At 37.2% G+C, this 127,117-nt stretch overlaps 3 protein-coding genes and 1 long non-coding RNA gene across 12 annotated transcripts; 3 read left to right on the top strand and 1 right to left on the bottom strand.

Annotated features, from left to right (window-relative positions):
* The first annotated feature begins 5,905 nt into the window (after positions 1–5,905).
* On the top strand, positions 5,906–71,551 carry LOC145991211 (uncharacterized). 5 transcript variants are annotated; one of them, XM_083127128.1, is made up of 22 exons: positions 5,906–6,042; positions 7,979–8,048; positions 16,374–16,436; positions 18,447–18,575; positions 19,457–19,504; positions 21,111–21,146; positions 21,977–22,000; positions 22,202–22,252; positions 23,349–23,384; positions 24,597–24,629; positions 25,002–25,034; positions 41,635–41,667; positions 42,302–42,334; positions 43,177–43,218; positions 44,488–44,529; positions 46,383–46,445; positions 46,811–46,867; positions 48,172–48,201; positions 49,177–49,233; positions 49,776–49,883; positions 68,269–68,304; positions 71,242–71,551. In XM_083127128.1, exons 1-22 carry the CDS (start codon positions 6,001–6,003, stop codon positions 71,283–71,285), a joined length of 1,110 nt encoding a protein of 369 aa, XP_082983254.1. In that variant the 5' UTR covers positions 5,906–6,000; the 3' UTR covers positions 71,286–71,551. The 5 variants fall into 5 exon arrangements, with proteins under 5 accessions (XP_082983254.1, XP_082983257.1, XP_082983255.1 ...); XM_083127131.1 differs by lacking the exon at positions 19,457–19,504; XM_083127129.1 differs by lacking the exon at positions 25,002–25,034.
* Positions 71,552–71,606: 55 nt separating this feature from the next.
* LOC145991214 (uncharacterized) lies at positions 71,607–96,384 on the bottom strand. Its single transcript, XR_014442019.1, has 3 exons — positions 96,273–96,384; positions 77,633–77,808; positions 71,607–72,405 (listed from the first exon to the last, which is right to left on the bottom strand). It is a non-coding gene; the product is annotated as an uncharacterized LOC145991214 (long non-coding RNA).
* On the top strand, positions 74,072–93,536 carry LOC145991212 (uncharacterized). 5 transcript variants are annotated; one of them, XM_083127134.1, is made up of 7 exons: positions 74,072–74,180; positions 77,557–77,578; positions 83,378–83,404; positions 84,355–84,399; positions 88,490–88,507; positions 90,142–90,298; positions 93,300–93,463. In XM_083127134.1, the coding sequence occupies exons 1-7, from the start codon at positions 74,097–74,099 to the stop codon at positions 93,340–93,342; spliced, it is 396 nt and encodes a 131-aa protein (XP_082983260.1). In that variant the 5' UTR covers positions 74,072–74,096; the 3' UTR covers positions 93,343–93,463. The 5 variants fall into 5 exon arrangements, with proteins under 5 accessions (XP_082983260.1, XP_082983259.1, XP_082983262.1 ...); XM_083127133.1 differs by lacking the exon at positions 90,142–90,298 and having other exon boundaries at positions 93,300–93,536; XM_083127136.1 differs by lacking the exon at positions 88,490–88,507 and having other exon boundaries at positions 90,145–90,298.
* A 247-nt stretch (positions 96,385–96,631) lies between the features above and the next one.
* Positions 96,632–125,400, top strand: LOC145991591 (carboxypeptidase inhibitor SmCI-like). The gene is made up of 7 exons (XM_083127650.1): positions 96,632–96,718; positions 101,469–101,547; positions 104,141–104,413; positions 106,938–107,111; positions 107,857–108,033; positions 122,511–122,684; positions 125,179–125,400. The coding sequence occupies exons 1-7, from the start codon at positions 96,680–96,682 to the stop codon at positions 125,184–125,186; spliced, it is 924 nt and encodes a 307-aa protein (XP_082983776.1). The 5' UTR covers positions 96,632–96,679; the 3' UTR covers positions 125,187–125,400.
* The last annotated feature ends 1,717 nt before the right edge of the window (positions 125,401–127,117 follow it).

The raw sequence follows: 127,117 nt of genomic DNA, 5'->3' as shown, positions 1-127,117 counted from the left end.
TTTGTGGGAAAAGAAATTACATCACCAAAGGTGTTGGAAATGACCTCCACCAATTTGTTAACACAGTTGAACACGACGTTGCAAATTTGTGAATGTAGCTGTCAGAAACTCGGATGTCACTGCATGGATTTCACGGCGGATGTTTTCCCGTAGCTCATCGAGGGTGCGTGGTTTGTTCTTGAAGACCTTTCCTTTAAGGTTACCCCATAGGAATAAGTCAGGTGGGGTCAAATCCGGTGATCTTGTGGGCCACAATCCTTTGGAAATGACTCTGTTAGGGAAAAACAAAACGATTCCCCCTCAGCCATGCTCACTACAGAGGTGTGTGACGTTGCACCGTCTTGTTGGTACCATCCGAGTGTCAGTTCCTGATGGTCTAAATGGTTCACAAACTCTCGGAAAAGGTCAATGTAAACTTCACTTGTCACAGTAGATTAAAAAAAAATAGACCCAATTATGACAAAGTCACATCAAGCCACTTCCTCCGCTTACGCTTCACTGAAACACGGCGACTCGCTGAACCTGCCTATTGACCCACTTCTTCAGTCTTTACGACGTACGGTGTTGCTACGTCAACTTTCTCATGTACTGAACTGCAATCTGTCCAAATTTGATATCATTCGGTGAAATACTTACCCAATGACGTGACAATTTATGGGACCCCTTTCGAGTGGAACACCCTACTTCAACGCAATAGCACTGAGAGAATTAGTTATTTATTCTCTTTGGGAATGCTCGGACACCGATTACGTATCCCTAAATTCCCTAAATTATGTACTGCTACTTGAGAACATCAATGTAAATATTATTATGCTTGCATTTATATTTACAACCTTTATATACTGGATAAAATTCTCCTTTATTGTTAGATTATAATTGTTTAGTTTCGCTTTTATTTACTTATCGTTGCCTTTACGTCTCAACCGATTAATCGTGATGATGAAGATGAAAGAAAAGTTGAAATTGATACATACACGAATGAACACTTACGTTCTGTCTAGGGCCCAAACACGAAACCTTCGTCGGCGACTTGAGACGTATCAGTGAGGCGATTCCTAGTTATTACTACTGCTGTAAGAATACAAGTAGTTTCAATATTTTGCATGTTTTATCAAAGCAATAATTGTCTGAAAGACTTTTCGCGTTGAAAAATAGAAGAGTGAAATTTAAATCGAAGTGACACGAAACAAAAATGAAGTAGGAATATATAAGTGATGTTTTGTGAAACATCTGCAAAACGTGATTTTCAACTTTCTAAATTCTAATCCCTTTTATCTGCAATACTACCGACCGTCCATTGCTTCAATCTTAGAGAACTGAAAAGCCATGATTTACCTTCTGTTTTATAAGCAAGTGTTATTATTAAAACATTTTTAAAAACGCAACTGTTGTCATGTTCAATGATAATGAATTAACTCGGAGTCTTCTATTTTTAATTCAATAAAAAGCCTATATTGAATGAGCATGCTTGGGATTCAAGTGTCATGTTTAAGTAGCAAACTCTTAGTATTACAAATTGCAAAGAGGAAGAAGGAGATTTGTTTTGAGATAAGATAAGAAAGACAGAATGGAAGAACCATGGAATGAGAGTTAGGAATAGAGAAAAAGAAATAAAGATAAACAAAGGAAGACCAAAAAGAGATAGGGAAAAGAGTTAAAGGAAGATCGAGAATGGAAGGAAAAGAGAAGGGGAGAGAAGAAAATAAAAATTTAAATGGTGAAAAGAAGGAGTGAGAGACAGATAAGAAAGAAAGGCATGGACACAGAAGAAAAAAAGATGAACAGATAAATATAGAGAAAGAAGGAAGCAACAGAGACAGAATAATAGGGAAAGAAAGAAAAAGGGAGGAAGTAATGGAGTGAAGAAGAGCAGATAGAGAATGACAGAAGGAAGATAGAGAGAAGAAGAGGGAAAAAGAAAGAAAAGTACGGATTACAGCGCCTTGAATAACGTAGTGTGGAAAACGACCCAAAAAACTAGTTCCCCAGACGGATGACAACATAGATGGCAGTACGATCAGTACGAGTGCTAATTTTCGTATGAAAGTAATGCGGCTTAGTTAGTTTTTGGAATATATTGTGTAGATTTGTTTGTCTTGAAATGCGGTACGTGAATTAATGGAAACAGTTATATTTGTGGAGTGATTTGCAGTCACGAAACGGCATTAATTTGGAAAGAAAAGTAAAATAAAATTAATAAATAAATAGAATGCGTAACACAAGAAGAAACATCGCAAAGTGATTCCGGACGTCAGGTGTTGGATTGTGTACTAGAGTTTTATTTTTCTATGTTATTAGAATATAAATAGTATCCTGAGAGATATTTCATACCGAGGCGACAAACCACAAGTGTCGCTTGGAAGCGAGCAGTCTGTAATCAATGTAGCCTTTCGAAGGGACACAAACTCTGACTGCACCGTTTCCTCAAGGAGATTTTACACCAAAGTGACAGGCGACAAACGATACGAGGATTTCACACCAAAGCGAAACGGGTCTTTCGGTCCAAGGCAACTTCCATACCGAAGCGACACATGTTGCTTGAAAACGAGCCAATCAAGAGCAACATTTGACATCGTAGCGGCATGACGGGAAGCACAGGCCAGCGTTCGGTTGGTGAAATTCTCAAGCGACAAGGGCCGCGTGCCGCTTGTCGCTTTGGTGCATAATCTCCCTAAAGCAAGACACTCATAGCATCGCACATGTGCGAACAACAAACCACGGCAACATGTTGCAAGCTATTGAGGAAATGACCCAGTTTGAGCGACGCAGAGCGACAAAGCGACACGTGTGGCTTATCGTGTCACCTAGATCTGTTGTTGTAATGTGCGGTTTATCGTGTCGCCTATCTGTTGTTCGCACAATTAGCAGCGAACGCTTCCTAATAGACTGAAGGCACATATCGCTTGTCACTTAGTTGGAAACTCCCCCTGTAGAGCGTCGCCTCGGTCTGAGCACCCTTCCTTTAAGGAGATTTCCGACCGAAGTAACGAAGTAGCACGCGAATACGCCATAGGAACGTGTCGTTTGCTGTTTGGACCCTCATGTGCAATGAATGCTATTTTACAGTCTGGAAGTGTGTGTCACTAGTGTGACAGTGTGAACATCCCGTGTCGCTTGTCCCATTGGTTTGTAAGTTTCCTTACACTCATGTCGATGGCACTAAGAAAGTTTTGTGGGGTTCCCCTTGTCGTTTCATGGAATCACCATTATCATCATCGCCGCGATTAATTTAAAGCGGAAGAAAAGAGACAGTAAATATCAAAAATACAAATGATTCAGTGTGTATATCTTTTAAATAAATGATGATGATGATAATAATAATGAACCTAATTCATACACAAAAATTTAGTTGCCATGAGCATTCCACGCGTATTTTTTCTCCCGTATTATTAACGAAAGTATGACGATAACAGGACGTGGTCGACTGTCTAGAATGTTCGTTAATATCTTCGCGACCACTGTGCCAAATATCATAGCAATTACCACATTCATAGAAATTATTCATGTAAAAGAATCAGACGTTACAGCGAAAACTCCATTTACTTCCATTATAAGCAGACGAATGCCATACACGTGTACCTACACCAGCGCCTCTAGCGGTATCATATTCGAGTGGAACCAGCCAGAGATGCCAGAACTGTGCCGTTTCCACACTACATTATTCAAGGCGCTGATGTACGGATAAAAAAAAGAAGAAAAGGGGGAAATAGATGCAGGAAGAAATAGAACAAACACAGAATAAGAGATAGAGAGAGAAACGGATGTAGGAAGAGAAAGTTATATGGGGAGAGAGAGATAGAGAGAGAGAGAGAGAGAGAGAGAGAATGAGAGAAAGAGAGATGGCGAATATTTAAAGCAAGAACGCCGAAGGAAAGCAAGAACAACCGAACCACATTTTTTCGTCAAAATTCTGACTAGGCGCCAATAATTGTAAAATATATTATGTATTATATTTTCTGACAAATACTGTTACAAGAGAAACAGTAAAATACATATGCTTAAAAATACGGAAATACAGTACTATTATAAAGGGCGTATTTATGTGGGGGTTGAACTGGTCCAAATCTCCTCCCCCCTGCCCCTTTGGTTCAGTGAAATTACCAAATTACCTGTTCTATCAGCTATATGCGGAGGCTTGTTCGTAAAAATTTCTTCGGACTTATTTTATCCTCCTAAATTAGAGGCGTATATGACGGCATACCGGATGGGAATGAAATTAATTCCAGATACCTTAGATGGGAAATGTCTGCCATTTCCTGATAATTTCGGAATTTCTTTGGAAAATACTCAGAAAATTCCTGAGATTTCACAAATTCTAGAATCTTACATATATTTTTTGCCCGAAGTAGTTTGTTTGTGAACTTGGAGCATATTACCATTTCATTCTAAGCTCTGGGTGTGTTGTGCTACCATTCAAGAATTAATCATTCCTTAAGTTCTAATTCTTTGACAATTTGAGATTTCCCAAATGTTCAATAATCCCTAGTTCCCCAGTCTAGATCAGTAAACTCTCTTTCCGGTTTATCTTTATTAGAGATGTAACTGCATCTGGGCGAAGTGAACTTCTGTTTGTTATTAAGAAGTGTAAAGAATATACAATTTTCTTGTGTGTATTGTGAAGATTGACGCTGGATTAAATATTTACTATTCAATATGCAATTGTAGTTCAAAATTGAGAATTTTTATTGTAGAAAAGCAATTTTTTACCACCATCTAAGCAGAGCCATTATTAGGGAAATGATGGAACTACACGTGTGGAAACTAGTGGCTAGAGACAGCATTAGTAACTTGGAAATGCATGCTAACAGCACCAAACTTAACCTGCCTAACTTACCCACGTATGCATATAATAGCTAAAATAAACAAAATATAACTTGCTTAACCTATTTACATGCTTATTTATGCTATTATATGCCTACGTGGATAGGTTAGGCAGACCAGGTTTGGTGCTGTTAGCATGTATTTCCTAATGTACTAATGCTGTCTCTAGCAGCTCGTGTTGTGAAATAACTATTACTATAACTGTCAATACCTTGTATCTCTTCATCGTCCGGTCGTTACTACAAAGACAAACAAATGCACTTTTGTAGATTAGGCACACACAGGAGATGTACTACGTGGACATTTTCAGCGAAAAATGCAGGCTCGACCAGGACTCGAACCCGGATCTCTGGCATATCGTGCCATTGCTATAACCACTGAGCTACCGAGCCGGCCTGGCCTTGCCTGATTATTCCCTATCGCTGTATTACCTGCGTGGAATCGTCTCTGCCAGTGCTACCGCAACGGGATCCGTTGCCTTTGAAACACAGTCGACTTCGATGTTGCCTGTTTCCTCCCAACTACACACTACGCAGGTAAAACAACTAAAGCGAAAAATCAGGCGTGGTCAGTCGGCTCGGTAGCTCAGTGGTTATAGCAATGGCAAGGTATGCCAGAGACCCGGGTTGGAGTCCTGGTCGAGCCTGCATTTTTCGCTGAAAATGTCTACGTAAAGGCACTTTTGTGGGAACAATAAGTGCTTTTTTCTGGATTAATTTGTGAGTTGTAGAATGGATGTCCCTTGATGCCAATGGGGGGGGGGGGGGAAGTATGTTCCAATGTTTTGTCGTAATGGATATGAACTTTAAATCCTGAACTTCGTATTGCTTAAACAAACTGGAGACGGACAACTGACTTGGTATTATTTATGCATTCCACTGTACAATTATCAGATTGACCGCAAAATAGTGCTGATGATCACAGAAACAGCTAGCAAATCGCATGTAACCTATTTCACCACCTGCATTGTCTTTAATAGGGAATATTATGAATCTTTTAACAACATGTATTGTACTGAAACATAAACATTAAACAAACCTACAATGCAACAGAAAAGAGAAAAATGATAACATTAGCTGGAAAAGTTACGTGTGCTTCTTGCAACAGCAATGTTCCTGAAAGACAGAAAATTGTGTGTAAATTTTTTTAGTATTGTACCGAAAAATCCATCTTTTTAAAATGAACGTCTTTCTCGCACTGTACACGTTTCTATGTTTTCAGGTAAGAGAAGGAACACAGAGAAAAGTAAGGACATTATTTATAGCACACGTGTGATTTCACGGCACGGTGCTGCATGCACAGACAACTTTACCTTTGCCTTACCAAAGGTGCATTAGATATGTAGTCTCAGGCTAGCGTCTAAAACCATTGGGTATCCACTAAAACGCACATGTTTTTATAAATATTATTGATAAGGCTAGGATTTTTATGGCCTAAAAATCACCAAAATATGCAAAATAAAATATGTTCTTATGACCTAAAATTTTACAAAATATGCACTATAATTTGAAAAATATGCCCTTATAACTAGACTGTTTCAAACATCAATATCTAACTTATGCTGAAATAATTTCATATACATACTATTTTTAGTTCACTTCATGGGCCCTGATAAGTTGAAATGCACAATGAATACTTTCTGTAAATTTTCAATTAAAAATGAAAGAGATTTTTTTGCGGTCCAAAAAAAAAAAAACATCCTCGAGTGAACATGGGGGTAAGAACGAATCCACTTGGAAAATGACTGTATATTTCTTGAAAAAGCGAAAATATGCTGAATATGACCGAAAATCCATGAAAATATGCTTTATCACGTAGAAATGGCCAAATATGCCAAAATATGCCCTTAAAAAGCACCTTAATTCAATTAGTTTCTTCACAATATGAATTTCTATATATTTAGGGAACTCATCACACTTACCAAAAAAATATGCTAAGTCATGAAAATCCTAGTCCTAATTATTAATATCATATTACCCGACTTTAAAAAAGGTTTAAATTATTTTATAAACTTTATTCCAAACAAAACTAAATTATTTTTATTTTCGAGTAATCCTTCCTTGATTGCAATACAAAAGATATTGTTATATATTGCACAGCGCTCTAAATATTAGCGACTTTCAACTTTCTTTGTTTGGCTAATGGATTACGTTTGTTTCTTAAGTCCACTTTATGCGCACAGAAAGGTTCATGGGAACTGGACCTACAGTTAAAATTGAATACAACCACTACGTACCTTCAGCGGGTATTGAACCGTGACCCCTTGATTACAAGGCGACGGTAGTAACGTCATCTCGGAAACTTTTTCATAATATAACCAATTAAGATAATTTTGATAATGTCTATGTTAATAGAAATTGAGTGTGTTATACAGGGTGTGCAAAAATTATTGGTCGATTTGGTAAGGCCATATTTTCACCAATTAGAAACAGAAGTACATTATATTACCACCATTTGAAAGATAAATATTTGCAGTTTCACACATACCTTAAAAGCATTCCATGTGTGCCACGACAGATATCTAGGCGATACTTTTATTCTTAGCAAACTTTCTCAAGCATGTCTTGTGTGACGTTTCCGATGGGTCTCAGCGTACAATTTCTGCCTGTAGGGTTTCATTATAGACAATATTTGTGTTCCTCCACTTCCACGGACACTGCCAGAATTGCGAATTTGAACCGCCATCGGAAACGTCACAGAAGTCATGCGTGAGAAGGTTTGGTGCGAATGGAAGTATCGCCTGGACATATGTCGTGTCACACATGGGACGCACATCAAATGCATTTAAGATCTGTGTAAAATGGCAAATAGTACTGTTTCAAATGATGGTAATATAATATATTTATGTTCAGTACTGGCCTTAAAAAATCAACCAATAATTTTTGAACAACCTGTTTAACTGGCTATACTACGACACTAATTATTTATGTGAACTTGAAGACTATACTACTATACTATAATACAGATTTATTTGTGTGAACTTGAAGACTGTTAACATATCCTTCATACAATTAGCATAGCTAAGGACTAATATTAATGAGAAGAGTAAATAGTCAGAAATTGAAGATAAATTACGTCGTAATAAGCAGTTTGTATCTTAAATGTGATGTCCGAACTGCGCTAACTTTCATCTCTTTTGATTGATCCCCCTCTGTAGGCACTTTCTGGAGATGGTAAGAAAAACTTTCCTTTCGGTCTTCCCAAACACAGGCATTCCAGAGGATTAGGTGAGTATCTACTTACTTATTCTTTAAGAAATAACGGACATTGATGCAAACTAGAAACCACAGCGATATCTCTACAATATACTAATCTATCATATTCTTCTTTGTAGCTAATCAGTGGTGATTCATTCATTCTTGGTTTTGGACTTTTAACCACTGTTATTTTCAAAAAAAAATATCAACGTTTCAGAGTCTGTTAAATCATATGGTGTCTATAAATGGTTGCCTTGGAGGATTATTCTTGGTGGCCTAGGCTCCACCTCGTCTGTCGGTCACAAGGACCTCTATATACATGAAGTTGCCAGGGAGGATTATCAGTAGCCCAGGCTCCACTTCGTCAGGTGGCCACGTCAAGGCCTATTTTTGTATGTACAGGGTGGCGCACGAAATGTCATACCATTCAATCACCTCATAATTTTTTTAATATCATATATTGAATGTTCAAAACACGTATGCGGGTGAGTTGGTTCATGGAAAATCAGGTAGATGTCAGGAGAAGTCAGTATCGGACTCTATTTTGTTGCGAAACAGCAGTTTGCAAGATGGCGGATAACGACCGGTTGAGTGTCGAACAGAAGGTGAAAGTTGTAATGTTTTTTGCAGAAACAAAGAGTTGGATAGCACAAAGGCATTTTCGTGCACACTTTGGTACAAGATGGGCTCCCTGTAAACAGACCATTCGCAGATTGTGCCAACAATTAGAAACCACTGGCTGTGTGTTGGAGAATAATCGACGGCGCCCGTCAAGTGTCCGAACACCTGTGAACATTCAAATTCAAATTCAAATTCTTTATTTACGTGGGCGAGGTTCAGCCTGAGGCTGTTCTGCCACCTAACCCGTGTCATCGATTACATACAGTGTGCAATAAACTGTATGATTTAGTTACAAAATCTATTGATAAAGTAATTGTAATAAATGTATGAATAAAATGATACAAAAATTGTGAAAAGACAACTACATAAAAATAAAATAAATTGAATGAAAAATAAGTAAAAATAATAACATGTAGACAAAATACATAACATAAACATACAAGTTACATCATAGTATTTGAACACAATCTCTGCTCTGCCAAAAGAAAATTCTTTACTTCATTTCGGAAAGATTCTATTTTAGATATGCTCGATATGCTCTTAGGTAGGACACTCCATATTTTTGCAGCAAAATATGAAAACGACGACAGATATGCCTGTGTGTTGCAGAGTGGAAGGTTAAATTTGAAATTATTTCTTGTATGGTGGCTGTGAATACTGGTGCGAGGGATCAACATGTCTGCCAGATACGACGGCTTGCCAGATGTAATAATTTTATGTATAAGGCAATATGTATGCAGTAGCCGCCTACGGTACATATTGAGGAAATTCTTATTATTTATGGAAGGTAAAATATGTTCACGTCTCGGGATGCAAAATATGAACCGCATGCACGCATTTTGGCATTCTTGAATCTTTGCTTGTAAAGTTTTATTTATTCTACCAGAGTACACTACGTCACAATAGTCGAGAAATGGATATATAAGTGTTTCAACTAATCGCTGCTTGATTTCTGAAGATAATAGCTTGTTAAATTTAAGCAAGAATCTAAGTGTTCCAAATGATTTATTGATTTGGCGGCTAATATGCTCATTCCATGATAGACGAGTGTCAAATATCAGTCCAAGACTTTTAACTACTTGAGCTCTAGGTATGACATCATCATTTATTGTAATTGTTGTATTAGTGTACTCGACCGAACCAATAGCATTTCGAGTTCCAATAAATATATAACATGACTTATTAGCATTAATTTTAAGGCCATTTGCATCACACCATGTGTTTATCGCACCCAAATCATTATTTATGTATTCAATACTTATGGCAATTTCTGTTGGATTGAATGATTTGGTTAGTTGAGTGTCATCAGCATATGAATGTACGTTACAGTATTTGACAACTGAGGGTAGGTCTGCAATATAAATCGTAAACAATAAGGGACCTAGTATAGATCCTTGTGGAACACCAGATGAAATATATAAATTATTAGATAATAAAGTAGGCGACAGTTTTACACGTTGATTTCGGTTACTTAGATATGAAAAATACCAGTTAAGGGTAGATTGTGAAAAACTGTAATATTTCAGTTTACTGAGCAGTAATTTATGTTGTACCGTATCAAATGCTTTGGACAGGTCCAATAATATTAATGCAGTGAGGCCTGGAGGATGTCATTTGTGACTTTCAGCAAAGCCGTAGCAGTGCTGTGTGCCGGCTGAAATCCTGACTGTGAGGGTGGAAGAATATTGTTTTGGGCAATGAAGCTAAATGTCTGTTTATAGATTATTTTTTCTAGTAGTTTTGAACACACGGGCAGAACACTAATAGGTCGAAGGTCGTTTACATTAGTTGGTCGGGTCGTCTTAGGGAGTGGTGTTATCAAAGCTTCTTTCCATTTCCTGGGAAATACGGATTTCTCGAGCGAAAAGTTAATAATATGTGTGATAATAGGCAAAATAAAAGGTAGCGATAACTTCAGCATTGTAGTTGATATTCCATCTGCACCAATAGCAGTAGACTTGATTTCGTACAAACATTTTCTTACAGTATAGCCATCCACTTTTTTAAAAGCAAATTCGGGAAGCATATTATTAAACTTTTGGTTACTAAATTTTACACATTCTTGAGATATCAGACGTTGGTCGATATTTAGACTATCAATTGAATTAATAAAGTGTTCATTTATCTCGTTCGCATTGTCAAACGTGGAGGGGAGATCATTTTTATTTGAGCCAATGCCTACAGATTTCAGCTGCTTCCATAAATGCTTTGGTTGTCTTGGTGTTTTATTGATGTTATGCTCAAAATAACACTTTTTTTCTTGCCGAATAACGGATGTCGTGAAATTTCTCAATTCTTTGTATTCTTTCCATGCAGATTCAGTTCCGATTCGCTTGAATTTACGAAACGCATTGTCCCTTAGTTTCATCAACAGCTTCACATTCGATGTAATCCACGGCATACGTTTGTTACGAACTCGTGTTTTACGAACTGGCGCGTGCTTGTCAAAGAGATAAAGTAAGTTGACATTGAAATACTCTACTTTCATATCCAAGTTATCGGTGTTATATATTTTTCCCCAGTTAATTTTTTCTGCATCCTTCACGAATTTATCATAATCAATATCACCGTATTTTCTGTGGTATATAATTCTGTTTACGCTTTCTGGTTTGGTATACGCAAGTACAACGTGGGTCATTCTATGATCGCTGTTGCTGACTGGCTCACCGACACCATGTTGGATTATATTTTGCATGTTGCTGACAAACGTCAGATCAATTAATGACTTAGTCGTGGAGGTTATTCTGGTCGGTTTATTGATTATTTGCGTTAATTGAAATTGATTAAACAAATTTTGAATGTAAACGACGTCAGCACAGTCTGGATGTAAGAAATTAATGTTGAAATCTCCAGCTATAACAAGATCATTAACTAAGGGATACATTTCGGTCAATATATCTTCTAAAATTGACAACTGTGTATATGGAATACGCTTAGGCCTGTATACGGCACAAAATACCGAGACGTTCCTTTTTTATTTCAACCGTAGCTGCAAGGTACTCAACGTCAAACTCTCCTTCGATTTCGAAAGACAGCGGATGCAGTTTTAGTCCCTCCCGTGCGTATATGCAGACACCCCCACCCATGCTGTAATGGCGATCAGAGCGTATTAAGTCATAACCTGGAATTTTCAATGCATTATCCGTTATATTGCAAGTTAACCACGTTTCTGTTATCACAAGAATGTCAATCTGTTTCTCTGTAATTTCGATGCATATTTCCTGAAGTTTGGGGAATAATGACCTGACGTTTACATTTGCTATTTTGAGACCCAGAGAGCAGCCGGTTCTTTTGTCATCGGCGAGAGGGTGACGGAGGACATGCCCTAGAGCAGTGGAGTTCATTTCAAGGGGGGTGGTAGGTTCTGTTAGAGGCATAACGGTAGAAGTAACTTCTGGAGGGTTGCAGAGCAGAGAGAGGTTGCAAACTCACTACATTTATCCGCCGATGCATAAAGTACACAAATACAAATACAAATAAAAGTTTTCTGCTTTTTACGGTACTTTTGATCATTAGAAACTTATGAATATGTTTTTTTGATTTACTAACAAATAAACTTTGCTTATGTACAAGAACGTAACTCACATTTACGAAACTAAACTGTAAAATTATGCAGTTGCGATTAAAATATTGAAAGTAGTAAACAATAATAAAAGAAGCAAAACACGTATATATCAAAGAAAAGAGGAACTCAAACATTTAGAAGCTACAACTTAAGACTAAATGTGTTCCCGATAAATAAAAATTATAAGAGTAATGTGAAATTTAAATTTTATGTTATGAAAGGTAAAAGAGATTTTAAAAAATGATAAAGTTTACAGATCACTCATATCTTCCCTGTAAGCGTTCAAAGTTCATCTAATTGCTTTCTGCAAGTGATGAAGTGCTTCACGTTTCCAATGTTTATTACGATATTCCCATCTTGGGTCCAACAGTTCTTGTAATGGTATTTGCTCGTCGCCAGTTTCAGAAGCTCGAGACGTGCGCGGCAGAGATCTTCTGTGATGGTGATATTAGAACCCTTCAGTTTCCGTTTATTTCGAAACACACTTGCTCTCGCACGGTAACTAGTAAATTTAACAAGAATGGCTCTTGGCTTACCTCCGTTCTTCTGTCCTCCTACCCTGTGGCTTCTGCAAATATCACCATGCTGGATTTTGATGCCCAGTTGCTCTTCAAACAAGGCGGTTGCTTTGTTATCGGTATTCTCGTTGGAAGTTTCGGGAATACCGAATATCCGGATGGAGTTCCTCCTCTGGTACTGCTCTAAGTCGTCCAATTTGTCCCTGAGCCCTCGGAGTTCCTCATCCTTCTTCTTCAGTTCATCCTTCATGCTGTGCATTTCTTCAACGTTAAAGTTTAGTGTTTCCTCCAGACTTTGAAGCACTGATTTTGTCACTGCCTCGACTATCGAGTCCACCATAATTTTCCTCATTTCAGGTGCCTGCACAGCAATCTTCACTTCTTCACAAACACGTTTCACAAATTCTACGTTGTTGAAGTTGGAAACACTGCTTACGCTGTTCGGTGATCCCTGGTTCTTTCCAGATTTCTTCGGTGCCATACTGAACGGTGAATTAGAAAATAGTACAATACAAGGTACAAAGTAATAAACCGAAGGCGTGTTATTTGCAAATGCACTTCTCAGATATTAATCCCACCTTACAATAATAGTTTGACTATTAGAATGTTAATTTACTGCAGTTGTTTACGTTATTTCGGGAGCACAAACGTTACGCACTAGCGACCAGCCGCCATAACTACTCATTGAAACAGTTCGCGTTGCTTTGGCACGAAGTCCAAGCAAATCAACAAGAAGGGCGGCTGCTGAGTTACGAATATCTCGTAGGTCAATCCAAAGGATTCTCCACTCTGATCTTCACTTGTTCCCTTACAAAATGACAGTTGTCCAGAAACTAACGGCAGTGGACAAGGAACGAAGGCATCAGTGGAAGAAGATCATGTTCTGCACAACACTTGGTTTACAGATGAGGCGTACTTTCATTTAAATGGTGTGGTAAATAAGCAAAATGTTCGATTCTGGGCAAGTGAACAGCCTCACAAACTGCATGAACGTGAGAATTATGGAGAAAAAGTGAGTGTGTGGGCAGCAATTTCAACTCATGGAATCATTGGACCGTTTTTCTGTGACGACACAGTAAACAAAGAACGATACAAGGAAATGTTGGAGAACTCATTTATTCCGCAGCTCTTGGCAACAGGTCCCCATTTACACACTCAGTGGTTTATGCAAGATGGAGCCCGCCCACATACTGCAAACATTGTTCTTGATTTCCTGTATGAGATGTTTAATGTGCGTGTAATGTCTAATCGGTTTCCTGAACGTCACGAAGGTGGGAGATTGTGGCCCCCGCATAGCCCGGATATTAATCTTTGTGACTTTTTTTTGTGGGGTTTCTTGAAAGATAAAGTTTTCGCAAGGAAGCCTGCAGATGTAGTGCAACTCAAGGCCTTTATTGTGCAGTTGTGCCGTGAAATTCCGGAGGACTTGTGCCGCAGGGTTGTGACAAATGTAAAGGTTCGCTTGCAAGAGGTTGTGAACCATAATGGTGGATACATTGAACACATTCTGCACTAAACAAACTTCCATACTCTGATAATTCACTATGCATTAATTTTGTAATGTTTCGATAATAAATAAATGTGTAATAAACAAAACAAATGGTAAGACATTTCGTGCGCCACCCTGTAGGTTGCCAGGGAGGATTATGTTGTGGTAGCCCAGGCTCCACCTTGTCAAAGGATTGATGTTGTAGGATATCAACCCCCCCCCCCCCCCCAAATGAAAAAAAACTCCTTCAGTGCCGCTTATGTGCTACTGTCAGACCTGAATGGTTGTAGACATATAGTTCTCCCAGTGCGTGTGCTACACTGATCACCGTTTGTATGCTGACTGGCCAAAGCAGGGTTGGAGATGTACCTGTAAAGGACGTAAAGATTCAGATGTTTATTTGACTATTTGTTTTGTGAAGTATCGCCTTTATCAGGCCTGGCTTCTATTTCTTCCTGTGTCGAGTGAAATATTGAAGTGTTGGTAGTATCTCTGTATTCTTGTACTCCTGCCACTGTCGCTTGGAGTTTTCATCTGCATTGATCAATTGTAGACGGGATCTAAAAGATAATAAACCTTTTCTCGAGCAAGGCCTCATCTCCAGGAAGCTATCAACTCGCGGCAAGCCACGGCACCTGGCGACCTGTTGAGTGAGATGAGTCAAGGCAAAATGGATAATAAACCTTTTCCTGCTTCCACAAAAATAGGCAATAATTAGGCTGGAGAGTTCAAAGAACTAACCGATCTCTAATTACGCACTGGTAATGATCAGGCTGGAAAGTTCGTACGAACTAACCGATCACTGATAGATCCTGAGATCGAGATAGTTAAGATGTCTGATAATAAACCTGGATTTTTGTAGTGTGTATTTTTGTACAAATTTGTTCACTATTTTTTAGTGTTTATATTGTTACCAGACTACACGCTACCCTGAAGACGGAGGCAGATTCAGCCTCCGAAACGTTGGACATTTTTTTGAAAATAACAGTGGTTAAAAGTCCAAAACCAAGAATGAATAATCTATCATAGTTCGAAATTAAGCAATTATGTATTGTATTAAGTAGAATTTTAAAATTTGCATCTAGAAAACTGAAAACTCTTCAGTAAATTATGATAATGATGGGTGTTATAGTAGTATAACGAAGGGTGTAGGAAGCTTAAAGTTTGCCTCCACAAGTGCAAGCTAGTTCCTCAAGGTTTGAAGGGTCAAGATGATCACAGAAAGTAACGACAGATACGCAAACAATGTGGTAAATACAATATGGATATGAATGATTGATATGTCGTTGGGTTCTCTAGCAGTAGTTTGAGCAAATCTAGTACCTAACTTCACGATATTCACTTCCTATTTTCATGTTAACTCGCACAAGGGAAGTGCACTACACTTCACAGTCGAGGAAATACATTGTAATGTCTTAGTGACTCCAATTATAATATTTATTTATGCCTGTCTATTGTAGTCTGCTAACTGCATTACAACGTGTTTTTTCACAATGTATAACTAACTAACTAACTAACTCTCTAGCCTTCTTAAACCCGAAGGTTCATGGCTGCAGCAACACAGGCCTTCCATCTTTCCCTATCTTGAGCAAGTTCTATATACTCTTTTCCATCCCTACCGATTTCCCTTAGGTCCATCTCAACGTTGTCCCTCCATCTTCGTCTTGGCCTTCCTACAGGTCTCTTACCATCAGGTTTCCCAACAAGAATCCTGTAAACTCCTCTTTCCTCTCCCATTCGTGCCACATGGCCTGCCCACCTAAGTCTTCTTGATTTAATCATTCTAACAATATCTGGACATGAATACAAATTATGTAGTTCTAAATTATGTAACCTTCTCCACTCACCTGTCTCCTCATCCCTTTTAGGTCCAAATATTTTCTTAAGGATCATTCACAATGTATATGCAATCAAAATTTGTCAAATTTTCTTATTAGCCCCACTTCATACTCAGATAGGCAAATCGGACTGGACCTACAGTTTAAACTAGGATCTGAACCACTGTGCCTCCGCCGGGAACGAACCCATTACTCCTTGATTACAAGGCGTAGTATTACCAATATGCCATCGGGGAGGCACATGTATATGTAACGACATGTGGAATAATCACTTATGGTAGAAAAAAGGTACTTATGCATCAACAAATATTGCGTTTCTTTCAGTAACTGCAGCCTTGCTTTCGGGAAATGCACTAGGCCATACTTACGGAAAACAACTTGGTTATGGTAAGTGTACATAAAAACATGAAAAATAAGAGTATTACTAGGTGGGATTAAGGCTTTAGTGGGAAGATTTAGCATTACTGCATGTAACACCATAAGGAAAGTGAAAATTCTTGCACCTTACCAGAAGTGTAGATCTTAGTTATCAGATTTTTGCAACACTGCAACAGAATTACCGGACTACCAAAGGACGTCTACTTTATGGACAAATACACTTTCTGCCCCCGGTTTTTAAAGAAATGTAATTATATATATGTATTGTGTATGTTAATCTTGTCCCCCAAATATATGTAAAGTTGGTACCATTCAACTATTTAACATTTCCATATTAATGCCATGTGTTGAAGGTCATCATAGGCTATACGACGCACGCTTTTAGAAGCGATATCGAGCGGGGCCACGCAGGGGGTGTGCGTTGCGATCAGCCAATGGCAGGAGTGCAACGTTGTACAGTTAGGTGACTGTGGCGCGGAAGTTAAAAGCTGTGTTCTGTATTTTTCTTTCGAGCAAGAAGTTTTCATAAAACTCGCCACTTTAAGGTTCATCATAAGATGGGAAAAGACATTTTGAACCTGACTGTCCAGGTCCCATGAATTTCCGTCGCATATAACCGGAGTTATCGTTCCTTGAAGAAACAAGGGAAACATCACCTTTTATTTCCTTCCGCCTGTTTTCTTTCGTTGCCACCGTGTTGACGCAGCTGAGTTGTTGTGTTTAGAGAAAACTGTGGGTGTTAAATTCGTCTCGATATAAACAATGACTCTTCATTGTTGTGGGCGTTCTCGAACATTGAAAGTCTGGATCAGTTTGAGTTCAGCGTTTTCGCAGCAAGGGCGGTGTAAAATTATTCGCTTAGCGTTCACTCGTGCGCCACAAAGAACAGTTTGTGAAAATATTAAATACAGCCTTTTCGTGCGATAGTGTGTGTTCCGTGTGTTCTTTTTATTTTAAATAATGTCACTCTCAAAACCTAGCACCAGTAGTAGAGGCACCAAGGGTGCAAAATCTAATCATTAACCTCCAGGAGAGTGACTCGGAAATGATTGAAATCAGTGACAAGGAGACCGAGGAAGACGACGAGAGCGGTGATGAATAAATTCCTTCAAGCTTCTTTTAGGTATGGATTTCTCGTATATGCTACAGTGATATGATATTATAATCCTGTGTAGAAATATTCACTATATTATTTCACTGTACTCATATATACTGTGCATGCATTATCAAAATAATGGACACATCGCGAATTTTCTGTCCTTCCCTTGCGCTATCAGTTACTTTGGCAACAGCGCAGTAGCACTGGCTGGGTATTGGTCAAACTCATGTTCCTTCTAAAAGCGTGCGCCGTATAACTTAAGTAAAGGTATTTATTGAATGGTTGTGTTAAAATTCAGGATGTATCGTTTGTACTCTGTTTTGGGAATCTTTGAAGCAAGGGGGCGAAAACCAGTCCTCCAATGAACGCCTAAGAGGGGAAGTAAGTGAGTCTCTTCTTGCGGAAGAGAAGAGGAGGAATCGAGTTGGCAAAGCAAAGCAGTGCGCGCTGCTGGAAACGGCTTTAAGCTGCACTCACTTGCCCTCTTACGAGTTCATAGGTCAAGCCCTCTCGAGTCACTTCTTGCGGAGACTTGTTTTCGTTCGCCTCCCCACGAGTTAACGGGGACAGAGTGTATACTATATGCATATGATTGAATTATATCATTTCTGGAAAACGTGTTATGGGGAGATACGTTAATGTGGAGTGGAACATTGAAATCTCTGTACATATGTACTGGCACGTTGTGTACTGTGGCCACCCATGGAGCAGAGTTGAGCTAAAGGGTTAAATGAATTGAGATGACGTCAGAGGCTCACTTGATGATCGGATGATTTGCGAGCTGCAACTCGCTCCCAAGTAGCAAATGCAGTACAGTTAAGATATGTTTTACTCTGTAATCTGTTTATTGATTATGAATTGATAACAATGTGTGTGAAGATATTGTGAATCGACAACAATACGTATACTTTTCATTATAGGAGTAAATAACTATGGTGGTTATCCTACAAAGCATGGGTATGGTGGTTTCCATGGAGGGAATGGTGCTTCAGGCTATGGTGGAGGATATGGACCAACTGGATATTATGGAAACTATCCTACTGGAGGAGGTTTGTAAGTTTATCAACTGTCACAGAAGTAATGATGATTAACAATGAATAGATGAAGGGGAACGCAACCGAAATACCGATACAAATTTCTTGTTGGTTGATTGATTGACTGATTTGGTGTTTTAAGTCCACTTTATGCACAGCAAGGCTAATCGGGACTGGACCTACAGTTTAACGTGGGATCCGAACCAATATGTGTCTCCAGCGGGTATCGAACCCGGGACCCCTTGATTACAAGACAACGACGTTACCACTGCGCCATCGGGGAGGCCCTATGTACAAATGTTTACTTAAAACCATCAAATTGTAAATAAGCTAACTTTCTATCAGTTTTGTCTAACCTCGACGATGAAGGTGAGTGATGATTAGATAAAATTAATTAAAGGGGTCAGTTGCAAATAACGCCAATTTCCAGGAGGAGTTTTAAATCTCGGAACGTCAATGGCGAGTCCGAAAAATCGACCACTTATATCCTGTCTCAGTTATCTCTGGAGCAATGTTGCACATAGCGTCACAGAAGTGGGGGAAACCGAGTGGGCAGAGCGAAGCAGTACATGCTGCTGGGAAGGCTGGTAACTGCAGTCGCTTTCCCCCTCCACGCAGTCCCGTTCCATCTCACGTGTTCATTGGTGTAGTCGTCTTGCGTCACTACTTGCGCAGACACTTATTTTCGTTCGCCTGCTCCAGAGATCGTTGGAAGAGAGTGTAATGCTTTCGACTTCCGACTTGGAATAATTCTCTTAAGTATCATATATAGGAATACACATTGTGTTTCACACATTAGATTATGAATACAATATTATTGAAAAACAAACATTAAGTTTGACAAAATTCATAACTTGCAATTAACAGAAAAATATAAATTATCATTTCAACCATAGGAATGGAATATTCGCCGACATACAGACCTGTGCCAATGGGTTATCAAGGTAAGCTATTGTTCATTATAGCTATATTTTTAAATATAGCTACTTGCTATTGGATGTGAATACCTTCAATTAGTACAAAAATATCTTAGTTGACATTGACAAGACCTTGAAGCGAGCCGTTACCTTCTGAACGAGTCTAACATTCCCCCTACTTCATGCACACAAATGCTATTCTCGTTGTTTACCCACCTTTTAAACATTCGCGCGATAGCAAGTATCCTATTCCGTAAGGAATCCGTAGCAAAAATATAATTTCTTTAAGTTAGTGCGCCTCTATTGCTAAACTCTCTTCTATTGAATCCCATCGTCGCTGCTATTTCACTTTCAACTTCAAGGCGGGAGACTGCTGCTTCCTTACCTTTTAAATGCAACAAGACAAAATGTCATACGACAGAAAAATTAAACATGTGTATATGGCCTTATTTGTCTGTTTCATTGGGTATATTATAACTGTGTACTATGTAATATACTGAAGAATTACAATTATAAGTAATACAAATAGTATCAATCCGAAAATTACTTTATAACAATTTGCTTTATTATTTTTATTAAATTTCAAATATAATGTTTTATTATCTCAAAATGCAATCATTTTGTCAAAGATGTTAAACATGTATGTCAGATTGTGATTATTTTAGTATTAACTACTCTTAGTGATTACTTTGTATATTGTATATCGCATGATCGTTAAAATTAATAAACTATATTGTTCTGTTTAAGTAAGGAGTATGATCTTTACATGGCTCTTGCATAAACTTACTTGAAGCGAGGATATAAAAAAATACTTGAGTTGGTGTTTTAAGTCCACTTTAAGCACAGTAAGGCTAATCTGGACTGGACCTACGGTTTAATGTTGGATTCGGACCACTGTGCCATGTGCCACCATCGGGTATCGAACCCGGGACCCCTTCATTACAAGGCAACGACCATAAAAAATACTGAATCTATTTTATTGAAAAGAACAACAATGTTATTTGAATAGGAAATTTCTCGGGGCGATGCATCGTATATCGTTTTAAGTTTCTTCCTTTTGTTCTATCGGGTTGAGTTCTCACCCCCCCCCCCCCCATCTCCTGGTTCTGTTAAAATTACAATAGCTTGACATTTACTAAGTATAAAGTCAAAACGTTACGAGTAATATGTTAATGTACAAACAAACCAGTTCAGGAATTATAATATTCATTTGAGAAACTGTTTTCAGTTTATTTACAGTCTAATCCTGAAAACTTATAACTGGCATTTTACTGCAATTTCAATAGTTTCAATTCCAGTATGCCATATATAGCTATTCAGAAACATACCTTTGATAAAAAGTTATTACGATTCTGCTAACTACTAATCTCTAGATTAAAGTTTACTTTACAACATGCAATACATAAGACACATTAATATTAAAACATATTCCCCCATCTTGTGGTTGAATATGAACTAACCTAAACATTTATTTTAACACAACAGAAGATATCATTTTCCACTCATTGTTCATATGACATTTATATCTTTATATGATCGTGTATTTTAAGTAAGAAATATTGTATCCCAAAAGAGGTAGTTATGTATTATTTAAGTCACGAAAAAAAATGTTTACTTTATATGTAATTTCTAGGACCATATGGAAGAGAAAAGTATCCTGTCGATTCTGGTTTGTATTAAACTTTTATTCTATGCCTATGTATAATTTTATGTATAATTGATTTGATTGATTGATTTGGTTTATTTTACTTAGGTTTTCTGCCACTAGTCACGCAGATGAGAATGAGTGATGGATGATATGATGAAATTGATGAAGGGAGAATTAGAAAAACACTCATGCCCATGCCGGAATTCGAACCCAGGATATGTTTACTTTCACGACGTGAATGTCAACAAATGTATGTTTCTTCTGAGAAATCATATTGGTTATTGCAATGGCAAATATGCAGAAAACTTACTCGTAGGAATGTAGTGCATGTGATGAAATTATACCACTGAATGTGTAGCTAAGTTGTGGGTATATATTCTGCTGTATATCTACGACCAATATATTCACAGGACGGAACTAACTCAAAGGAAGAGATCTCTTAGACGTAACGTAGTTTTGTTTACATTAACTTTGTTTTTGCAGTTGACGGAGAAAAGTGAAGCACACGAAATTCTCGGGACTACATTGTGACATTGCGATGAGATAGTGTTGGATTTTAAATTTGAGTACTTATGTGAATGCTGTAAACAGTTGGCCTAAATGTAGTAATTATGAACATATATGTGATTTGGAATTATCAATGTTCATTTATGTAATGCCGTTACCCGTTAGTAAGCCACGAATTATTATTAACTTACTTGGAAGGTGCAGCTAACCGCTTTACCGCAGATAAAAATAAATCTAATACTTATAAAACATAACTGTGAAATTACTTATCCATATGTATTACATGTAATTATGAACAACCAAGCCAGTAATAAGATTTTGTTTTGATTTAACCATTTTTCCAGGACTGGGCAATATTGCAGGTGATAGTGAGTATTTTGTTATATCAATACTTTACGTAATATAATTATAACATATTAAAAAATCGAAAAAACTGTCTGTGCATGTATAAACACTATCTTATATTGCTTCACTATAAAAATAGGATGCATCAATTTTCAATATGCATAAGTTCTAAATTATGTTTTTATAATACACATGTACAAATACGTAATATGGTTTCTTTACAGGTCTTCCCATATGCAGAAGTAGGCTTCAAACGCTAGCAAAGCTGATAAAGAGTAAGATTTACAATTAAGGTGATTACTACATGTTAGATACAAAATCAAGCATCATAACATGGTTGTAGCAGGCAAATTGATAACTCCTGCTTGGTCAGGTGTTCAGCCTGAAAGTTTACCATGGATATACATTGATGATACAGGGTGACAATTAATGAACTATATGAAATAAAACCGTCATAATTTCTGAACCGTTCGCGTGATGACGTCCAAACTGCGTGGCTGGCCACAGGGCATGATGGGAATTCGTATGCGTATGCTCACGCAACGTGTTGATGTCGGCCATTTGCAAGTGAAAATGTCCTGGAGGAGTATTTTGGGGACCGCATTCTGGCTCTGGGGTACCCAGAGGCCACTGGGGGGGGGGCTATGTTAAGGACAAGGTGTACAGGAATAACCCCAAAACCATTGCCAAGCTGAAAACTGCCATTCAGGAGGTCATCGACAGCATCGACACTTCAGCGGGTCATGCAGAATTTTGCTGTTCGTCTGCCCCACATCATCGCCAGAGATGGCAGACATATCGAACATGTCATAACCTAAATGCGAATGTCTATAGTGCCGTTTACATGTGCAATACAGTTTGTGTACTACGTGGTTTGTCACTAATTTCCGTTTTATTTCATATAGTTCATTAATTGTCACCCTGTAAATATCGATTAATAAATCTAATAATGATAAAATACAATTTAGTAGACGGTATACTTTAAGGCTGAATAACCTTCATTAGCAAAAATGATTTGTACATGTTAATTAATATTTTCTTGACATATGTTTACACATATTCCTGAAGATAATGGTTTGCACCCAAAAACAAATGTATTCCAAACGCGTCTCGAATAGCCTCTATTAGTCAAAATATTCTAATCAGAGCCTTGTTCATTATTAAAACTAAGAAAAAAACACAAACGAAATCAAATAATAAAAACCATGACGTGAATAATAAATGTATAATGATAGTAGAAACAATAGCGTTGTATACTAAAAGTTGAGGAAAAGAAAGAAAGAAAATTCATTTCATTCAATTTATACATTAGCAATTTCATATAACTGTCAATAAATATTTTAAATTAAATTAATGTTCTTCCATTTTCAGATTGGTCCGAAGATACAATTTTTGCACCATCAATTAGTAAGTACTAAATATAGATTGGTATAATAATGCATACATTGCCATCATTTATACCTCCAGCCTCTCTTTGACAATTACATTATTTTTATGTAGTTTAGTTGCTTTAAAAGGACACCAATGTTTCATGAAACCTGGCACTGAAAATTGGAATCATAATCTCGTCCTTCTGTATTTATATATGTTTATGTTTCTTTGTCTATTACATGTAGTGTTGAGATATCCTCAGGTAATAAACAACGTTAATTGAAATAGTCAAGAAATAAATATCAAAGAAAAACTTTCACGTTTCAAGATTTCTTTTGGTAATTGTGAACATTTTTTTAATATCTAAGAAACTAAAAGTTAAAATATACAAAACAGTAATTTTGCCTGTAGTATTATATGGGTGTGAAACTTGGTCCCTTACATTGAAAGAGGAACATAAATTGAGAGTATTTGAAAATAAGATCCTTAGGAAAATATTTGGACCTAAAAGGGATAAGGAGACAGTTACATAATTTAGAAGTACATAATTTGTATTCATGTACAGATATTATTAGAATAATTAAATCAAGAAGACTTAGGTGGGCAGGCCATGTGGCACGAATGGGAGAAGAAAGAGGAGTACGCAGGATTCTTGTTGGGAAACCTGATGGTAAGAGACCTGTAGGAAGGTCAAAACGAAGATGAAGGGACAACATTGAGATAGACCTAAAGGAAATCGGTAGGGATGGAAAAGAGTATATAGATCTTGCTCAAGATAGGGACAGATGGAAGGCCTGTGTTGCTGCAGCTATGAACCTTCGGCTTTAAGAAGGCTACAGAGTTAGTTAGTTAATTGTGAACATTTTTCTCGCAAACAAACAAATTGTATGGCCATTGGGAACTTCAAACTAAAATTATATACTTGAATGATTCCTAATTATTTAACCAAAATCAAGTGAATTCGATGGACAAAGATAACCAGTGTAAATGTAAAGTGTACGCGTAAGTGTTAGATTTTATACTGATGAATGAATATATCACTAAAAATCCTGGTACATAAATATTCACAAAAATAATGATTAATTACATTTTTCACTTTAAAAATATAGTAAAATTAATTGGATACTAGCATTCTTCCGTTGTATTGGGCTTTCAATATAATTATTATAAATATCAATACTATACAAGAATTACAACGGTAATAGCTATTGGAAATATAATAATTTTGATGTTAATATTTTATTCTAGCTGCACAAGAAGTTAGTTCTCAAGAAGCAAGGCGTAAGTGAAATTTCACCAAATTTATATTATTTACATTCTTGTGAAGGAATATAGCGTGGATATAAAAATCATATTTTTAATTATTGTTTTCAGCATAATCATTGAAATTAATAATACACGTGCGTTTAAAATGTTATAATAATATTTTATATTTATCAATTTTGATTCTAATCTTTTGTAGCGGGATAAAGAAAAGCTTCCAAGAAAAGCTAGTAATTACAATTTGACAAGAAATGTGTTCAAACTAACAGAAATAAAAATGTTTAAAATGTATGTTGATTAAATATTGTTACGGTTAGTATCAGTCACGTCAATATGGAAAAGAATGCAAATTATGACATGAAGTCTTGTTCCCACATTATTTATTTCCAGCTGGACAACAATTTAGCTCTCTTGAAGCAAGACGTAGGTGAAATATTCGCAATTTGCTATTAATTATATTTTTATCGTGAAAATATGGTGAAATTTGGACCAACAATGGTAAACAAAGCACTTGATTATTCTGAAATAAACTTTGCATTCACAATTTCTTATTCATGGGTCTGAATATACATAATTAAAATAACAGCTGTTCAACATCGAAACTGATGTGCGTATAAAAGGTGAAATATTCACAAATTTGTTATTTATTAGTAATTCAAAGCACTTTCTGTTATTCGTATGTGCATGAACTATTATTTATACTAATTTTGTTCCCCCCAAAATTTACCTGAGGCTGGTTCCACTGATTACAATGTTATTGCAATAAACCCTTTTGCAGCTGAACAAAAATTTAGTTCTGTTGAAGCAAGATCGAAGATAAATATTCTGAAATTCTCTACTAAATAGACATTTCTAATGAAGCGTGAAAGTTAAAGTAATACTAACACAATACTATAGAACGTATGTCTTTGTTGAATTTATTATTACATTCAATATTACCTAATATTTATGTTAATATATATATATATATTTATATGTATACCTATATGTTAATATTTTTTTTTTACCTGGACAACAAATTAACATTCCTCAAGATAGCATTAGCGAGATAATCAGAAATGTTGACATATTTACATATTTTTCTTGTAAGATGAACCTGAATACAAGTAGAGCAAGATGGGGCAAGACTGCGCAGTTTTTGTTACTTATGTTTTATTGAAGTTATGAATCTATAGTAACATACGGAAAAAATAACACAGAACCAGGGTTGGCATGTTTAAAACACTTTGTTTTAAACGTTTAAAACACACGGCTTTGCTTTTTACAAATGTTTTAAACGTTTAAAACCATGTGTTTTAAACATGTTTTTTTTAGAAGTGTTTAAAACACATTTTGGTACTTGATATTTTATAGTCTGTGATAATTTTTTTGTTTGACAACCTTGTCTTTTCATTGAATCTGTGTCTCACTTATCGCACAACACTTGAGCAACCTTATATTCTGAAGTCACGATAGAAAGCTTTTTAATTTTAGGTTAAATCGAAACGTCTCAGTTCTTTGTTTCGTACCGTCCTTTAAGTAAGCTGGTAACTAATATCTGAATACACAATGCGTGATTTTGATCATGACGTGATTTTTTTTTCTCTTGCGATACGATTCATTGGTTTGTATAACTGAATGAAGCGCAGACGCTTACTGTTCAGGCAGCAGGAAATATTTCACCCTGATTTTTCCAGGACGAGGATAGTAATTCTATAATATTTAGTTCCTTGAAATTTAGTAGTTGTATTGGCTATATAACCATTTCGAGAAATGATGAGCCCCTCTCAGGCAGATTTGCCTACACTTAAAACAAGCTCAACATGCCCATATGAGCTTTTTGCTCAAGTGTGGAACCCTGTCTAATCCAAGATTTTTGTAAACATGCCCTTGGGAATTTCCTGTGAAATGATGAGCCCCTCAGATTGATTTGCCCACACTTACAAAAGTTGCATCAGCCAGATTTTTGTCCATAAGCTTGTTAAAAATATGCTCTTTTTGATATTGTTTTGGATACACCTGAAATTAAGCCAAAAAACCCACACCCACCCACACATATTTACTTCCGATTTAAATTCAATTGGATACCAGGTTCAATTTGTTTATCTAATATTAAAACAATGTAATATGCAGAGACCCTCTAGAATTGCTCTGTGACTCTCTCATTTCTTACATCATAAACATATGATTTTTCCCCTATAAGAATAACACTACATATGGTGTCATCGGGGAGTGTATCGTGGAATTCACAGATAATTTTAATATTTGTCCTGTCATTAACCACAACCTGTTTTCTTTTTGAAGTGTTGATGACAAACATGGGTCTCTGTGCTTTGAATTCATCTGATGTGTAATACATGTCAGTATTGCCAGTAGTGACCCTTTTGTATGATGTAAATGCTTCATATAATTTAAGGAAATCATCCTTGGACATGTCTAAATTATAATTTTCTCTAGGAAATACCTCATTTCTGCCATTTTTAAGATATATGTTCTTGATGTTGCAGTTATCAAATTTACTTGCATTTTTTTCTTGATTATTGTGTCTTCCAGTCTGAAACAGTACCACCACAAAATCCGGCATGTCATATTGTATACTGGAGAATGAATTTGTAGCATGAAACTCATAATAGGTACCAGTTGCGGGCTTCTGTACACATTGATATGTATAAAATTGTAGAGGAATCTGTGGATTTTTTATTATATCAGCTTTGTATTTAAGAGCATAACTGGCTTCATATTCAACAACAGGGATTCTTAGCTCCATAGTCTGAATAATGCATTTGCCTTCATCAGGTAGGGTATTAGGCAGAGCTTCCCCTGTAGAGTTTAATGCACTGTACCTCATCAAAGCATTATTATCATTGGCAGCTCTTCTAAATGTGATTCTTAAACCACCCTTCCACATAATATCTTTGTAATCTGAGAAGGATCCTGGCAACAGGCGCATGGGGAACAGCACTGTGTGGCTTTTAGATATAATTTTATCACCAGCCTCAAATCCACCTATTTTGTAGTAAGAAGCCTCGGTTTTGGATAATTTTAGTGTGGCCAAAGCTGTGGAGGTAATACCGGGATAATCTACTCTGTTTATAACAACACCATGCTTTCTGATCTCAATTTCAGAGAATAGATGTGGCACAAAATTATCTACCAATCTTATATTTGAATTTGCCGGATAATCGGTACCATCGAGTTTTACAACATCAAATTTGATATATAGATCTGCTCTGTGGGGGTGTATAAAGCCATCCCCTACATCAAGATCAACCTCAATCTCTGTGTTGGGTTGATTTAAATTTGCAAATGTCCTCCTGTTTGGGGGGAATGATTGTAGCTCATAACTCTCAATATTTTCCATTTTCTTCTTGTATGTATTTTTATTTAAATATTAATCTCTATGATTGCAGTTGTTGTGGCTCCAGCAAAATCAACTAATTCTTCTTTTTCATTAGTGACCATCAATTCAATATAATCTATTCTATTATGGCACACAGGAAAATATAATGTTGGGGATGGATTGTAGATGATGGGCTCCATGAATTCATAATTAGGTTTGAATGTTGCAATGATGCCAGTTTGTTTGTGAGTGCCTATGCCATTTGATTTGGTGATCATACCCTCGGCCACATTACAGTGAATATTCAGATTCTCTATGGCTAAGAATTTAGGTATATTAATAGCAGTGTGTTTGATGCCTGGTTCAAGTTTTGTGTTGTTCTCAAATCCTAACAGCTCTCCTATAGTACCCAGATTCACTGTTTATGTGGCAGATACAATTTCTACTCTGTGAGTGACAGAATTTTGAGTTAAAACTATACCTCTGGGTAATTGAGCATTTAGAGTGGACAGATTATACTGCCCTGGAGTGATGACAATTTTTTGATCACCAACTGCAATTGTGTTGTTGTGGTGTGTAATATTAGGGATCAAGTACATGCCGTAAATGCTCTGAGAGCTATTGTTTTGGGAAACACTATGTCATCATGTAATTTGAGTTTCAATATTGAATTTTGGCTGGTGAGATGGAATACCCCCATGATGTTTTAAATACCACAAGGCTTTTTGAAAATTTTCAATTGATGGTTTATTTATTTGAGACATATATCTAAGAACAGATAAACACAAATGTCCGCAATTAACATCTTTGAAGTTTTGAACACGGGCATTATTGTAATAAAGATTAGCTGAATTTAGATATTTTATTAAATTTTTAGGTGGAGCACCTCCAAATGAATCAAACACAAATGCCTCATTTTTTAAATATTTAAGATAACAGATCCAGTGAGTGCCCTGATTTTTGTACTTATCCAAATTAACAATGCCACACTCTTTGTTGAGTGGTTGTTCTGGTAAAGAATCAGACATGTACACACCTCTAAAATGTTTGATGCCCAGTGGCTTGATTAAAGCTTCAATATCTTGGTTTGTAAGCGGCTCTTGTTTTTTTTAAACTTATTCATGGCTCTCTTAACACCTTTGCCTTGTTTCTCTATGGCCAGGTTATGGCGCCTCTGCTCATCTAATTCTGCCCTATTCTTGTTGGCATCTATTACTGTTTTTGCTATGGCAGCTGATCCCCCAGCCAAGCTCCCCACAGCCCCGAGAGCAGCTAAGATGGCAGGGATAGTAAATATAAATCCCCCCACATGTGATTTTTTTCTTGATTGCTGTAATTTTTTTTAATTGGGGGGTGCTAAGCAACAATTTCATACCATGACCCTTGGCAATACAAGAATTTTTTTCTTGCGCTGCTTTTTGGTTAAAAGGCTATCAATAGTTTTAAGAGATTTAAGACCTGCATAAGGTACTTGATACATAACACCCTTGGCCTTCATTGTAGGTTTATTATATACATATTCACAACCCCCACCCCAGTTTTTGTTTGGTGTTCATAGCTATGGTGGTCCCCAATGCTGCTATTTTTTCACTTAAAGAAGCATCTTTGCTTACAAATCTACCAAATGCAGCCTCTTCTAATTTCTTGTCTGCAACATGTCTCTTGTCAAGATCAGAATGTGTGTTGTATGCTATGTCATGGTCTCTACAAGCATCATCTAGGGGATTAACACCAGGATTACCTCTGTTTAATCTATGGTCCAATTTTGTGCCTGGACCACAATACTGATAGCCTGGAATGTGTAGTTCAAATGGCAGCTTGTTTATAATGTCATTAACAAGCCCCCGACCCTCAGAAATATTCCAAAATTTAGGTGGTAGAGTATTAATAATTTTTATAAGATATCCAATCCCCTTAGTGTCATTTACTATAAAATTAGACAATTTTGTGCTTATCATGTCCATAATTCCTACCTTTTCATTGTAAAAATTGTGGTTGCCAGCATTTTCCTCCCCAGCTATCACCAATAACCTATCTACAAGTTTCCTGACATCATCAACCCACACAAATTCTTTAGGCAGGGTGTTGTATTGTTTGATTCCACTGCCAGTCTTGATCTGTGACCATATGGGCTTGATTAAATTATTGTATTTTGCTCCACTGCTAGACTTGACTCTTTTTTGTGTGGGATCATTGTTCTGGTATAGAGCATCTGAGTTTATTAATATTTCTTTGTAATATTCATAATCTTGATCTGTATAGCTGCCAGGCCTCTTCCTAGTCATCAGTTCCCACAACCCAGGTGTGCCGGGGTACTTAACAAAAGCACCTTTTTCTCCAAGACGAGATTCTGAATATACAATCAGGTCATCCCCCATAAATGTTACTCTGAAATTGCCAATTCTATGTATGATGCTACCATCACGCTCTGTGTCAGCATATAAGCCAAAGACCTCATCTTTATTGTCTTTAGGTGTGGTTAAATATTTTTGAGCAAGAAGACCCAATTCAATAGGATCCTGAGTAGCTTCAATTCTTCGAGGAGCAATAGGACTAGGTGTATGAATACTGGAAAGTGGGGTGAATGGATAATCTAATATGTTCCTAGCAGCTACAGGTACAAGCTCTGTGATCAAATTTTGATTTTGCTCTGTAACAGTTTTGATATTTTTACCTAATTCACCAATAGCATCAATTATAGGCTGTTCTGTTTGTTTGTGTTTTTCATAGATTCCCCGGTTCTCTGATTTCCATCCCTTAAATCTTTTTACAAGATAATCTCTTAACTTAAGATCATCAATGATTGGCCTTTTCATGTTTATTTATATATGTTTCAATGTCTAGAAAATTGTTGATTTTATTTCTGTATTTGCCACTATTGGGTGTTCTTGTCATATCAATTGTGACAAACCCATAACTGTCCTGGTTCCAGCACCTACTGCAAAACTTGGAAAAATTATTGTAGCTCAAGTCCCCACCTACATATTCATCATGTATGTGTTTGAGGTTGGTATGATCTTGATGAAACACACATATAAAATTGCTGTTGTCTCGGATCAGCTGCTTGGGTATTTTTGAAAAAGTCTGTGCCAGGTAGAAGCAATCAATGTTTTTGTGTCGGCCCTGTGTAAATAAATTTCTAACCTTGTTTTGATTATCCAATATAATGTCATCAAACACAACAACAGAATTATCGAGACAGTCATGAAGTGGCTTAACATCTGGTTCAAAAGTGGCAATATCCAATCCATCATATAGCTTCATCAGCTGTTGATATTTTAATTGTTCCAAGCTCTTAGAGAAGACATACAAGTGCCTGTTTTTCCAGTCTAACCAGTTGGGTGCCAATAAAAAATTATCAACCATTAGTGTAGTTTTACCACAAGCAGATGGCCCAACAATAAGACACCTAATATTATCAGGCAGCAATTTTCCATTTCTCTTATTCTGCTGTTCAGGTTCTGGCAGCCATTTTATAACATCCCAGGTGTTCATATTATTATTTTGTTTGCATCGATCCAGCTGTGTTCTGGGAGTCCTAGCCATTTGACAAGTAACTTGTTGCCTTTTCTGCGGATGATTTTTTCTATGAGATATGTGTCAGGCTGTTTAGTTTTGCTGAGCTCTTCTTCATAGAACCTGCCTTTGAGAATTTCTCCTTGGTGGTCTTTTATTATATATGTGTTAAGGGTCCCAGGTTTAACTTGAACCACTGTAAATAATTCAGTGCTCCAGTTTCTTGTAAAGCCTCTTTTGAATAAGTGCTTATATTTGCTGATTCTTACTTGATCACCCACCCTGTATTTGGCTTTTTTTGCTGTTGGCTGATATCTAGGATAATAAACAGTGCTGATCAATTTTTGCTCATCAGATGAAGTTACTTCAGAGGGTTTCATGTTGATTGTGGAATGGACCGAGTTGTTATATTTTTGTAGAAGTTCTGGAAGAATATTAATCCATTTATAATTACCTTGGAGGGTAAATTGTTTATACATAAGATTTTTTAAGGTTCTGTTGAATCTCTCTACAATTGAGGCCTTGAGATCACTGTAACTCGAATAATGTTGTATTGACTGGCTTTTAATAAATTGTTGAAACACTGAATTATAAAATTCTTTGCCATTATCTGTTTGCAAATAGAGCGGTGATCTTCCACTCTGATTGATGATTGTTCTGATGGCTTCTGTAACACATTTTCCAGTCTTGGATTTGAGTGGCACAGCCCAGGCAAATTTTGAAAATGTGTCTATTACAGTAAGTAGATACTTGTAGCCCTTGTTGATTTTGTCTAAGTTTTTCAGCTGTCCACTTGCTATTTCAATCAAGTCGCTCTGCCATAAATCATCTATGCCCTTTGTGACTACTGGCAGTCTCTTAAAATTATGTCTGGCTTGTCTGTGTAATTCATCAACAATAATTTGTCTAGACATATGTAAACAAGAATATTGCAACTATGGGGTGTTCAGCAGCTGATACTACAGGATTTTCTAAATATAATTTGTCCCCTTTTTGTATTTTAAATTGCATAGAGCCATCATCTTCAACATAGGCTGTTTCTAATGTATTGGGATCTGTAAAATCCTCTAATTCTACACTGGTGATTTTCACTTTGTTATCAGCATTTGTTATTGATAAGGTGGGGTAGTGGTGTGCCTGTGGTTGTAGCCAATATTTGATTTTGATTGGTCTCAATGTGCCCCAACAAAAAACTGGTAATAAAATTGTGCAGGGGACAGCATATATATTTTGCCACCTGGTGTAAATGGTGAATCATATTCTTTGTTGGGGATGCTGTACAATTCAAGAATTACTGTATGTTTAGGATTTTCGATTATGCCTGTTATTTCTTTTTCTGCTGTGAGCAATCTACTTGTTACAGATTCAAGGTGCTCATTGATAGTCCTAACAATCTCATCGTGCCCCGGCTTGATTCTTATGTCCACAGCAAGTTTCTTGTATTGTTGCACAATTTCTTGTAGCTGGGTGGCAAAAACAGACAGAGCATTTGCTTGATTGGATTCCATGGTCCCTAGCTGTTGCTTGATATTAGCTACAATTTGCTGTAAATTTTCAACAACTGCCAATTTTGAATTTTGAGCAGTAAGATCATGGACCTGTCTTCTGATATCCTCAAACAGGGCATGCAGTTCATTAATATGTTGATTGGTTGGTAGAGTGGCCACTGTCTGAGTGAGTTGTTTGATCTCTGTCTGGATATTCTTGATATCTTCTGATTTCAATATGCGATTCACTGCCCTCTTTATATTTTTAAGTTCCTGTGATGTAGGCAGATTTGACACAGTATTTTGCAAAAATTCAAGTGCCAATTTTACATTGTTTAATTCAGAAGCATCAGCCACATTTTGCATAGCATCTTGGAGCAGGGCTATATCTGCCTGAGTGGGTGTTGATTGTTGTAAAATTTCAAGTTTTGTTTGGATATCATCAATCAAGTGATGAAAATGAGATAGCTCAGATTCAGTGTTGAGGTTTTCAAGTTTTGTGATCTGTTGCTGGACACTAACAAGGGTATCTACAATACCGGGCAGGCGGGATTCTAGAGATTCTTGTACATTTGCCAAATCACTTTGCACTGCTGCTATTGTACCTTCAAGATGGGTTATGGTACTTTGAACTTTTCCAAAATCTTCATATGTTTCAAGTTGCAGCTTAATATTGGCAACACTCCGAGTTATTGCACTCAAAGCATCAGAAGATGGCAAGTTGTTCATAAAATTTTCAAGTGTCTCAATTTTTTCTTTAACCTCGGCTATGGCATTATTCAAGGGGTCCAGATTAGGTATCTGTAATGACTGAATCTGTTCTTTTAGAGTGGAAATCACTAGATCAAAATCTTCTTGTGATTTTATGCTTTTGACAATTGTTTGGAGCTGTGCCTGGACATTATTTATTTGCTCTTCCAATTGTTGTTTCAATTGCTCAGAGTTGGTGGCCTGGGTCTTAAATTTGGCTTGAAGAGCTGCTACAGCTTCTTCTAAACTTTGAAAATTATCCAATGTGGCCAAATCAGTATATTTCTGAAGCAATAATTTGAGTTCAGAATCAATTTTAAGAAGAGGGTCCATGCATTGTGATTGTAAATTTGTAATTTCTAATTGAAGACTGGCATTGAGTGTGGTTTGTAAAGCTTGTAAATCACTTCTTAATTTCTTGACTCTGACATCAAGCATCAGAATCTCATCACTGTGATCTTCATGCCTTGTATGGCCAAATATATCATTAGGCATTTTTGTTTTAGTGGTTATTTATTATTAAATATCTAATTCTTAATTCTATAAAAAAGGGCATAAGCTTGTCATATGATCCCGGGACCTCAATATATAAGCAGTCACCAGCAGAAACAGTATAAACAGTGCCGGAAATCATGTTTGAGTGCTTAATTCTGTAAATATTTTTCCCTATTGAAATCTTGACATTGCCCTCAGGGGTTGTAATAAATTGTAATTGCCCACCTACAGGTAATTGGTAATAATTCAAATTATTGTTAAATATGTACAATGTTTTAACTGTTTTATCATCAATATCTGTAAGTATGCTGTTCAGGTGAATAATTAACAAAGCACTGAGTTTAGATATTATATCAGAAGAGGGTTGTGGTGTTGGCAGCTCCATAATAGCCTGTTTTTTGAACCCAAATAAGTTCATAGGCATATTTATTTATTTCAAATCATGCTCTGGAATTGGGCATTGATTCCCATTTTTCAAATCACAATGACCCCATGGTAGAGTATGTATGCCACATGATAAAATGCATCTCTTATCATCATGTGGGTCCAGAGCCACTTTTCTTACAACATTGCTAGTCAATAAGTGATCCACACTCTGAATTCTGGATTCTGATGTTTTGATTGTGCTACATGATTTGAGGCAATTTTTATAATCTTCAAATTCAAGCTCTTTGTCTACAGTTACTCTGCCAATGCCCTTGGCTTTTTTGGCAACAGCACCACTACATGTTTCAAAACTGTACATCTTGGCCCTTAACCCAGCAAATGCCACAATAACATCACCAAGTGTCTCATCTTTTAACTTGCCAGGCACCTTTTTGTTGTGGGGTTGAATCCTTGTATGTTCACTGCTATCAAAATATTCAAGCAATTCAGGCTGTGCTATATCTTGATAAACATCTTCTGTTTGAATATCAAGAACAAAACTATCTGTGTCCATGTACATCAATTTTACACAATTACCATAAAAAGGTTTCAGCACATTATAATACAATTTTAACATGTGTAATTTGGCCAATTCCAATATTACAGCCCCTACATAAATAGGTTTATCAAACTTAATCTTTGTTTTTTTCATGTTGAAAAGTGCCATATTTTCATCATAAATTCTTCTATAATTGAAATTAGGCTTTGCAACCAATTTTTTGCTCAGGCTGGGGTCAGTAATTATTTTAACATCGGTATGTTTTCTGACATTTTCAATAGTTTTGCCATACACAGAATTGACCATCAATTTAAACAAAGATTTATCAAATTGGCTCATTGCAGATGTTCGAAGCTCTGTGTTTGTATCAATATATTTCTTCAACCATCTTGAGTGCCTGAACCTCAAAACTTTGCCAATTTTGGTCACTTGAACACCATGATTCATCAGGAACTGGAGGTTTTTGTAATATATGACATAGCCCTGTTTTGGCTCCAGTGTCATCATCAATTTCTTCTGTTTAGAGCCAGGTGAGCACTTAACCTCAGGAATTGGGGGCAGATCAGAAAATTTGTTGTGTAAATTATCTGGAATTGTCAGATCAACCTCTAAGAAGAGGCCATAGTCACTGTCATCAAAATCCTTAAGATTCTCAATATTAAAATCTTCGACCCACTCAAGCCCTGCATATGGCAGTTTATCCATCATAGCATAACCATACAGGCTGTTTGCATCCACATGCAGTATATAATTTGATGGCAGTGCTGGATCATAATCAGGAATATATTTATTATTTGCTCTGGCATATCTCTGAGAACATTGCACCATCCCTCCTCTTATACATTGCTCCATAAACAGATACATATCTTGATCTTGGATCAGATCCAATTGCATTTCAGTGTTTAAAAACATTGCAGCCCATGCTAGACCTGGGGCACTGTAAAAATAAATTGGATCTAGTTTATAATTTTGCATGGAAGATTTTCTGAATGCCTGCAATATATCAGCTAAGAGGGTCACATCAAGTTTTAAATATGCCATGTGATAATCACCAAATGTCTGGCATTTTAAATTGTTCCACATCAATTGGGCATGATGGTAATCATCATCAGTAATTCCAGATCCTCTGATTTTGCTGTAAAACTCTTGTTGTGGTGGCAGAGCACACTCATCAAATTTAGAAAAATCTGTAACCTAATCATATGGATATACACCCTTCCGCCTAATTAATTTCAGGTCCTGATTTGGAAACAAAGCACATGTGATTTTGAATTGATCATCAGATAATTGAGTGGCCAGTGTAGCCAGGCTAGCCGATAAAATTCTGTATGAATCAAGAAATCTTAAGTGAATAGGAACACCATTAACTTTAATTATTTTGCTAATAGCAATATATTTCTCATCATTTTCAGCTAAAATATTTAAATTCTGCTTCTCAAACCCCTCGTACCTGATCAAATGATGAAAATCATAATTGGATGCTCCATGGCAAAATATAGGGACAAATTTTGGTCTCTGGATCTTAATATTACAGCTATTACACAGGGCCATTTTGAATTTACCATCTGTATGGGAATGGTGTTTCACCTTGATTTTTGTATCTGAAAATTCAGAATCACATACCGGGCATTTTTCTGCATTGTTGAAATCTTCAATCTGTTTCTCTGTTAAAGGCAACATAGGTTTTGATTTTAATAAGATATTAGATGCTATGTCATAGCACTCATTTTCTATTCTATGTGCAAATTTTTTGATGGCATCTGGTCCCATGTATGAATCTTTTTTACTAACAACACCATCCTGTACAATCACATAATAAAAGCTGGAAGGTTCATGTAATTGATATGCTGTAATTGAAGATTCCTCAGGGTCTGGGCTACAGAATGCAAGAGGTTTGAGATTTGATTCAAAATCACAGACTATATATGCTGGGTGTTCCATCAAGGCTTCAAACTTTTTGAATTTTGCATTTTCTCTTGGATTGGGCATCACCATATGAACAGGTTTATGATTTTTACAGTATTTTAAATGTTCAATTAACTTGTTTTTAGCAATTTCTGCATTCACTTCCCGAACCCCATTCACCATTTTTCTACCATCAAATACAGATAAACATCTTCTGCACAACTTGAATATTGTATTGGATTTGTCTAGTTGTGTTCTCACTAAAGCTTCAAGATTATGTATCAGAGTGTAATGATATGTGCCATCCCCTTCAATTAAGAGCAGATCAATCGGAACAGCAGAATCATCATCAAATGTACTGATTCTGAGAGGTGCTATCAAGCAATTGCCACGGCCAGTAGAACAAGTAAATACATTAATAGATAATTGTTTATCATTGATATTCCTGGCCTTTTTTTCAAATTTATCAATATTCTGAACAGACATTGGATATTCTAAACCCTCCATTGCCTCATCAAAATCGTGCTCATGTTGTTTGTAATAAGTTATTCTCTCTGGATTTCTTGAAACTGGATACAAAGCAGCTAAAATACACCACAAAAAGCATTTCTCATCATTATTTTTTATATTAACCACGGCTGTTTTGTTTTTAATATTGGCAGGTAATGGCAAATATGTAGATCCTTGTAATGGGCTGAATTCAGAAATATTAACATATAACTTGTGTGGAGAACCGCATAGGCTCCATCCAGACTCTTTTGCCGCAAATTCAGAGTGTTTAATATTTAATTGATCTATCAAACTGCTTATTATTTTGTCTGAATTTGCATTTGAATATACCGGTACAGTTTCTGTTATGTGGGGCTGTGTAAATTTTGTGCCATTTGGTTTCTTATATTGTGTAAATAATTTGAGGGACAGCTTATAAGAGCCATTTTGTGCATTTAGAATTGCCTGCACATCAGGATTTACACTGTTCAAAAAATTCTTAATGCCACAATTTGGCTCTGATACAAACCGATAATCTCTTAATTGGCCATTAAAACTGCTATGGATAGGTGGTTCATAGCGTGGCTGTTTTGCCGGTCCAGCATTAACAGGTGCTTCATGCTTTCTTTTCAGACCAGATGTAGATGGTTGTGGGGGCAATGTTGATGACTGTGCAGAGCAAGTACTTTTATGTTTATATGTGAAATATTCCATGCTATATTTTCTATGGCATTTAGGGCATATTTTAGTGGGAGTTCTGCATTTGTCTAGAAGACAATTTCTTTGGTGCCTGGCCCAATTGGGGCTGGATATATTTTTATTGCATTGATTGCAATATTTTTAATTTGGCATTTTTGTTGTTGGTTTATTATATAAAATTTCCTGGGGTTCAATTCAAAATTTTGTACTTAATATATATATATATTTTGTTCAGCTGTGTGCTTTGTATATTTCTTGTGTATATTTAATATGTTAATATTATTAATTTTTATCCTCGGTTTATTATATAATTTTTTTTGGGTTTTAAATCAAAACTCTATGCTTATCTTATGACAGGTTGTAAAGCTAATAGCCTACAAGTGGAAAAAGAGAATAAATATTGATCTACACAGACCTAGCACAAATACCTGCACAGATATGCATGTCTAGAATGGCAATAACCTTGTTATGTATTGATTTTTTGTATAACAGGCTGGGACAGATATAAGCCTGACTCTAAATATAAGTGGATTACAACAAACAAGCTGGATGTAACAAATATCAGATTTTTTTATACAAAATATAAGCCCTTTTTGTTCAATATATCTGAAATATATTTAATATGAATAATTATATATTAAACCAAACAGGCCTGTAGTATGAAAAGCACTGTAACAACACATCTGTACTCCTCAGCTATTCTCACAATACTGGCTGATATGTGATGCAAAATCTCTTTATATACCCTAAGCCAGTCCGAGAAGAAAAAAAACAGGAATTTCCCGTGAATTTTGTTTTTACGGGAAATTCCCGAGGTGTCATATTTTTCACGGGAATTTCCTGAGAGCTTTTATTAAAATTATCTGGCTGATGCAATTTTGTTTGCATGCAAAGCTTCAATACTCGGAAATTGTACATATTAATCACTTTGATCTAAACACTGACGCAGAGGAGAATCACTTGAAACATGCAAAGCAAAAGTTCAATGCTACCGTGTCGGGAATTATGCACATTAATCACTTTGATCTCAATACCATAAATACTGAGAATCACTTGAAACATGCAAAGCAAAAGTTCAATGCTACCGTGTCGGGAATTATGCACATTAATCACTTTGATCTCAATACCATAAATACTGAGAATCACTTGAAACATGCAAAGCAAAAGTTCAATGCTACCGTGTCGGGAATTGTGCACATTAATCACTTTGATCTCAATACTGAAATACTGAGAATCAATCAATATGAAACATGCAAACATATGATGTAAGAAATGAGAGGGTCACAGAGCAATTCTAGAGGGTCTCTGCATATTACATTGTTTTAATATTAGATAAACAAATTGAACCTGGTATCCAATTGAATTTAAATCGGAAGTAAATATGTATGGGTGGGTGTGGGTTTTTTGGCTTAATTTCAGGTGTATCCAAAACAATATCAAAAAGAGCATATTTTTAACAAGCTTATGGACAAAAATCTGGCTGATGCAACTTTTGTAAGTGTGGGCAAATCAATCTGAGGGGGCTCATCATTTCACAGGAAATTCCCAAGGGCATTTTTACAAAAATCTTGGATTAGACAGGGTTCCACACTTGAGCAAAAAGCTCATATGGGCATGTTGAGCTTGTTTTAAGTGTAGGCAAATCTGCCTGAGAGGGGCTCATCATTTCTCGAAATGGTTATATAGCCAATACAACTACTAAATTTAGATGAATATGAATCCTAACCTACTTCAGCAGTGGCGGAAAAAGTGGGGATATTACCCCCAACTTTTGTCCCTGCAGTAGAGGTGTGCGGGATCTCGAAAAGTCGGGATCGGAACAAAATCCCGTCCGGATCCCGACTTCGGGATATAACTGCCTGACTTTTCGGGATCCCAAGCAGTAGGGAAATACCGAATGGTCATTTTAAAAGGTTGTCAATTCTCGACATTTTCTTCATTGTAAATGTATGTCTGGAACGTATAGGAAATTGTTAGTTTTTGTACCAGAAGTGAAAAAACAAGCACTTAAGATGAAAATTACGTGTAGAATTCGATATTTCAAGAGCTTCGTGAAATTCCGAACATATCCCGTCCCGACCCAAAAAATTCTGTCCCGCACACCCTTTCCCTACAGTATGGTAAACCTTATCTCCAAAGGGAAATAGTCTAAACTGTCCTTGCCGCCACTGTACTTCAGTAATATAGTTTCATAAAAATGAGTATTTTTACCTTAACGACTTTAACTATAATTTACTGGGAAAAGGTTGACTTCCTTTTGTTTAATACATGTTTAAAACATGTTTTTTTAACTCATGTTTTAAACTATGTTTAAAAGAAAGAAACATGTTTTAAACAAAAAAAACAGTTTGTTTTATTCTTATTTTTTTAAAAAAAAAACAAATTTTGCCAACCCTGCACAGAATGCACTATCCTTTGCCAACACACAGTGAATTTCCGAAAGCTCAGTAAACAATATTTCAGCAGAAAACAAACGAATAGCATGACCATGCAAACGCGCAGTCTTACACGCAGCTTGCTACGTCTTCTTCAGCAAGTATGTTTCGTGTCATCATCATACGAATAGCAGCTGGCCGTACCCCAAGTAGTTCTGCTTTCATTCTCTTCCGTGGAAAGATGAATGCAAAAGAATTGAAACTTCCTGACGCGCTCATACGACATAGAGTAGTGATGGTTTGTGCACGTACTCCCACTAACAACTTTCTTAACCGATCCTTTCCCCTTCACACTTATCACCTTCGGAGGTTTCGAAGGAACTGTGCTAACATCAGATTCATCAACATTAAATACACGGCATGGCTGAAAGTTATATCTATCCAATAATTACTTGATTTGTAAAATATCCGTTCACCTGATATGTATTGCACAGTCTTTCTCCGCTCTGCAATCGGGAACAAAGCACTTCATCCTGTCGAGCCATTGCACAATGCAATGAAAACGAATAAAACAGGCGGACTCGGCATTAACACAGCTGCCTCTGTGAATCAACATCGTGACATTATCTATATTTACAGTGAAGAAATTTTAGGAAAACTTAGTATTAAAATAAATAGTAAACACCTTAAAAATCTTCTCCCTTTCCTCTCTCAGCACAACGAACTACCAACATGTCTTCACTAACATCCACGGTTAGCTTCTATCTCGGACGAAGTGATGGTGGAACAGTTGTGCCAACCGTGTATGAGATTCACCTGAAAAGAACAGTTCGCAGTCTTACCCGACGCGCAGTATTACCCTTCTCTACTCTATATGCAAGAAATTTAGTCGATTATTGCTAAATAATTTTGACATTCCATTTCATTTTCTCACGACTGAACTGAATGAATTATATAACACTAGTATAAATTCATTCGTTTCAATGTTAATATTTTTCTAATACTGTAGAATTTTCTTGAAACAAATGTAATATATCAGTTTATATTTCAATATTTCTTCAAGCCGGAGGACAAATTAGCCCTCTTGATGGCATACGTAAGTGAAATATTTACATATTTCTTTTTTGGAAATGTAATTTTTGTCTCGAAATATAGTCAAAGTAATCAGAATAAAAAATACAGGAAGAATGGTTAGCAAATTTTATCATCGAATGTCAATTGAATTATTCAATTTACCTTATGAGTATCTTAAATACAATAAAAAATTAACGTTTTAAAATAATTCTGATTTAACACAAAAGACATAAAAGAAAAATCTCATGAAATAAATACATTTTTTATAGAAATAAATTATATTAATTTGTATCCATTGATACCTTAAATATCTGGTAGATAATAAAATTCAATATTAGACTGTCATGTTTGAATATAATTTCTTTTCAAAGACATGCATGCAGGTCTGGTCACCTTCAAGTAAATTTTAAATCAAGTTAAGTACGAAATATTTATTCATTATCTCAGGAAAGAAAATGGATTTTATCTAAGTAGGCTACATCCATTACTTTTGAAGCTTATCGTGTAGTAAAACACATTTCTACATCGAAACAGCGCCTAATACTATAGTACGTAATATACTTTCACTTAGTAATGTTACGATGTTAAATATAACAGATACTGCACGTACATACTAATTTTTGCATATATACTTTCATATTTCAATTATATTGCAGAACAAGAACCATATGTTGCTTATGGCGGAAGCAGTAAGTCAATCGAAATATTATATATTTTAATGTCTTCATTTTGTGTCATGAACTTAAAGGGAAAAATATTCATAGATGCTGGTTAATGAAATCTTACTTTGCTAAAGTTAAAAAAATCAGAAATACATTATCTGACGAAATGAAATGGCAGGATTTATTTTTTCATTTTAAGTTTCTGCCTGTTCAAGAAGGGTACAGACTTTAATCAATGAATCAATTGTAGTGAACGACCGTTTTTTGCAAGTTGATTTTACTTTGCAAGTACTTGAGGGAAAATAAGGAACTACCTCGCAAAACACAAATATAGCTATGTTATATCGAGAGACGTCATAATGGAAATTACTACAGACGTAATTACATTTATTGATCATTTACTATAAATAGTTAATGAACAAGATGTACAAGGTTAAGTGGTGAGATTACACACAGAATAAATAATAAATAATCAGTATACAATATATATTCCTAAAATTTACTGTGTATATAACTTAATTCTCACACTTTAATCGACTTCTCGCTTCATTATAACAAAACTTTTTTTTAAAAGTGACGGTGTTCAATTTTGACAAAAGTTTGCCATTTATTTGTGAGCAAATGGGTTAATCGGGACTGGGCTAACAGATTGAAGTGGGACTACTCTGTGTGTCCCACTGGAACGCTTTCCTTACAAGAAGGCGAAGTTATCACTACGCCATGGGAAAGATATATTTTTTTTTAAATTTTAGGTTATTTCCAATGTTATACCCAGTGGCGGCGATTAGCGGGTAGTTACATACCCCACTTTTTGTAATATATTCAAATTAACATTCATCCTCCATAAAATGTCTTTCATTTGCTTTTAGACCAACAAATTGCATATCCTAACGGCTCGCCGATGGAAACAGGTAAGTTATTAAGTAATCCTGGAAGTAATTTTAATGTAAGGCACCTAAACCCAATATGGCCTAGTACCCAATATAGCCTATTTGCTGTTTCCAAGTAGTTATATGTTTAATTCAACAGATGACGCTAGTATGTCATTTAGACTGTCCGAATGACGTGATTGAACCTGTTGGCCGTACCTATAGCTTAATCTCGTGATTGTGATCTACGTGATCAAATATTGCATATGGAAGTTATTACTTACTACATCTTCCAAGTGATAGGTGTTAATATCTCTAGTACATGTTATTGTACTTTACAACAATGTACTCAGTTTAGACTTTAATCTAAAGTACTGTTTATAACAATGGAAAAAAGAACACTATGTAAGGTGAACTCAATGTGGCCTTCATAGGAATATATCGTAAAGGACATGCGCAAATGTGGCATTTGTTACTCTTATGTTCACGTAGAGTGTGTGGATCTCACTAAGTATGATGAAGGACCTTTCATTTGCCCAGACTGTGATATGCAATCCATGGTCATCTGGTAACAAATAGTGACATGTCACTCGCTTGTTTATTAGTTTGTAAAAATGTTATTTCTTCGTGCAAATCTCATATGTCATTATGTAAATAAAATGGAGGTGTATCAATATACTTATCTACCTATAAAAACAACATTGTGGTAATTTCTTTACAATTTCCGTTGCATATTTTGATGTGAAAGAACAAAATATATGACTAGGCCATATTGGGTACACATGAACCCAATATGGCCTAAACGTAACTTTTTAATAAAATCTTCCCTGTGGCCATGTTATTATTTGGAACCGACTCCAATTTCCAGTAAACGTCCAGAAATGTTCCCTCTTTTGAATCTTGGGGTTAGTTTTACCTTTCTGACTTTGTACGCCATTAGAAACAGTCTAAAACCTTAGGTAGACCATATTGGGGTCAGGTACCTTAGATACGAATGTGAAGTGAAGTGTGCTACATAAGGAATACTCGTAGTTGCTAAATACGTGGAACACATTTCACAAACTAAGGATCATGATCTCCTCATGTGATGATAAAATACACACATGAATATCAATAAAATTTGACACCTATTGAAAGTAATCGTGCGAGAAATATTAAACTTAGAGTTATAATATGGATGTACTGGAGAATACGCGGTCAATGTTATTAGTACAAGACCAATGTGTACATTTTATTTAAATAATCATGTATGCCAGTATATTTACTCTTGGTAAGTTAATAAAGTTCACAACAACACTCTCTGTGTTGTAGGTCTAGAAACTGAACTTCCAGAAGATATGGATCCATTAGATGGTAAAGTACCTTTGCCCAAGCACTTAAATTCAAAATTGTCTTATTACACAGCTAGTACGAATAATAACTATTGCAGAAAACTTGTATTAAAACAAATATGAATGTAATTTTCCGAAAGTTACACAATGATATCAAATTAAATATGAATTTCTTATGCACTTATGTTCTCTTCTATAACGAATTTTGTTTCAATTTCATTCAAAGATCTTTTCATTATTCTCATTTTTACGCATGCTTTAATTAAGTCCATGTTGGCTCTGAGAATAGATACACAGTCCGTCCAGTAGGAAAGGTGACCGATTTTTTTGCCACGGAATCACCAGTGCCATCCATGGAAAAGTATATGTACTACGTAGCGACACATTTCGACTTTCTTCCGGCAAAGTTGCAAAGCACTAGCGTCAACGGTCGACGCATACGGATCTTGTGACTGACAGTACCTGCTGAACGTCGGTCGGAAACGGAGCAATGTGCCAACATTAAATTCTGTTTCAAATTGGGTAAAAGTGCAACAGAGACGTTTGAAATGATTCAAACTGTTTACGGTCGTGAGGCATTGAGCCGTAAGAACGTGTTTAAGTGGTATGCAAGATTTGGTGATAGTCCAGGGTCCAGACTCTCCAAAACCGAAGAAAGTGCGCATGCAGAAGAGCCGAATCAAAACCCTGCTCACGGTTTTCTTCGATTCCAAAGGCATCATCCACAAGTAATTCACTCCAGACGGTCACACTGTGAACGCTGAGTATTACGTGGGTATTTTGCATCGTCGATTGGCCAGGATTCGTAGAGTTCGGCCTGAATATCGGGAACAGGGCTCGTGGTCCCTGTTGCACGACAATGCACCTGTGGAGAAGAGCAGGTTGGTGCGCCAGTTTTTGGCCAAAAAAGGGATAATGGAGCTCAATCACCCCCCATATTCTCCAGATTTAGCTCCATGCGACTTCTGGCTATTTCCAAAACTGAAATTGGCGTTGAAAGGAAGGCGTTTCGACACCATTCCAGACATCCAAAAGGCTTCGACCGCGATTTTGGAGGCAATTCCAAAACAGGAGTACCAAGACTGCTTCACAAAGTTCTACAACCGCTTCAGTGCATGTATTGACTCACATGGTGTCTATTTTGAATAAATGTTATTGTAAACTACCAGGCCACAACGTCTTGTCTTTCATTTCTCATTAGTCACCTTTCCCACTGGACGGACTGTGTAGCAGGTGAACAACTTCGAACAACTCTTATAACACAGATTAGTACTTGTTATGCAATATAAATATAATTGTCCACATGCTAAAGGTATGTGCATAAATAAGCGAGACGTTACGGGACGAAAATGCCGGCATCTGCTCTATGTCACGCGCTATCTCGGCACAGAGTCAGAATGAACGCATTGTATATATTGTAAAATGGCGGCACTTGAACGTGTATATATAGCTCCATACTAAAATTGTACTTCCATGAATTGAATGTGGCACATTTTCAATCTTTCTCTAGAGTCATGAACTGGATAAGCGTTCTACTTTTTACACATCATGAGAAAGTCACAGCTGAAATGTGTCGAAACATTGAGCAATTTAAAACTTTAGTCCCTCAAAAGAGAAAGTTTTAGTGGTATTAATTACATTATGAAAGTGGTGTCACGGACAATCTGTAAGTATTTATGTTTCAACATATTACATTTTTTACTTAGTGTAATTTAGTAAATTCATTAATTAGATTATTTTAAACAGAACTAATGGGCATATTTAGAAAATAGTCCCTTACTATTCTATTTTGAACATTGTCCAACTTCCACTGTTTCAGTTATATTTCGGTTTCAAACCCTACATCTGTCCAATTATTGACAAATATTCTTTCAGCGGCTGCTGCAGAATACATAGCACTGGTTACCCAAAATTTTCAAGACGAAGAGGATCAAGAAGGTTGGAACATTTTAAAGCCCTTTTCATTGATATTTAATAATTTCGACTATATTGTGTTAAATTAAATCATGAATGTAGGAAATACGTATAATCAAGTTTTTCGCATGATTTAAGTTTCTGTATTGAAAATAAATGCTAATGTTTCACGAAATACGAATTACCACTTTCAGTGCATTGGTGCTAGGCTGTACAGTTAAACGCAGTAGAGTGGGGCGTCTTTATCATTAAATACTCGCTTTTCAATGGCGTTATGCGTGTTGCCTAACTCCATGGCGGAGAGAGTACTCAAACAGCAAGCCTTCATTATTAAATTCTCTCATTTGACAGTATCTTAGTACTTACACTTTTGTTTCAATTCTCTGCAGAAGCGCAGGTGGCATCAGCTAACAGAAACCAGGTTTGGAGACCAAATATTGACAACGGTGAGTATTTCTGTGCTTTCCTATATCACCCACATACACGAGGTAATGTCAAAAAGTCCTACACTGCTTCCCACTGTCAGTGTGAGAGCATTTGTACATGAACCGATATCGGACATCGATATCGTCAGCGCCAGAATTGAACAGGCGTTAATGGCACAGTACAGACGTTGCTCTGAATGGTAAAATTTCCACCGAGAGATCGCTACGCAGTTGGACAAATCTTGACAAAACGGCCGTCGGACTGGCAGTTGCTGCGCATCAAGCTGTGGACACAGATCAGTATTCCCCAATACAGTCAATGTAAACAAAAGACCACGTGACTTAGCAAAAATAGTTCCTTCAACTAACATAGTTTTATGTTAATTCTGGTGTTATTTTGCCCAAGAATATAATAGTCGTAGCTTTACAGATAATAATATATGGTTCCAAAACTTTCATACAGCAGCTATGTTGAGTGGTATGACTTTATCACACGGATTATATTCCTCCGCGCAAGATATCTGCACAGCTGCCAGTAGGAGCCGTATTGTCTGTTATGTTTATATGATGAACAATTTGTAACTCCTTACGCATATAAGGTATTTAGAGGTAATATATGTTAAGTATATGCCAATAAGCTAATGCAAGATAGAATAAATTATTAATATTGGTAATAATTAATGTTCATAATATTTAAAATATGTTCAGATCGACTGGCTGATCTGAGAGAAACGCAAGCAAAGAATAAAACGTGGAGCTTGTGTCGCTTCAGTACGAAAGGTTCCGTTCAAATCTGAAGGTTTGTTTCCAAGTTGAACGCATCGCTCCGAAAGAAGCTCTCTCAGTATTACACAGTTATCAAATATATCTGATTGAAGCAGTGTGTCTCCAATTTAAACTACAATTACGCGATTAAATGTATTTTTTATTCAACAACATTCATAGTCGGGATAATTTGAGCTTATAAAGCTTGCATTTTAATATGATTTGCTAAATATACGAATTTCTATTAACCAAATAATAATAAGTGTTTGTAATATTCCGTAGTTATAATTCAATTTGCAATACTTCTGACATATATATCAGATAATGTTATCGTATGAGACCAGAGTAAACCTAACTCCAAAAATGCTATTTTCACAATGTGTAATCGTTAGAAGTAAGGTGGAGCCATGTACCTCCAATTCACTGACTCTTTTTAAGAGTCGTGCCCTACATTATTTCCTCTCTCCTTTAAATTTTATAAATTGGAGTTAGTCCCTCTGGTTCTGACGCGACAATTCATGCCTTGAAATAAATGTAATACTAATAATTGTCCCTTCTAGGCTACTACGCTCCTGTGTTTTCTGATGCAGGTTTGTCACAATTCAACTCAATACTAGCACGCATTTTTCATTGGTTTCATTACATATGCCTATAATCTTAAAATGATACTAAAGTATTCTTATTCTTAACTTCTGAATATTTGGGCCGAACAAAATATTCCCACATATCATAAAACGTAATTTAAATTGCATTCAAATTGTGTAAATTATTACATTTTAGCAAGCCTAATTCTACTAACAATAATCTCTCTCTCATGTATTATCCTGACATCGCGAAAACAGGGTAATATACTAAAAGGCCAGTGAAGAAAGAACATTTGAGAACTAGTTTCAATTTTATAAAAGTATAAACTCTAATTTCATAGTTAAAGATAACTGATCATGAACCATTAGAAATGTTTAATTCGATAGATGGAACTGCAAGCAACGAATGAAAAATTCTTACTAATACGACTTCGAACAAATTCGTTGGAATTTCCTTTACTTATCTTTTCTGAAAGTCCGCGGATCAAGATATTCAGCGCTAGAGTACAATGAGAAAGGAATGAATATTAATAGCATACTCTCAATATTTCTTACAAGTATTATTATAGCTAATAAGAAAGATCCTCAACTTTAGGAACGAAATGTACTCTGTATATGGGTATGGGACAAAAGGCCGTAAGAAATTATTTTACAATTCTGAATCAGTAGATTATTACATACTAGCATTTGCAAATGTTGTATATTCTGAAATTTTAATCATTTCATGTTGAGACTTTTCAAGTATAAAATATGTTCTGTATAAATTACAAACTCTCAATAAAAGTGAACAGAACAGAAATGGAAAAGTGTGACAATTGGACCGTACGACTTTCTTTTGTTTTACGAAATCTGGGATAATGAGGTGTGTCTTATAACAGCAGTTAGATGAAACTAGGATATACATTGCTAGTACAATTCCCTAAATACACTCACAAATTAACCACTACATTTACAACGATTGTTATTTTAAATTCTTTGCAGCACCCCAGAAGGATTTTTTAGACCAAGATCTATATTACTCGAAAAAGTATGGAAAAGGTAAAGTGAAAACTATTTATTCCGTTGCATGTTCTTGCCACATACGAGTATATGCAACACGAGAAATCAGGTTCAATTAAAAATGAGAACAAGATACCCTCTAATTCAATATACTGTAACTTATAAAACGAGATAGAGACAAAATTGAAACATAATATAAGCTACATTGAATAGTTAAAATTTTATAAGATGAATTATATTAAATTAGATTATAATTAGAAACAATATCACGAAAATTTTCCCCGAAGGTTTAATGTTATTTCGATTCACTCACAAGCTTGAAAATTGATGTCACTGAAAATTAATAACAAAATTTACAGATTTATACTACTACACAGCGTTATTTTTGTGTTTGTTGCCCCTTCGTTGTTTCTAACCTGCAGTGGTAGGAAAGATGTATATTAATGAAAAAAATCGAAAATAAGTAGAATTTTTGTAAGCTACTGTTATTTGTTACAAAACTCTCTTAATGAAATAGATATGTGAATGATACTTAACTTCATAAATTTGGGGCGAAACTAATTCTTGTTCCGCTTTTTCAGCTACACAGTGTAATCCTGGAGACAGATGGTTAATGGAGTGTAACATATGTCGGTGTAATTATAAAGGAATGACTGTATGCACTGACAAGAAATGCTCACCTGTGAAAGGTACGTGTTCTACGCAACAATTGTCCTTCATCAAACTTATTCTTCTTGCAGAAAACGAAGCAACATCAATACCAAAGTGTCAGATAGTATAGTCCGCGCGTTAACTTCGTTAACGTGAACGTCCAAGAACTGAAGAAAGCCGCCGCCACGAACGCGGGTAAGGTTAAACAGCGGGCGAGATGTTTTCATCTAATCACACTCAACGTTCATCCAATGGGCGCAGCTGTCATTCTGCTTGTCTACTACACGTGGAGTCTCAGTCACACGACTGCGGATACGTTGTTGATGTAGCGTCAATTTGTTGTTTGCAACTTCAATGTGGAGACCTTTGTCCTTTCGCAGCTGGAGAGCAGATGTGGCAACACTGTGCGTTGAATGTGATTGTTATAGCTGGTGAGCGCGCTCCGTCGACTACAAAGCCAGCCGGTCGTTAATGAAGCTAGCACATCGACTACCGTATACATAGTACGTATTATGACATGCCACCTTGTTTCTTATGGTCCGCTTTCAAGTGGCGTGCCACATGCGACATGTCTCCTTGGTGTGATAACGTAAAACGGGATACAATTTTCCCTATTTTCTTATCATTACCTGAGAGAGCGCTCATCTCTCAAGCAAAATGACAAGTATCAACATGAAGCTGAATTGTTCATAGAATATGCTGAAACCTTTGCCAACAAATATGATTACTCCCTGGTTAAATATGTTTCTGATTGATTGATTTAGTTTATTTTACTTTGCGTTTCTACCACTTTTGGCTAATCGCGAATATGAGGATGAGGGATGATATGATGAAATTGAAGGGACATTCACAAATTACACCCATCCCCAGGCGGGGATTCGAACCCTGGACCTCAGGCGTAGTAGTGCGCTATGATAACCACTCCGCAAAGGAGGCCGGTTAAAATATGCTTCTGCATTCACCTTCCATCGTATTTTGATCACAAATATCACATGACTTAGAATATTTCCCACCATGCATTGCTACAGCCCTTGCATTCGTTATTAAGTTTTCGTTCGAGTTTTAATTTGAGAAAGAATAATTTTAAAATACCTTGTACATGCTTTATATATACTTACTCTGTTTTATAATGCCTTTAGAAATATAATATTAAATCTTGTGAATTTATTAAGAATTTATATTGTATTTTGAGGGTAGAGAGGTTAATGTGGGTGGATACACTGTTTAAAATACCGTAGGATCCGAGCCACTACTATCGGATTAGAAATTGTGAATACTCGAGTTTGGACTCCAATTAAAAATTAACCAGTAGACCTACATAAAAACGAGTTACTTCAAAATTTAGCTTATTCAATTCTGCGTTAATCTATACTAACCAATTTTCTTTTCGAGTATGCCTTCTATTTTTTATCGTCGTGAGAACAAAAAAAGTTGTTTTTTTTTTTTTTTAGTTTTGCAAACGATCGCTCTCTTTGAAATTATGTAAATCAAAAACGGGTTGTTCGATAGTTATGAAATTTTAGTAGGATGCACGCAGAAAGGTTTCAAACACAATTATTAATTTTGAGGTTTTCAAAATTTCTCAAAAAACAGTTTTAGCAATTTTGCGAAACGACACATTTTTAGTATTGGGTAGTCCTACAAATACAATATTGATCTTGTTACGACGTTCTTTGCATCTGTTTTGAAAATGCATTATCATTGTCAATTCACGTTGCGAACAGATATTATATAGATATTTATTCAACGGAGTGAATAAATAAAGCTGTTCGCGGAACATGTCTGTTGAACCGCGGAAACCGTCGACGGGCGCTGCGAGTCAATCCTTGCTGTGTAGCTTCGTTCCACGTGCAGGTTCACTCCGTTGAATAAAAATGTGTACAAAATCGGTTTCGCAATGTGAATTGACAATGATAATGCATTTTCAAAACAGATGCAAAGAGCTTCAAAACAAGACCAATAGTTATTGCATTTGTACAGTGTCTTTCACTGTGGAGTCTCCCGTGAAGCGGCGGCTAACACGCTGGGCGGTGGGAGGGCGTCTGCCGGCATTTAGACCCACAGCTTGTGATAGTGTCGCCCCCCTTCCCTCGTTTCTATCCGGCCCTCTGGATTACTTCCTACTTTCATCCCTCAATCTCTCCTTTCACCTCACCCTGGGTGCCAAGCGAGCAGATTATATTTGCGCCGGAATTACGAAAAGGGGAGGGTTCACATAACAATTTATATTTTTATGTCCCTGGTTCGTTTACACATATACAGCAAGTGAATATAAAACTGGTTAAATGGACAGTACCGTAGTTCTTGAAATTATAACATTCTCGTAGGATATATAGGTTTATTATACGTAGTTATATATATATATACATATTTTACAGAGCGTTTCCATGAGTGTCTTGCATAGACCAAAATTACCAAATCTCTAATAATATAGTTTCGCACCTATGGCATAACCATCGGCACTTCCCTTACCACCGAGTTAGCAAAACTATCTCGGTGGGCCTATCCTCAACTTAAATGATATTCCGTTACAAATGCGTTTTCTTACGCCTTCTCTCTTTCTTTTGGGCATCAATTAATCAAATCCGGAAATATCCACATAATCAAAGCTTTTTCTAAAAGGGGACTTGGGACAGCAACATGGGCTGGCATAACCAGATGCTACAGTATTTTATCCAGTCTAGCCACCAAAAGTGGACTAAACTTGAGGAGACGTTCCTCTTTCGTCGATCAATGGGGAAACACTGTTTTTTTTCCTAAAGCCCACTGGCCTTTTTATAGCCGGGGTAAACGTCCGTGGACGTGGACCCCGTAGCTTTGGAAAATTCCACTGCCAACGGTCCTTTGTAAGACAGCTAGCTCCCCCAACCGGGGAGGTAAAAACAGGGGAATCTAACATCCAGCAAACACAATCCAATAATATACACTTACATGCAATAATAACATAAAAGTACACTTATGGAAACATATTACTAAACCCTACACCTTGTAGCTGGCCAGCAATTAATTATTACAATATACCAAAACCAGTAATGGTCAATCCGACCGTTACATAGTTCCCCCCTTCAAGAGGAACAAGAAAAAACAATACACTCAAAACAAGATTAGCATATTTACAAAATCATCCAACACAATTACACAATACCCACTAAAGTATTCAACTGTTCTCAGAGTATCTGAAAAATGAAATAGTCACTAGTTCATTCACTTTATCACATTGTCCACAACGTTCGCAGATTCGCCAAGCTTCCTCTTCCTTGTGAAGTCCGCCACTGAAGTATCCTCTCTAGGATGAAGTTTTCCTGGCAGCATCTTCTTTGAAGTTGGTTTTCTCTGGTACCTGGTTCGACTCTTCACCGAGTCCCTGGTTTGACTCCCAACTGAGTCCCTGGTTTGACTCCCAACTGACTCCCTGGTTTGACTCCCAACTGAGTCCCTTGGCTTCGACTCCTGACCGAGTCCTTGGCTTCGACTCCTGACCGAGTCCTTGGCTTCGACTCCTGACCGAGTCCTTGGCTGCGACTCCTGACCGAGTCCTTGGTTCGACTCCCAACCGAGTCCTGGTTCCGACTCCCAACCGAGTCCTGGTTCCGACTCTCGAACCTAAATCCACAATGTGTCTTTCTGTTTACAACTTGGAGACACGCAAATAAATAAACAGTGTTGTGTAAATGAAGAAAATGGGGGTAAGTTATATACAAATGAAAACTAAAATAAAAAAATAACAAATAAAAGAAGATCGGCGGTCGGCTATTATGACAGCTGGGATTGCTGTCTAGGCGGCCAGACGGTAGTCTTCCTAACCCTCATTAGGAGTTGTCGCGTGGCTCCCCTTGGCTGTTTTCTGTCCCTCCACCTCGCAGCAAAAGCTGGTGGTTTATGGCTGGACAACTGGCCTGCTTCAGCTTCCACAATCGGACAATCCTTCCCATTCTTTGCCCTGAAAGTATCTTCTTTAATCCTTCCAGACATTAAACATGGACCTGAGTGTTCCGTTTCAAGTTCACCATTAACGCCACGCAATCTGCCAGATATAGTGTGCTCTTTCAGCCACACCTTGTCTCCAATGCGAAATTTACATGGCTTACGTTTGATCTCGTTCTCTTCATCCTGGAACACCTGAAGTAAGGCTGGGCTCGTTTTCTTATATTTCGGTCTCACTTCTTTCTTCATTTCGCTGGAAACAGTACAGGGAACGCAACTTCTGACGTAGCGAGCGATATCTCGTGTCATTCCAAGCCACGAATATTTCTCCTTGATTTTCGACAAAGTTTTCTGCTTCCCATTGTGTCCTGCAAATTCAGAATCGTGATGTGACGTCAATATTTGAGATTTCAAACTCAACGGGACCCATATCTTGGCTGTTCCCTTAGGATCTTGCTTGCAGTCTATCCTCCTGCACAAAACTCCCTCCTCATCCAAAAACGACTGATTGGCCATCTTAGCAACTTTCTCCTTATACTTCCTACTCCCAGAGAAATGCTTTCCCTTCAGTTGCTTCATTACATGAGATAACAAACTGTCTCTCATTTGCTCTGAAACAAGCGATGAAGTTTTTTGTAGCCTGTCAGAAACCAGTAATTCATCATTTTCATTGTCCTCTAAAGCAAAAGGCAAAAATGATAATGCATGGTTCTTCTTGTCCGTAGAAATGGAATTTTTTCGAGGAAATTTGCATTCCATTTTTATTCCCTTCCTCCGTTTTCTCTTTACCTCTTTCGAGATTTTCAGAGAGCATAATGCACCAGCGTTTGCAGTCTTCTGAACTTCGAGTCCTTGGGAATCCACTAATTGGCCCGTATCCTCATTCGTAGACTTCCCGCTATTCTCTTGTGCATGAGTGTTGCATCCATCCAGGCTCGAGGGATCTGACGAGTTATTCCTTTCCTGTACCACGTTATTTCTCTGCATAACTGTAACAGCGAATTCTCGTTTACATGCACGCTTCGAGAACGTGTAAATCACGTCGCTATCCTTGAACGACCAACCGTTCTCCTCAATGTGCAAAATTATCCCACTCTGCCTCAAAAAATCCCTTCCAACGATTATGTCACGGAAACAATTCTCAAGGATGATAAATTTATGCTTAAATTTCATGTTATTAATACAAACAGTAGCATACATCTCCCCAACTGATGTAACGCTACCCACAGCTAACGAAATGTTCCATTTTCTCGTCTTCATGAATTTATTTCCATCCCTCTCTAACAACTTGGCTGTCTCCAAACTTAGCGTAGAAGCTGAAGCTCCCGTATCTGCAAATAATACAAAGCGTTTGTTGTTAATCTTACATTGAATGAGAGGTTCGAGGTCTTGCTGAAAACAGCCTTCTCCATTCAAAAAACGGCCTTTGTTTCTGCGTTTTCTCCCGGCGGGCGACAGAAGGTTTATTTGGGGACGCTGCTGACCTCCCTTTCCAGCGGGTTGGTTCCTTTTATTGGTCTGTTGACATTCCTGAAGTTTATGGCCCTCACAACGGCAGCCCCAACAAATTAACTTTGCAGAATTTTTATTGGCCCCCGCTTGCCCAAAAGTTGCATCAAAAGAGGGTCTCTTGTGCCCTACGGTCGCGTCACCGCCAATGCCCCTTCTTGGTAAAACGGTTGTTTCACAGCCCTTGATCCTTTTTCCTAAACCTGGATTGAGAGAGCATAAGGGTAGCTGGTCACTTTCGGTTCCCACCTCGCTTGTCCTCGCAGACAAAGCCAAATGTTTTACCCCTGTTCTTCGCGAGATGTCCTCTTCAGTGTTGCAAACTTCAGAAAAAGATAATTCCGTCTCACCGGCGAGCGGTGAATAATAAAGCCTTTCTGAATACAACCTTCTCTGAACAATGGCTGCTTCAGATTCTAGTTCCTTCAAAGTATGAAATTGCATCCCATACAAATGCCTTCGGAAACTTGGGTGTGCATGAGATAGAATATGCTCTATTACTTCACATTCCTCTGTCTCTTTTTGCCTCATAGAAAACAGTTTTCTCATTCGACGAATAAACAATACAAGAGATTCTTCGCTCATTTGGAAGCGATTCAGAATCAAACGGTCAATTTCATTCTTATAGTCTACAGAATAATATTCTTCTAAGAAAGCATTTTCAAAGCTCTTGAAATCTTCAAACGGGCGTGAAAATCTAAACCAATCCCCTGCAGCCCTCCTTAGCGAGAACGGAAGAATCTTGTCAAACAATGACTTCTCCGAAATGCCCATGACATCTTTATAATTCCGCAATTCCTGCAAATAATCATGCGGCGAAATCTTGTCATCGCTCCCCGTGAAGACTGGAATCGGTAAATTTGACTTATCGAGAATTTTCTGAACTTTTTTCTCCTCTTCCTTAGCACTCTGCTGTTCAGTGCGCGATAAAGCAAGATTATTTAAGTCCCTAATAATTTCCTCCTGAGATTTATCGCTTATATCCTGATTACCCAATAGCTGTCCAAGCAAATCTCTATCAATTTGTACTGCCATTTTTTCTACTTTACTTTTTCCACTACGTAATAATATTCACTTCTGTACGATCTTCGTTGTAAAAATTAAAAAATCTATCCGTCCGTCAGTCCGTCTATATTTCAAACCTATAGACCTGACGACAATTTATACAACAAGATATATCCTGGACAATAGAGCCCCCATATGTGAAAGTCGTCGGCCTCCCTTCCCTCGTTTCTATCCGGCCCTCTGGATTACTTCCTACTTTCATCCCTCAATCTCTCCTTTCACCTCACCCTGGGTGCCAAGCGAGCAGATTATATTTGCGCCGGAATTACGAAAAGGGGAGGGTTCACATAACAATTTATATTTTTATGTCCCTGGTTCGTTTACACATATACAGCAAGTGAATATAAAACTGGTTAAATGGACAGTACCGTAGTTCTTGAAATTATAACATTCTCGTAGGATATATAGGTTTATTATACGTAGTTATATATATATATATACATATTTTACAGAGCGTTTCCATGAGTGTCTTGCATAGACCAAAATTACCAAATCTCTAATAATATAGTTTCGCACCTATGGCATAACCATCGGCACTTCCCTTACCACCGAGTTAGCAAAACTATCTCGGTGGGCCTATCCTCAACTTAAATGATATTCCGTTACAAATGCGTTTTCTTACGCCTTCTCTCTTTCTTTTGGGCATCAATTAATCAAATCCGGAAATATCCACATAATCAAAGCTTTTTCTAAAAGGGGACTTGGGACAGCAACAGGGGCTGGCATAACCAGATGCTACAGTATTTTATCCAGTCTAGCCACCAAAAGTGGACTAAACTTGAGGAGACGTTCCTCTTTCGTCGATCAATGGGGAAACACTGTTTTTTTTCCTAAAGCCCACTGGCCTTTTTATAGCCGGGGTAAACGTCCGTGGACGTGGACCCCGTAGCTTTGGAAAATTCCACTGCCAACGGTCCTTTGTAAGACAGCTAGCTCCCCCAACCGGGGAGGTAAAAACAGGGGAATCTAACATCCAGCAAACACAATCCAATAATATACACTTACATGCAATAATAACATAAAAGTACACTTATGGAAACATATTACTAAACCCTACACCTTGTAGCTGGCCAGCAATTAATTATTACAATATACCAAAACCAGTAATGGTCAATCCGACCGTTACAAGCTGTACGCTGACCTTGGCACTGGACGCGTCATTGCTTCAGTATCTAGGTAGCTGGAGTCCACTTTGCACGTGTTTGTGAAGTGTTAAGGTGTTAACAAGTGTTCTAGATTGTTTTGTTTTAGTTTACGTATTACTGGTGCTTTTCTGCGGTCTAATAATGCCACGCTACCCGTACAATTTAAAGTAACGCATTTTTATGTACGACTCTTATGTCATTACGAATTCTTGTAGGGAAGTCAGAAGGCGTTGGGCAGCAGAATTCCCAGATGTTCCTGTTCCACACAGAGACAATGTTCGAGAACTTAGGAGCAAATTTAGGGAAACAGGGTCTGTTCTTGATAAGAAGCGAAGGGGAAACTGCGTGTCCTTACTGGCGAGAAACTAGACGATGTTGGAGCACGATTGGAACGTACTCCTCAAAAGTCCTTCCGGCGCCTTGCACAAGAAACAGACATTTGCATGACGTCTGCATGGCGAGCTACCAAACTTTTAAACCTGAAGCCATACATTTAAAAGAAAATATCAGGAGAGTAATTGAAGCAATTTCGGAAGAGGAACTGATGCGTGTTAAGTGAAAATTTCCTTAAAAATGCCGTAAGTGTGTGGAAGCAAGAGGACATCATTTCCAAAACCTCTTGTAACAAGGTACGTGCTCATTTTAATTGTAACTGTCCGTGTTATTGTACGAGCTTATTTAATTAGATAGCTAGCGGCTCCATTTACGCAGATGTAGCATCCAGCTTGTCGGCAGACGCGCTCTCGCTGCCCGGTGGAATAGCCGCCGATCTGCGAAAGACTCGGCCGTGAAAGGCACTGTAGGATTATCCAATACTAAGATAACGTTGTTTCGCAAAATTGCTAAAAACTGTTTTTTTGAGAAATTTTGAAAACCTGAAAATTGATAGACTACGGCCGCCATCTTGAAAATTCGTCCCATTCATTTACATGGTAAATTGCTACTGTGATTGTGTAGCTCTGAAATGGAATTTCGACATTCTGCTTGCAGGACATTGTTCTTCGTACTCGTCCGTGTGTGTACTCGTACCTATATTATAGATTGTATAATTACATTAAGCGCAAAATAATAATAAATCGCAAAATACATATCTCACGTCTTTCCACTTAATTTTCTTATTTCACAAGAAGAATATTAAAAAACAGACTACGTAGATCACAAGAGGGAACATTTATGCTGCGATTGCTATACTTTTGTTACTGGCAAGATTGCGTATTACTTTGCAATTATATTAACATTCCAGGCTGCAACGTATTTTTATCACGGCAAATTGTGCTGCCACCTGCGACACCGCCTGGAACTTCCAGCGGGCGGAGGGATATTCGAGTTGGACAGCTTCTGCTAGCTAAAAGTTTTTCGAGCCTCGCGAGTGTTGTGTTGTCAACATAAAATAAGAAATTACGTCACCGCCAAGAAAGAAGAGAGGATCGTTTCTATTAGCAAGAAAAAAGAGGAGAGAAATTAACTTGAAAATTTGGCGAGACAACAAAAGCAGTATAACTGTCTTTTATCACTTTCCTAATGCAGATAATATGAGAAAGTATAATTGTCACGCCAACAATTCCGGCCGCAAATTCATAGGTCCGCGAAATCTGTGTTCTCCATACCCTCGAAATAGCCGGAGGGGAATGGACTGTACCGTTCCTCGACCCTCCCTCAGAGAGCTGTGTTGTCACCGCAAAATGGTCAAGGTCGAATTTCAGAATCCTTCTTTGGAATGAATGGTCGATTACCAGCGCCAGACCAGGAAGGAACTTTCCTCTGTTGGGAGCAGGGCTCTTTTTCCATTGAAAAGGAAATATTACGTGTAAATGTACTGAACCCGTGTATTTTATGTTTGTCCAAGCTTTTGTTACATATTTATGCTGGTTGATCACATGACATAATAATAATAATGATGATAATAATTGACCTCAATAGTGGAGGTATCACAGAAATTGTCGTAGGTTCGAATCCCAAGCAAATATGCATGTGTATTTGTTCCACCGCTTCATCGTTCATCATCATCTATTCGCAAATATCACAAAAGTTACAAAAAGACGTAAGCAAAATAGAAATAACAATAACGTTTCCATTATTTTATTTACATCCGGATATCTGCTTATTTTTTTCTTGTTTACTTGAATATTTGAGAAATATTCGTTAACGCATGCATTATCACTAAATTCTATGAAACTATTGGCTGCGTAAGGTCCCTCTCAAGAATAATAGCTAGTAAATTCTGTTTTACTCAATGTGGGGTTTGAGAAATGAAAAATAATGAAAATTAAAAGTAAAATATTATTTAGAAGCGGAAATGACTGAGTGGAAATAATGGAAAGTAGTTTACCTGCTGATAAAACTTTTGGGGGTCACGGACAAATCAACTGGATTTTACTGTATAAAAAAATGCTATGGTCCTAATAGGTGGAACACTGACTATCATGGTCGTATGGAATGGAGGGAGCAAGGGGTGCCACGTCCTTCGGGAAAATGAAGGTCCACCTAAAACTTATATATTTCACATATAATGTCATTTCAGTTACAGTAATTCATGTTCATTATTATAAATTAGTTGAAGAAACATAATAACTTCGGACTGAAATACTGTTTTTCGAGGGGGGCATCACTATTATGGGGAAAAAAATGTGCCTCCTTTGTTCCCACCTGGAAAGCAAATTACCTTGTTTGCCCCTCCCTGGAGAGAATCCTGGGGACCCCCATGCTGACTAGTGGTGCGATTATACCCAAATGACAGTCTGGCCTAGCTCTACTAACATGTAATGTATCATCATCTTTTATGTGAACGACAGAATTAAATTTTATATAATCTCATAATCAGTAGTGGTGACAATGAGAATGAAGATGCGAATGATTCTATTTCGATAAAAAGGGGCCAAAATGTGATTGGATTCAATGAATTAAATGTAAGAAATTGCTCCACGAAATTTGCAGAAAGGACCATTTATATTGTAAAAAATTCTAAAGGAAAGCAATTTCTTTTGCTTCAATGCTTCTTGTATTACTATATATTTAATTTACATTGTATACAGAGTCTGATACGTTGTAATACAAAGTGTTCAATTTCCTTTCTCTCTCTTTGTGATATTGCAAACTTCATATGTTGTTCCACTGTCCCCTTGTTGAAGATATATGTAAGTTTTGACGCATTTAGTTTCATTGCATTTTTTCACATTGAGCCGAATACAATTGTAATACAATTAATTATTACTTTTCTAGTTTACAGTTAACTAAACACGCACTATATTGAGTGTGATAATATATATGTTTTTCCCATTTCACATTTCATTTTAAACAAACTTAACTACCCAGAGTTACCTTGTATGTTTATTGTATATATATGTGTTGATCAGTATGCGTCCATTTGCGTAATATTATGTTTTTAGTTTCACCTCATGTCCTCACTGTACCCCTTAGGACTGTAAAAGCAAACGATTCGCCAACAACCGGAAACGATCTATGCACCTGAAAGATCATAATCAGGTGAAAATGCACAAAATCAAATGATCCCTCAAGTGCCGGATGAGGAAGTCCCTTTAGTATGTAAGAAGGGGTGCTTCGAATAGTGGATAAGAACCCGTGGAGCCGGCCCTTGTGGCGGAGTAGTTAGCACATCGCGCTACAACGCCAGGGGTCGTGGGTTCGAATCCTGGCCTGGGAATGGATATTTGTGTCTGTTCATCAATTTCATCATATTATCATCACTCATCCCCATCTTCGCAAATTAGCCAAAAGTGGCACAAAAAGCGAAGTAAAATATAGCAAATCAAACCAAACAGCCATTGCAGGGGGGGTGTTATAACCCGGCTATCATTCTCCTCATAAGGGGGTACAAATATTGGGAGGGCCAGTTGTCCCGAGGTAACAGGGCCCTCGGTTGGACTCGTAACACATGAAATATCATCTGCATAGAAGACACAACATGAGATTTGGAACATGGAAGATCGTCACTACTACTGGAAAGGATAGTGAAGTAGAAGCGATGCAAAAATATAAATTTTAGATGACTGGGATTAGAAAAAAGGAAGAAGAAGAAATTGAGTAAAGCCGTCCGCGCATTGTGCAATAATCTCTGAACAAGTCGTTGAAAATCTATCGAAAGAAAGTGACGTCAAATGAAACGTAATTTTTCTCCTACTGCTCTGTGTATGTAGCATGAATTAATGCTTCGTTTCTGTGTAACAATAGAAACTAGAAGTAACTTGTTTTTATTATACACAAGCAAATAGAACACCAGTACATTATTATTTTCTTCGGGCACTCTAGAAATCAGTATTTACAAGAGATTCTCTCCCCGCAGGAAATGAAAATTCTGGGTACACACTTTACTACAAAGAGAGATATCTGTAAATGCTAAAGTCGAAGATTTTGGGCATGAAATGAAAAATTTCGCTATCGAAGAGTTTTACCACAGAGTAGTTTTACTCATATTACTGCAGTTCAGTTACATTTTCCTTGTAGTTTAACGACCAATTCATATGCTCGATTTTTAGAATTACCGTTCTGTCTCAGTCTCCGTTCGTTCGTTCGTGTGTGTGAGGGAGACATGTGTATAAATTGATAATCGCGTTTTTATATCACGCTGATGCCACCTGATTTGCATGAAAATTTAACCGCTAATTTGGCAACGACAACTGAACCAAAGCCCACCAAAAATGTTTCAACCACCATTGAGCCCAACCAAAGAAAATTTACTGGTAACGTCACTGCTTATCTCAATGAGGGGGGGGGGGGGGGGCTGGTTAGCACATCGAGGAACCGCCCCCTGGAGATAAGCAGTGGCGTCACCAGTAATTTCTCTTGGGGTGGGTTCAAGGGTAGTTGACACTTTTTTCGGGAGGTTCTGGGCTATCATAGCTTCCTCAGCCGAAATCGAAATTTAAAAAGATGATTTCTCATTTTGTTGATTTTCTTACAAACTGTAGTTCAATAAAACGTGATAGGAGCTTGACTTGCGTAGGAACATTTTGAACAGGTGAAGAAAGCTGGGAGGGAAGTGACGAATTCTGAAGTGATCGTTGGAAGATAGACCTTGCTAGGATATTGCGTCACGCCACTGGTTGACAGAGATTTCTGACCCCGGGGAGGGGAGAATATAATTTGGTGTCTCGTGAACTTATTTCAGCATACTTTTATTTATGCCGAAATTATTTCTCATGGGAAAGAAATATTTGAATTGACTTACCTATTAAAAGGTTTCAACTCCTAGTAGAGCGATCCAGACCATTTATCTTATTATTTGCAAATAAAAAATGATATTGATTTAACATAATATACGAGTTTCTCGCAGTGCCGCCATATTTGCGAGCCGACTTGCAAACAAAAAGTAGGAAAGTAACTACGCGTTGCATAAAAGACAGAATGAGTGAAAGAGTGAAATCAGATATATTCCACTTTCAGAGGTTGTATTATTTAATATTACTAATATTATTTTACTGTTCTTGGTTCTTGAAATACTGTAATTTATAATGTTCGTAAAAATAACACTATTTACTGGTGAGATATTTTGATTTTGCCTTGACGTTGTATTTATTTGTGCCTTTAATATATTTTTATGTCTACTTTATTCAGATTGAAACATAATTTCTATTTCGATTTTTAATAGCGATATCAATGATACATTCATATGTAGTCCCAGGTAGTCAAATGTTGCTTTCGGTGTGAACTGTCTGGCCTTCTATACCCAATGGGAGTCGCAAATGTCAGTGTTGGCCAAGAATCGTGAGGATTGGAAAGGAGAAGGCTTCGCCAAGAAAGCCAAATAACAGCGACAATTAGTTTGATTTATTTATTTATTTATTTGGTTTATTTTTCATCGTTTTTCTGCCACTTTCGGCTAATGAGAATGAGTGATATGATATTATGAAATCGATAAAAGGACACTCACAAAAAACATTCATACCCAAGCCTGGATTTCGAACCCGGGAATCCTGGCGTCGTATCGCGCTGTGCTAACCATTCGACCACGAAGGTCGGCACGACACGATAAAGACAATTGGACACGTTGCGCTGAGCAGGTGTTATCCAAAGATACGCCACTCGGCAGGTATTGAACCTCAGACGATATTTTCACCAAGGAGCATATTATTCCAAAGCTGCCACCTGGATGGTGCAGAACTGACTTCTGTTCTAAAAGGCTCTAGGTTCGAATTATGGGCATGGTTTGGATATTTTAGTGCATTTGTTCTATTCCCTGCTTCATCGGCTCAACATTTAACCTCGCCGTGAAAAGCGGCGAAGGTTTTGGTTCACTAGTTGCTCAGATAGGCAAATCGGAACTGAAGTACAATGCAGTTTCCGAGCCACAGTATAATGTGTTCTCACCTGGGATCGAACCCGGTCCCCTTGATCACAAGGCGACAGCGTTTTCCACTACGCTATCGAGGAGGCCTGAAATGCAGATTTTGGAATTTATTGGTAACAACACGAAATAACCATCACCAAAACAATCGCATAGAAAATTCCAACCCAACCTGAGTCGCTGGTCAACCTAGCCTCGGGGACAGACAGACAGAAATCAAAACAAAAGCAGTCGAAGGGTGTTGGTTGAATATTCTGCGAGGAAGGAATTTACAGTCCCGGAAGGATGGGGAGGGGAGCTTGAACGAGGATCGGCGCGTTTTTCGTATTTTGTGGGTGAAAGTTTTATTTTTGCGTATACTATTTTTCGCTATTTGTAAGTAAAATACAGAGTGAATAACTTATATTTTAGGAAAGGAATCAAATGGCAACATTTTACACAGATAACACTATAACACTTACTTATAGTAGTTTGGGAACATAACATTCACCTTTCATTTTCTTTCGCTAAATTAAATTGAAACGTAAAACAACCTTTCGCATCTTGTCTAGTCTAGCGCATAACATACTGCCAAAGTACGTCTACGTTTCGTGTGCTGCACTAAGGATGGGTAAATTGTAGAGGAAGAACTGCAGCGACGGAGGAAAATGCAAATGAAACGGGGAACTATATTGCATCGCGGAATAAGCCACACTCTTGCGTTGGGCCCGCTCGCGAAACTATCGTTGGTGGCTGCTAGTAATTCGGACGTAAGGGTTACAAACTCGTCTCCTTGATACATCGCGTTAAAACATTTCTGCCTGCACCCTACTAAAATTTCATAATGATCGAACAACCCGTTTTTTATTTACAAAATTTCGAAGAGAGCCTTTTTTGTTCTAACGACGATAAAAAATACGAGTAGAAGGTATACTCGAAAAAAAATGGTTAGCATAGATTAACGCAGAATTGAAAGCCCACGAGGGTAACGCCAACGTCAAGGACTTTAATCGACGTTATCATCTGCTCTGATAACCTGAAGGTGACCCACGTCGATCAGAATATAATGTCCGGTATATCAGACCATCACCTAACATACGCCGTGTTCGGAATCAACTGCACCAAAAATTATAACAAATTGGTTCAAGTCAGAAGCTTTAAGAACTTTAACGAAAGTGAGTTTAACAAAGACGCGGGAAATATTAATTGGGACTTAATATGCAGCAAACACGACGTAAACGAATCCGTTTTTCTCTTGAACAGCAACATTATTGCGTTGGCTGACAAACATTTTCCAGTAAAAACGTTTCGAGTAACTAGACCACCCGCCCCTTGGATATCTGAAAAAGTAAAAGAATTTTGGAAAATACGCGATTACTTTCACCTGAAGTATGTTAACACCGGAGATCAAGACGCGCTTCTCTCTTATAAATATTTTAAAAATCGTGCGAAAAAAGCCGTGAGAAACGCAAAATTCCACCATTATGACCGGGTTCTCAATGAAAAAGTTAAAAACGCTAGAGCATTTTGGCAGACATTAAAACGAGAGGGAGTTGTTACTAATAAGTTTACCCAAAAATTACCCTCAAGTGTACTCAATGCGGATGCAATAAATGACTTTTTTGTAAATTCTGTCAGCTAACAAACACGACCGAGGTTGAGACATTAATAGAGTCATATAAAACACGGCAGACAACCGGAATCTTCAAACTGAAGAAGGTTAATGAGGCTACCGTGTTGAAAGAGGTCAAAAACCTACACTCCAATGCCAAGGATCATGATGGCATCAGTCTAAAAATGCTGAGATTCTGCATCCCGCATTGCCTAAAGAGCCTAACTCATATCATAAACTGCTCTCTTTCTCAAGGGGTATTTCCCGAAGATTGGAAAAAGGCCGTAGTGACGCCCGTACCGAAAACCACTGTTTCCCTTGATGTTAAAGATCTAAGACCAATAAGCGTACTGCCAATTATGTCTAAAGTTATAGAACGCATAGTAAAAGATCAATTAGTAGACCATCTGATGTTGCATGACCACTATTCTCCACGTCAATCAGGCTTCAGGAAACAGCACAGCACGGTAACTACTTTAGTTAGCGTTGTTGATGACATAGCCAAGGGGATGGATAATGGTAAAATTTCGTTTCTGGTACTCCTTGATTACACCAAGGCATTTGACTCCATAAACCACAACCTTTTGGCAGAGAAATTGAAATCTATCGGCATAAGAAATAAGGAATTGTTATGGTTTCGGTCTTATCTAACGAACAGGCAACAGTGTGTAAAATTAGTACACGAGAATAAATCGTGCATGTCTAAATGGCTTGATATCAAACAAGGAGTACCACAAGGAAGTATTCTAGGACCTATCCTATTTTCGCTATACATCAAAGATTTTAATGATTCACTAAAACACTGCAAATACCACCAGTATGCGGATGACACACAAATATAAATACAAACACCATTAAGAAACAGTGCAATGGCCCTAGAAGCATTGCGACAGGACCTAAATTCAATATCTAAATGGTCGGAATGTAATGCACTCAAATTGAATTCATCCAAGTCTTACATTTTAACTTTAGGCACAACGAGTAACCTCAAAAAGTTAGAACAATTACAACTCCCCCTCCCTACACTGAATAATTCCAAAATACAGAAAGTAGAAACAGCACGCAACCTTGGCATAATATTGGACGAGAATCTACAATGGGGTTCTCATGTCACACATATAATTAAAAACTCGATAGCCAAACTGAAATCACTTTTTCCATTAAAACATATGCTAAGCAAAGAAACTAAAACTCACCTAGTCAACACACTTGTAATGCCAAAAATTGATTATGCTTCCCCCGTATTTATAAACATCCACAGTGCTCTAAATTACAAGATACAAAAATTTCAAAACAGTTGCATAAGATTTATACTGAATGTCAAAAGAAGAGAACACATATCCCCGTACTTACAGGAACTTAATTGGTTAAACGTTAAGAATAGGAGAACATTTTTGGCATTGTCTTTATTGTACAGGATCCTGAACAATAAGGAACCAAGATATTTATATGATCAAATTGCTCCGTACAGGAAGAAAGGAAAACAAATTAACCTTCGTCAAAAAACACACTTCACGATTCCTGTACACAGAACAACATTCTATGGGAATTCTTTCATAGTCACCGCAATAAAAGAATGGAATGACCTCCCCCCACCACTGACCTCAGGGGAGCTCCACCCTGCAACATACAAAATAAATCTAAAGAAGCATCTGCTGTCCAAACAATAGTGTCTGGCTTTGTCTTTTCTGTAATGAATGGGAATGAGGTATTGGTTGTAGTTTTAGCTGTAATAATTGTATTCTAATTGTGGTATTTAACTCTGTACCTTCAGTACATTAATTGTTTACATTATAAGTAGGAATGTTTTTTTTAATTTTTTTTTTATTTTTTTTTTGTATTTTTATTCTTTTTATTCTTTCTACTGCAACAAAGATTTTCAAGAAGTGGAAAGTGTCAATTGTAATATGTTTTTTTAAAGGGTTTGTTGTAAGAACGGCCCGCGAGGCCGAAACACGCCCTCTCAATAAAGACGATATTATTATTATTATTATTATTATTAATAAGCTAAATTTTGATGAAACTCGTTTTTAAGCAAGTCTACTGCTTAATTTTTTATTGGAGTCTAAACTCGAGTATCTATAATTTCTAATCCGATAGTAGGTGATTACCGCGTATCGTACTTGTGACCCCTTGATTGCAAGATGAAATATATACATTTAAGGTCATAATCGAAAATATAGGTACCGGTAATCCTAAAAGGTAATTGAATAGGTAGTGTATGGTGTGTCTGTGTATTTTTGAAGGACAAACTATGGCAGGATAGACAACTTTCCACCTTCAATGTGTGAAAAACAAGAAGCCTCAATATTAATTCACTTCACTTCAATTAATGGGGGTGTAAGGGGTACCTTCCACGTAGGCGCCCAAAAGTCAACCTCACTTCCCCGTAGTACACCCTGGAATGAAGACTAACGGGGCTCTGGCGACTGGCACTATGGCCAGTATAATTTTTTGTGTTGTCCTGTTTTTTGTCCTTGTGTGTGCTGAGTGCCCGTTTACAGCCTCAGCTTTTAACAGAAGTCAAAAATTTTTAAGATTTTTAGTTATGCAACGTTAGAGTTGTTATTTGTAATGATAAGGGGCTGGCCCCCGTATAATGTGAAGGATGCAAAATAGCCTAAGTGCTGACGCACCCACAATTTTAAATTCAAATTCAAATTCAAACTTCAATTAATGAATTACAATAATATTGCAGTAGCACTGTCGATTACTTCGAATACACTTTATGCCCGCTCTGTATTTACAAAGGAAAGTTGCTAAAGTACGTGTAACTATTTGGTTATTATTTTGTTCAAATACAGGTTTCATGTACTAATGTTTTTTGAAAACTTACTGCATTATCTTTATATTGTATATTAATAATATAAATGTATCTAAACTTCTAGTTCCAGCACTACCTCCAATAAGCGCAAGATTCTCAGGTAATACTGTATATTCTCTACATATTTGAACCTAGTTTTATTTCCGTAAGGAACAAAAATAACTTCTGTGTGTCTGTATGTTTGTGTGTATTAATATGTATAAAATTAAGATGTTCTTTATATTTATCAACAAAAGGCGTCCATTTTCTTGCGAGGCCGAGAGATCGAAAGAAGTGTGGCGGGCGGCGCTAGCGGAGATGCCGACATTATTGACCAGTAACGTCCCGCTTATTTTTATGGACATACCTTTAGCATGCAGATATTTATATTAATATTGCAAAACGAGCACTACCCTGTGTTATAGGAGTTGTTCAAAGTGATGTCCACCTACATTCACACATTCCTGGCATCGTTAGATGAAATTTTGATTCACACGCAAAAGTCCGTCGTTTTTGCTAAGAGGTTCTAAAATTTAACGATCCAGTTTATCGTAATGTAAGGACAAGATGCCTAACCGTCACTCTATCTGGAGGTGAAACGCTAGGGAATATCTGTGGAAATTGCCTACACATGTCTCGACACGAGTCTGTTTTCACGTAAGTGTCATACATAAAAAATCTTTGTTCTAACGTGAACTTTGCGGCTGGCATTTCAATCGCCTCACTTACACACAACACACACACACTGCAATTACACAAAGAAGAAGCACGGAAGTAACCAAAAACCACACTCTTTCACACAGTACGAAATTAACAAGCTCTTGGTTCAAGGTCTGTTCCTCACTCCATTCGCAACACTGTCCAGGGCACCTGAAGTCGCGAAGGAAAGAACAACTCAAGCTCGGAGCTTTCAGATTGCAAACAATGCTCACGAAAACCATTAATTTTTAACGGTTTAGTCTGCAACGTAATCTTTATACAGTGTTTCACATTGGAAACCTCCAAACGATTCCGAGCGAAGCAAAACGCTTTCGAGGGTAAACTAAGCGGGACGTTATTGGTCGAAAATGTCGGCATCTCCGCTAGCGCCGCCCGCCACACTTCTCTCGATCTCTCGGCCTCGGAAGGAAATGGACGCACGGTATATATGCACAGAGTAATTAATTAAAACTTTTCTAGAGATTTGCTGGAAAAACGAATTTAGTGTTGTGATAAGGTTGGAGTTTTGTGTGTGTATGATGCGAGTTATGAACTCGCCTTTCTCTGCTCAAGTACAGTGCGTTTGTTTTGGCACTGGGCCGAGATAGCGCGACATGGCGTAGATGCCGGCATTTTCGTCCCGTAACGTCTCACTTATTTACGCACATATCTTTAGAATGTAGACAATAATATTTATATTGCATAACAAGCACTACCCTGTTACAAAAGAGTTCTTCAAAATTGTTAACGCGCTATCTCGGCCCATAGCCAAAACGAACGCACTGTACTTAATAAATAAATAAATGTTTTACAATTGGGTTGTGTACACTCTCTCTTACGAAATTCATGGGCAAGTAGGGGAGACCGGGGTGAGTTGACAAAGTGTTTTTTACTCCTACTAGTCGAGAGTTGGCAACATTGCAGGTTACTGTGAATATGCGTCATTTCTAGTGCATGACAAATAACATCAATTCTTACTTGCGAAGTATATTTTCTCAACTCTATATTCTTTCTTATACGTTTTCAAAGTAAGTTAGCACATAGTTTATGCCAAGGCTTTCCAGAAGACTATGGTAAATTGTACCGATAGTACATTCGGATGTTTTGTTAAACTGCAATGTTTAGCAGCGGGATGACCAGAAAGTCCAATATGGCGATCGGGGTGAGTTGACAATAGAAAGGAAGGGGCTAGTTGGCAATATTGTAGACCTATTGAGAAAATTGTTCTTCAATTAATTGTTTCATCAAAAAGCATCTTAGCATATAGATACATTGTTTGTAATAATATAAATTAATTAGGATTATAGGATAGTATATTGCATTTGTATTTGTGATATAACAACAAAAATAAACACTGGGTAAAAAATTCGGTAAACACTTTTCTAAACTACTTTTTTTTTAAAGTTTGGAACATTTATGTTTCATGTTATACTGTTCATTTGAAAACATTTTTGTAATCCGTAATTTTTAAGGCAGTATATTGTTTGAAATAAAATATTCCAAACCATATATGGGGTAGAATTACACATATTGTAAACTGACCCCGCACATATAGTCAACTCACCCCATATACGGTGTGAATTGACAGTACTGACACGCTTCGAAAAAACAAACAATAACTTTACAAGTTTTAGCATCATGGTGTAATAAAAATTCACAGTGGCCAAGGAAACTACAGGTATTGCTTGTAGCATTTCATCAATAGTAGATAGTAATTTTTAAGAGTTGCAGAAATTTAAACATACAAACATGCTCAACTCTCTCCGGTCTCCCCTACTGATCGATAGAGAAAAAACGGCGATTGTAAATTAAATAAAACCTGTGGTAAATGTGGAACATCAGAAAAAAAGGAAGAAATTTGATAAAAGTATATGAACGTTTATAAAGTGAGAGTAACAATATATATATATATATATATATATATATATATATATATTAAATTAGGCTAATCATTCATGTTACTACATTTCAACTTTCTAGTACTAGTGGCTTCTGACATAAGAAATATCTACTTGCTACGATTCTATCATGTCTATTAACAATCATAGTCACAACGATGTTGAAATAGAAACACTGTTAGATGGTCTACGGAAATAGACAAGCAGAAATAAATATACTGAAATTACATAAACGCTTACTGAAATTACATAAACGCTTACATTATGCATTATCGAAGATTGTCGCACTTTCGACATATTATAGCTATTCTATATTGAGAAATGAAATAACTACTCATAATTTGAAAAAAATATGTAATGAAAAACCTTAAGTGTAAATGTTAGTACATGTGAGATTTTTGATATAAGTAAAGAATCAGTTCACTAGATTTTTGTATACTTAAGAATGTTTTGTATTTCAGGTGGTTCACAATCTGGCAAACTGTTCATGAAGGATGCAATGTGAGGTTAAATAAAAATAACAAAATAATTTTCTTATAATAAACACGATGTATAATGCCCCAGAAAATATTAATATCAAATTGTCTCGTTTTTAATGAGAGTTTTTACCGGCGTCTATTGGTTGAATTCTGGATTTGGATAAAACACTGATAGAAGGAATTGTTAAAGATAGAGCTGTTTGTCGACTGTGTCATAATATGTGAATGAAATTTAATGTTCAATATAGTGTTATTGTAAATTATCAAAATACAAATTTCGTTTTATACTTTCTTACTTAGTTTGTTTTCTTAATGCCTATTCGAATTTCGATTTTATAAACTATTACAGTAAAATCTCGTTAATCCGGACCCCGATGAGCAGGACTTCGCTTAATCTGGACAGGCAAAAGGCCCAAAGAAAAAAGCAGAATGCAAGGTTTTAAATGTGGCTAGAAGTCAATTAGAAAACTTCCCAAAGAAAAGGCAGTCAACCACTGATGAAATTCTGTGTCTTTATACTGTATAGTGTATTTAGGTCTATGCTCTTTAAGTACACAATAATAAACGTGTTTTGTTGCTATAAACGGAGTTTTAATGCACTTTTTACTGTTCGTTTAGGTTATTTCAGTTACCCGGACGTTCGTTAAACCGGTCAACTTACCCCCCTCCATTAGTCCGGATTAACGAGGTTTTACTGTATTAAGTTTGTTCTTTGTCAGCCTACAAGTACAGTGCATTCGTTATGGCACTGGGCCGAGATAGCGCGTGACATGGCGCAGATGCCGGCATTTTCGTCCCTTAATGTCTCGGTTATTTAAGCACATATCTCTAGCATAACAAGTTCTAACCTGTGTATTAAGACTTGTTCAAAGTTGTTCACGCGCTATCTCGGCCCACAGCCAAACCGAATGCACTGTATAGCCTAATTTATAAAGTAATGTATCGTCCAAGTATTACAGAAGTAAAGCAGTTGTGTACAGATAGTTCTCCTATGTTATTTTACATTGTTTTTCTAACTCATAGGTTAATCGTGACGACGAATGACGAACACATGGAATATAAATGAGTCGAGTACAAACAAGGGTTCGAACATTAACCCTCCGGCATCCTACGGCGTTTCGATGGTCACTCCGCCACTGTGGCTTCCTGTAAGGATAGTTCAAAATTATTTGTAGTAAAGAATGAATTTACATTATTGTTATATGTTGTCCTGAAAAGATTCAAGTTAAAGCTAGGGGAGTTTTTGAGCATCTAAGTATGTTAGAATATGTAAAGTACTTATATGTGAGCGTGATTCATGGTCATATCAGTAAAATAGACTGTCAACTGTATATGTAACTGTCGATTAGATTTTAATTTTGTTTTTGGCGTTACTTTTCTGCCATCTTTGGCTAATCGCGGCGATGAGGATGACTGATTTTATGATGAAATTGATGAGGGGACAATTGCAAAGAACAGCTATGCCCAGTTCGGGATTCGAACACGGGACCCCTGGCATTGTGGAGCGCTCTGATAACCATTCCGCCACGGAAGTAGGGCTTGGTTATAGTCTGTCCCGGAAATGTCTGGAGCAAACGAACTAAAACAAGTCTCTGCGCAAATAGTGTCGCGAGACGGCTCCACCAATGAATAAACGAGAGGGAACGGGATTGCGTGGGGAGAAAGCGACTGCCGTTACCAGCCTTCGCAGCAGCGTGTACTGCTTCGCTCTGCCCACTTGACCCCCCCCCCCCCCAACCTCTTCTCTGCCGATATGCGCGGTCGTGCTCCAAAGAGAGCCGGGGTAGAGTATAAATTCTTTCTGAGCCATGATGTCCGAATGTCGGTTCATCAAATTTTAGAAGACACTGTAAATTTTAATCTGCAAATAGATGAAGCCACACTCAATTTTCAGACAGTGCGCACTTCTAAATCTATGGATTAGACCTGCTTGCATTAGTGACAATATTCCAGACATTACCAGCCCACGATTACTCAGGAAACGAGCAGGAGATCACCGATTGGTGACCAAACACACTTCCTTGCTGTTAAGCTATTTCGTTCAAGTAAGATCAGTGTGTGAACGAAGCAAGCTTTCACGAGCTATTCTTGTTAAGAGAACGAAGATACATGAAGCAAACGGGCTATTTCTATTGAGTGAACGAAGATGCACGAAGCAAACGGGCTATTTCTATTAAGTGAACGAAGATACACGAAGCAAACATCGACTATTTCCGTTAAGTGAACGAAGATACACGAAGCAAACATCGACTATTTCCGATAAGTGAACGAACAGACACGAAGAAAGCAATGCTACAAGATAGATGCTGTATGATGTAAATAGGGACAAAACAGAATACCAGTACATGATACAAAGGCAAAACGGAAATGTAGTTCGTAGGACACTAACGTGAGACAATTGATAGAACTTTGAAATTTGTTTACTTTAGATGAACCAAGCATAAAGTTACTTGAACGACGAAGAAAATATAGACATGAGGATTAAACCAAGGTTTATTGCCTACAGCATCATAAGTCAGTAAAATATAGATTGTAACAAGTCATGTTGATAAATTGTTTCTCAAGACAGCCATAAATTCTGCAACAACATTTTCTCTTGGTCACATTATTTTTCTGCACACGTTGCACTTGATCGAAATAAAATCCGAAGAGTCATGAATGACTAGTACGTGATCAATTGCAAAACTCAAATTGTAATTAAAAATTCTCCTTGAATTTCTTGGTTGTACACAAAGTGTTGCTCAAGATCAATAACACATAAAATGAAATGCCCAAAGAGTTGTAGATACATAAATGTGTTAGCTGTTAGCGTTATCATAAACAATATTCTTGTTGGAATGACTAAGGAGAACGTTATAAAGATATGGAAATTACTTGACATGGGTGTGAAATTTTCCTTGTTCTTGGTAATTTTGTTGCAGGTAAAAAGAATTGTATCAAAAGCTATTTTACTCAGTTATTAAGTGTAATGGTAGTGTTAATAACCGAAGAGTTATATAAGTAGATTGTGCCCGACATCTATAGAGCATATTTAAAGTGCACTATATGTTTCATGAAAGTAATAAAGTGTAAAGCAAAAAGGTAATTTTTCATATAAAAATGTTCCAGTGTGTTTCTGCACTGCTAGAGATGGCGTAAAAGCGACACAGCGATATTTTGGTCAATGTTAACGTTACCTTCTGTGGTGTTAAATTGGTGTTATTTTAACACCGCCAAAGTTTTAAACATTGAACAAAATGTGGAAAATCCTGGAAGCACTGCATCGCTTTGACATAATTGCGTTTTTTTTTCAGAAGCACTAGAAGTTTGTGATTAATTCACAGATTAGAAAAATCTATGTTTACAAAAGAATGTCCAAAAACAGAAAACCAATGCATTTAAAAAAATAAGTATAATAAGTAGGATTGGTTTAGTTTTCAATCAATACTCTTGTTCAAGTAAATGTTTATCTGAAACTTTTATGCTTTCGAATCTTTCAAAAGAGATTGCAATTTAAAATGTCATCTTATATGTGGGCTGCAACAAGTACGCCCAGTGAAATTGTACCTGAAGGAAACTTTCAAGCAATCACATCCGGGTATAATCACTCGCTACACCTGCATACATTTGTTTCTTCGGGACTCATCCCGAGTCACAAGGTATGGTGTGCCACCATCAATGTAAAGGATGAAAAATAATTAAATGTGTTACGAAAATTGGTGTGGAATGTGCCTGTATTAAAACTGCCTTGATGTTTAGTACGCTGCACTTTTTGACTCTTTACACTCACGCGTCTATTTGGTTACACGGTGCAGCACCGACTCGCCTGCTTCGTTGATTTGGTGTCAAGTGGTGTATTTGGTGTCTGCAACACCTTCTGGAGCGGTAGAATTTGTGGTGTGTGGTCACGTGGTGCGTGCTAACTAATGAAATCAACTTTTAATGGAGCAGGCAGTAGAGTCTACTTGGTTGAACGTCATTTCCTTGCACCAGCCTGACACCGGGATACACTTTACCTAAACTCCGTACCAGCTAACTGTAGACCAGGCGAACGAGAACAAGTCTCTGCGCAAGTAGTGACGCGAGACGGCTCCACCAATGAACAGTGAGAGAAACTGGATTGTGTAATGGGCGACGGGAGTTACCCGATTTCCTATGCAGCGTTGCAAACTTTTGAAGAGGATAATACCGGACGCACATGGTACTTGTCTCCAGGTCCGTACGATTGGTTTAAGAATTTCTTAGGGAAATATTAGGGGTAAAACTGCAAGTGCAAATTTTCACAAACCGTGCATGTACGGTCAGAACAGTACGGTTGGCAACGCTGCGCTTTCACCACTCGATTTCCCTCCTCTACCGATATGCACGGCCCTGCTCTACAGTTAGCTGGGACAGGGTATAGTGCCAAAAAGTGCAACGACGGGGCTAACATCGTTTCTCACAACACACAAAATCACGAATAGCAACACTTTTAGGCCACGCCTCCGTTTTACATTCGATCTTCTTTGATGTATTCGAACAAACATTCATTGGATTTATCATTATAACACACGACACCGCAGAATTAGTAACACGAAAATGAAGCAAAATATGCCATTTATTATAAACAAGCATTACCAAAGCATCATAGTAAATTACTTTATTGCGTATTCTGTAACTTCTACAGAGCAATCCCTGACATTCGCTACGAGACTCGGCGGCAAGCGGCCCGGCATCAGCGCTTGTCTTTCCCGGTGAACGGGTCAGCGACAGTCGATAGAGTCGGCTATTAAAATTACTGTTTTCATATTGTGTACTAACCTTGACTACAGAAGGTGGCATCTCCGAAGGAAATAGGCATTTACACGTGCAAGTTCGTCTACTGTAATTCTCCCGATTTCTCGTACAATACTCTCTTTTAACTCGCGGATGGTGTGCGGATTGTCTTTGCATACTTTATTTTTAAGATTTCCCCATTTTTCTTTCCGCTTTTATTCAGAACTGACCCTGTTACTCTAAACTTTTTACGAGGTTTAATATAGTGGTCATATGTGGAACGGGAACACCAGGAAATTTCGTTGCAAAACGTCGTCGCACTTCTCCACAATTCCTCTTCCCGAAGTAACACTCGACAAGATAAAGCCTTTGTTGTAATGTAAACTTTTGTGGTGCCATATTAAGCCACAATCTTCAACACAAGGACACGACACAACACAACTTCCGAGGGAGGATTATACTGGCGTCAGTCTGCAACGTCAACAGAAAGGGAAAGAGAGCGAAGGCAGGGAGAGCGAAAAGAACAGACTGTAGCGTGCGGACCTGTTCACCGGGAAAGACAAAGCGCTGATGCCGGACCGCTTGCCGCCGAGTCTCATAGCGAATGTGAGGGAATGCTCTGGAACGAACACGCCTACCTTCGATACGGAGTGGTTTTCGACGCCAGGGATCCAGGGTGCGAATCCCGGATTGGGCATGAATCCTTTATCAATTTCATATCGCCACTAACTCTCATCGTCGTGATTAGGCAGGAGTGGCAGAAAAGCGACGCTAAATATATATAAAAAATAAAAATATGTAATCCATTATCCATGCTCTGTACACACTGTGAAACTTTGTGCTGATTTATGGCGACAACCTGCATGGACGCGCATGTGTGTTTGCATCACCTGTGTGCTGCGAATCGGAAAACATCTGCAGAGAAGTAAGAAAACTCAAGTCTGCCAAAGCTATTACGTCATAATTCAGGTATCCACAGACGTTAAAAGAACGTCGCAACCTGGTACTGTAATTAAGACGAATGACGCATACATATTTGAGTATACTATTTTCATTTCACCAAGGCAAAAAAACTCGAACACACAGAATTAGCAACACGAACACAAGAAAAACGCGTAGTATAATAAAATATAAGGTTCCCCGTGCATATAGCACCGTGACTAGAAGGCACATTTAGAGGATTTGGGGGTAGGGCCCCACACATTCTCGATCTCTGCCATTTTGGAGGTGATGTGATCAGAACCACGCTCCGGCCGCCTTTAAAACAGCAGGGTTGCCCCCAGGTCCCCATCGATTTGAGGCTGGATTCCGACCTTTGATCACTCACCCCGGAAATCGAACCCGGGTCTCCCGCGTGGCAGTCAGACACCCTACTGACTAGACGACCGCGGCTCCGTGTCATATAATATACAGAGGTATTTCGAAAATCTTAGTCAATTTTGTCATTACTTGTCTTGTAACTTTTTAAAATAAACAGGTCAATATTAACGTCTTAAGGTAAAAATTAAATATGGTGTTAAATCTGGGTAATATTCTTGGTAAAATCAACTTATTCTATTGCAGATAACAATTCAAGAAATAAGAAGTAAGTACGATTTATGAATTTGCTTTTAAAAACTTTAATTTAGTTGAAGCTCACCTTGTTTTCCATATTCGTCGTCTTGGAGTAATCTTCCTATAGGAGCATGTAGTTCCCTAGTCACGAGGAGGAACAGCACTGTCTTGGGGAATGTGCACTGCTGGCATCCACATGGTGAGGTCAGAAAGGGTTGTGCCACGGATCTATTATCGATTGAGAATTTCCCAAACCAGGAACTATGGAAATTCCAATGAATACAGTGCATTTCAGAAACTCGTCCATGCAAGTTGGATATTTCAGTGAAATGTCTTCCCAACTAAGAACGTTCTATTAATTGCCTCGGGAAGTTTGAAATAGTTGACTTTAGGCACACCTGTGCAACTTCTAACATAACCTAACCTAAAAGCAAAAGATGTGCAATAAACTCAAAATATATTAGAGCCTGAACTTCATTTTGCAGACTAACGAGGCTCTGGTGTCTCTATCTTCTTGTTGTTTGTGCTCGGTGTCCCTTTTTACAGCCTCAGCTTTGAACTGAAGTCACAATATTTTAATCTTCGATATTACAGTTGTGTTGTATTAGTTATATTTTGGTTATGGTAAGGGGCTAGACCCCGTATCATGTGACGGGTGCAAAATAGCCTAAGTGTTGACGTACCCAAAGTTTTAAATATCATTGAATTCATTCATTCAATTATTTAAAATATATTAGGGGAAAGAAGAAACTTCCTGTAAAGCACATAACTTCTTCTGCAAATGGTTGATTGATTGATTTGCTTTTTTTACTTCGCCTTTTGTGCCACTTTTGGCTAATTTGCGAAGATGGGGATGAGTGATGACATGTTGAAATTGATGAATGGACACTCGCAAACATCCACGCCCAGGCCTGGATTCGATCCCGGGACCCCTGGCGCCGTAGCGCAATGTGCTAACCACTCCACCAATGGGGCCGGCCTTCTTCAAATGGATATGTGTATGACGTTTTTAGCGTAGTGTAGAGTAACGATAAGAATCTCTCCAAAACCTGTCCTTACCTCCCCTCCTTCCCTCCTGAGGCAGTTGTTCCCGAGTTGGGAACATTCCACGTGGAAATAACAGTTCCTGAATTGGCACATTACCAGACCGAGGACACTACACGTCCAGCCACTGGAGAGAACCACTCATTCAGTCACCTTGCTACAGGAAATATACTCCAATGTCTCCAAACATCATGTATGTAAATGTCATTGCCACAGGCAACCTATCGCATGTTTCAACAACATATCATGGGAGAGTGGATTGCCCACGTTGTAGTGGAATTCATTAAATTTCTCTCTTAAAACCACGATAACTATTATTTACTTACATTATGTCTCACGGCATAAGCACCACTAAACACTAAATATAACTCCAAACATGTGTTCTCGCCTTATCCATCACGTAAAAGTCACGTTACACATCAATTGTAACATGATGGTTGCGTACGAAAAACAGGGGCAGTGAAGCCTTGTAGGAAGCGTGTAAAAAGGTCCGGGATCAATTAAGGTACGTACTTCAAATCAAGCAACAACCAATCAGTTACCAAGTCACAATTTGTTGAGGTTAATGGCCATTGTTTATAACCGCCACCTCAGTCTCAAGAGAGAAACAATCAAAAAGAAAAGGAGGACAAAAGGAGGGGGATACAATCCGCTGTGCGTACTCCACCTAAATGCAGTCAATAGTACAAACAAAAAAAAATATGTTCACAAAAATATCGTGGAAAATTCACCCTGTTTTGGCAGTACACCCAAAGTATCTTCAGATGTGAACGAGCATACAAATCATTCGTAAAATATGTAACCAATACTACTCGATTAATTCACCACTTCTTTTCATGCTAATAGTAATATCTTTGCTTCGTTTCTCGTGGAAGATTTCTGAACAAAAAAAGGAGCATAGAGTAAAGTTCGCACAAGACTTGAGTCAAAAAAATTATTAGATTTAACTTCAAACAAGACCGATTAATGTCTCAATTAACAACCAACATGAGAAACAATTATATCATGTACATTCCCACTTTAACGTCCATAAAATTATTCCAATTATAAGTTCAACAAATCTTTCTTTTGGTCAACAATCTGGCATTTGACATATCAGAAATATATTACAAATCTAAACACTAACAAGAACGTGAATGCAATTTCAATTAAATCTTTCCGATTGTACACATCATAAATCTTTTAGTATACGAGGTCAAATCCAAACAGTTGGTGAACGACAATCCTACTTTTTTCTCTTTTTATGTTACAATAAGTTATACAACCTTTCTTTCTTTACTTTGATGCTCCTATTACTTTATTTTCATTTGTGCCACCCTCGCATTAACTACATTAGTATTTAAACATTCGCGAGAAAGCTCATAATTTAGCCTCGTGTACGCCTTGCTTAATTTAACGTTACGTAAACCTCGTGACTTTCTATTTTCCTTCTTTTTTTTTTTTGTTGCAACAAAATAGAAATGACAACTCGTTGCTCGTTAATTAGTTAATCTGTTAATTTGCAATTTCAAATAGGTTATACTTTTTTGTCGCCCTTTTTCCTTTTCCACTTATTCAAACTTTTTTGGCTCGAACATAAAAATGTACACGGTTCTCTCACACTTCGCGATTCACACTTCGCAGAATAAAAGGGGAGTTGACACTGTACATACCTCCGTAATCCGCTCCAAAAATGTTCCACGGAGCAATCCAATTCTGCTACAGGGGATACGTCAAATGGAACTCTGGCTTCCTTCTCGCTCTGTCATCATTGCGCTAGGGTAATGTCTGGAAACGTCCATCAGGTTATCCCTTGGTCACAATCCTGTATACTGGTCCGTGCTGTTTGTGACTGGGCTTATCAGACGGAACTCGGGTAATGTTGTGCAACTCGAGTCAAATGTGACTCCATTCGAGCGTGTGAAGTACGTCCAGAAAAATGCAGTTCTGCCACAAGTTAATTTGTAAACGACGAAATTTGGGAGAAGAAGCCACTTATAGTACTTGGCGTTGAATTCCGAGAGCACATTGTAATGACCCCGAGTTTGCCATTACTTCGTGGTTTTATATTATTATATTTTATATTATTATTATTATTAGTATTATACAGTTAATAATTCATATATATATTCATAAATATGGCCGCCTTTATAATCAAAATTATACACATCTACAAGTATGAATAGCGGCAAATTTAAGCAATTTACATAGTTTCAACATTAATCGTTTCATTTGCTTTTAAATGTTCTAAGGAGTGTTATAAGTTTCATTTTGATCAGTGAATTGAAGCCGAAGTTAATAATTTCTGAGTTAAATTCCTTATATATTTGTTGTTTCATGTTTCTGGCAAACGCCGTTCGTTTCTCTTATATTTTGAAAGCCATTGTTGATGTATTAAACTCTTGTGGGGTGAGAAGATCACGTGCTTTTCATTGCATTGTTGCCACCACATACCTAAATTCACTGTGCCAGATTACTGTACTTTTCTAATATATTACTGTTGGCTTTTATAGAACTTCCTAGTATTAAAAGGTTATTGTGTCTGGTAACACTGTGTAACTGAGGAGGTGTTTTCGCCTTCCAGGAAAACGGTTAGTAGTCGCGCGGAGAGATTTGAAGTAGCCAGAGGTGCTTCGCGTTACGGAAAAGATAGGCTTACGCATCTCGTGCTGTACCGTTCAAAAGTATTTGAATTGTAATTTTTAGTCTGACATGATATACGTGCGTGTCTAAAATAAACGTAAAGTTGAACATATTGCGGTTTTTCTTTATTTCGAAAGTGTATTTCGTACTTGTGGATACCTGCATCAGGAGGACAACCTCGTGGGTTGTCATTGGACTTCACCTGTGGATCCAAGGGGAAGGAACGCAGTAATTCAGCCCGATCCCTGGGATTATCCAGCATGCTCTGCTGAGCTTATAAGGTAAGTGTACTGGTGAAGTGCACCGCTACGCGGGACGTAGCAACATCCAGTAATGTTGCGTACAAACGAAATCAAAAATGGCAAGTCTCGACCCGCGAGACAACTTGCACACTTAAACACGCCTCATGCTCTCTCTATCTCCCTCTCGTGACGCGAGGCACACTCGCTGTTTCGCGAAGCTCTTCGAAGTCGGAACCGTTCTCTAGCTTACCTGCTCGTAAAGCAAGCACCGAGCAAAGGTCAGTAGAGACCTCTAGCGGCGACTAGTATAACCAGCAAAAGACAAAAGTGACGCAAGGCGTACGAAGAATGAGGAAGTGTGAGGCTTTTCCACGCGAAATTATTACGTAATACTTTTTATTACGAATCGCGTGGGAAAAACGTCACACAATATATATCTTCTTCTTGCTATATTCTCTTTTCCGTTTTCTTCGGCATTGATGAGCTATGTTATAATAACAAAATACACTAGACTCTCGGTAATCCGGCCCTCAATAGTCCGCCCTCTCAGTGGTCCGGCCCACATCCGGCCTGTAGTCACTCAAGCAGAAATGACGCGCACAACAATGAATTATCGTGTTCAACAATGTTGTTAGTTAAAAATGTTAAACAATGCTATACATACGTACAGTATTTGAAATTGTGACTTTCTTACAGTAAAGTTCAGTACATACTATGGCTTCTAAAAGGAAACACGTAAAGTGCAGCCTGTATAGTCCCTATGTGTTTAAACTACATAGTAGAACGTAATTTCCGACCCTCTCAATAATCCGGCACTTCCGCGAATCCGGCACCCATATGTGCAAGGAATGGCCGAATTAGCGAGAGTTTAGTGTATCACAGTAACTATTTTACCAAAAAAAAAAGCCTTAAACGAAAGTCATGCCTAAATGAATAATTATTATTGACTGAAAGGGCAACAAGAAATAAGAAATGTACATGTTATTGTCGTAAAATCCACATTAATATAACAGAAAATGCTTTTATTCTGCTAGGATCACTAAAATATATTTTCAATAACTTCTCCTTATCCAAGAATCATATTCGTTGTTGATTATTTCAGTTTTCTGTTATCACTGAAACTTTAATTTAGCTACAATTTACATAAAATTAAGACTGCCATCTGCTGGTCATTTATCCAAGTTGTAACACACATTTTGGTAAAAGCCGGAGCCTGTGGCCGAGTGGTTGTAGACCTCCGTGGCGGAGTGGTTAGCACAGCGCGCTACAACACCAGGGCTTCCGGGTTCGAGTCCCGGGTAAGACATGGGTATTTGTGTTTATCCAGATGATAAAAAACTGAGAAACTGTAACAATTGAAAAGTGTAAAAGTGAGAAAACGTGTGAATATTTGGGGATGCCTCCGTGTAGGGGGTTTTCCTTAAAAAAAAAAAAAAAAAAAGTGGTTATCACATCGCGTTGCGACGCCAAGGGTCCGTGTACGAATCCCGCTCGGGTTTGGTTGTTTGTGAATGTCCATTCATCATTTCATCACTCATCCCCATCTTCGCAAATTAGCCAAGAGGCACAAAACGCGAAGTAAAATAAACTAAATCAATCAATCAAACATTTTGGTAAATAATAAATCATAAAAATTTTAATAGAATGCGTACGTATAATTATTACAATCAAAGGACCTATCGTCTTTAGGTGTATAAACACTTTAATAGTATTTTTATCTATTATATTCGAAGAGTTTGGATCCAAATTATTTATTAGCATGAGTCTTACAACACTAATTTCTGTCAAATATACGTTGACTCATCGGGATAATTGAACAGATTCCATATTTATTTGATTATACACTAAAGTGCACTGATAATGCCTCTGTTATGTTTACAGTAAAACATTCATGTATTCCTTTTTTATACCACTTACAACAGGTGGCCGTCGGGGAAATCTTATAATCAGTAAGTACAAATTATAAACACTAACTTAGTATTTCAAATTTCTTGTGCCTTTGAAAGTATATGTTTTATGCACTCTCACTGGGTTAAGATGTTTAAATCATGTTTTGAAATTTGTAGACAGTTGTCAAAAATTAAAATGTTTCAGTGATATTCTCAAGATGTTGAAATATTTGAAGAAAAATGATTGTTCGAAATTTACAACCCGAATGTTTACCTATTTGGTACAATAAAACTACTAACTAACTCTCTAGCCTTTTTAAACTCGAACGTTTATGGCTGCAGCAACACAGGCCTTCCATCTGTCCCTATCCTGAGCCAGATATATCAAATCTTTTCCATCCTTACCGATTTCCTTTAGGTCCATCTCAACGTTATCTCTCCATCTTCGTCTTGGCCTTCCTACTGGTCTCTTACCATCAGGCTTACCAAACAAGAATCCTGTAAACTCTTCTTTCCTTTCCCATTCGTGCCACATGGTCTGCCCACCTAAATCTTGATGTTATCATTTACTCATTTCATTTCATAATTACCCGATAGAGGCCACAACTTATTATATATGAGAAAATTTAAAAATAGAACAACGTCACTGCTTACAATGAGAAAAATTGTGGTAGAGTGAATTGAATAGTAATATGGTGTATAGACAAAACTTTGAACTAAGAAAAGCAGCTGTAGTTTCTATAAATTGTGGCTTGTTAAAAAATAAAGAGCACGGAAGAAAATATTCAAAATGTCAGTATGAGTTGAAATGCAGAGATTGTGAGCTTGTAAGGCGTGGCTCAAGGTACCAAGATAATGAAGATAGGTTTTAAGGAACAGAACGATATAGTCAAATTTACAAATACTTATTCAGGTTTTAATCCTGTGTTATTGCATTCATAATTGCAATATGTTTCACTTTTAGTCTCTTTTAAATGTTGGTAAAAAATTATATTATATTCCACTTTCAGCAACAGATGACGAACTCAAGAATAATCTACGACATAATCCCAATGGTGAGCGAGTTATGTTATGTTAAAGTTGATTTATATTGTTATTGAGTTTCTGCTTTAAGTCCACTTTATGCACAGTAAGGCGACGCTACCACTGCGCCATCGGGGAGGCCAAAAGTGGATTTATAGACAATTCAATTATCTTTTCTTACATACAAGAAACAGATTGCTGAATTATCATTACACAATCTAACAAACGATAAAAAAATCTTTGCCGACATCAGTAGTTACTGAACTCTGTAATCCAAGCTAGCTTCAATTCGATTCTAATGTTCACGAGCTGTACCTTTGCGGGTGAATCCTGACAAAGCAGGCTGGGCAGTAGCAAGGCGAGGAGCTACAGGCGGCTTAAGAAACTGCGCATCACTCTCCCTTTTACAGTGTAGGAGCTGTCAACCATCCAAAGGGCGAGTAGTTGGTAACTGCGGAAATTTTATGACCGATGTACCAATTACCATTACCATCGGTCTTTCTCCGCATTTCCCCAAGATCTCATTTTGCTGCTCTCTGAGAAAAGGACACAGCCGTCTCGAAAGAACCAGCATTCTTTCCCATGAAGCCCTGCATATATATATTAGATCACCGCACATACATCGAGAGAAAGAAGCCAGTGTGTTCCCGGAATAAACTCCGACATCCATCCAGTCCACATTCAGCTAATGTCACCATCAATTCACGTTCGGCTTGATGGTTGAAATTTATAGAAGCAGGGGGCCAACGGTGAGATGCAGATAATCACGAAACGTCAAACATTTTAAAATTAAAAAAAAAAAACCAACGCGACTCTCGCCCTCGTCCCGAACAATGATCCTCTGTTCTCGAGGGAGTAAGGAGCTGCCCAGGCCCGGAATCAAAACAATAGTTCTGCACATAACAGACTCAAGCAGACAACATAACTTCTGCGAGCGCGCCAGCCAGTCTACAGTTTGAATATTTCCTTGTCAATGTGACGGATATGAAAATTTGAACTACAACCCTGCCCGAAAATATCTCTTCGCCTCAGTGAAGTTTAGACAGCCACAGAACGCATAACTTTAACGAATTGTCCGAAGTGAGTTAGTCACACCCGAGTTATGACTGCTAAAATTAATTAGAGCGAGATACTTTTCGCCCTCCAAATCAACCCTGAAAAACAAGGAGTTATTGTGTTTCAATGCTACGCGATTATCACTCTTCAGTGCAAACTTCAAGTCACGTGGGGGTGGAGTTATAGTAGACTGACCAATAACGAATAAGGAATTCCACCCCGGAGGTAGCGTAGCCGGAGAATCAAGGGTGAAACCAGGATACATCAACATCAGTTCGAATACATCGCTCCAACCCTCCAGTAGAGAAAAAAAACTTTGCTCGAACAGTTTTCGGTACATCGCTTGAACAGATAAGAAGTTTCAACACAAGACTCCAGAAAATACTTTCATCTTCACTTCAGTGCAAACAGTCATTATGTGTGTGCTCTCTGAGCTACAGTCAAACTTTATTGTTTATTAAGAAGTGCGTCAGTAATAGTGTTTGTTTATGTGTACGGAACGTCGCAAGCGCGGCTCGCGACCGTCTCTTGTCTTCACCCAGTGCATGATGGTCCTGTCGACTCACTGCGACAGTCAGCTGTTACGGTAACGTATGTAGTGTGATGAGACGATGTAAGTATTTGGACAGCCCGTTAAATAATTTCTTTTCATATGTCTCAGTGTCCTAATTTCTTGTAAATAACAATAACTGTGATTACTGAACTTGGCTCGTGAATAAAGACCAGCGAATAAGTACTTGAATGGCCTTCTCCGTTGGCCGAATTACTGGCCGTTAACAAAACATAAAACACACTTATTTGATATTGTACGCATGTCAGGTGTTGTATTTATTTTTCAGGTTCTACTTTTCATTACTGAACCATCCATGCCTGGTGGAAACATTGTAGATTCGAATCTAACCCATTTATTATTATATAATTTCCTTCTGTCTTTCTGCTCAGAGTGGCTAAGATGACCCACAAAGATTCAGCTCGTCAACTCTACACTCTGTCTCAGTTATCTCTGGAGCAGGCGAACGAAAACAAGTCTCTGCGCAAGTAGAGACGGCTCCACCAATGAACACGTGAGGGGGGATGTAATTGCGCTGAGGGGGAAGGGGGGCGACTGCAGTTACCAGCATTCGAGCAGCGTGTACTGCTTCACTCGGGTAACTAGATTCCCCCACCCCCTCCGCTTCTCTGACGCCATGCGCGTACTTGCTCCAGAGTTAGGTGGGACAGGGTATAAGTTGATACACATTTCAACGATCCTTCAAAGTTGCAGGCTCATTTTGATTTATCTATATGTGCAAAAAATAGATTTATATTAAATCAACTTACTGAATATTAACGTATTTTAAATCCTTAGTAGCAGAGGGTTAAGCCATTAAACAATAGGATATTGCTTTGTAATGCACTTCATTATCTTAGGTTTTGAAGAAATGTTGTTTCAAGCCCATTTCATGCACAATAATTGGGACTGGACCTACAGTTTAAAGTGGATTCCGAACCACTGTGCAACATGCCTTCATCGCGTATCGCACCCGGCATCTCTTGATTACAAGGTGAAGATATTACCACCATGTCTTCGTGGAGGGCCTTGTAGAAATCATGTTTTCATTGCTATCAACTAACGGCGAAAGAAATAGTAGGCGAATTGTCCACCACCATATTAATGCTGTCTGTATTACACAATGTGATGACAATGAATTGGAATAATGACGTCATTAAACAGAGAACAATGCCTGCTTCGAACCAAACATAGTTTCATTCATTAAATCAACACAAGATGTAGAATAAAAAAGTAATTAAAATAGCGGTGGACAATTTGCCTGCAATTATCTTTGCCGTTGACTATACTAGGCACTATAGTGACCTGAACTGTTTACAGACCGTGGTTACTATAGTGGCAGGACGCTAAAAGGGATTTAAAATTACTGTAAATTAAAACATAACATTTTAGAGTTGTCGAGCTGTATCTTTGCGGGTAAAGTGATCTCCTTGGCGAATTGGTTTAGCACGTGGCGGTACGACGCCAGCAGTCCTGGGTTCCAATCTTTTCATCAATTTCACCATATCGCTACTCATCCTCATCTTCGCGATTAGCCAAGAGAGGTAGAACAGCAAAGTAGGATAAACTAAATCAAATAAAAGTCAAATGTTTATGGGTCACTTTGTCTACTCCGCGCAGAGACAAACATTCATTTCAGTAGTTGCCAACTATCTAACTGTTTCAGTGGTCGACAGCAAGAGCAGGACGCAAGAACAATGACGCCAAGTTGCTACGGCGCCCTGTAGCTCTTGCCGTTGATACTGGGCATCCAGATTTGGCCAGGCTTCACCCTAAAAGTACAGCTTGTCAACTTCAGTCTTCACCAATGTTCATTATCATTTGAAATGACGAACTTTCCTAACATTCAAGGCTACAAGCAGGTGTTTCCTCTATTATAACCTTACGTAATATCGCCTCTGACCACACATACAAAGGCAAATATATTAACAATATAAAGGGTATGTGTGATTCCAATGAATCCAAAAATTGTAAATTCAATACAATTTAACGGTATATATATATATATATATATATTTAAAATACATCTAAAAACACAAGTCACAAATGTTACGGGATATACTTATCTACGAAAAACTGTTAATTGTAATAGAATTTCAAACTCAAATTTTAACTAATCAAGTTCAATATATGTCATCTTGTAATAATCTTCCGTCTGTCAGATAGACTGTTCTGCAAGGGACACTAACAAAGTAAACGGATTGAGAGAATTCTGTTCTATTTTCAACGCAACTTTCTTTTCCTTCCTAGATCAAAATAGATGCTAAACTGTGAAACACTTGCCTCAGGGCATTTATAAATATGTATTAATTCAATTGTATTTTGATTAATAAAAGTTACAATTTTTCACGTCTACGGAGAAAAATTCACGCATAATTCCCGGAATTCAAGGAATTCCCGGTGAGTAGCCGCCCTGTACTAACTGCAATACAACTGCATAAAAAAATGATATTAATTTTAAATCTTTTCGTATTGTAACTGTTTAAAGTTCATACTAATTTCGTCTTCCTTTTCAGTACATCCTTTACACCCAGGTAAGAATTCGCTATTATTTCTTTACTGACTGGAAAGTAATATTAATACTTACACTCTGTCCAGGTAATCTCTGGGGCAAGCGAACGAAAAAAAACTGGCGCAAGTAGTAACTCGAGAGGGCTCGACCAATGAACGCGTGAGAGGGGAACTGTGTGCATGGAGTCCACTCGCTTTCTCTTCTTCTCTGCTGTTGTTTGTCTCGGCCACGCTCCACAGATTCCCGAGACGAAGTGCAACTCTCTAGCATTTCTCAATCCGAAGGCATATTGACGTAGTTGCATGTGTTTTCAACCTGTCCCTATCCTGGGCAAGATCACTCTATTCTTGACAATCCTTACGAATTTTCTTCATGTCCAACTTAATATTGTCACTCCAATTTCGACTTGGACTTGAAGACTAAAATTGGTAAACGCTGTAAGTGCCACAATAATTCAAACACCGTTTTCCCACGTTAAACTGTGAAATGTGCCATGCTTTATAATGTGGTAAACGTGAAATGTGGCTGGTAGCCCTCTAAGTAGTTCAAAGGGCGTGTAAAGAGGTCACTAGTGTGAACGTTCTTACGGGCTGATGTGCTGAACCATGCGATTTCCCAACACTTTCGCTTTTGGCACTTACAAAGTTTACTACTTTTAGTCATCACTTCCTGCAGGTCTCTTACCATCAGGCTTTAAAACAATATTCTTGTAAATTTTTCTATAGACACTCCGAACAGAGCTACATGGCCTACCCATGAAGATTTGATTTATATGCTATAATAATATCAGAAAGCAAGTATAGATGGCGAAATTCAGCGTTATGTAACTTTTACATTTACTTGTTTCTTCTTGTGTTTCAGAACCAAATATCTGTTCGAAGATAATATTTTCAAAAACGTGTGATTTATGTTCCTCATTTAGTGTAAGGTAAATATCCATGCAAAACATCCACACATCCATGCAAAACTACATGTATATATACTGTCTTCTATAATTTGAACTTTAGATTATTTTATATTGAACGAAAGGGCAACGGTTTTCGAATGGGAGCTATCCTTGAAATCGACATCAGTAATTTCTTTTTTTTTTGTCATGAAAAGCAATGAATATCCGTGGAGATTACTAAAAAATATATGGACGGGTTAATGTTACAGTGGTGTAAGTCACTTTTTTAAAAAAAAAATACTTACATACAGAAACCAGATCTAGATAAGTCAATCTGTTAACAAAACACGTGAAGGAAGTCAGAGCTTCATTCAACTGGCAACAGATGGCAGTGGAAGTTCTAGTGATAAAGGAAACAGCTGTTGCGTTGATCAGCAAAGTGGTGTAAGTCAGACTTGCACCACTGTGTTTGTAAACGCTTCCCGAGTGCCGAATGACTCCACACTTCTGCGTGAGACTTCTACACAAAAGAATTCTGAAGAAAGTATTCAAGATCCATTAGACGATCTTGAGACCAGTGATGAATGGAAGCCTGAGTCGGAAGAGAGTTCGCCAGAAACAGAAGGTAAGTTTCATCCACACCAATGTTTGGCAGATAAACGTGTGTTATAAAAAATAGTGTTGAAAAGGTAAGTAGTTAAAAGTGTGTATACATAGTAAGTGTGGTAAGGTAGTATGTGTATAAATAACATAGTTGTTTATTGTTTCAGAAGAAGATGATAATACACCAGTCCGCAGACCCTATCCCGGCCCATTTCCTACTGCTGCCCCATCAACTGAACATCAGGAAAACCAAAGATCTAAGAGGATAAGGAAAAGACAGAAGCATGGTAGTAAAGCTGAGAAGCGAAAGAAAGCCCGAAACAGGTTTGCCATACATCTCTTCTAGAGGTAAAGAAGTGGAACGTAAGGTGTTTCAAAACTATGATTGTAAATGTAAGAAGAAGTGTGTAGATAACGTACCAGAAACAGCAACGAAGGATACTTTTAATTCATTCTGGAACATGAGTACCTTTGGTGAGCAAAATGGGTTTTTATGTGGTTTGATCACCCAAAAATAACCTAATGTAAGGCGCCCTCGTAGTTCAGCAAGAAATCCAAAACCGGTTACAAACATTTATAGATTTTAAGTTGGAGGTAACAGCGTCATAGTTTGTAAACTTTTTTCTTGAAAACCTTACAACTTTCGAATGGGCGGATGACAAGGGCAATAAAAAAAAATAAGGGATGGTCAGCAACCAGGATCTGATGGTCGAGGACGCCATGTCCCAAAACACAAGACACCGGACGTAGTAATGAAAGAGGTGCGTCACCATATTAGCTCATTTCCATGCTATCAGTCGCACTATACCAGAATTGAGAATCCCAACAGAAAATTTCTACCAGCCGAAATGGATGTACGTGCAATGTACGACTTGTATAAAGAAAAGTGCAGGGAAAAAAATATTGATTCAGTTTCTGAAGCTGTCTATCGCCGAACCATTAATAATGAGTTCAACTTGCATTTCTACAGACCACTGAAAGATACCTGTAGTAAATGTGATGCCTATGACGTAAAACTTAAAGCTTGTGAAAATAAGGAGATCATTCGACAACTTAGAAAAGCAGAAAAAGCGCAACAAGCGAGAAACGAGGATGCAGTGAAGGCGCGTGAAGATGATTCTGTCTATGCTGTGACGTTTGACCTAGAAAAAGCTCTTCCTTTCCCAATATTGACTACATCTGTTGCATACTACAAGCGGAACATATATACCTACAATTTGAAATGCCATGAACTTGGAACATTTGCTGGGTTTATGTATTGCTGGGATGAGACCATTGCTTCTCGCGGGTCACAAGAAGTTGGTTCCTGCATTATCAAACATCTTGAATCAAGAGCTTCATCACCAAAGCACATTATTATGTACAGTGATGCGTCTACAGGTCAAAATCGTAACCTGAAGTTACCATTGTACTTGATGAAGTTCAATGACAGACAGAGCAATAACAACTGTGCGAAAATCGTTGATCATAAGTTTGTGGTAAGTGGCTACTCTTACCTTCCAAACGACACAGATTTTTGATCGATTGAATTATACGCAAAGAATAGACTGATTTATACTCCTGATGACTGGTACAGTATTATTTTGAAATGCAAAAGAAAAAGTAGATACACGTTGACCAAAATGGGACGTGACGACTTCAAATCTGTTGCTAACTTGGAACACTGTATCACACGTAGAAAGCCAAACGAGAACAATTGCCCCGTTAACTGGTTGAAGATCAAATGGATTAGGATTTTGAAAGATCGCCTTACACTCTTCTGTATAAAGAAACACTGAATGCAGACATGCCATTTTCTGTATTTAATCTACGACCACCAAGGGCTGGTAGACCATCATGTCTAGCGAACCTTCATCAACATGTGCTGTATCCACGAGGAAGACCGGTTACAGAAGCGAAGAAGAAGAACATGATAGACCTTCTGGAACACATTTCACCAGTGAAATATGATTTTTTCCCTTTCCCTTCGAACGACTCTTGAATGTGAGGAGACACCACCTGACGATCTTGGTCCACTGGAAATTGTGGAAACTCTTGATCCAGAGCCAGAAGATAATTATGAATGAATATTTATTCAGTCTTTGATTTTTGTCCATTTGTAATAACAATTACTTATTTTTAATAAGAATAAATTCTTTGTTTGGGGTTCTCAAGTTCACTTTATATCCATTTTGTTGACAAATGCACTGGTGTAAGTCATACACAGTGGTGTAAGTCATTGGCTATATTCATACACAGTGGTGTAAGTTATTTTCGTCAGTAGTAACATTGTAAACATTGCACGAATTCCATTCAATTCAAGCCTCTATTTTACTCTTTCTTTACCAGGTGACACCCCTAAAATGCTAAAATTACAACATTTTTGTTCCCGAATTTATTATAGTACCTTTTGCGTTTTGTTATTTTCTGGAAAACAAAGATAATGTGACTTGCACCACTGTAACTTTAACCCGACCATATGTAATTTCAAGAATACAGATATGCAGGATGATTCAAAAGTGTCTTGACATTTTCCCTATGAAGTATTCATGTAAGTTTTTCAGGATGGGATAAGAGACACTTGTTTCCCATCATGATGATGCACCACCCCATTTCGCCAGAATCGTTCTGGACTACCTCCCTGACACCTTCTCCGGTAGGTTGATCGGCCGTGGCTCACCAGTACTTTGGATGGCTTGCTCCCACACCTGACTTCCCCCTAGACTTTTATGTCTGGGGTATCATTAAGTCTAGAGTGGACCAAGTAAAGATCATCACCAGATAGAAACTGACACAGCGAATAGATGCAACAACAGGGGAGATCACGCGAGCTATGTTTGAGCCCGTGTTCCGGTCAGTGCAAGAGAGGTGGGTGCTATTGCTATATATACAAGGCCACCACATTGAAATGTACCGAGTTTGTATTATATTCTACAGTACTTTGAGCAGTAATGTTAATTCTGTCAATAAAATGCTTTTTGATTAAACAGTCAGGATACTTTTGAATCGCCCTGTGTATATGTCACATACTTTATCAATAAAAAAGTGCACAAATCCCATTTTCTGCTTGATTACCTGCAACAATAGCAACCCCAACACCAGTTTCTGCATTAGTTCATTCTTCTATGATACTTTGGTTACTGCTGGAGTTTATTTATTAATTCGTTTTGGTGAAATAATTATATTTACTATGGTTGGTACACCCACCCTAGAATCAAAAACAAAGTAGGAACTAACAACCCTTCAAAAAAGAAATGAAACAAGAAAATATTCCTTCACAAGGAATTAATTTAATATATTTTTTACTATATTAACTGGATTTTTTTACTTTATTTTTGGTTTACAGGAGCAATCCATCATTATCCAAATCACGGCGCAGGAGACTATGAAGAATATTATTATGGTGATGAAATAATACACAATAATGAGGACACTAATATTAACCATAAGCACAACAATAAATTCTATAAAATGAAGAACGAAGATGATGATGATGATGATGATGGTGATGGTGATGGTGATGATGATTACGATTCGGACGATTCCTTTGAATATAAATAGCGTTTGTTCTGTGATTGCAAAAGTGCATAAATTTTCAATGTGTAATAAATTTTCGTTCAGTTCCATTATTTTTTTTTTTCAACATTTGTCAGAAAATATAATATTAACCTGTTATCGTAAGCTGTTGGGAAGTAAATGAGTGGCAAAAGGTGTCAGGAGGTGTAATTATTTATTTAGTGTTATATACCTAATAACAGTTTTAGTGTTCACTTTATTCCATGACCTTATTAAAAATCTTCAGTTGATAAGTTGATGGAAATATTAAAAAAAAGAAAACAATTGTATCCATACCGTTGTCACCTCGGTCAGTTAGGGCATGCTTCTTTACGCAGTGAAGGTTCCACATGTCACTTGCTGTTGTGTCACTTCGGTCTGAAAGCTTCCTTAGTATAAGAGTACTAACACAGTTAAAAGTGAGGCTTATGTGGGAGACTAAAGGAGCTATAAGACCGGGGTGGCAGGTCTCACTTGGAAACGAACCTTAAACAATAAATGCAACCTCTCCTACCCAACTGATCCAACAAGCTAGGCGTAACGCTCAGACTGTGCCGTTTTCTCAACAGACCCGTCTAGTTCGGTGTACCTTTTGACACTAGGTGTAGTACAGGAGCGCGTGAGCTACTTGACGGCCAAATAGACGTTGCTCCGCGAGCCCTGCTCACTTGATCGCTGAGCGAACTTGAACCTTGCTCGGCACAGGTTTGAGCCACAGAATATAGCGTTTTTGTGTTTCGATCTTGTGAAGCTAAAGGAAGAAGAGGAAAACTGCATGAGGATGGCGAGCCGCGAGTGGCAACTGGCCGACCAATGAGGAAATATTTATGATGAACGGCTTGCGATATAGCGTAATTAGAGAGGAAGTTCAAGTAACAGAAGGTGATGTAATATTCCAGTTTTTGTAATTGTATTAAAATGAAAATGTTGTTTATTCCATATAAGTTTTGGAAAGTTGTGCAAGGGTGTGAAAATGAAAATTTCGACAGTTTTGTTCACATCAACTATTCTATTTCCATAATTAACAGCATTTCAAACACCGAAATCTTGTCCACTCGACGCAGCCACATTGACCACAGATTATTCAAAGGCACTGGCATTTTGATCAATGAGCAAACAGCGACAAGTAAATGATCTGTCTGCTCAACGAATGAAAATCTTGCTCAGCGAGCGTCGCTCAGATACTTGTGTATCCCGGTGTCAGGCTGGTGGAAGGAAATGACGTTCAATCAAGTAGACGAATAGCGGTGTTCAAGTTCAAAAGGTTCAACAAATTCCTGTCTGCTACTTTAAACGTTCATATGATTAGTTATCACGCACCACGTTACCATACACTACAGCTTATACGGTTCCAGAACGTAGTGCAAACACCAAATACACCACTTGACATCAAATCAACGATGTAGACGAGAGTCCGTGTTTCACCGTGTAACGAACTACATCGAACTTGAGGGCAGTGTTGCCAACCATTTTTCGGCAATGTCCCTACAGACGTAGTGAAAATATCCCTACAACTGACCAAATGACAAAAACAGAAGAAAAAATTATACACATTTACTTAACAAATCTTTCTGCTCGATGCTTCCATAATTGATGAATAACTTTGAGTCGTTTACTGTTAATTATGTTGTTTGAAGTCATACATGCCGCTGCTGTGAAGAGATAGATGTTGGTTGGTGATGCTGTATTTCCTGCAGTCTTCTTCACGTGCCTTAAAGGAAGAATTTATCACTAGCAAAGAATTTAACATTTCAGGTCCCATTTTATTTCTCTTTTTTGTTTTTGTATCACTTAAGATTAATAATATTCTTTCCGTTTCCGCGTTAGCACTATTTTTGCGAGAGTGGAAATGTTTTCAAAAAAGAACTTGCCTTCGAAGTTCCTGGTAACAGATAACATGTTCCAAAATTCTGATGAAGATTTGTTAGTTAGTTCTTTTTTCTCCTCCTCGCTAAAGTATCGAGCTCATTCTAAACTGAGCGCGAAGAAAGTGCAACTGACTGGCGAGTAAGCTTTGCACAATAAAATGTTATTTTGCAAGATTGAAAAAAGTCCCTACGTTTTCTCTCATTTGGCAAAATCTGTCCCTACGTCCTTACGCGGGCGAAATATAGTGAAAAGTTCCTATGCGTAGGGACATGTCCCTACGGTTGGCATCACTGCTAGAGGGGGTTAATATCGTTCATTGTGTTGTCTCAGTCTTGTAATAGCGCATGCGCAGTTATTGATTTTCTACATGCGCCCCGCATTGATTGTCGAATGTCACTTCGGTGTGAATCCTCCGTGTAGCTTGTTGTCTGTCGCTTCAGACTGAAAGCTTCCTAAATTTTAATATTAAAACAACTAAAAACAACTTCAGTTTTGCTCAAATTGAAGAAAAAAAGTTTAACTCGTAAAAGCATAACTTTTCGCACTTACGATGAAAAAAACAGCTGCAACCAACCTAATTTAAAATCACAGCCTCCCTTATTTTGAAATATCTGTACTGGGAGGGGTGATCCATTCTCAAGACACCCAAATGTCAACCTCACTTCCACGTAGCATACCCTGGACTATATTATCGTAGAATAACGAGGCTCTTGCTTCTGTAAGCCACTATAATCCTCCGTGAGACTTATGTTGTGGAATTGTTTATTCATCTATTTCATATCGTCAGCATTCATCCTCATCTTTGCGAATAGTCAAAAGTGTCAAAAAAAAAAGTAAAATAAAGCAAACCAATCAATCAAATATCTCTGAATGTCACATCCTCATGCATACTCACCCATTTTACAACGAACATTACCTCGTTTCTAAGCAGGCTTGACTAGAAGTAAAACGTCCAATCCGTTATGAAATAGCTTAGGGTTTCCTTATTAATTTCAACGTTAACACACCATGCAATGCGACAAGTCAGACATTTTCTAACTACAATAGTTAAAAGTTTAATTGCTTGAAAATCAGGATGCATAAAATCGAATGTGCGCTGTTTAGTGCTGCTGACTCTACAAACATTTTCGCGATATGTTCGCCAAAGCAATCGACATGGAATGACTTTCTTCGATCAAGCCTTAAAAAATATCCCATAATATAGCTGGGAAAAAATATAACCAATAATAATATTTTTTTGATTTGATGCAGTTATTTTCCTGCCATATTACTTCTCGAAGGATATGTGCAATATAATCGACAATGTACTATGCTTGGATAATGTGTGTAGTTTTCTTTCAGGTGAGATACGGATATTTATAATTTCATTGTTCCTTAAAAAAGAAGACTTGTTTGTTTCTTCAGAACTTTTAATGCACTTTTTGTGATGTCATTTTCTTAAAGTTTATTGCATGATCAATTTCTACAACACATGTGAATTAACATGTTTCAGACTTGACATCTATAGAATCGTCGACAATTCTTGGTAGCTATCACCACATGGCGAAAGATAAACTTTTCTACACATGCACATCTGTGGATGAATATCAAGAAAAAGTATTTGATATTCTATCTGTAACATACCAACACGGTTACAATTTATCGTAAAATTTAAAATATTCTACCGTTAAAATTTAACAGTCTGCGTTTTAATTTAGAAACATATACGGAACCGCTTTTTATTGAATTTTCAATATTTTATCATGCGGGGAGACGTTTCCCTCGATCAACCAGTTGAATTAATATCCAGCAGAGATTGTTTAATTTATTATTTTACATAAGTGGTTTCTTGTATTTTACACCATTTCTTTTTCGATTTAATGAGTTCTTAATTCGTTATTCAGTCCGGAAAATAACTAACTGAACTTTATTTCCTTCATCAACAATGAAAGTAACAATCTTTTATATTTTCTAACTTGAAATGAACAATGCCAATTTACGTACATGGGTTCTTTTGTAAAATGAATATAAAACACTATTATACACAAGTATAAAACACTTATTATAGATGGTTGTAAATTTATCAAATAACACACGTTTTCGTTAGAATAAAGAACCATAGTTCTAATATGTTATAATATTAATGGGTAATGAACAAATTATAATGCATTTACCTTGATTTGCTTTATTTTACTTCGCTTTTTGTGCCACTCTTGGCTAATTTGCGAAGATGGGATGGGTGATGATATGATGAAATTGATGAATGCATACTCACTAACATCCATGCCCATGCCTGGACTCGAACCCGGAACCCCTGGAGTCGCAGCGCGAAGTGCTAACCACTCAGCTACGGGGCCGGCAATATAATGAATTTAAAAAAGTACTAGTTAATGAAAAAGTAAAACTTTAAATTTGCAATCAAAGCTGCTGAACTATCGATATTAAATTTCGTGAAGTGCTCTACAGAACCAAGCGTAAGCTGTCTTCCGAAAATCACGTTTCAAAGTGATTGGTAGGTCTCCCTGATGGGCGTAATGGTAACTTCGTCACCTTGTAATTAAGGGGTCCCGGATTCGGTGCCCGGTGGAGGTACACAGTGGTTCGGATCCAACTTTAAACTGTATGTCCACTCTCAATTAACCTACCTGTGCCAAAAGTGGACTTGAAACAAACTCCGACTCACTCAAAGTTATTGGTAACGGCATAAAAACGTATTTCGTACACAATCGCTTGCTAACTAAAACCCTTCCTACCCACCCCCTCTTGATAGTCTGTTGCTCATAACACAGCGAACTCTTTAAATCTGGCGCGCATACATTGAAGGGTGCCAAGGGGTCCCGGGTTCGATTCCCGGTGGAGGCACATAGTGGTTCGGATCCCACTTTAAACTGTAGGTCCAGTCCCGATTAGCCTTACTGTGCATAAAGTGGACTTAAAACACCAATTCAATCAATCAAACATTGAAGGGTGCAAAATGGCATCATGTACGGACGCACACAAAAATTTCAATTCAATCAATCAATCTTTAAATCTGGATAGGTCTATTCTATTTCGTTTTGATGAGCTATATTTGATGTTGCCCCATCAATTGAAAAAGAAAAGAAGTGATTTCACTAATGAACTGTAGTGATCAACATTTGATAATGCGATAACGAGCAACTAACTTAAATTGCTTCCTCACGGTCAGGAGACATTCATGCTTACATTTTCCACCAAAACTTCTATTCTCTTCAAGTTTCTACAATGCGAGATAATCAAAAGGTCCCGGATACGACGCGGACGCACGTAGGAGTTAGGATCCCATTTTAAACTGTAGGTCCAGCCTGGATTAGCCTTTCTGTGCATAAACTAGACTCCAAACACCAAATCAATCAATCAAAGCAGAGACCAGACCGAGACAGGCGCTTACAGCAGAGATAAACCGTGACAACCGCTTACGGAAGAGACGGGACCAAGAAAACTGCTTACGGAGGAGACCGGACCGAGACAACTGCTCACGGAAGAGACCGGAACGAAACGGCCGCTTAGGGAATAGACCGGGCCGAGACGGCCGCTTAATTAAGAGACCGGAACGAGACAACCGCTTACGAAAGAGACCGGACCGAGGCGGCCGCTTAATTAAAAGACTGGAAGGAGACAACCGCTTACGGAAGAGACTGGACCGAGACGGCCGCTTAAGTTAGAGACCTGACAGAGACGGCCGAATAATTAAGAGACCGGAACGAGACAACCGCTTACGAAAGAGATCGGAACGAGACAACCGCTTACGAAAGAGACCGGACCGAGGTGGCCGTTTAATTAAGAGACTGGAACGAGACAACCGCTTACGGAAGAGACTGGGCCAAACGACCGCTTAGGGAATAGACCGGGCTGAGACAGCCGCTTACGGAAGAGACTGGGCCGAGACGGCAGCTTAATTAAGAGACTGGAACGAGACAACCGCTTACGGAAGAGACCGGGCCAAACGGCCGCTTAGGGAATAGACCGGGCCGTCACGGCCGCTTACGGAAGAGTCTTGGCCGAGACGACCGCTTAATTAAGAGACCTGACCGAGACGGCCGCTTAATTAAGAGATCGGACCGAGACAACCGCTTACGGAAGAGACCGGACCGAGGCGGCCGCTTACGGAAGAGACCCGACCGAGACGGCCGCTTAATTAAGAGACCTGACCGAGACAACGGCTTACGGAAGAGACCAGACCAAACAGCCGGTGAGGGAATAGACCGGGCCGAGACGGCCGCTTACGGAAGAGACCGGACCGAGACGGCCGCTTAGTTAAGAGACCGGAACGAGACAACCGCTTACGGAAGAGACCAGACCGAGGCAGCCGCTTAATTAAACGACCTGACCGAGACATCCGCTTACGGAAGAGACTGGGCCAAACGGCCGCTTACGGAAGAGACTGGGCCGCAACGGCGGCTTACGGAAGAGACCTGGCCGAGGCGGCCGCTTAATTAAGAGACTGGAACGAGACAACCGCTTACGGAAGAGACCTAGACGGCCGCTTAATTAAGAGACTGGAACGAGACAACCGCTTACGTAAGAGACCGGGCCAAACGGCCGCTTAGGGAATAGACCGGGCCGTCACGGCCGCTTACGGAAGAGTCTTGGCCGAGACGGCCGCTTAATTAAGAGACCTGACCGAGACGGCCGCTTAATTAAGAGATCGGAACGAGACAACCGCTTACGGAAGAGACCGGACCGAGGCGGCCGCTTACGGAAGAGACCCGACCGAGACGGCCGCTTAATTAAGAGACCTGACCGAGACAACGGCTTACGGAAGAGACCAGGCCAAACAGCCGGTGAGGGAATAGACCGGGCCGAGACGGCCGCTTACGGAAGAGACCTGACCGAGACGGCCGCTTAGTTAAGAGACCGGAACGAGACAACCGCTTACGGAAGAGACCAGACCGAGGCAGCCGCTTAATTAAACGACCTGACCGATACATCCGCTTACGAAAGAGATTGGGCCAAACGGCCGCTTAGGGAATAGACCGGGCCGAGACGGCCGCTTACGGAAGAGACTGGATCGCCTTGTAATAAAGAGGTCTTAACCATCCAAATACCAATGTATATGGTTTATATGGAGTAATAAAAATTCTAAATTCCAAGTATTCAATACATTTTAACATATTATGGCTGACGCTACCATATCGCTGCAGATTATAAAATTCGGCTAGGAGCAGTGCGAAAATTTATAAAGATATATTTACTATTCGGATTTAACTTAGTTGTGACGTTATTTTAAGTGTTCGACACGTTTTTGTTGAATGTGCAGATTTTAACAACCTCAGTCAGAGTTTTAACATTCCAAAGGACTTGTCATCCGTGTTGGGTGACAATGTCAGTGTTTTGTCAAGTGGTTTTAGGGTTTTGAGAAGAGTAAGTCTCTTCCACTCTCTCTGAGGTAGTTTTAAGCTTACCTTACCTTTTTTTAATATGTTGTGTTTGTCCAATGCAGGTCCATTTACAACGTGCATTTTTTAACTTTTTACACCACTTTTTATTTGAGGTAAGAGTTTTAGATAAAGGGATCTTCCCAGTGTTCATTGAAGGGTGTAAAATTGCCTGATGTGCCGACGCACCCAAAACAATTTTAATTCAATCAATCATATTCTGATTTAACGATACAGAGAACACACAAACATTAATAAATACATACTATACTTCTTATTTTAGAAGAGGTAATGGAAATTTCCATACGCGAACTCGAAATATTTAAAATAAAAAAAATTCAGAACTGATAAAATTCAGTCGCCAGGTGAACATTTTCAGGCGACCTGTATTTATCTACCTCTGGCCATGTATAATGCTAAATAAATACATATTTTTTGTTGATAAAATAAACACCACATCCGCTATAGTAATCTCAACACCTCTAGATTTGGGAGAGTGGTCCCACATATTACGAAAGGCGAACTGTAACATTGAAAATTTTCAAAATTTTGGAATCAAATTATTAAGATGATCTCTCGGGTTAACGATAAAGTTCTGGAGAAAATTCAACCACGAAGTGACTTTGCAATCTCTTCCAGACCTTTCCTGGTCAATAACCGTAGAGAAAATCTTCCTATAGAAAAATAATTAAAACTTATACAAGTTTCAATTCAAGGTTCATTCTGGGATATTGGCAAAAACCTCAAAACGACAAATAGAAGACGATTCAGATGCCACACTATCAGATTATCCAGGTGAGTGTACTATTGTTATAAAAACACTGCGTAATACAGTCCGTTCAACGAAAAACCGGCTCCGAGGTACAGAGATATGAATCTGTCTGTACACTCCCTCCCTCCATCCCACCTCCCCTCTCGCCCATTCCTCGCACCCCCTCACAAGTACACGTACATACAAGACTGCCACAACAACGAAACAGACAAATGAGCCAACTATTAAACATGTACCGCGGGGCCGGTTTTTCGTTTAACGCACTGTACATGTACAAAAAGAGATTTCATTGAAGAGTGGATAGACCTTTAGTGAACACTTGTGTACAGTCACGGAGAGTTCTGGGTTGTGACGATCCCGATGAGAGTCAATGGGATTGTTACAACCTTGGAGTGTACGTGACTGTACACCTAACGTCATCGAATATTATATTCTCAGGCATCTACCATTAACATGTTAAAGTTGCGTTTAGTTTTCAAAAGTATTTTACTGCATAATAAGCCTAATTGCTTTGTGCAACTAATTAGAATATGCAAGTGTAGTTTGGCCACCTTACACGCAATATAATAGGAAAAAATATCGAAATAACAGAACAAATTTCTTCGTTGTATTGCACAAAAATACAGAGATCATTATGCCAATGTCAGATATCATACAATTACTGCTAAGTAAATTCAGGATGACACCTAATGTAAGAAGGGAAGCTCCCATCAATTATGACAAGATAGCCAGGGTAACATAAATTAACGATAGTCGTAAGAGCTTCCAGATACAGAGGCTGTTCAGCGTATATGTGACCAAATTGTACTTTCCAAATAGTTACGAAAATCCGTGACGCCAGGTGCGACAATGCTGGATGTGTCTCCCCTGGTTCCGAACAATGGCCCGGCAACGTAGTTTCCATTGCAGAAGGCTCCGTTGGAGAACTACGAGGGGGATCTTGTTCCATGCCTGTTACACAGCTTTCCAGAGTCCATTCACAGTTGTGACACGTCTTTTGCCTAAACCCTTTTTAAGCAGTCCAAATCCACAAAAGTCCATTGGACTTTCGTCTGGAGACTTCACAGGTATATCGTTGAAAGGTATGGCCTGTATTCCAGTAGCCTCCTTCATATTCTGGTAGAATGCGAGGGTGTGTGATGTCTTGCATTCCCGTCGGTGGGCATCGGTAAGGTGATGACCGCTAGCCTTGAACACCTTTACATGATTCAGTTGTTGGCGCAAGGTGTGGTTATCAGTTCCCAAAGACACATTTAGACGATTCGCCATCTGTCTTTTGGTCGGGGTATTCTCTTGCATGGCCATTCTGCGAATTTTCACCTGCATACTGGTGGTGGCTTGTGTGCACGGTCGTGTTCTCACGGCCATGGAATCCTTATACTTGCCGATCAGATTCTTGATTAAAGTCAATCTAACGTCACAACCCTTGCTCTTACACTGCTTCCTGATCATTGACACACTGAACTTTGCATCGTAAAGGGCTACAGCATAACCCTCCCAAAAGCAACTCAGTTTTGGTGGCATTTTCGGCCAAGCGAGAAAACACAAACACTTGGAAAAGTTTTACAACGTACTCCTCCCACAAGCGGCTCAGTTTGGGCGGGATATTTGGCCCAGCAAGAAAACACAACCACTCTCTAACAGCTCACACACTACACTGACAATCGTGTCCGACCAAGGTCGGGTGAGTTCATTTTGCGCATGGGGGGAAGGAATCGCGTTTGGTCAAACATACACTGAACAGCCTTCTGTATTACATGTTAATGATAAGGAGATATCCTATTGATATTTCCCTTCTTATCTTATCTTTCTCTCACATTTTTATTTCTCCTCTCCCTCCCTGTCTCAAAACTTCTTTATTTCTCTTCTCTCTCCATGTCTTTCACTTCTTTCTCTTTTCTCTCCTTGTCTCTCACTTCTTTATTTATCTTCTCTTTTCTTGTCTCTAACTTATTTCTCATCTCTTATTCTGTCTTCCAATGCTTTATCTATTCTCTTTTCTTGTCTTCCATTTATTTATTTATCCTCTTTTTCTATGTCTCTCACTCCTTTATTTTTCTCATATTTTACTCTCACTTCGTTATTTGTCTTCTGTTATTCTGTCTCTCACTTTTTCATTTTCCCTCTTTTTCTCTGTCTCGTCTTTATTTCTATTCTTTCTCTATGCCTCTAATTTCATTACTTATTTTATTTTCCTATGTCTCTCACTTCCTTATTTTTATCTTTTTTCTATGTATCTTTTTCTTTATTTTCATCTTTTTCTGTCTCTCATTTCTTTATTTACCCTCTTTTCTATGTATCTTTTTTCTTTATTTTCATCTTTTTCTATGTCTGTCATTATTTATTTACCCTCTTTTCTCTTCCTCTCCCTTCTTTATTTCTCCTAATTTTATTTGTCTCCTACTGATTTGATTTATTCTCTTTTTCTATGTATCTCACTTCTTAATTTGTCCTCTATTGCTCCGTATCTGCATAATTTAATTCTCAAGTTTGACCCTTAGAAAGTTTTCCGTTGACGCCTTTTGGTATCCTTAAACGTTACTTTCACTATGTTCTGATATTGTACTAAGTCCTAAAGTCATGAATTGACATTATTGTTTACATTTTATTGACAAGGAAATCTCATGGAAGGAAGAGGCCTGCCTGTAGGGAGAAGACCACAACCGCGCATGTACCCTTATCCACCTGCAATGTATAGGGTTCCTGCAAGAGTGCCTTATGGATATCAGAATAAACGCTACAACAGAAATATGTTTCCCAGATATTCTCTATACGGCCAACAAATGCCAATGGTTCCAATGAGGAGACCCAAAGTGTCGAGGACAGTTCTTCACATGAACGTTGTTCCACTACCATTGCAAGGGCAGGATGATCCCAGGGCGTTTAAAGGTAAAATGTATGGATATTTTTTGATCATAATGTAGAGTGCATGTGTCGTTTTGTGAAGTGTTTTGGCATCAGTGACGCAGGAACTGGAGGGTACAGGGGTACAACGAATCTTCAAATGTTGGGGAGAGTATGCAGTGCACCCTTAAATCCTTTGATCCAAATAGCTTGCCTTGTACCTTCCCTCCAGGTAATATGCAAGATGCTGGCATTCAGAAAATCCTAATCTTAGTAGTTAATCGCCAAAAGTGTATTTCCTCTACATTATATCCCTATCCAAAATATTCAAAACCACCGTGAATCTATTACGCTACATTGTGATACTAGTTTCTTCATTTGATCTGTGCTCTCAGACATTTTTAGTATAAGGAAGTAAAACTGATTAAAATTAGTGTAATAACAATGAAATGAAGCCTAGAGGTTACATAATTGTCTATGCTTTTAAAACCTGTTAAAACGATTTTGAAAATAGCGATAAAATGTGTAAAAAGACTCAAAATTATTTTGAAGATATTGCTATCTTAGTTGTCAGTACCAGGTTATGGAAATGTTAAAATTAAGAACTATACCCTGTCCCAACTAACTGTAGAGCAGGGCCGCGCATATCGGCAGAGGAGGAAGAGGAAAATCTAGTGGTGAAAGCGCAGTGTTGCCAACCGTACGGTCCAGACCTTAGTCCGTATGCTAAATGCACGGCTTGTCAAAATTTGCTCTTGTAGTTTTATCCCTAATATTTCCCTAACAAATTCTTAAACCAATCGTACGGACCTGGAGACAAGAATACGGTCCGTTTGCCACGTGCGTTCGGTATTATCCCTTTCAAAAGTTTGCAACGCTGCATAAGAAATCGGGTAACTCCCGTCGCCCATTACACAATCCCGTTCCTCTCACTGTTCATTGGTGGAGTCGTCTCGCGTCACTACTTGCGCAGAGACTTGTTCTCGTTCGCCTGGTCTACAGTTAGCTGGTACGGAGTTTATAAGGTATGTTAAAAAATGAAACGGCTCAAGCTTGTGTGTTCTTTGTGTTGTGTCTGGGTCTTGCTTAAATAAAAAATGCCTCTGCACCACTGATCGACATTACAATTTGGAATAGTTTCGTTTCTGTTGTTTCTTGAAACTAATTTACAGAGGAATATCTTTTTTTTTTAATTTGCCTCATTTGCACAGTTCGTATGTTTTATTTACGGCTCCAGTTCTTTCTTTAATCCATTCTTCAAGTAATTTTTTCCCTGTCTTCAGAACTCATCCGGTGTACTCGAGACAACTACTTCCCTTAAGTTCCTGAAGATGACAGTAACATTAGAGAGGAATATGTTTCAGAACTCATTCGAGAAGAACCTTCAACTTCAGTTGCTGAAAATGACGGTGATATTAGATCAAAACCTCTTCCAGTACATAACTGGTAGATAATGCAAAAAAAAACCTCTTCACATCAGTTTCAGAAGAGGAGAGTGCAACGTTCCCCGGTTGTACACCAGTCATCACAAAGTTAGTCCGCTACTCCTTTAGTCGGGAACATGAGAATGTGCAAATCATCAGGGCTTGCTGGGTAGAAAAGAAACACAACACTGTTTTCAAAGTTAAAACGCAGTTTTATAATCCGTATATTTCATAATCACTTACCAGTAAAACACTAGAACATTCAATACTAACGTTGGGCAATTCCCTCACATATAGCGAAAGTCAAAGAACATAATTAATTGCTTACTTTCAACTTATCGGCAAGAAGAAAACTCGGAAACCCAAAATATATACTTGAATTCCCTCCGTTTCCAAGTTCTTATTGATTCTTCACCTTCACCTGTTTTTTAATCTCAGTCTGTCGTCAGGTGAGAAACATTCAGGTTGGTTCACTTCCTCTGCTGAGATGAGAAAGTGACGTCAACACGAACAGATTTTGACGTATTTATAAACATATATAAAAGTTCCAACTACAACTGTATCAATCTAACTATAATTGTCTGTGACAACTTGCACATTATTTGAAGTAACAAACATTTTAAAAATCTTAACTTCTTACAAATATAAAACCTTAAACTCTCAGGTTCATTACAAGACTGTCGTTTGACTGGAATTTTCTCCAGGACCGGACAGTTGGATAACATGAGAAAATATCTTTACTTCAATCACTCAAGATGACACTGATGTAAAGAAGGCATCTTCTCCGGAACTCAACTGTTGGTTTACCCTACAGAAATTCATCATTATTCTTCTCAACGAAAGCTCCAGGAATTACATGTAAATATAGCAAGGAATACAATTTGAAGACAACACTAATTTAATTTATTGGCCTTTTACCCCACTGGCCCGAATCCATAGTTAACTTTAACCGACTGATATCTCAGAAGATACTTGATAGATTCAATAAAAGCGACCACTACTTATCAATCACATCCAGGAGCCATACAATCCTATTAATATCAAACATTGACATATTTAAGGTATACATAAAAAATAGCTTTAATTTTGGTCCGTAAGTAACGGTATTTCATGAAATTCTCATACATATATTTTTCATCCCAAAGAACGTAAAGTTAGAACCTGCAGCTTAACTAAAGATGTTGGAAGATGCGAAGGAAACCAAACGCGTTGGCACTTTCAAAAATCGACAAAAACATGCCACGAGTTTACATTCAGAGGCTGTGGCGGAAATGACAACAATTTCATCACCAAGACAAGATGCATACAATACTGCTCACGTAAGTAAAAGCATGCAAGTTATTTTATATGTAATTTTGAATCTAAGAATTATCCAATCTTATGTAAGGGCTTCAATTAGTGTTCGAAAATAATAATCAATGTAAAAACTGCGCTAGATCGAAAAAAAATAAGCGTAAAATATAGTACCCAGATTAGTTTCTCATATTGCACCATTTTAATCCAAAAAAATAAATGGTTTCACAGTTTAAGAATTTCGAAAATTACATTTTTATGCGAAAGATCACGAAAGTTTGGACACTTCTCCAGGACCCACCTGGTCGAGAGTCCGAGAGAAATCTATTCATTAATTAATGTAGTTCTAATAATAATAATAGCAATAATAATAATAATAATAAACCCGTGGCGCCAACAGTCCCTGAGGCTCAGGGCCTACTTACTGCGTGCCTAGTAGTAGTGCTAATACGGTACTAAATTTAAACAAATTCTTCATTTCTTACTTATCTATGCGTTCTTCCTACATCTAGTTTTGATTAACTGCACGGGTATAATCGACACTTTACTCCCAAAACTGTATAAATCTCTGAGGAAGCAGCATGCAGCATAAAGACACTTGGTCTGGGTAGATGCACAAGATTTTTTAAAAAGCTTTCCAATTTTTTTCAGGATACAGAGCTAAATTCTGTTTCGTGTGATGCTGACCTTAGAATTGTTTTAATGATCTGAACAGTTGTATTTTTGTTAAGAAGTACAATATTATTAAAATAGCTACGCTTTCTTTCTAAGCCGAATTGATGGGCATGCTATGCAGGATGCCTCCGAGTTCAAGAAACTGCACAAAAGCCGTTATCCGTTGGTTCTACAATTCCAACACGAAATCGTGCCAACACTTTACATACGGTGGATGTGGGGGAAACGAGAATAACTTCGAAACAGACTCTGAATGCCAACATATGTGCTCAGGTAAGCAAATACAAATGTTTTCCTTCTTCTTTCAGCAAGAACATAATTGTGAATGTTTGTTCTAAGTTCATTTTAAGCTAAGATACGCTAGTCGAGACTGAGCCTATAGTTTAAAGTGGGATCAGAACCGCTATGCATTCACCGGTGATAGACTTTGGACTCTCTGCTTGCAAGACAAGACCCTCGCAGTCTCTCTACACTTAGTTCCTATGGCAATGGAATTTCGTGGAAGATCAAACACACTCCCTCTCCCCTTGAGCTTTTCATACCAGAACTTTATGTTCTTGACTTCAGGTGGTGTCCTTCCGTACCTGGTCTGAACGTTCCTTTGAACATTTTTCGGTCAATGTGTCTCATAATACTACAGCACAGACGTCGCTTTTGCATGATTTAAACAAAATTTTAATTTCTTGGACACAATTCCTGTTTCACTTGCGCCACATCAATGGGACATGGAACAAGATAAACTTTGTGATTCTTTCCATATTTTGACAGAAGTTGAATTCTCTATCTTAAAATCTTCAGTAGGTACAAGCGTTTTTAATCAGGGAGGAAATTTAGGGACACCCTGTGTGGGTGTACACAGTGAACTCTTTTTAATTCGAACTCGGAGGGGACACGAAAAAGTTCGAATTATCGAAAATTTAGTTTAACAAAAACACGTAGGCTATCTTTAAAGATGATTTCAGGAGGAATAAACGTGTGTTCGAATTACCAAGCATTTCGAATTACTCAAGTTAGAATTAAAGAAAGTCTACTGTGAATATGTGTCAAGGTATCCAGTGACATGTCAAAAATCACCGTTCGATATTAATCATTTTTGTTTATTTAATCATATTATGGTTAAATGTCAAGTGTGAAGTATGGTTTATGTTATCTGAATATTTGCAATGCATTTGTGGTAAAATTGATATCGAGCAAGACATCGGGAGTTGGGAAACGGGTTTTCTGAGTGACAGAACGAACTGTCAACACGGCAAAGTACATGGCATATTTGCAACCGAAGCGGCTCGTCACGGAGAAAGGATGGACTTAGTTTCGTCAGGACCAACAGAGGATTCGCCGCGGGAGGGTAAACTACTTTTCATCGGAGCTTCACGGATGACCAGGATAGTAGTATAGAAATGAGATAACGGATGTTTGTGCCCTCGGGCGTTTAATATTCGCAATTTATTTGCACGTACTTAGAACTAATTTGCACGGGTTTTAATTAATTTGCGCGTACTTAGAATTCATTTGCATGTACTTAGAATACTTTACATTTATGTATTTGCATGTTTATAACTTTTTATGAATATATATTTATTTATTTTATGAAAAATATGTATATAGAAGGTAATTAGAGGTACTAAACGCTATGCATATGGTTTTATATTCATTACTGCAAAGTATGTAATGTATAAATCGATAATATTAATGTTTATAATATTGAAAATAAGTTTTCTATGGTTTATGAACTGCTATGAACGGTGGTAATGGGTGTAGGTACAGGTCCAATTACGATTGGGGACGCTCCCGGTACTCGAACCCGCGATATGCAACGTTATTAATTAGTATTATGCAATTATTTCATTATGTTATGAAACACGGTGGTGCAACACGCCAGACAGGAGACCGGTGAGCTCCGCTCTGAGGGTAGACGAGAAAGGAATTTGGGGAGTGTGCGTTCAAGGTCAAATGACGTCACAACGTCAGAACAAAGAAGGAATCTGATTGACCAATCAGAGAACGCGTCGGTAGATTTTCAGAACCGGTTTTTCCAAGGTCAACTAGTACGCAAGAACAGGGGAAAGCTATGCAATACTGTAGGGCAGGGGATTAATCCAGACAACAAAGGATGTCTGGAAATGCACAGCAAGGGTCAAATCTCCGAAGCTATGCGTCGCTTGTAGAACTGGTTTCCGCCGCCAATTAATATTCCGCTCAGGGTTGCCCCAAGGCACACGACGCTTTAGCGCAGTTTTTTTTATCTGTACTATGAAGAAGGGAGAGCTATCAGGGACGGGGCCTACAGTTTTCACCATTTGCTTTTATCACGGGGTAACGAACCTAGGACCCTTTGATTATTGATTTAGGTAGTAAATGTATGTTACTGTGTGCTATTTAACTTAATTTTATGTTAATTTTTTACCAAAATAACACTATTTATACTATTCAGGCAACATTTTTTTATTAAATTTTGGACTCACAAAGATATTTTTACAACTTTTTAACTTATTATTTTACAATTTTATACCTATTTTTACCAAAATAACACTATTTATACTATTCAGGAAAGAATTTTAGTTACATTTTCGACACACAAAGTGTGAGTTCTCAACTTCTATCTCTTTATTTCACAAGCTTAGGCTTATTTTTACCAAAATAACACTATTTATACTATTCAGGAAAGAATTTTAGTTACATTTTCGACACACAAAGTGTGTGTTTTTAACTTCTATCTGTTTATTTCACAAGCTTAGGCTTATTATTACCAAAATAACACAATTCAATCTGTTCAGGAAAGATTTTTAGTTACATTTTCGACACACAAAGTGTGTGTTCTCAACTTCTATCTGTTTATTTCACAAATTTATACCTATTTTTACCAAAATAACACAATTCAATCTGTTCAAGAAAGACTTGTAGTTACATTTTCGACACACAAAGTGTGTGTTCTCAACTGCTATCTGTTTATTTCACAAGTCTAGGCTTATTATTACCAAAATAATACAATTCAATCTGTTCAGGAAAGACTTTTAGTTACATTTTCGACACACAAAGTGTGTGTTCTCAACTGCTATCTGTTTATTTCACAAGTCTAGGCTTATTATTACCAAAATAACACTATTTATACTATTCAGGCAACATTTTTTCATTAATTTTGGATTCACAAAGACATTTTTTTCAACTTTTAACTTATTATTTTACAACTTTATGTTAATTTTTACCAAAATAACACTATTTATACTATTCAGGCAACATTTTTTCATTAAATTTTGAATTCACAAAGACATTTTTTTCAACTTTTAACTTATTATTTTACAATTTTATGTTAATTTGTTATCAAAATAACACTATTTATACTATTCAGGCAACATTTTTTATTAAATTTTGGACTCTCAAAGATATTTTTACAACTTTTTAATTTATTATTTTACAATTTTATACCTATTTTTACCAAAATAACACTATTTATACTATTCAGGAAAGATTTTTAGTTACATTTTCGACACACAAAGTGTGTGTTCTCAACTTCTATCTGTTTATTTCACAAGTTTAGGCTTATTTTTACCAAAATAACACAATTTCATCTGTTCAGGAAATACTTTTTATTACATTTTGGACATACACACACATACACACACACACACACACACACACACAGAAAGAGAGAGAGAGAGAGAGAGAGAAAGAGAGAGAGAGAGAGAGAGAGAGAGATAGAGATTTTCCAAGTTTACAGGATTATTCTCCACGTTTACTCAAATAACACAATTTAAATGTGTTTTGAATTAAATTTTGTACACACGAAGTGTGTGTTCTCAACTTATATTTGTTTATTTCACAAGTTTAGGCTTATTATTACTCAAATAACACAATTTAATCCAGTCAGGAAGGATTTGTTATTATATTTTGGATGCAAAAGTATGTTTTGGCAAGTTCTACCCTTTTATTTTTCAAGTTTAGGCTTATTATTACTCAAATAACAAGGAAAGTTTGTTTATTTTAGAGTTTGCTGAGTATTTTGTTACTGTTGTACTAGGTAAACGTTTTCTAAATATATCAGATAGGGCTCTGTATATTTTTGTTTTTGCTATTTTGGAGATGATGCGATCAGCACCACTCTCCATCTGCTTTTTTATCTTATGTACCCTAATATTATTATTTTGAGGCTTAGTGAATTCTAGAGCCTATTTATGCAGGAGAGAGGGCTTGAAAATTTTGATCTCAGATAACCACAACTATTTGTCAGAGTATTTTAAACGATATTTTATACTTATTATGTGCCACTAGAATATCTTGCTTAATTTTAATGCCTGTAACGCTGTTATTGTATTTCTAGCTAAGGCTTATTGGATAAAGTACACGAAATGTTTATCATTTCGACTATTTGCCAATTTTTTTAGTGTAACGAAAATTATTGTGTGTCTATAAAGACTGAAATTCCTTTACCGATGGGTCCATAACTGGACGCTTACCAACATTGTTCCTTTTTTTTAAAAAAAAAAATATATAACCATTTATCAATATATTGACAATTCACAGGACAAGACGAAGTTCACAAACGACTGACTATATGGACCATAGGTCCATTCGCTAAACTTTTTTCTATGCTAGAAGAATATATAGCCTTATAGCCTTTTTCAAGGTATTTTTGAAGTATTACTGGTTTTTGGGTGCATCAACACTTGGGTTATTTCCATTTGGTTTATTATACGAGGCTACAATCACTATTTGAACACTGAAATCCTCAGATTGAAACTTAAAGCTTAGGCTGTAACTAGGGACTTAGCATGTATATCGACAATTTATAGGACAACACGAACCTTACAAAGGATTGTAGGTGATGTAGGCCCACATGCCAGAGCTTTGTTAATCTTCAAGAAGCATTTACAGCTAATATTACGAGGATATAAGGTTGATTTTTTACTGTTTCACAAGAATGCTATTTTTTATACACCCAATATTTGCTTTTTCAAGTAACTACATGTACCAGAAGTACTTACAGGCCAACTCTAACTAGACTTCGATTTATGTAAATGTAGCAAGAACTATATTTCTGAGGAAATACGCAAAAGCAGATTACCCGATTAAAGTATCTGAAAAACAGATTTTTCTATGTAAGTATATTTTTATTGACTGGATTATTTAACAGATCAAACAGGAAGACTGCAAAATTTATTAAATGTAGTTCTATAGTATAGGTGGTTTCAGAGATATAAAAAGAACAAATATAAGATTTCGCTTTTTTTGCTTCTGAGGCTAATCGCGACGCTAAGGGTAAATGGCGAGGAAATGTAACGGAGGAGAAACAGTCCCAAAAGTTATGGGCTGTATGTAAGTTAATACCACAGAGATATTACAGTAGGTGTAGGTTCTACCACCAGAACATTTCTATTATAATAACACTGGTTATGCTGTACTGTTAGCTAAAGATGCTGATATTTGAGAAACTTAAAAGGTTATTTGCAAAATTTTAGATAAATACTAATCTGTTAGACTGTAAACATATTTTATATCCATTCTGCAAAAGACTCGATGACAAAATTTAAAAATTTTTATCGCCCAGACAGGGACTCGAACCCTGGACAGATAGGTTAAAAGCCTAACGCTATACCAACTAAGCTATCTGGTCACAAGGTATTCTTTTCTTGAAAAGTTAGTTATGTTAAGAAATATATTGAAACACTTGAGAACACTCTTGGTCTGGTTCGACAGAGAAGGAGACAACATTTCCAAATTTTTACAGACTGGGTGTATTTTTCCACTATAGAGGCCTTCACTATATGTAATTCGAAACGCTAAAGTTCAGCTAGCTTCCAAAATTGAGGTAAAGATTGTGTTTGGCGAGATTAACAAGTTACAATTATATCCAGCTAAAACTCTCAGATTTACTGTACTAGCCAAGGTTTAGTAACATTTTCTTCACTTTAGTACAAATACCAAAGAAATAGGTATATTTTATTCATAATTTGACAAAATGTACTAGTATTTAATTCACAAAGTTAGGTAAAAAGCAGTATTTTTAAAAAGTATTGTTACTGCCTTCAAACTTTGTTATTTAGCCACTAACAACTGGTTTACATTGTTTGGCATCCTTTAAATAGGAAAAGAAGGAATTATTTGTTTAGTATTTTTACTACTTTATATTTATTTAAGAAAACAATTCTACAGTTTAACTTAATTTTAACAAATTGTTACTAATTTATATATCAAAGTTATGTTATTTAGAGTGTATGAAGGCGTATAAAGTTAATATTTGTACTTATCAGTTCAACTAACAATTATATTTTACACACAAAAGATAATGTTTACAGTTAAATCACTTGAATCAGAGAATAATATTTTACAGTAATGGATTCATTCAGCACTAGTTAGCACTTTTATGCATCAGAAAGTTTTTTTTAATTTTCTATTATGCATGCTATTTTGGGCTTTTCTTAAAATGTATTTCTACACCAAACTGCCTCATAACATAAAACTGCTAAGTCCCCAAAACATATACAAATACAATCAATAAAAACTACTTGAAAAGGGAAAAACTGACTACAGTCTCACAGACTTGATGTAAAATAACAGCAAAACTTAGAAACATGCACAGTCAATAGTGCTGAATTTGCATACAGTTCACATGCAAACTCTCATGAAAAGGTTCAAAACAGTCTCCCAGCTCCGTTATCATCTATACTTGGACAACAAAATCCTGCAACAAATTCTCAGAAATCCTACCTTTCCTACCCTTGCTTAAATAGCTAAAGTGCAATCTTCATACTAAAATATTGAAAAAAGGCATATCTATTTACATAAAAGTGTGTACACATGTGTTTGTCTGCATGTACTCTTAGTTAAATTGATAAAAAAAGCAATATAGTTATAAATCAAAGACTATACCTAATAATATTAATTTCAAAATAAGCTGATAGAAAAAAATATAATAACTACAGTATAAGCTAGAAACATAAATTGAGAGTATTTGAAAATAAGATCCTTAGGAAAATATTAGGGCCTAAAACAGATGACAAAGCAGATGAGTGGAGAAGATTACATAATTTAGAAGTACATAATTTGTATTCATATCCAGATATTATTAGAATAATTAAATCAAAAAGACTTAGATGTGTAGATCATGTGGTACAAATGGGAGAGGAAAAAAAAGCATACAGGATTCTTGTTGGGAAACCTGATGGTAAAAGACCAACAGGAAGACCAAAACAAAATGGAGGGATAATGTAGAGATGGATCTAAAGGAAATTGGTAGGGATGGAAAGGAGTATATAGATCTTGCTCAGGACAGGAACAGATGAAAGGCATGTGTTGCTGCAGCCATGAACCTTCGGGTTTAAAAAGGCTAGAGAGTTAGTTAGTTATACATTAAATAAGCATAATATTTGCATTGTAAGTAGTGAATATAACAAATGTACAAAGCATTGTGCGAAAACTATGTCAACTTTCCATTATAAGCAGAAAATTAAACCAGTTTGCCCTAGAAATACATTTTAAGAAAAGCCCAAAATAGCATGCATAATAGAAAATTAAAAAAAACTTTCTGATGCATAAAAGTGCTGACTAGTGCTGAATGAATCCATTACTGTAAAATATTATTCTCTGATTCAAGTGATTTAACTGTAAACATTATCTTTTGTGTGTAAAATATAATTGTTAGTTGAACTGATAAGTACAAATATTAACTTTATACGCCTTCATACACTCTAAATAACATAACTTTGATATATAAATTAGTAACAATTTGTTAAAATTAAGTTAAACTGTAGAATTGTTTTCTTAAATAAATATAAAGTAGTAAAAATACTAAACAAATAATTCCTTCTTTTCCTATTTAAAGGATGCCAAACAATGTAAACCAGTTGTTAGTGGCTAAATAACATAAAGTTTGAAGGCAGTAACAATATTTTTTAAAAATACTGCTTTTTACCTAACTTTGTGAATTAAATACTAGTACATTTTGTCAAATTATGAATAAAATATACCTATTTCTTTGGTATTTGTACTAAAGTGAAGAAAATGTTACTAAACCTTGGCTAGTACAGTAAATCTGAGAGTTTTAGCTGGATATAATTGTAACTTGTTAATCTCGCCAAACACAATCTTTACCTCAATTTTGGAAGCTAGCTGAACTTTAGCGTTTCGAATTACATATAGTGAAGGCATCTATAGTGGAAAAATACACCCAGTCTGTAAAAATTTGGAAATGTTGTCTCCTTCTCTGTCGCACAAGACCAAGAGTGTTCTCAAGTGTTTCAATATATTTCTTAACATAACTAACTTTTCAAGAAAAAAATACCTTGTGCCCAGATAGCTTAGTTGGTATAGCGTTAGGCTTTTAACCTATCTGTCCAGGGTTCGAGTCCCTGTCTGGGCGATTACAATTTTTAAATTTTGTCATCGGATCTTTTGCAGAATAGATATAAAATATGTTTACAGTCTAACAGATGATTATTTATCTAAAATTATGCAAATAAGCTTTTAAGTTTCTCAATTATCAGCATCTTTAGCTAACAATACAGCATAACCAGTATTATTATAATAGAAATGTTCTGGTGGTAGAACCTACACCTACTGTAATATCTCTGTGGTATTAACTTACATGCAGCCCATAACTTTTGGGACTGTTTCTCCTCCGTTACATTTCCTCGCCATTTACCCTTAGCGTCGCAATTAGCCTCAGAAGCAAAAAAAAAGCGAAATCTTATATTTGTTCTTTTTATATCTCTGAAACCACCTATACTATAGAACTACATTTAATAAATTTTGCAGTCTTCCTGTTTGATCTGTTAAATAATCCAGTCAATAAAAATATACTTGCATAGAAAAATCTGTTTTTCAGATACTTTAATCGGGTAATCTGCTTTTGCGTACGTCCTCAGAAATATACACAATCATAGTTCTTTATAAATTTAGCACCTGATATAGAATAAGTCGAAGTCTAGTTAGAGTTGGCCTGTAAATGCTTCTGGTACATGTAGTCACTTGAAAAAGCAAATATTGGGTGTATAAAAAATAGCATTCTTGTGAAACAGTAAAAATCAACCTCATTTCCTCGTAGCATTAGCTGTAAATCCTTCTTGCAGGTTAACAAAGCTCTGGCGTGTGGGCCTACATCACCTACAATCCTTTGTAAAGTTCGTGTTGTCCTATACATTGTCGATATACATACTAAATCCCTAGTTACAGCCTAAGCTTTTAGTTTCAATCAGAGGATTTCAGTGTTCAAATAGTGATTGTAGCCTCGTATAATAAACCAGATGGAAATAACCCAAATGTTGATGCACCCAAAAAACCAGTAATACTTCAAAAATACTTTGAAAAAGGCTATAAGGCTAAATTATTCTTCTAGCATAGAAAAAAAGTTTAGCAAATGGACCTATGGTTCATATATGTAGTCAGTCGTCTGTGAACTTCGTCTTGTCCTGTGAATTGTCAATATATTGATAAATGGTTATATTTTTTAAAAAAGGAACAATGTTGGTAAGCGTCCAGTTATGGACCCATCGGTAAAGGGATTTCAGTCTTTATAGACACAATAATTTTCGTTACACTAAAAATTTGGCCTCGTATAAAGGCAAATAGTCGAAATGTTAAACATTTCGTGTACTTTATCCAGTAAACCTTAGCTAGAAATACAATAACAGCGTTACAGACATAAAAAATAAGCAAGCTTTGATATTCTAGTGGCACATAATAAATATAAAATATCCTTTAAAATACTCTGACAAATAGTTGTGGGTTATCTGAGATCAAAATTTTCAAGCCCTCTCTCCTGCATAAATAGGCTCTAGAATTCACTAAGCCTCAAAATAATATTGGGTACATAAAATAAAAAGCAGATGGAGAGTGATGCTGATCGCATCATCTCCAAACAGCAAAAACAAAAATATATGGATGGAGCTCTACCTGATATATTTAGAAAACTTAGTATAAAAGTAACAAAATACTCAGCAAACTCTAAAATAAACAAACTTTCCTACGTAGCAGGCGTAACCTGACCTAAATAAATACATATAGAAATACAGAACCAAAAATAGCATAGTAAAAATCAGTAAACCCTAATAATAATAATAATAATAATAATAATAATATATTCTGTGGCTTACATTTTAGCTAAAAGTACTTTTTCTTTAGTGTTTTCGAAAAAATTTAAATAAATACTAAACTCTAAGTTAAAAATTTGTAAATGTATATATAATACAAAACAAAATAAATAAAAATTAATACATACCCTGCAAAAAATCAGTAAAAAAAGTTGAAAACATCTCTTTGTGCATCCAAAATATAATAACAAATCCTTCCTGACTGGATTAAATTGAGTTATTTGAGTAATATTAAGCCTAAACTTGTCAAATAAAAGGGTAAAACTTGACAAAACACACTTCATGTGTACAAAATTTAATTCAAAACACATCTAAATTGTGTTATTTGAGTAAACGTGGAGAATAATCCTGTAAACTTGGAAAAAAATCTCTCTCTCTCTCTCTCTCTCTCTCTCTCTCTGTGTGTGTGTGTGTGTGTGTGTGTGTGTGTGTGTATGTGTGTGTGTGTGTGTGTATGTGTGTGGGTGTGTGTGGATGTGTGTGTAAGTGTGTGTGTGTGTGTCCAAAATGTAATAAAAAACACGTTCAAATCGTGTTATTTTGGTAATAATAAGCCTAGACTTGTGAAATAAACAGATAGAAGTTGAAAAAACACACTTTGTGTGTCGAAAATATAACTAAAAGTATAAATATAAGAATAGTATAAATAGTGTTATTTTGGTAAAAATAAGCCTAAACTTGTGAAATAAACAAATAGAAGTTGAAAAAACACACTTTGTGTGTCGAAAATATAACTAAAAGTCTTTCCTGAATAGTATAAATAGTGTTATTTTGGTAAAAATAAGCCTAAACTTGTGAAATAAACAGATAGAAGTTGAAACAAATGTCTTTGTGAATCCAAAATTTAATGAAAAAATGTTGCCTGAATAGTATAAATAGTGTTATTTTGGTAAAAATTAACATAAAGTTGTAAAATAATAAATTAAAAGTTGAAAAAATGTCTTTGTGAATCCAAAATTTAATGAAAAAATGTTGCCTGAATAGTACAAATAGTGTTATTTTGGTAAAAAATTAACATAAAGTTGTAAAATAATAAGTTAAAAATTGAAAAAATGTCTTTGTGAATCCAAAATTTAATGAAAAAATGTTGCCTGAATATTATAAATAGTGTTATTTTGGTAAAAATTAACATAAAATTGTAAAATAATAATTTAAAAGTGGAAAAAATGTCTTTGTGAATCCAAAATTTAATGAAAAAAGTGTTGCCTGAATAGTATAAATAGTGTTATTTTGGTAACAATTAACATAAAGTTGTAAAATAATAAGTTAAAAGTTGAAAAAATGTCTTTGTGAATCCAAAATTTAATGAAAAAAATGTTGCCTGAATAGTATAAATAGTGTTATTTTGGTAAAAATACATAAAAACTTGTAAAATAATAAATTAAAAGTTGAAAAAATGTCTTTGCGAGTCCAAAATTTAATAAAAAATGTTGCCTGAATAGTACAAATAGTGTTATTTTTGTAAAAATAAGGATAAGCTGTGAAAATGTTTGACATAAAGTCAAAGTTTGGTAAAAAATAAACTCAAAATTAAGTTAAATAGCACACAGTAACATACATTTACTACCTAAATCAATAATCAAAGGGTCCTAGGTTCGTTACCCCGTGATAAAAGCAAATGGTGAAAACTGTAGGCCCCGTCCCTGATAGCTCTCCCTTCTTCATAGTACAGATAAAAAAAACCTGCGCTAAAGCGTCCTGTGCCTTGGAGCAACCCTGAGCGGAATATTAATTGGCGGCGGAAACCAGTTCTACAAGCGACGCATAGCTTCGGAGATTTGACCCTTGCTGTGCATTTCCAGACATCCTTTGTTGTCTGGATCAATCCCTTCGCATGCCCTACGGCGTTGCATAGCTTTCCCCTGTTCTTGCGTACTGGTTAACCTTGGAAAAACCGGTTCTGAATATCTACCGACGCGTCCTCTGATTGGTCAATCAGATTCCTTCTTTGTTCTGACGTTCTGACGTCATTTGACCTTGAACGCACACTCCCCAAATTCCTTTCTCGTCTACCTGCGCGGAATATTAATTCATTCTCTCTGTCTGGCATCAGAGCGGAGTTCAGATTCGGAGACAGTATTCTGTCTAGCGTGTGAAACCACCGTGTTTCATAACATGATGAAATTACTGCATAGTACTAATTAATAACATTACATATCGCGGTTCGAGTACCGGGACCGTCTTCTTTCGTAATTGAACCTGTACCTACACCCATTACCACCGTTCATAGCGGTTCATAAACCATAGAAAACTTATTTTCAATACTATAAACATTAATATTATCGATTGATACATTACATACTTTGCAGTAATGAATATAAAACCATATGCATAGCGTTTAGTACCTCTAATTACCTTCTATATACATATTTTTCATAAAATAAATAAATATATATTCATAAAAAGTTATAAACATGCAAATACATAAATGTAAACTATTCTAAGTACATGCAAATAAATTCTAAGTACTTGCGAATTAATTAAAACCCGTGCACATTAGTTATAAGTACATGTGAATAAATTGCGAATATTAAATAGCGACCGAGCTTATCGCGTTTACCTTCTACTCAGGATACTCAGCTAGAGCCCAAGGTAGCAAGAACCGAAGACACGCTCTGTGACCGCGTTTCGAGACAATGAGCCGGGGTCATTTCCATCTCTTCGGAAACCCAAGCCAAGCCATCCTAACGTCTTTTCAACGGACAATTTTGAATCTGATATAAATCTGCAGGACTTCGAGTTTTATCCGGATTTTGTAGAGAGATCACCTCCGCGCTACACTCCCGCGTGACTACTGTTTTGTTTCCGTGGACTTTGTTCTTTTTGCATACCGTAAGCGAGTTACCGATAATGAGTTTACCAGTGTGTGCTTTATTCTGTGAAACATTTCGCTGTGGTTTGTTTTTACCAAACGAGAACTGCCAAAACGATGGCCGGCTAAAACGTCGCCCTTTCCCCGACGCCTGAAACGATGCACCACCACCATCCGGTGAAGCCAGCCGACGACAAAACCGACACGACCGACGCGCAATGCCGCGAACTCAACCATTGCCCAACGCCAAGAAGGACGATTCCAGTTCGACGCCCAACAGAATCCCGGTACCAGAGAGAGAGAGAGAGAGAGATGATTCCAGACCAACGCCCGACAGAAGCCCAATGAGAGAGCGAGAGAGAGAGAGAGAGATGATTCCAGGACGATTGATTGATGCCCGACACACAAGAGAGATTTCGAACCGACGCGTGAGAACGTACAGCCGACGCTTGTGAGAAGAGAGGATACACGACACCCTATGAAAGTCAAAGTACCCAATATCGTCGCAACCACCCTTCGTCGGGTTCCACTTCGAAGAACATTTTCGCCGCAAAGGAACTTCGTGCAAATCCCCGCATCCAGGAAAGATGAACGATCCCCGATCCCACGATGTAGCAAAGTCTGGTAGAGTATTCTTCAGATGGTTCATGTCCATGTACGCATGTATTGTTTGTATCAACGCCCTACTGTAAAAGCCGAAGTCTCACTGATTTGCAAAGTGATCAGGAACCCCGAACCTAACTTCCGTGTCTGATATGTTTGAGTAATGTTATAAAAAAGGTCATTTCATGTTCATATGTAATAATTTGATTGCCTGCATTCAGAGTTAGAAGCTCAATTCCATTACGTTAATTTTTCGTGTAACTTGTCAAAGTGTCCTCCATTTTTGTGTAACCGACTCAATTAGCTTGTCAATAGTTGACTGATTAGTCTTTTAATTTGTTGAAAGCGTATTTTGCAAGGTAGTGCGAGTGTAGTATTCTTTATTGCATAGTGTTTTGTTGTAATTTTTGTTCGCGCCGACGATTGATTTGTGTATTCCGGCCGCTGGAGCCGATTAAGTTTTGCATCACTATGTAATGGTGTAATTGTTCTCAATGGACAAGAGAGGCTTGTGTGTATTTCCCCCGTCCGAGGAACTTGGTAAATGTCGTGCTTACGACATGATACGTACGTTTATTCAAACGAAAGGATTAACTACGCCGAGCCAATTGTTTTAATTGCTTCCAGAGGGCTGGCGAATATTTGATTTAAATTAGCACAGGAGCGGGCAGACTAATGGCCTAAATTCATGTAAAGGTTCAAACAAAAAGGAAATGGTATGTTGATTAGATCCATGATTTGTATGTATATTCCCATGTGAAATATCCCAGAAGTGAGAATGAGAGAGAGTGAGTGAGGAGGCGATGCAAACCGTTTGTTAATTCCAATATTTTCGTTGCTACAATATATTCATATTTTTACCGTTCGTCTGTGTTATCATTTGATGTTTTTCAGGTATCTGGTATAATGCTATTAGTGTATTATTATTGTTCGAGTCTACATATCTAAGGTAAAGCGAAATGTGTAACATTTCAAGGTATTTATCCCCGCCTCGCACTAGTACGACAATAAACGACCGTCTCAGTACGAACTAAAAAACCTACACCGTAAGTAAATCAATCACACGACTGATTTCCCGTACCTATGGTGACGTCTGGCTCCGTGCCGGGGTAAGATATGTCATTCCGGGTAGCGGATGTGGGAACCTTTACATGTGTATGTTTCTATGTATTAAAAGTAAAAATAAATAAATGCGTGTGCATAACAATTCAAATAAAAGAAACTTTAATTGTTATAATGCTTTAATTTCCCAGAGGATTCTAGCCAGTACTGTATGCTGCAGAAGGACAGCGGCCATTGTCGTTCAAACCAAATAAGGTGGTACTATAACTATAGAACGAAGTTGTGCGAAAGGTTTAATTATGGTGGCTGCGCAGGAAATTCCAATAACTTTCACACTAAAGAATTCTGCATGGATAAATGTTCAGGTAAAGTGCATAATTTTGATGTGAAGGTTATGTAGAAACTTGATCATGCGATATGCTCATTCCATTTCCAACATTATCTTCAAAACATTCCCATTATGAGAGCTTTCACACCATAATGTTATGTCGCCTGGCATATATATAGAAAACTAACACCTATTTGCATATTTCTGATATTTTGCATATTTTACGAGGATTTTATGTCTTTCTGACTTCAACGAAGACAATGAATGGTGAATTGTTGAAGTTGGAAGTTTAAGTCCACTTTATGGCACAGATAGGCTGATCGTGACTGGATTAATTTTAACACCTTCGTTATAATGAGTCATTCAAGGGAATAACGATGTAATTCAAAATACATAATAATATGTGTAACGACCGCCATGTTAGGCAGATTTCAGTTGTATATTGGCATTTATCTTATTCGTATACTTTCAAGTTAAGAACTTTTATTAAATTATTTATACTTAATTGTTTTTATAATTCATATATATATTCACGATTTATCTTATGTTATAATATTATTCGCGTATTTCTGCAACATTTATTCAGAATTTATAGGGTAATAATTATCCCAAATAATATATGCAACGTTTTCATTGTTTTTCAAGCACAAGTTAAATACATTGCTTTTAATATCGAGTTTTGTTCAACAATGTACAAGATTGAAGTAATTTGTCTTCGTTACAAACTAAATCTTTATTTAATCATTTTTATGTACAAGGGCAAATATGATTCATTTGATAAAATTAGTTTAGTTATTTCTATATAGTTTAATATTGTAATATTATAGCAAAGTATTTCTCCCTCGTTTTTAATAAAATATCGTATTCCTATTGGCTGTTTATGTAGGAGTGGGGGAACCACGCTTTGTGTTCTTGGCGATGTAAAAACTTCCACGTTGACATTTTTAATTGTTGCCAACCTGAACTTTAGCTTACTATCGCTAATTAACATTGATGTGTCATATAAATTATCAGTTTTTCTTGTGTTATTTTATGTTATGAGTTTGTATTGTAAGTTAGAACAATCTGTTATGCTGCGCCTCGCGCTTGAGGTAGGGAGTTGAGGTCTTGCTATTAACGGTGAAGGCGGTGCGCGGATTCTGTCGTGATAAATAAGTTACTCATCACTGCCTACAAGCGAGCAGGACCCAACACATCATATTTTTGGCTTGTGCGAATAAGTATGTACGCGCGCGATTCGTGATTAAAGATTTTGGACATTTAAATTATAAAATATTTGGAATTTTTATTTACTGTCACGTGTCGCAATTCGGTGGTTTCCTTCCTGGAGGAAGGGTGGATCTTCTTAATCCCGAACCCTGGGTGAGAACTGGTGCTCCCAACTGACCAGCCGGAGCAAGGAGTGGTGGCACGTAATGTTATGTCGCCTGGCATATATATAGAAAACTAACACCTATTTGCATATTTCTGATATTTTGCATATTTTACGAGGATTTTATGTCTTTCTGACTTCAACGAAGACAATGAATGGTGAATTGTTGAAGTTGGAAGTTTAAGTCCACTTTATGGCACAGATAGGCTGATCGTGACTGGATTAATTTTAACACCTTCGTTATAATGAGTCATTCAAGGGAATAACGATGTAATTCAAAATACGTAATAATGTGGCTTAAATTTTAACATGTCCCTTCCTCGTCTGATAAGGATGTGCCCTGTCGTCACAAGTTTGTTAATATAGTTTTGCAGATTAATGTGTCTACATTTTATTTATTTCCATGGTAGTTTTAATAACAACATTAACAATAGCGACTTGGTAATAGTTACTAATCGTTTCGAGTCTGGTTTTAAAGTCTACTTTGTGAATAGAAAGGTAAATCAGGACTGGACCTACAGTTTAAAGTAGGATCTGAACCACTATGTTTCTTCTATGTTGATTACAAGTCGAGGACGTTACCAGTGGTGAATTGATAAATAGACGAAGTAACAAATGCAATAAAATGTGTATGCCATATTTTGGAGTCCATCATAGAGCTGAAAAGAAATGTTAACTTGAAAGAGAAGTACACGCTTTCACACATAGGTGGTGGGATGCGTCATAAATGATAAAATTGCTTTGTTTGGTTCGATTATAACTGGGTTGCACACGCTGTGGCACATATATTTGTAATTACAATTTACGGGTTACAGAGATACCTGCACAAGGAAATTACTAATAAGTAGAACTGAAACCAAATTTAGTAATTGCACTACTCTCAACTACTTGAATTCTCCAGTGCAATATCCAATACATATGCATTTGGGTGTCCGGTTGTAGAGCTTAATCTTTCATGCAACACCTAGCTTTGATTAATGCTTTTACTTTGTAAAGTTTAAATATGACAATATTTTGTATTAAAATAAACTGCGCTGAAAGAAATAGTGTCCAAATATTTTCACGTATTCTCATTTTTTTAAATGAAGTAGGAGCATTTTCAATGTTTTTCTTCTCTTCAATTTTTGAGCAAAATTTATTATTACATTCTATCTTTCAGGTATGTGAAGTGATATATAAGGCGAATTAATAATCTCAGGAAAAGTATGTACGAGCGAATATATCATCAAGTACAAGAATAATTAATGGATGACGTCAGATGTGCAATATATATGGAACATGCTTCATATTGATTCTGAAAATTGTGTTGAGGTGTACCCTACAATGTGCACCGGTTACACTGGATTTTGTTACTTTTTAGATAAATGTATGTTATATTAAAATGATGAATTATACATTAACTTTTACTCGTTTCTTTCAAGACTAAAAGCCACTTTATTAAGAGTTTAAAATGCTAATTATGTCATGGCAGGAAACCTTACTAATATTTTCGATATAGGCAAGAATAAATACTGATACATTATTTTGCTTCATGAATCTAATGCGGACAGCTACGTTTTCCATTATCGAAGAATAAATGCACTTACAATCCTGGGGATTTAATTTTACCTATCTTGCTACAATCTACATTGTTAGGTGTATACACCTAACCTATGATACTTCTCTTTTATTTTTGGGAGCTTTTAAGTTTATGACGTCACCAACTAATCAAATTATAATATTTGATTGGTTTATTTTCTTTAATATCGCCTTTCTGCCATTTTTTACTTATCGCGACGGTGATAGCATGAGATGGGTGAAGTAAGAATCACAAACACATATGGGCGACACCAAACAAACCCCCACAGAGGATTTTCCTAGGTATTAATCAAGGCACCAGAGCCTCGTTAGCATGCGAACAATGCAGACCTTTGGAGGAGAGGTTGGCACTTATCAAAGATTACCCCTTGCTCTTAATAATATAAAATCTGAAACACATATTTTCCTTAATATTTTTGCCTGCAATTCACTGGTGTCGGCTCAGCTCAAACCGATCAATTCCGTGAATAATTGAAGCATTCACTTCATATTTTAAAATAGCAGAAAAACTTCTTATTTTTACAGTAGTTAAAAGAAGTAAAGTTCAGTTAACCTTAATCAGGATTCCATTTAATTCAAAGAGTAACTCCTTCCATGGAATTAAGGAACCTTTTCGAGCAGGACTCATCTCCAGGAAGGTATCAACTCGGGGCAATCCCCGGCACCTACCGACCTGTTGGGTGAGAATGAGTCAAGGCAAGGACTTATAAAACATTTTTCCTGCTCCCCCACAAATAGGCAATAGTTAGGTTGGAGTGTTCAATGAACAAACCGATATCTCATTAGTAACTCCTTCCATATTTTTCACGATTCCAAAAAATTCTACCTCTAATGTCACCGCGTCGGAAACCATGCAACAAAAAATTGTCACAAAGCTTTTTTCTTGAATGCAGTGTTTGAAACTTAATTACACAATATAATCACTATGCATTTCAGTATATAAACTGTATGATATGATGCATTAAAGCTACTGACCAAGAAAGTCTTTATTTACGTAAAAAACACTATACACGTGACGTTTCAATCCTATATCAGTCTATAAAGACTGCCTTGGTCAGCAGATTTTAGTGTTTTCTAAAATAGAAAAGAGGCTTAATTGTCTTATCACTGCATGAATTGCAAAAAGAAAGAAAAGAAAATCTGCGTCGTAGATAATTTAATACAGAATCAAAGGCGCCCGCAGGTTTTTTTCTCAGGGGGGTAGTCTTAAAATTATTGTTGTTATTATTATTATTATTTCTATTTTATTATAATTATAATAATAATAATTATTGATTGATTGATTGATTGATTTGTTGTTTTAAGTCCACTTTATGCACAGTAAGGCTAATCGGGACTGGACCTACAGTTTTTAAAGTGGGATCCGAACCACTTGTGCCTCCACCGGGTATCGAACCCGGGACCCCTAAATAATAATAATTATTGTTATTACTACTACTAATACTACTAGTAATGTTTTTTTAAATTATGCACATTTGTAATTTCCATATTTTGAATATCTATGATATATACAGTTTGCA

The sequence above is a fragment of the Lepisma saccharinum genome, chromosome 8 (genome assembly GCF_977018435.1).
Source record: "Lepisma saccharinum chromosome 8, izLepSacc3.1, whole genome shotgun sequence".
Classification (NCBI taxonomy): domain Eukaryota; kingdom Metazoa; phylum Arthropoda; class Insecta; order Zygentoma; family Lepismatidae; genus Lepisma; species Lepisma saccharinum.
Note: the sequence above shows the minus strand (reverse complement) of the source record. Positions and strands in the feature narration are given on the sequence as shown.

Coding starts and splice junctions, on each gene's coding strand:
- LOC145991211 (XM_083127128.1), top strand. CDS start 6,001: ATGAACGTCTTTCTCGCACTGTACACGTTTCTATGTTTTCAG. Junction 43,219..44,487: donor CGGCTCGCCGATGGAAACAG/GTAAGTTATTAA, acceptor TCTGTGTTGTAG/GTCTAGAAACTGAACTTCCA. Junction 46,446..46,810: donor AGACGAAGAGGATCAAGAAG/GTTGGAACATTT, acceptor AATTCTCTGCAG/AAGCGCAGGTGGCATCAGCT.
- LOC145991591 (XM_083127650.1), top strand. CDS start 96,680: ATGTACTATGCTTGGATAATGTGTGTAGTTTTCTTTCAG. Junction 104,414..106,937: donor TGATCCCAGGGCGTTTAAAG/GTAAAATGTATG, acceptor TTCATCCCAAAG/AACGTAAAGTTAGAACCTGC. Junction 107,112..107,856: donor ATGCATACAATACTGCTCAC/GTAAGTAAAAGC, acceptor TTTCTTTCTAAG/CCGAATTGATGGGCATGCTA.
- LOC145991212 (XM_083127133.1), top strand. CDS start 74,097: ATGACTAAGGAGAACGTTATAAAGATATGGAAATTACTTGACATGGGT. Junction 77,579..83,377: donor AACAATTCAAGAAATAAGAA/GTAAGTACGATT, acceptor CACTTACAACAG/GTGGCCGTCGGGGAAATCTT. Junction 83,405..84,354: donor TCGGGGAAATCTTATAATCA/GTAAGTACAAAT, acceptor TTCCACTTTCAG/CAACAGATGACGAACTCAAG.